The 136,027-nt window shown below is 37.8% G+C and overlaps 3 protein-coding genes across 16 annotated transcripts; 1 reads left to right on the top strand and 2 right to left on the bottom strand.

Annotated features, from left to right (window-relative positions):
• Positions 1 to 15,522: 15,522 nt before the first annotated feature.
• On the bottom strand, positions 15,523 to 56,786 carry NEK1 (NIMA related kinase 1). Of its 10 annotated transcripts, none has more exons than XM_079306450.1 (34): positions 56,666 to 56,786; positions 53,643 to 53,791; positions 53,465 to 53,561; positions 51,385 to 51,482; positions 49,869 to 49,952; positions 49,389 to 49,456; positions 49,179 to 49,265; positions 48,120 to 48,174; positions 46,562 to 46,762; positions 44,134 to 44,194; positions 42,716 to 42,873; positions 40,875 to 40,928; positions 40,690 to 40,737; positions 40,528 to 40,599; positions 37,293 to 37,474; positions 37,079 to 37,210; positions 33,676 to 33,778; positions 30,701 to 30,784; positions 30,085 to 30,168; positions 29,496 to 29,573; positions 28,374 to 28,469; positions 27,735 to 27,908; positions 26,705 to 26,773; positions 26,387 to 26,618; positions 25,102 to 25,254; positions 24,241 to 24,417; positions 23,534 to 23,654; positions 23,248 to 23,330; positions 22,193 to 22,410; positions 21,476 to 21,630; positions 20,369 to 20,580; positions 18,220 to 18,353; positions 17,810 to 17,942; positions 15,523 to 15,815 (listed from the first exon to the last, which is right to left on the bottom strand). In XM_079306450.1, the coding sequence occupies exons 2-34, from the start codon at positions 53,757 to 53,759 to the stop codon at positions 15,802 to 15,804; spliced, it is 3,834 nt and encodes a 1,277-aa protein (XP_079162576.1). In that variant the 5' UTR covers positions 53,760 to 53,791; positions 56,666 to 56,786; the 3' UTR covers positions 15,523 to 15,801. The 10 variants fall into 10 exon arrangements, with proteins under 10 accessions (XP_079162576.1, XP_079162580.1, XP_079162579.1 ...); XM_079306448.1 differs by having other exon boundaries at positions 15,660 to 15,815; positions 29,496 to 29,588; XM_079306454.1 differs by lacking the exon at positions 30,701 to 30,784.
• Positions 56,787 to 56,831: 45 nt separating this feature from the next.
• Positions 56,832 to 119,839, top strand: CLCN3 (chloride voltage-gated channel 3). Of its 4 annotated transcripts, XM_079306459.1 has the most exons (14): positions 56,865 to 57,040; positions 67,093 to 67,268; positions 96,242 to 96,399; positions 97,378 to 97,477; positions 99,097 to 99,284; positions 99,938 to 100,060; positions 101,338 to 101,544; positions 103,101 to 103,181; positions 104,367 to 104,912; positions 108,893 to 109,079; positions 110,356 to 110,754; positions 112,523 to 112,739; positions 115,049 to 115,124; positions 116,738 to 119,839. In XM_079306459.1, exons 2-14 carry the CDS (start codon positions 67,109 to 67,111, stop codon positions 116,894 to 116,896), a joined length of 2,601 nt encoding a protein of 866 aa, XP_079162585.1. In that variant the 5' UTR covers positions 56,865 to 57,040; positions 67,093 to 67,108; the 3' UTR covers positions 116,897 to 119,839. The 4 variants fall into 4 exon arrangements, with proteins under 4 accessions (XP_079162586.1, XP_079162585.1, XP_079162587.1 ...); XM_079306460.1 differs by lacking the exon at positions 115,049 to 115,124 and having other exon boundaries at positions 56,832 to 57,040; XM_079306462.1 differs by lacking the exons at positions 56,865 to 57,040; positions 67,093 to 67,268 and adding an exon at positions 83,631 to 83,857.
• A 1,829-nt stretch (positions 119,840 to 121,668) lies between these two features.
• HPF1 (histone PARylation factor 1) lies at positions 121,669 to 130,409 on the bottom strand. 2 transcript variants are annotated; one of them, XM_079306463.1, is made up of 8 exons: positions 130,285 to 130,409; positions 129,063 to 129,222; positions 126,963 to 127,149; positions 126,387 to 126,485; positions 125,227 to 125,377; positions 124,404 to 124,491; positions 123,657 to 123,829; positions 121,669 to 121,937 (listed from the first exon to the last, which is right to left on the bottom strand). In XM_079306463.1, the coding sequence occupies exons 1-8, from the start codon at positions 130,339 to 130,341 to the stop codon at positions 121,806 to 121,808; spliced, it is 1,047 nt and encodes a 348-aa protein (XP_079162589.1). In that variant the 5' UTR covers positions 130,342 to 130,409; the 3' UTR covers positions 121,669 to 121,805. The 2 variants fall into 2 exon arrangements, with proteins under 2 accessions (XP_079162589.1, XP_079162590.1); XM_079306464.1 differs by having other exon boundaries at positions 126,963 to 127,176; positions 127,505 to 129,222; positions 130,285 to 130,393.
• Between the last annotated feature and the right edge of the window lie 5,618 nt (positions 130,410 to 136,027).

The following is a 136,027-nucleotide window of genomic DNA, read 5'->3' as shown; positions in this document are numbered from 1 at the left end:
CTGGAGGAGAAGGCGCTTCCCCCCTGCCTTGTGGGCTGTGGGCAGCCCGGACGGGCACCTGGGGCTGCCGCCGTCTGCGCGGGGGCGGTGGCGAGCGAGGAAGGGAGCGAGGGTGGGTGGCCGCCCGCCGCCCGCCGGGCTGCCCCCGCTCGCTGCCTGTGGTAAGTCATAGCCGGAGCGCCGGCCTGCGGCTGCCAGGCCCTATAGAAGGAGGAGCCGGGGTGCCCGGAGCCCAAGGAGGCTCCTCTTGCGGGGCGGGGGCCCTCTCCGCACCCCCCGGGCTGCGCTCCCGCCGCTCCCGCTCCGGGAGGCAGCGCCGCCGGGCTGGGCGCGGGCGGGAAGGAGACGGGGCTGCCTGTCACGTCCATCGCTGCCCTGGGGTGCGGCTCGCTCCCTCGGGCCCTTGCAGCGCGCTTGTGCTAAGGTCGAGTGCATGCTTAGTGCTGGGCTTGGCACTGCTGGATTAGTTGGGCTCGCTGATCTTAGAGGTCTGCTCCAAGCTGAACGGTTCTGTGATAGGATTGCTTCATTAAATAAATGATGCTAGAAAATTGGTGAGTGCCTCTCTTCACACACTGCCCCCGCACACACACAACCTCACACCTCTGGACTCGGGAGAAGATTCTCTTCTTGGTTTTGGGGTGTTTTGTGTGAGATACCTCTCCCTTCTCTGTGGAAATGAAGGAGGATGTAAACCCTAAGATACAAACAAATTACCTTAAAACAAAAAGAAGTTAAAGCCTGCTCATTTTAAATCAAATGACACCCCCTTGTCTATATGGGTGATGAAAAAGCTAGACAAATATTTAAGTTCCAGTTATTCATCTTGCCAACTGCAACTCAAAAAGGAAGCAATTCAAAAACTTGGCTTTTCCGTCTTTTTTTCTGGATATGCTAACTTGGTTGTTTCCAACAGTAATGATATACTCTGATTATTAGGATTTCCAAATAAGTACTCACACTGCATCTCTAATATTTTATTTTATTTTTCAGTCGTGGTAGTGGAAATATTGAAGCTGCTAAATATGTACAGTTCATTAAGAAATAAGGTTTCCTCCCCCACGAATTCTGGAGTTTAGGAAAACTGATACAGATGGGTTTCTGGTCTATGTCTGTGCTTTCCATGGAGTATCGTAACATAAATAGAAGGGTATAAACATCTGATACATAAGAATATTCCTATGTCTCACAGGAATTACTATGCCTCATAGTATTCCTCTATCTTGCCATGTCAGTGCTATCACTGCAGAAAAAAAAGGGATAATTAGTACATTTGAAACAGAGACTTGTGGAATCTAAACAAAGTCTCATCTCACAATTTGATTTCACTTTTGGACATAGCTTCTTCAAAAGATCTCATGGTAATAATTTGCCAGCCTTTTTAGCATAGTTTTGTAAGCAAGACAATTATTGTTGTCTAAACTTAGTTTGCTGCCTAAGGAATGTAAAATATCTATTAAAACAGTTAAGGAATTTACAACACAAGTGGTGCACCAGGGAAGCAAGATGAAAGTCCAGGGAAGCAGGATAAAAAAGATTGCCCCTTTATCAGGGCTGGTCTTTGGCAGTGTTTTATGTAAAGTCTGTAAAATACTAAACGCATGGTGGAATACAAACCAAAGTAGTAAACACTCCATAGAGCATCAGGTAAATATGTGACTTCCTGAGCAGTAGCTGTAGTTAATTTTCAAACACTTATGATCCATGTAAAAAATGTGGGGGTGTGTGCAGATGTATGCCCTGCCCTCTTACGCATGAAGGGTTTGACTCAGAGGCTGGAATGCTCTGGTGCCAGGACTGAAAGGAACAGAATTGCTGTTACATTGAAGCATTTATTCTTTCTTGCTACCAGCCATAAGCAGGGCATTGCACTCTTTGGACATTTTTATGTGAGGAAACCTCACTTCTTGGAATCATCCTATCCTTATGCACAATTCATTAGTTCCTTGTACAACTTTTACTAAATACATGATGCAAAGGGCAAAAATCCCTTTAAAAACACAGATTTGAAAGATGAGGCCCTCCAGTTACTCAACCACCTGGATACCTACAACTATAATATCTATTAATATTTGTTTCTATTTTACGCATTTTTGGTGTAGTGAATTGCATTTCTGTCACTGGATTTCAGGCATACTTTTTTTCCCCTCCAATGTATGTTGTTTCTTTTCAACTGGAAGCTGTTGAGTAGAGGAAGAATCAAAGGACAATAGGAAGAACAGCAAAAAACAATGCCAGTAGCAGAAAGAATTAGTAACACCTTTTTCTTTTGTTTTTTGTATGTCAGCATCCTTAGTGCAATAAAACTACTGTGTTCTCTGCACTCCTTCTCCTTCACCAGTACCTTATTTTGCTTCTCTGGACCAAATAGCCTAAAGGCCTCTCCCCATGTCTTCAGCCCACTCTTTCGAAACAGTCACACTCTCTATTTTAACTAACTCTTACTGCAATAATTCCTGTTTCTGGCACACTTCCAAGTACCCTTAGTTTTTCCTCTGTTTTTAAAATGTGAGAGAGTCTATTCCGTGCCTGGCTTTTAGCAACTCTGGTTAATTGATACGTTGGCAGCTCACAAGAAGAGAGAACAACATCTGCTGCACCCTTTGCTGTAGAAGAGACATTCAATATTAGATGATTTTTAAATATGACCACTGTTTTCTGTGAAACCTCTAGAATTTTAATCTTTCCAGATATTGCATCAGGTTTTTTTTTCCCAATGAATTATTGGGAAGAGGGGCTAAGACATGCACTCTATAGTCATCTGCATCTAGTGTCTTAGGAAATTTAATGGATAAGTAGTATGGGATATTTCAGAATTGCACATTTTTCAATATGCAAACCTTAAACATAAAAACATTTGGTAATTAATACCCTAAATACACTAATGCACTACAGAACAACACCAGGTCCAATCTTCATTCTAATCCTACAGAATGTCTCTGAAGATTGTTACCCTTGACAGCAGGGATAATCCACATGTCTGAAAAAGTCATGTTAGCACTATATATATTTAGAGTAATAAAACAAAACTGAGTGCCATGTAGATCAATGCAGGCCTGCAAGAATAAACATTTGAAGGCATAAGGCTTTTTGTTACAAGACATTCCCACCAGGTTAGTCACAGGAAAACACTGTGCTTATGGGTGCTTATGATCCCCATAACCTATAGCTGCATCATTCAGTGCTGTACCCTGCAGAACGCAGTAAGGTTATGTAATTGGTCAGGAACTTGATTTGAATGTTCATTATGCTGATGGGAACATTGTGCCTGCATCTCATTAACCAGCAAGCTTAAATTTGCCCTTACTACAACTAAGGTTAAAGGAAAAACAAAGGAGAATGCGTGTTTAAAGAAATCAAGCTAGATGGTACAGATGTGAAGATTTTAGGAGAGGAGCAGTGTTGCTGTCTGATTAGGAACGGTGAATAATGCAGCAACACACATGACCTCTTCCAAGCAGCAAGAAGAAACAATTTATTGAAAAGCCAGGGCATACATATAAGATAGATCATGCAAAACAAAGTAGAAAAGACTCATTGGTCCAAGAAGGCAACCCCTCTTGAAAACATGCTGCAAAACAGCACGTCTCTCATGAACCCTGCAGGTGTTTAATCATTGTTATAATTTCTTGTCCTTGAGCAGGCTAAGAAACCCAAGGGTTCAAGGCTGCTTTATCCCTGGTTCCCAGCAGTATCCAATGACAGAGCAGAAGTGTTACAATCCATTCTTAATAGGTTTATTCCAAAATCAGAATATCTTTTCCTTCCTTGCGTACAGCTAATAAGCTACAGACCTAATCTGTGAGGCTGCAGAGTTGGTCCTAACTCCTCTTTGCCCCTATAGAATTAGTGCTCTCTCCATAGGGGAGATTCTGGTGGGTACAGAGCATACCAGATTATGTGTTCAGTCCTGCTTTGGATATACCCAGCTCCACTAAGGTCTGGTCTCCCAAAGAATTTTAAGTTATTCAGGATGTAGTTTTAGAATTATTGACTGCCCTAGACATTTTGGAATGCTTGCATGCTGTTTTAATAGTTTGCTATATTGTTAGCAAATTGTAAGCTATTAAAAAGCTATTAGCATTTTCCCCACTTGCAAAGGCTGCATTCCAGTCACAGGGTAAAGCTCTTTCATATGAATAGTAAACCAATAATCATATAAATATTGAAGTAAAATTATCATCATGTTACTGACTCTAGACTGAGATCAGGCAGAACTGTAATAAACCACTTCCAGTGATAGCTGGAATGACTAAAGTCCAGTTTTATCTTTGAGGAACATTGTGGCAAGTCTTTGGAGCTTTGGACACCCAAATGTGTTCAGACACACAGATGAGTTGCAGGGTCCAAACAATTCTTCTTTTTAAATAAGCAAAAATATAATGGAGGATATTCAACATTCATCAAAGTAGTTTTCTTAGTCTTCATTACCACACCTCATTACCAAAGTATCTGAAAGAAGCCAAATGTCTGGAGACTGGATACTTAGCATGCATCCTTTCTGAGACAAAAAAAAACCCCAAAAAACCAAAAAAACCCCCATAATTTTAATTGCAATTGTACATAGGAGAATGAATTGCTGAGGAGAGTTGGAGGCACTTTTGCATGTGGTCTGTCGAGAGGGAAGGAGGTTGTGGGTTTTAGGATAGGTTTGTATCAATCATGTCAGGTCTACAATTCCTAGATTCTACCTTTTGTTATAATATGTATTTCTAGAAACACACTACAGCTCCACTCTCTAAAATCCTGTGAGAAGACAAAGCTAGTCAGTAAGTGTCATGTACAGGGAAGAATTCACAATACTGTGCTATTTTATCAAGGGGGTCCTTCAGTCAAATTAACCCTCCAAGAACAAATATCCATGGCCAAAGTCTTGGGTCCTCCAATCAGTAACATGGTGGAACCTTAGGTCTATTTACCTTTTAACACCAAATAAATCTTTAAAGCATATTAGACAATCTTTTCAGTCTTTCTAGATGATAAATTTTCATGTCCACCCAGAGCATAGGCTCTACAATAGGTGACGTAAAGGATTTTTTTTCTCCTTTGGGTAGCTGCATGACAACATAATGAAAATTCAGAAATTTCTGCAGGTCTTAACAAACACCTTATCCAAAGTGTCTTATTGCAAGAGAAGTTATTGGAAGTGCATTTACAGAAACCTATCTCTTTAAAACCACTTATGCTTTTGTGGTCATGAAAGCTAAAGTGTAACAAAAGCAATAACATATCTGTAGTGTGGTTTGTGTTTTATGATGAGTCCTGCAGTTCCTCCTACTGTCCAAATCAGGCAATCTGTTGAAAAGTACCATAATTCTTTCATCTACATCTCTTCTGCAGAGAGTGTTGGTTTGGATTTTGTGCCAGAAGAGTCTGTAGCTGTGTTACACTCTCAGACTTAGGAGCAGGGACTGGTAAGATGCTACAGGATAAATATGTGACATCTTTCCATGTCACATGAGTTCATGATTCATGGATTAATGAATTTCATGAAATTCATGTGTTTTTACAGCAAAATCTATAAGAAGATTAAATTCTAAACTAGATTATTTTAGAATTTCAAGTGGTGCAACAGTTTGATAGTTCACCAAAAAAAAATTACAAAAATTAAAAAAAAAAAAAGGTAGTCATGTTAGCTCTTAAAAGCATGCACAGCTCGATTTTTTTTTCAGAGAGATTTATTTCCCTAAAATAGCGTTTTCTTACTAAAAGTGCCTACTGGGCAGAGCTTTGTGACAGGCAAGTAGGATTATCAGCATGTTTACTTTTCAAACATCTCTGCCACACTTGAACATTTCTGCTGTGGTGTCATACATGAGTGATGAGATAGGTTGTGTAAGGATTTGTGTACTAGGATATAAAAAGCTGAAATGCATTACAGCATTTAAAGTGCACTACCATTTCAATTCCAAACTAGCCAAAGCAGTATTATTGTACCAAGGGAAAGCATTTCCTTTGACTTTAGTATCCCTTTTAGGAATGTACCCTCAGCTCCAAGGAAAGTTGCATCCCCTTTACCAAAAATCAGGTCTCTAGGTTGTCTGAAACGTACAGGAGCTCCTTTACAGCTTTGGTTCTCTGCATTTCCTGGGGCACTTGTGAAAAGATGTAGGCAGAGGTTTGGATGTGATCAGTGTACCAGCCATATAGTGTGCTTTTGTCCATGATATCTTGGAAGCAAAAAGCAAGGATTTATGATGTAGCTTGACTCTGAAGGAAAGTTTTTAATTACACTGGGATGAAAGTAAGGGAAGAAAGGGACAAGTTCCCCAGTGTTTTTTTGCAGAATCACTATCATTCTGCTACCACAGTTCTTTATAAACAGAGGAATGCAGGAGAAAGGACTCCAAAACTATCTTTGTTCAAAATAAGATTAAGGAAGTGAGATAAATTTATGGAGTATTCATGGCATTACTTTGGATTTTTTTATAAAGCCTGAGACTTGGCTTCTAAGTCAATAAGGACATTGAGACACAAAATGAATTCTCTGAGGCTGCTAGTGCTATGAGGCTATATAATCACTCTGGGATTGCCAAAGATTTCTCTTTTTTTTTTTAAAGATTTGTGTCACTTTCACTCCCACACATCTGGCAAGAGAGCTCAGCACTGGCTTAGCTGAAAAATCTTATCTCATAGATCATTACTAGCAATAAATTCCAGCCTTTGTGCTTACTTACATTGTCCCACAGCCTGGAGTCACTGATTTTGCAGAATTAGGAATGTGGGCTGTAAAATATTTACTCACTAGTATGCCCCCACCACCAAAAAGAAATCCCAATCCCAGAAAAACCATGCGATGACTCAAAACCAAGCCTCAAGCTCTTTCATTGTGAAGTCAGCTTTGAAAATATAAATTACACGAAACTGGCTCTTGGGGCCAAAGAAAACAGGCAGCTGGATTCCATCCCCCAGCTAAGAATCAGCCCTTAAATACCTCTTAAATAGACACTTTATATGAGCTATAGTCAAACTCATTTTCAAGTAATGTTTTCCCACATATCCCAGAAAATGCAAACAGCAACTCTGTGTGTGGATGGACTGGGGTACTGACAATGGGTAAGTGTGCCAAAAACCTGCAAACTGCTAAGGCAGTTCTACCACAATTCTTCTCTAAGGTCACACCTGTGCTAAAAAACTGATGTATTTTTAATCCACATCATAGTCCTTATATGTAGCTAAGGCAGCTGTGCTCTAAAGAACCATCAGCAAATGGCCTGTGCTAGGTATTTTCCTGCATACTAGTTCACATTGGTGAGCATTTTTTTCTGGTATTGTCTTCTGGAAGCATTCTTATTTATGGGATTTATTGTGCTTATCCTTTTCTATATGACTGGCATAGGGAACACAAAGGCAGAGTTACCTCATACATGGAAGACTTGGCAACTTGTGTCAAAAAAAACTGGAAAGAGAAGGTAAGACAAACGAGACCAGCACAGATGCATTTGTCTCTACAGGTTCAATTCAATAATATGCTGGTGAGGAAGCAAAGGAGCAATTCCTAGTACTAAACCACAGATCTCCAATTTAGCAACCTGTCTCCTGGAGTAGAATTAGTCCTACTATTAATCCTACTATTAATAAGGAGGATCAGAGTTAATAATGGCCAACAGGTGTTGCTGGGCAGAAAATGTATTTTCTGGCTGTGGGGTAATATGGTATGGAGACACTTGAGGTGCAACATACTCGTATATCTCTGTATTCCTCATGATCAGATTTCAGAGGAAAAATTGGCAACTGGCATATAATAAAGCCAGAATAATTTCCAAGAGTCACAACAATCATTCTTAAGTAGCTTACCCCAGCAAAACATGGCAGAATAACCAATCAGCTTATAATGAACATGAAATGCCTTCCCCTTTTTTTTCATAGGACAAATTAATGTTTTGACTCTAGGTAGTGTTGCATAACATGAAACATATTAGTTTTAATCAATATACCAGCACAATCCAGGAACAAGCTGTAACTTAATTTTTGGCATTTTTATTTTCAGTTTCCCCAGTAACTATTAGTGAGTACATGGAAGCGTTTTTTAATCAGCCCTGATTCACGTACCCAGGCATCAAGATTGAGGTTAGTCTGTTATAGCTGCTCTGGGAACCTTAATTCACTTGCATTGATTTTAGGGGGATTAAGCCAGAAACAATAGTATTTTAATGCCTTTTTTTTTTTTGTATTTTCTTGGCAAATACTTTTTTCAACTTTAATTTTCCCATGTGAGCTGTCAAAAGGTCACTGAAATTCTCCTGGGCAAAGGAGGGAGTGTGGTTGAAAACATGGCCTCTATGCTGCTTCCTTCAGTATTTTTCTTCATGTCATTAGTGCTGTACTGGGCACTTTCCCCCAGCTTCCTTTGGAAGAGAGAGTGAGCAAATGTTAGTGAGAAAGGGAGGCAAGAAACATAGAAAAGGCTTCCCTGCTGTTTTATTTGGCTACTTCTAGGCCTCAGTAACAGTAAACTTAGCCACAAAATATTAGTGTAGAATATATTGTCTAGTATGCACAAAAACTCCCACACGCTTTCAGTGTGGTTTTTTTTCCCCAGTTCATTCTATTATTCTACATAATCTTCTGGCCAATGATCACAAAACCTTCTGACCTCTCTGTTATCCTATGGCAAGAAAATACAGTTCCCTAAGGCTGCAAAAGCATCAAGATTTCCAGAAATGAGGTACCTGTAATGTCCATGACTATCAGCGTAGCTGTGAGCAGCATATTCTGCAGACACCACTAATAGAGAAATGCAGAATGGAGGGACAGGGGACACCCCATATTTACAGGCTTGCCGGTCTTCTGAATTTCAGCTGAAAATACCTGAGGTGAAGTGTCATAGATAGCTAGTCACTGTAGGAAGTGATCTGATCTTTGTCATACTATGGATTAGTGTGATCCTCTAACAAGCCCCCATGGTTTATTATATGATAAGCCAGGAAGTTACACAATTAGTAAATTATTTCAGTTATACATTTCTCACCTTTTTAACTGCTGTAAGGCAGAATAAAACATCTGTGGGGATTTTGCCAGCAAGTGAAAACAAAAATAGTGCTAAGTAAATACATTCCAACTTGATTAATGCAAGATAAACACTATAGGCTACACAGCTTTTGCTCCTCAGCAGGCCTATTTCTTCACATTGTATGCTCATACATAAATTTCTCTTACTAACACTACACAAGCAGTCTGGCACCATCCTTGACAGATGAGCTTTAGGAACTGTTACAAAGTGGTTTAAGTTATAGCTCCATCTGTTACATCCCGTCCTTCTGATGGAGATTGTGTTCACTGTGGCAGAATAAGCAGAATGGAAGATGTGTTCATATCCTCACCAACTGCAGCTCAAAGTCTGGTGCCTTGGCTCACACCCATTTTCTCAGCAGTTTAATCAATGACGCTCTGCTTCGTGCCCAAGCATGAGGGTGGGCGAACATTTCCTTCTGCTGGTCCTGATAATCATCAGCAGAGGGGAAGAACAGACTATGGTGAGCAGAAGCCTAACAAATCACAATGGGATCTGACTCAAGTTTCTATAATTTTACTGGGAGGAAGGAGGCCTTAGGACAGTGCTCATCCATGCTCCACTACTTATGTACAGCTAGATACTGGGAGTTACCAAAGTATCACTGCATTGTCACCTGGCAATGTTTGACCTCATGGTCTGTGGAGTCAGAATTTGCTGAAGTTTCCGGACAAAGAGGATTGTCCAATGTAGAGAAAGCAATAGTGGTAGTCTGAGGAAAGGTGACGAGCAGTATTAGGTGAATACAGTGAGTTAAATTCTTCAGGGCTCTGTGATCATTAACTGATGTGCTAAAGGCCACAGTGGAATTGGATATAGAGGTTAGTGCAATCAGGCTTTTCCACAGCTGGAAAAAAAGGTGCTATATTACTAAGTTAAAAATCACATAAGGAAATATTTTAGTGCCATTGAAATAATTCTCATATAGGTAACAATAGATTCAGTCTACTAAGTAAGGCTTAAAACTACTGAGTAAAAAAAAAAGTATACTCCTATTTCTTATAATTTAAAGACATAAAAGTATATCCAATGGTATGTCCAAATATACTATTCTGAGAAGCTCAGCTGTCATAGAATTAATCTTTTAGTTTCCTGCTACAATGTTTAAAGAAGAGCATTAAAATGCTCCAAATGGCTATGTAAGATATCAAAATTAATGTCAGTGGGAAAGGATCAATTAAATGTGCTATAATTATGGCAAATTAGTTGCATTTTATTTCTATCTTTCAGACATCTTTATTAAGAATTGTTATAGATTCCCAGAATAAATGAAGAAAGACCTTGAGATCTTTGAGTCCAACCTTTGACTGAGTATCACCATGTCAGCTAGGCTATGGCACTAAGTGCCATGTCCAGTCTTTTCTTAAACACTTCCATACCAAGGAAAAACAGAATTTAGAGGAAATATAACAGCTACAGCAGTCTATAAAAAGCAGTTTTAAGCGGGACTCAAGATGGTAGAGCTCCACAATAGACAGAGTTGTGGCTCATCATTAATGGCACCTCAGGATTTCTGTTCTTTCTGTATCCATATCAAATCAAGTACTTCAGAAAAAGGTTACATACCTTAGTTTTGCAAAACTTCTCTGACAGCATTCAGAATAGTTGTAGCAGCAATAAAACAAACATCAGTAAGGACATTTGATTGCTGATGGGGAAGCCAATAGGAGGAAAGTATGGCACCCCTGAAGTATTGCTTGAGATTTAAAACTTTTTAAGAGACAGAACCACAGTCTTCTAGCCTTAAATTTGAATTTAGGGAAGTTTTATTCTATATCAAGGACACAGCCAACATGTATACTTCATCCCTTCCCCTAGGGGAGAGATTACTGTCAGGACTGTGTGCAGAATACACCAAAAGTTAGGATATGACAAAGACCTGATTGGTTCTCTTCTCAGAGAATCAGCTCTGTATCAGCTCAAGCCACAGTCCTATTTAAATATGAACTGTATTTTTTCCTGGCTGACTACAGTCCCTAAGGGAACATCCATCAGCCAAGCAGAAGTGAATCATGCAACGCCCCAGCCTCACACTAGATACAGTCAACCTCAGAGATGACTTGTGAAAGAACTGTCACAGCCATTCTGAAACTAAGCAAATGCCACCTCTCTGGAGTTTTCCCACTCTGCAACCTGCCCGTGGCTTTGGCTTGTGTTGTGCAGCTCATGTGAAAAAAACTCCAGGTCTTTGGCTCTCTGAGGTCTCTAAACTGTATTGTTAAAAAGAGAGTGAATGGAATTGGTTAAATCCCATCTTGGTTTAAAAATGTCTTGGAAATAAAATCTGGAAGAGTGCACTAGATCAGAGATGCTCAAGGCAAGCAATTTAGGAGCAGCAAAGCTGAACTCATATATATATATGTATCTGCACACACATACGCACACACACACACATATATGTATATATATATATGTCTCACAAGTTACTGCAAATTAATATGTCTTTGTGGAAGCAGCTCAATTAAGACTTTAGTTAATAAGGAAGTGTTTTTAAGATTCTTGTGCAAGCCAGCCATTCTAAATGCTACAATTTGAACTGATGAACTCATCAGCTCAGCTTGAAAACATATCAACTTGGAAATGCGTCTGAAGCGCAAATTGCATTTACACACAAATTTAATTTAAAGGAAGCTCTTTATGGGTTTTAAAACTACTACTTAAGCTGTACAAATTGCTCCATTTAAACTCGGAAGATAAAAATGGCAAAAAAAAAGCTTTAGGAATAGTAACCATTGATTTCTATTTCACGCTGAATTGGAGTCTACATGCCTCATGAATAAACAAATGGTAAAATAAGACTTGAGAAAGCACAGAGTTATTTGAAAAGAAAATCATTTAAAAGGACTGAAAACTTAAATTTCTATATTTGTCTTTGGATTATCACAGCTAATAAAATTACATAGAATGTAGCTCTTTTTGAGCTTTGATGTGGTGCTTTTAGTGGAGACAGAAGTCAAATCAGAGATATGCTCCTACCCCAGCCTCTGGCAAAGGGGAAAATTATACTGAGCCTAACCATGTATTTCAACTGTGCTAAAAGTGTTGCATTTTATTTCGATTTGCATCTAGTTCTTTGGGGAAACCAGTCACACCATGCCATAAAGCTACAAGAGAACATCCAAAGCAGGGCTACAAAGATGGTGAAGGAGCATGAAGGGAAGTGTTATGAGGTCACTTGGTCTGTTCAGCCTGGAGGAGACTGAAGGGACACCTCATCGCAGTTAGTACTTCCTCAGGAGAGAGAGAGGAAAGGGAGCCACTGATCTCTTCCCTATGGTGACCAACGACCCGAGGGAATGGCCTGAAGTATTGTCAGGGAGGTTTAGGTTGGATATTAGAAAAAGGTTCTTCCCCCAGAGGGTGGCTGGGCACTGGAACAGGCTCCCAGGGAAGTGGTTACAGGGCGACCGCCAGAGTTCAGAGTGTTTGGACAATGCTCTCAGGCGCATGGTGTGGTTGTTCAGGACCAGGAGCTGGGCTCTATGATCCTTGTAGGTCCCTTCCAACTCTGGATATTCTATGAGTCGAGGATCCTCCTATCCTCTAGCAAAAAGAATGTGAAGATCTGTAAACAGACGAGGAATTGTATTTACGGGCACTTTCAGAAAGCGGCCGTGTATAATGAAATGAACAGACCGCATGGCGTTAGGAATTGCTGCTGCTCAGCCCGGCCGCGCTGCCCCCTGGCGGCACAACGCCCGCAGCCCTGCGCCCAGACAGCTCGGGCCGTCACAAAGCGGCGCAGCGACGAGAAAAGGACAGCGCGCGTCTGAGAAACACTGCATCTACGCTCAAGTGAGAGCGAGAGGGACAGAGAAGCAGTAAAAGCTGACAAAAGAATTACTAATAAATAACGCAGATTTCTCAAGTGCACAAAGAGGCTTGTTAGGAACGTGGTACACCGGAACTTGATTTAAAGCCATTCACTTACCAGATCACAGAAAAACCTGTGCTCTGCTTTGGTTCATGTTGCCCAACCAGATAACACTTTTTCTGAAGTTTCTTCTAGTGGTAACTTCACATATGCACTCATCAGCAAATTCAAGAGCTTAAAGCTTCTTCAGGCTCTGTTCCTCTAAGGTTTTAGGCATCAGTGCTCTGGGTAGAGTACTGTACCTGTTCAGCTCAAACCAGCTCACTGCTGGGGTTCTTACTCCTTTCTGCTGATGATTTTTTTCTTTTTTGGTTGTTTTGGGTTTTTTAAAACATTCCTCAACTTAGAATTGGCTTCAAGGGTCAAGAAGCAAGTCTGAGGACAGAGACATCAATGTTACATAGTTCACAGAATATGTTTTGTGTGAAAAATATAATCCTATTTCTCAATTTGCTACTGGAACAACAACTGAAAATTCTTCAAGGTGAATGTAATATGCACACAAGCCAAATGCTCAACTAATTTCAATAAATTGCATACAGACCAATGAATTATCTTGCAGCCACACTGTCCCTGATGTCATTATAGAATATGTCAAATATGGATTTAACATTTCAGATGAAAGTATTTCTCTTGCAGACAAATTTATTTACTGTGTTGATTTTAAGTTAGCTTTTGAGGGATTTCAAGGATATTCAGTCTTGGGTGGCAGGTTTGAAGATTATTCTTGAAAAGCTGTTCACAATCTACATGTATTTTTCAAATAATTAATTGGCAAAAAGCTCTGTTTGTAAATCTTGCAGTCTGCAGATTATGCCCATTTTCTCACCAGAAGCAAGTACACTGCATAAAAAGTGAAGACTGTCACTAATGATATGACTCCAATTTAAAAGAAGTGAACACAGCCCAATCCTTAACTTCAGTATGACTATCACCTTAAAAAAAACATAGAGGACAGAATATACCATTATATATGTTCTTGTTTCCATACAGTTATCCTATATTAATTTAAATCTAAAGTTTTGAGTCCTCCCTTCCTTCAAAAGGTGGGCAAAGTATGATTTGAAAAATTGAACCTGAAAAAGAAAAATAATTCAGAATCATTCTTTAATAGAGTTTTAGGGTGTATTTGCTAAATGTCATGAGTGATGTAGCTCATGAAGATCATCCCTCTGAATAGATTATGCAGCAGTGAAAAGTGGAATGGAAGAGGAGCCTGGTAAAAAGTTTACTGTGGGAAGTTAAGAAAAAGAAAATAAAGAAGAAAAGAGAACAAGAGAAGCAGCATAGCCCAGAAGCAACACTGTTCCCAACAACTGAAAATAGTTTCTCATCAGATGAAGTAAGAGATGTTTATCAAAGAAATAAGGATATAAAGAATAATCTATTAAAGGCAATGAATTATTATTATTAATTTTATTCTCACCGCAGATTCCCATGATACTGCTGAACTAAAGTAATTTTGGTATCTGTCTAAAAAAATTAACGCCTTTCAGTGGGCAAAATTTTAATAATGACACCATAAAACAATTATACAAAAATCATGTACATATTTTGAGAATTTAAATAATAAATATATATATATACATACTTGTTTTTTACTTTGTGGAAAAGCAACTTTTGACAGTTTTAGATTGTGACTGGTTGCAGCTGAAAAAAAAAGAAACCAAACCTATTCTTCTCCAATAGGGCACTTGGAAGTTTGACAGTTCACCAAATTCATAACAAGAGACTGACTGTAATGGGTAAACCAGTAAAGCTGATGGAGAGACAATGACTGAAAAACAACAGAATCCCTACTGTCTGCTCTGTATAGTACTGCTTAGACACGAGGAACAAGAAAATGTGTGTCAGAAGAAACTTGGTTTTGCTTGTAGGGTGGTGGAAATGAAGGTATACAATACAGGAACCAGAAGATGTGAAGTATAACACAGCACTCATGGCTGCAATGTTCCATTTTGCCCTGCAGCTGCTGAAGGAATGACTAGAACACTCAGACTTGAAAGCCAAACTGGAAACCCCCTCCCCCTTTCAGTCCAACAGTGTAGTACATCATCATTGACCAGATTACAAAATTCAAGAGAATTCAACTACATTTTTGGGATTGGGGATAGGAAAGCGAAGAAGAACAAGAACAATTTTGGAAAAAAGAGTATTCTAGCTCCAAATGGATTTTACAGTCTCAACCCTCTACAGATATTTCAATGATGACTTATGTATGTACCAGTTTATCCTGATTCAGAAAACCATCAAGATATTTCAGATGTGGCAGAAGCCTTCAGCTTAAAAATACAATAAAAGTGAAATGCAGGAACTGGATCACTAGATTAAGATACTAATAAAATACAACCATGAAGGTCAATAAAACAAAATAATTTCTTTGTGTAGATGTAAAGAAAAACTACTTGAAATAAGTAAGTGAATAGCTAGATGTGAATATTTCCACAATATAGTAATACTTCCAACTGTTCAACCATACCAGCTATTTGTTCATATGGCAGAAATTCTGTTTTAGTTATAGGTCTCAGTTTTGTATCAGAATATATACACGTATTTCTTTCTCTGTTTCTTTTGAAATTTGAGAGATTAAAGGTTTGAGCATTTTTTGTTTGATTGTTGAGGTTTTTTTTCGCGGGGGGGGGGGGTTGGGTTGATTTATTTTTGTTGCTGTTGATTGGTGTGGGCACCTAATATTTAAGGAACACATATGCAAATCCACACAAGAGAACTCTAAAGGTATCTCAGCTTAAAAGGCATGTTTTTTCTCTTTTTCATACAATCAACTTTTTTTTTTTCTTTTTTAAGTCTTGGCCCTTCTGCCCCATGTTACATTCTTCACTACAATTTGTTGTTCAGCTGTGCAGACTTCAGACACTGATATGCAGTAAGCACTAAGGAATTTCCTGAGTCAGGTTTATTCATCATTACCTGTAAAAAGTAGAAGAGGGGATGAGACAATGTAAAAAGGAGAGACACACACAGACACAATTAAAGATTGTTTTGTAACAATCTAGAAACAATTCAGTGAGAAATAACACAAGAATCCACTAAATCTGTCACCAATGAGGTGACCATGACCAAAAGCTACCTTAAAGTGCTACACACAAATACTGAACATCGTGTCATCTTGGATTAGTGAATTTAAGACAGTTGCACCTCAAGTGGCCTGCTTCAGTTAGAATAATCCTCTTAGGAAAGAGCAACAGAGATTTTCTACCAACATTTCTTATTTTAAGAGTATAAGGCTTTTGAGACAGAAGCTCATGAAGATCCTTCTGTCAGTTGTCCTCTATTCACCCCTATTAGCACAGGACTTTTTAATTTGTCTGAAATGTATAGAATCACTTTTTCTTATCATTTTTGGCTGCTACCACAGATTTGTAACATACAGAATTAGAACTGAATCTAATAAAAATAGCCACTTGTTAATCAGCATTTTGCAAGATCAAAGTCAGCTCATTTTAACAGGATTCACTCAGACAATAGCTTATAATTTATATGCCAACATTTCAGCAAATTTTCATTTAAGCCTTTTAGTACTAGTTCTAAAATATCCTTAAAGCAGAGTAGCAACAAAAAAAACCAGTGACACTATAGTAACCATTGTCTTGTTATTCTACACTGCCAGTGTTTTGGACATTTGAAAAATGAACTACTACTAGTGTATCTTTCCGAATCTGTCATTAAATCAATAAAATGTGCCTGAAAAAATATTTTTCACACATTTCTCTGTCATACTTCTCTAACACAGCATGAAAACAACACAGATTGTTCTTCTTACCTAGCAGTTCTATATCAGTAGAAAAAAACATTGGGAAAAAGTAATTTGGATTAGAATTAAAAACCAAACTATTATGTTTTTATAACTAGTTTTAAGACAACACCCCCTCCCCCCCAAGTATTTACATATAAAAGTCATAAAAAGCTGTACACTTACTTGACTTTGCACTGCTAATGCAACACATTTGCAAAATAATTTCAAAGATGCAGAAAGTACATCTTGGTTAACATGCTATAGAATATTTTTTTGAAAATTGAAATACATTAAATGGTGATTATTACACATACTTCTAAAGCCAAAATATGATTCTGATTTCTATAAAACTGATTAAAATTCTATATTTCTTCTTCTTCCCCTCTCCAGTGAAGACTTTCACCATTAGAAATCTAAAAATACATAACTGCAGTTAAATTTTTTGACATCAGAGAAATGAGAAAATCAAAACCATTCCCCCACTGATGGTGGTCTGTGTGGTTTTTCATAAGAGTGACTCTGAAAGATTGAGGAACATCCATCTGCCTTGTAACCTGTGCTAAGCTGGGCAGGGCTCCAGAGCAAAATAAATTATTTTCATGTATTACTGAGTCACCAGCTAAGATGGATGGTACATACACATCAAGGTCTTCTGAAAAATGCTAATTACAGAATAAAGAGCTCCATGATATTTTCAGAAAAGAAGAGATGGTGCAACGTATAAAAAGTAACATTACAGAAAGCATAATACAATTTTAGCTAAAATTTCATTAATTCTTAAGATTAAATTGATTAATTGATTAATTCTTAAGGTTAATTTTGATTCTGCAAGTTTTGTGCTGGATTTCCTTTCCCCATCTGTGAAACTATTTGACAAAAATTTAAAAATTATATTGTACCTTTTTATTCTAATTATTATTACAGTTGACTGTACATGCAAATTCTGTTTTAATAAGAATGGTCAGCAAAGTTTGCCACATTTTGCTGCAGGAATAAAAATACCTTTTCTGGAAAATTTTAATTAATTTAGCCAATCAATATAGCAAAGCACAGATATGTTCTATATTCTGTGATACTGTGATGTTTTAAAAGTATATTAGAACTTATACTGCACATGAACAAGAAAGAACATAAGACAAGCCATAATGCCAGGATACATTGATATTACCTTCTTGGTAGGCTCCATCTGCCATTACCAGGTGAAGTATTTTGGCATACAGGTGTTTGTGTTCATTTCCAAGAACAGTCTGAACTATGGTTGAACAAATATCAATATTTTCATCTTCATCTTCAAGTATAGCCTAGGGGAAAGAAAAATCCATGTTGCCAAAATTAAAATGGGTATAAAATTTAACAGTTCAAATTTTAAATGCAATTCATGGTTAAACCCAAAGTTTTTATCTTTATTCCACTGGCTGGGCATTTTCTCTGGTAATATTTTAGTGTGCCAAAATAGATTTAAAAAATTTATAAAAAACCTTTTATTCTAGTCACACAAAGCAATTAGTTAATTGGCACAGCAAACAGTCCTAGGTACTTGTTTCTTAAAATATTTCCACTTGAGCTTATTCCACAAACCTTTATTTTCTCATAAACTTCAATTAATTTATCAAAGCCTATTTCCTGCTCCAGGTTATATCTCAACTCTTCTAAATGGCTGAAGATACTATCACATTCTTCACATTCACTGGCAATCTCTCCATCACTATTATCTAGAAAGAAAGAAAACAACAGTAAACCCCCCTCAGTTTTCCTACATTCTTAATTCTGCTTCTAAATCTCTAAAACAAATATCCTTTAAAAGCAGCAAAACAGGTAAGCTCAGGAGAACTGGATGATGTTGGCAGATGTTCTGACAAGGTGCAAGAAAATAAGAATAGCCCCTTTCTTGAAAAGAATCCTGAATCCCCAAAGGGAAGCTATCCCCTCTAAATCCTGACAATTAGCCATGGGGGTATTCAGCCTGAAGGAAAATAAGGTGCAGTCTTAAAGCAGAATTTAATTAGCAAAGTAGTCCAAGTTCCATACTACCACTCTAAGTTTCTGAGGTGAAACTCATGAAGGGGTTCAGTGGCTGTCCCACACAAGGGAAGGAAGTTCCTTAATGAAGCAGCTGTCTTCTAGCAAAATATAAGGAATTGTATTTTACCCATCCATTACCTTCTGCCCTGAGATACATCTTGTTCCATAGAGCAAGCCTTAAAAACTCAGTATACTAAATTTAGCTACAGAGTTCCTTGTTCTTTTGTAAGTGCATCTCCTTTGTGTAGCAAATTAAGTATGCCAAGTGGTCCAATAAGACAAAGTAGAAAAATCAAGATCATTTTGCTTATAGCCTACAGAAACCTTAAAAATAGGTTTGAAATGGTAAAACATTAGGTAAATCTTACAAAAATTATGTTTTAAAAAACACAAGACAGAATCGCTATGTAAAATTCCATTGTAAAATGCAAGAAAAGATACTTTCTTAAATAAGCATTCAAATTTGGAGAGAACTTGTCTACCAGGGAAAAACTTCATATGTTTCAGAGCATATAATACCAAATTTTTAAATGCTATTACCTGGTAAAACACAGACTTCATGAGTTAGTATTAGAACTCCACTATTTACACTATTTATGACTAGTGTAAGATATAGTCCTGACCAAATCATATCCTTCATTCAAGTATCAACAGTCAAATCAATATGAAATGATCATTAAAAAAAAAGTTGTATAGTTGCATATAAAATAAAAGTTGTATATGAAATAACCCATTAGGCTATTTCTAATCTTCTATTTAACATCTAGGTTTTCAGCACATTTGGTCTCAAGTTCTATCTGTTAACCTTTTGAAGGCTGGCCTGCCTTTCTCCCTGCCCCAACAATGAAACTTGAAATTCTTATGGAATATCTAGAAGGTAGGACATTGATATTAAACACTGGCACTTGCCTCAACACCAGAATCACAGATACAGATAGTATTGCATGTTATTAGTGTATAACATGAGCCCTGCCATAAAATTAAAGACATTACCAAAGTTTATTTTACCTTAAAATAATTATTGGAATGCATTATTATATGGTCAATCTGTTGAAAATTTTCTTCAATAAAAATTACACAGAAGATTTGTTTTAGATGAGTTACTGATTGCACTTAATTTTACAGCAAGAGTAAAATACTTCTATTTCCACCAGAATTTAAACTACAGAAATGAAACTTCAGGACATTGTGCACATCTAATGCAATATGCAAAAAGCAGTAATTAATTTACCTGTCTCACTTTTAGTCTGACTGCATTAATACCTAATTTTGGCTAAGGACAAGGTGAATAATTTCATGTTCCTTCTGACTGCCTGTTAAATGCCTTAAATGTAATTTAAGATGCATCCCAGATACTCCAGTCATGTCAATCGCTATTTCTTTTCACACTTCCAGCCACGAATTATTCAAGACATACAACGTATTCTGTCTTTGATCTTCCTTGAAGCCAGTTTTTAGACAACTTAGAGAAAACATCACCACCCAGCACAAAGCCAAGCTTTAATTTGCAACATGGAATGTCACTTAGATGTTGACCTTAACATTCAGAAAGTCTGAATATTATCTACTTTTTTTAAACTTATGTATGAAAACTATCAATTAGAGCTTTTCTTCATTATAAAATAACAAAGCTAAAACATTATTCTGTGTCTGAAATTTTAACGTGAATAAATAACTTATAAAACAGGTATAACAGAAATAATACCTGACTGCCATTCTTCATTAAGAGCACTTTCACTGCTGGGGTTATTTTCATCTCCTTCATCCAGCTCAGTAACATTTGTTATGCATTCCATGGCATTAGCCTTTAAAGTAGACTCCTCTTCTTCACTCAATTCCTCACTAGGCTGCTCCCTAAGCAACTGTTCCATTGAATCCCGGAGCTCCTGCAAATCTGTATCTGTCTCTCCAAACATACTAAAGGAATGTGATATAAAGTTTATATAATTAATAATTTGCAAGACAAACCCTGTAGAAAGAACTAATTTCTTTTGTTAAGCAGCAAATTGAAAAGCCAGTTTTGCTGGAGAGGAAAATAAAAAGTGACACCTTCCACCCCTCTCCCGCAGCTATTTGTAACCTCAGTCCAGCATGACTACAGCATTGCTACCATTGTATCATGCAGCACACAGGGAATAAACAGATATCCCACAGTCTCATAAAAAGATAGTAAGTCCTCAATTCCACTTTATTAGTTAGGTAATTTCAAAATCCTTGCATTTGTACACTATTATAGAACCCTGGCAAATATAACATTTTCAATCCAAATAAAAATGTGTCTGGAGCAAAAAAGTGAGCTAGATCTAATCAAAATAGATACACCAGACTATGCAAGATGTGGGGAATAGTCAATTCCAGGGTCAGATTTTTAAGCCCCTGAAAGAATTTAGGGGACTTGAAGAACACTCTAATACGACACTAGAGGAGCAAGATTTCCAGAAATGAGCAAATGAGCAAGATTTCCAGAACATAGAAAGAAAGGAAATATTCAAGAAACTTTAATTTCTAGAAGAGTAATAGTAATCAACTTTGAGTTGCTTGAGCAAAATGCAAGTTGCAGGCACCAAGCAGAATAGCACCTAGGATAGATTTTGGGAAGGAAATTCAGACAGCTATTGTATGCAGTATGCCCCATGAGCTTCTCAATTCTCTGGAACAAGACTTTAAGACTTTAAGTAATGGTGATTCAATACAAAATTTTTAAAAACTGGGTATAAACTCCATGGTAGTATAGTGTGTACAACAGCTAGTGTCTAACCAAAAACATTCTTGATCTGACTGGTTAAATACTTGATAAACTTGATACACTCACATATCCTCAGAGTCAGAGGGTCCTTCTTTGGCTTGCTCATCTTCCGTATCATCAGTTTCAAGATTATGTTGATGTTGCACATCTGCTACACTGGGAACATCAACTAAAGTTCTGTACAGTTTGCAAAGATCTGGGAGTGAACATGTTCTCAACATCTACAAAGGCAATAGAAAGCCTGCTTGGTAACAATACTAAAGACAGTTTGAGTTTACAAAATACTTTTAAATGAGATTTCACTGTTCTTCAGGCTTCCTGCTTCACAACCAGAAGCTCTGCTAGTAGGTTAAATACTACAGGGAAAAAAATTTCTTGGTTGGCAGAAATGACAAGATTACTGCCCTGTTTAGTGATTTTTTTTTATGATGACAAGGTAGTGATAATTCTAAAAAACTGCAGAAAAGGGGCAAAGCAAATAGGACAAGTTAGGAATGTCTTCATGAACTCCCTCAGTAACATCTCAGAGAAAGGGTAGAATTCCTCCACAAACACCTGGAACATAGAATGCTGAATGGTGGAATCAGAGACTTTCACTGCTGCATGTGACTTGCTGATACCATGAGCACAGTGCAGTTGAACTGCAGGGCAAACATGGCTAGACAAATACAAACATCTGCTGAAAGAGTTGTGCCATCTGTTCTGGCTCGATCAACTTCAATAAGAAAGTAAGAATAATACTATTGAACAAAAAAGTATTTATTTTTAGTTTTTTAAACTTGCCTTTGGGTCATTTGCATCAAAAAGTCCTGTAGAAAGTCCAATCAACAATGAATTTTTGCCTTTATTTCTTGCTGGTGATATGGAACGTGAACGAGGTACAAAAGACTCTTCCTGTGAAGACTGAGATGACAGAACTGGTGAGGCTGCTGGTACAGCTGTAGGCTGTATTATCCTTTGGAATAAGGGTTCAGCTGGCTGAGAGTCACTGGAACAAGCTTCTGATGTGGTAAAAGAAAGTCTGTTACAAATCTAACTAGATTAAAACCCCAAGATACTTAAGAAAAAGGTAACTACTATGAATATACCTCATTTCTGTTACACAATTAGAGGGAAAGTAGATAGCACATTGAAAGTATTAAAATATTTTTGATTATTTTAGAAAATACAATTACAATGTGAAATTTTCTCATTTTAAATCTTGGAAAATATACAACAACCCTCAGTTATAGCCTGCTCTGTTCTCAGGCTGTTTTCCCAAGTCCATGTCTTATACTGTGTCATCCATTTTCACCTGTTGCTTATAACCTTAACTTTAGAGAAATCTAGCATATCTCAATATAATTCCCTCAAACAGGGAAAAAGACCCATCCAGTTTGCTTAAGCCATCCTTTACTAGATGCAAGACTATCACCAATGATACTTGACAGTATTAACCATGTCTTTTTCTGAAGTTATTTCCCAGACCTCCAAGAACAAGCAATTCTTCTATGCCATAAAGGATTGTCATTAGCAGCCACTTTAAACATTGAGCTGCAGCTCAGTATTAATTTGAGATGTGTATAAAAAAAGCAGTACTTCTATTTAGTAAATAATCAGATCTCATAACATCCTAAATAGTCATTTGAAAAAGCTCTAACATTCAGAAAGTTTATGTCTATCAGTATGGGCCACTGTCCTGTTCATCTACACACAGTGTAGCTTTCTTGTAACATGTTTTCCTCCAAAGTGGTAAATATAATACTCACAATTTGTGTTCCTAATCCATCAGAAATTTCCTTTTTAGAAGTAAGAACTGAAGAAGCAAATAAAGCAAAAAAAATTAGACTTGTACTGACCTGCTGGAGTTTCCTTTTGTGGTTGCACCTTGTCGAGCACTTCTTTCTCCAAAGCTGCCTCATTCATTCCATCATGTTGTGTCCTATTATAACACATCACATCAAGGGGAAATACCATGTAAAAATAACCATTGGTCTATTGAAGTCATCAAGTGCAGTAAAACTAACACAACAGCAAGGAATGAAGCTTTAGCTAAGTGGAATTTTAATGGACACATCCAAATAAAAGTCAGTTAAAGCTCAGCTGTTTGAACTGGAGAGAGAGAGGTCAGGAGAGAGTACTTACGTATCCTCTTTCTCTTTTACCCACACTTCATTAACAGTGCTAGGAAACTCCTTATTCTCCTTACTATGGTGCATTTTATCTTCCATTTCTTCCATCACCTCTACTTCCAAATCATCAGGCTCTAAAATTAATAACAATTTACTTTATTAAAAATTAATTCCAATCAAGCAAAAAGATGGGGGAGAACACATTTTAAAATTACATTTAAATCCTTCAGCTTTAATAATTTTCTGCATTTTGCAGAAACAGCAGAAGTTTTTTAATCCCAGAGCTAAAAGTTTTGGGGTTTCTGATACCAGAAGAGTATCTTAAAGCTCCAATGAACTATGTCTTCTAAAAACCTCATGCCCCTACAGATCAAAAGGATGCTGGTATCACACGTGGAAAAAGATTCCAGCAAAACTGATAGGGAGAAACAAACCAAATCCCCACCAAATTAACAACAAAAAACTTGAAGTACTTTAGAATTCTACTTGTACTCTGAAGTTTTCTACCAGCACACAAAAAAAGGTTTCTTGAAATGTACTACATGTATTACCAAATGAGATTATAACACAGGCATAGAAAAGCACCTGGTCCTACCTAAAACATGTTAATAAAAAACTGCACATTACTTATGGGAAGATATAGAAGTATACAGGATCACTACTTCACTTACTGCATTCAATAAACAGATTTTAAGTAGAATTACTGATGAAATGAGTTACCATCCAGCATAACAGGTTTGCTCTGCACCAGGGTGGCTCCAGTTCTTTGAGATTCTTCTGGTACAGACTTTGTAACATCAACTGGTACTGCAGAATGAGCTTCAACAGGAGAAAAAGCCTTCTCTTCCTTCTTTTCTGATGAAGACTGATGATCTCCTTCAAGAAGTTCTGCAGTATCTAACAGAAAATGATTCTATTATCTAAACAGTGCTTCACCATATTTGGATAAAAAAAAACCTACAACATGGGTAATAAGGTAAGTTGGGAATTTTCATTTCTTTAAAGGAAAACAGAAAAAAAAACCTGCATGCTTTTAGTACAACTATTATAAAGAAGAAAGCTAAAAATAGTAAAATTTTAATTTCATAGTTTCTTTATCATTAGTACAAGTTTGTATTTGGAATAATTGTAAATCCTTTTGTCCTTGGAAAGAATGAAGGATGGGAGTTGACCAGGAAAAAAAATCCAAACAACCAAAAAACATGACAAAATAAAAAACTGACATGGTAAGTCACATGCTGCCAACAAGGTTACAGGAAGCTTCTAATGCAATATTCAGATGATGTCATTCTTTCAAAAAATAGGATTTTTTCTATTAAAAGGCAAAGTTTAAGACTTTTCAGCAAAATGAAGATCCTTTCCTTTCAGCGCACCCTGGTTAATTTCTTACCACTTCACTGAGTTTGCAATATTTTGGTGTCCTCCAGTATATCAGCTTGAGCTTACATTCAGAACTGAGGCAACACCCAGAAGTAGAAAGCAAGAGAGAATATAAGAATATGCTTCTATTACTTCAAAATTTTTCTCAGTAGATAAACTGTCACTACACTTGCAGTGCAGATAATTACCCACTGCACTTACCATTTATCTCATCTTGCTCCTCAAGTATGTCAGTTTGCAACTGCAGCTCTGCTTCTCCTAGGATCCTCAGAACTGAATCAGTAGGGCTTTTGCCCCAGACTTTCCTGTGAGGTTCACCAATATCTAACTTAATGACTTCCCCCAGAGTTTGACCTGTTGGGACACAAACACAAATACTTTTCTAAATTAGAAATTTTTATTCATTTTCTATATAATAAACAATAACAATATAATAAACAAACAAACAACCTCCACAAAACTAAAGAAGTTAGAAAAAAAAAAAAAGCCAGAACTCGCCCCAAGTCAGACAACCTAAATACTGTGCTTATCTAGAGGTTTTCTTCTGCCAATGTTAATCAATAACAGGAGTTATTCAATACCAGTTGACACATGCAACTTAAGAGCAGCAGCAGCTCTTTTCAGAAATTCAGGCACCCCAAAAGAAAGCAGTATGGCATGGAATGGTCTTGAACTTTACTTTGAAATGGTAAACTAGAAAGTTTCTTGTCTTGCCATCGTTTGAAATTTATTTCTGTTAATTCTCCCTCCAAAGAAAATAGGATATAAAGCAACAAAGAAAAACAGAGTAAAAGAAATTACTTGATCTTCTAACATTCCAGCACTTATAGAACTACTAAGTAAAATTGCTACTTTAGTAGAACTACTGCTACTAAGTAAATATGCAAGTCTGTCACATTCTCAACGACTATTTCTTTCTACAATGTGAAGCAGATTTTTAGTAAGATATACTAAAGATATACTGAAGCCAGGAAAAAGGAATTCTAACCAAAAGACCAGAGAAAGCAAGTAGAAAATCTGGAATGACAGTCTTGATTGAAGAAAGGCTCAACAGAAGTAAGAGAGATAAATTGAGAAAATCCCTCATGCTTGTTTTTTTTTTTCCCTACTGATAACAAAACATAACAGGATTTTCAAGTTAAATAAGAAACTTCCATATATTTTAAAAGTCTTTTATTCTTTCTGTTAAATTAGTATCTATTTAAAAGACCTAAAAAAAATAACCATGCATTTAATTAGGTAACTTTTTGTTGCTGAAATTATGAAATTATTTCTTGAATTTCCTGCAGGTCATTTAACTACTCAGCTTGTGCTTTATTCCTTATTTAAAGGAACACATAACCACTCCCTTTTTAGAAATGGATGATATGTAACTGATAACAAGATGATAATAATAAAGACTACTTGCTTTACAAAAACACACACTACAAATGGCAAACTGATTTACTAATAGCACTATGACCAAAAAAAAACCAAACAAACTTACACTCAGTTCCAGAGAGAGAATCTTCCATTGATAACTGAGCTAGAGGAACGACGAACTCAGATGCCCCAGATTCCCATTTTTTGCGATCTCCCAGAGGTGGCTGGTCACCTTGTTGTTCCTTATCATGCTCAGATCCAGCTGAGTCAGAGGTATTTTTACCCTCCTTTTTTCCTTTCTCATCTTCTTGAGCTTTAAGATTTTTGTTTAATCTTCTCAGAATTTCTCGCTTATTCTGAAAGAAGGACCAACATATGTATTAAAATAGTGCCTTTCTTAAAAGGATACCTAAATGAAACTCTATATAATAATTTGACATACTTGTATTGTAAAATCTGTCTTTTTTATTTCCTCCTCAGATTCCTGGACAGCAGTTATTACATGTTCATCCTTTAAGTCCAAGAAGCATGAAACAGAAAGCAGAAGAACATGTTAAAAAAAAAACTTATCTTGAGAATAGTAATAGACATAATAAAACCTTTCAAATGACAACTGCAGGCCGACTGAAACAGAACGCATGATTATTCTGCTTTATTCTATCCCAAAGACAGAATTTTAAGGCACCTTCCATCTTTGAATGAATCACTATCTGAAAGTGGTGAGCAAATGAATCACTCAATTTAAACAGATAAATGAGATTTCAAGCATGAAATGTAGCGATAAAGCCAGATCTGACCTCTACAGCAAGATGCCACTGAATTCCTATGCTACAAATGAGTAATTCTACAAGAGAACCAAAGAAGTGCCAAGCACAGAGCCAAGGCTAGTTTATGAAGAAAAAACAGAAGGGCAAGAACACAATTAAATAATATATAAGTAAGCAAACTACATCTTGAACACAAAAATGTAGAATTTATAATCTGTGTACAAGACACATATTCTTAATTTCCAATCGCTCTGTGTGCTATTTTAATCTGTTATAGTCACTGTCTTCTTCATCACTGTGAGACAAGCTGTCCACATGGAAAAAAATATACCAATAATTTAACTATTTGTCCAAACATGATTTATTTTTCCAGCAATCAACTGACATCTTTCAGTTCATTACATTTTATATATACTCTTTATTGTAAATTCTGCTCTATTCCCATAGTTATAGTCTTCAGAGTTGAATATAGTATGAACTACCACACTACACAGAAATTTAGAAAGAGCTTAGTAAAAGTACAAAAGATTAGGTTTCTTTCAAAATTTTTTTTTTCTTTCTTTAAAAATTTTTTTTCCCTAAATAGAAGCAACAAATTTCCTTAATAAATTTTTCTACCTAACCTATACATTTTCTCTATATTCTCTTTCCAATCAGTATCCATTTCCTTTCCATACATTTCACCCACTTAGCAAAAGTACCTACCACACCCACTTCCTTCAAAGCAGAAGTCATGGAGATGACAGGTACACCAGGCTTTACTGGAAATTGTGGCTTGGGAAGAGCTGCTCCAGGCTCTTGTAGTCCATTCACCGGACTATGTTCTGTAGCTTCCACATGAAAAGGCACATTAGGATTCTTTATCCCTTTTGCAATCAGCTGTATAGATTCAATTTAAAAAAATTCAACAAAAATTAACTTCAAAACTGCACTCTAAACACAATATTATCAATTAGGCTCATGACAATAATGCCACACATTTATACAAAAGACCACTGCACATCAGTTTGCCAGCTTCACATGCTGCTTTTTCTAGTCATTATATTACTAGCTGGACTTGTTCCATTGCACACAAAAGTAAAAGAAGATAAAACAAAATTTTGGTCATTAACAGACTATTAATAAAATAGTTGGGGCAGTACTAATGATTCTTAGGTTTGATGTTTTGAAGTCTTCCTGCAAGCATACCTAAGATTAGGCTTTTAATTAGGGAATTCTGACTGACACAAGATACCGTTTCCAATTTCAGAACTACTGTCTTGAAAAATCATAGTACAGGATTTTATTTATACCAAGATATGGACCTACATACTCCAACTGCATGTAACAGATTTATTTTCTTACATGTTCTTCCCAGGCTCTTTTCTCTCTTTCATAGGCTTCCTTTCTCTTTCTCTCCAACTGTTCCTTCAAAACTGCAGCACGAGCATTTGTTTGGGCCTACAGCAAACAAGTGAAAAAGAGACCAACTTAAAATCATCAGCAGTCAATTTCATTGAACATTTTAAGAAGGAATATTCTTGGATTATTCATCTCCCTTTCTCTCACTACTGTACAGACTGTGAAAGGAGGACTCCACTGACAAAATCACCACTGATCATCTACGTTGAAATAATGCCAACTCCTCAAAATTTTATTGCAGTTCTTGATTTGCATGGTTGTATTTTTAGTGTACATAGTAATCTTAAATAATCTTAAATAGCAATGTAAAATTAAAAACTCCACTTAAAATTAGCTTTGAAGACAAATGCATTAATCAAAAGATATTAAATATTCAGTTTAAATTTTACCAACTTATACACAAAAAACTTTATTTGCTGATTCACCTCTAGTTTTCAGGTTAGGCATAAGGTTAGCTTGTTTTTACACTGGACTTTGCAGATGGTGGGGGAAAAATCATAGAATAGACAAGAGCAATACTTATGTACAGAATTGTGAAATAGTTACTGATATAAAATCACCACATGGAATAAAGTTCTAATCAAACACTGTATTTCTGCGAAATGAATCTGCTTTAAATGTAATTCATCACAGGGTTATATAGTGCACATTCCAATTCACACATAGCCCATGTCAGCCCACTTAAGGAGTTTTGCCTTCCTTTATTTTTTAATCAAAATAAAGCTATTGTCTAAGGTACATCTTCCTTATCATTTCAGTCTCAAAATGCTGTTTTAGCTCTACCAAATTGCCATTAGGACTAAAGCTACCCTAGAGATAAATCTCAAAGACAGGACAGGGAAAATCTTTGACTTGCAAGAATAGACTACACTGTCTCAGCATGTTTTAAAATTATCAAGATAAAGCAGCTGAACAGAGTTGTTTGCTCAAGACAGTTAAACCCCTCCCACCCTCCTTGTTGTGGATACATGAACAAACTATTGATAGCATGAAATATAAGAAAATTCAAGGGATATAAAACATATTTGACAAAGTAACTTCCATCTCCTCCCACTCCACACTTACCTTCTGTGCTTCTATCTTCTTGCGTTTCAGTTCTGCTTCCTCACTAGAGTCCTGTCCATCAGAACTGACAGCTTCACTCTGCAGAGTGAAAGTCTTCGAGGAATTATCATCAGTTCATGTATTTAAAAGCTGAATGCTATGAGCGCCTACTCAGAATATTTTAATTGACTGACTGACTAACATGGGTCAATTTCACTAACTCCTTGCTTAAATGCAATGTCTACTTGAACAGAGCTTCATCTCTGAGATCAGTCGGGGTTTTGTTTATCCATTTGTTTTTTTAGAAAGAATTGGTTTTAAAAGACATGAAGCTTTAATAAGTCAGGAGAAAAGTAACGTGTCTCTTGTTGCAAGGAAAGTAGCCCACAATGCTGGGCCCTCACCTGCCACCCCTCATCACTGCTGCATATTCTGCAAGTGTGGTACAGAAGAAAGGTTTGATGATCTAGAATTTCAGTTTTTTTCCCAATAAGCCCTGACTAAAAATATATGTCTCCATATAAAACTGCCTAGAAGTCTTCCACTAGGGGTAAAAGAATACATCCCACAATTAACTTCTGTAAGTATTGAAGATCATTTTTAAACCAACCTTATCTCCACGAAGTTTTGCTTTAATCTGTTGACGTTCATTAAAGTTTTGTAGCCGGATCTGTCTCAATCTTGCTAAATATTCCTAACACAAAGAAATGAAACAAGTTTCAGCTCTATGGAAACTCTCTTCAGTACATTTAACTTACAATGTATCAGATTCCACAAAAAAAGAAAATGGGTGAACCACCCCCCAACATTATTGTTATCACTTCACTAGCATTTACTAACCTCCATAAAAATTCCCATGCAATGAAAATAAAGAAAATTGGAATGTATGTTTCTCAGCATTAATCATACATTTTGTATTACTGAAAGCTAGGAAAGGTTGCATTTATCACAACAAGATTAGGATAGAGCAATACCTATGTGTATCAAATTCAAGAACATCTCTGAGACAGACTGATGGAAGCAACTATTATTTTGATTATTTAAAAAACCAAAACCATTAAACACACCCAAACTTAAGCACACTAACAGTAAACTATTTCCTATAAATTTAGAAGTTCTTTGATTTTGTTACACAGATGGAACCATGCAGGGAAACTGGGCAAAGTCAAGGTCAAAATAGTGCTATTTTTGTGATGAGCAAAGCAGCAAACATGCAGCAAGCATACCTCTTCCTCCTTGTTTCTTGATTTCCTTCCTCTTGCAGAAATGGACCTGCCTCCATAGGTATCTGCCACGTTTTGCAGTGTACCCTGTTTGCCATTTAACGGTATCAAATTTAAGGTGGCTGGGGCAGTAAAATTATCTGCTTTATCCAATAACTGTTCACTTACAAGAAACTAAATCCATCAAAGATCTGAAGATGTTCTGACATTAACCAATAATTGTTTTCCACTTACGTGAAACATATGACAGCAGTAACTAAAAATTCTGAGTAGCCAAAGAGAGAGATAAAAGCTCTAAGAGTATAGCTGCCATCTCCTTTTAATTCTGATTTTCTCATGCTGTGTTAGAAAACCTAAATTGTTATGGGTATGAATTTTCTACATCTGGATTATATACAAATGGTGGTATAGGGTTGGGATTTCTGCCATTGCCGAGTCAAGCCTAAAACGTGGAAAGTGGAATTTTTTTATGTTCTTAGATTAAGCTTTTTTCACAATGATGACTCAAAAATATAATAAAGCACCTAAACATAGTCATTATAACTAACAAACTGTGCTAAATGTATAGTACACATGCAGTATATAGACTTGGTTCATGTGATGTATGCTGCAATTTGTGACCAAAAGGATTTCAACCTTTAGGAAAGTTCTGTACAGAACAGTACAAGAATCTTTTAACTTCATGTTTTCTCTTTGGATTAAAATGAAGAATACTTTAATTATTTTACTAATGATACACCACGATTTTTTGCTGAACAGGTTAAAAATTCCTTGATTTGTTAGTGCAACATACAATAAAGACATTAAGCACACATGTATGTGATAGGCCTCCACCCTTATAAAATGCCAGGGGCTTTGGCTTTCTCAAGCCTGTGTGTAGAGAACCATCAGTAAATAAATACTCCAGTGAGGTTATTGACTGAATCCAAATATTCTTAAATAATCTCTCAGATTGAGAAATAGTAATAGCTCAAGGAAATAGCACATTATTAACTTCTTTGGTGAAGTGACCATGGGATCAGAGAACAAATTAAAGGAACCATTTTGTGGAAGAGTAGCTCCTATACATTCATAAGGGCTCCATGAATGCTGGTTTCAGCTGAAACACTAACCATAAAAAATGCAAAAGAATATTTTCTGTATTCATCTTTTCAGAAAATATATGGTTTTATTTTAAACTTTTTAATACACGTTCACAAGCTTCACAAAAGCTTACTGGCACTATTGAAGGAATTTCATTGTTCCTTGTTCTAGCATTGAAGTCGTTTTAGGTATTTGCATCACTGATAGCAATTTATATAACTGCTCTTAAGAAACTGAAAGTAAGATTTTTGAGAATTGATTTTATTTTTTGTAGATTGTTAATTTTACTCATCTGTCTACATTAAATTTTCAAAGACCAGGACTCATGTTTTGCACTGCCATGCAGCTACAGTGAAGTAGCAAATTAGGTCAGCAGCTGTTTTAAAAAACAGATGTCTGAAAGTACCATCTACTCAACTACTGAGTCAAATTTAGACTGTCAATTGAAAATTACAACTGACAGCAATAGAAGCTGGGTAAATTAGTGCCAGTCATCAGACAAAAGGCTGACTACAAGCTGATGATTACTCCTTTCAGATCAACATTGTCCAAACAGTAGTCCCATCCCTATATGAGAACAACTGCCAGCTAGTCCAATTATTAAGTCCTGCACAAATAGAAGGAAGCTGTTGATAACTTCTGCTTTCAATGGCAAAACCAGGAATGGATTTGGTACTTTGGCATCAAGTTATAAGCCTTAATTATCTGGAAATTACTTTTTAAATTTTTTAATAACCTCTCTGTTTTATTATGGGAACCATCTAAGATTAAAACACAGGTTCATAGAACACATTAGAGAAAGCTGAGAAACATTAACTCAAATAGTTGGGTATTTTAAACTAACTGATCTCATAACTTTATATAAATGCCAACAAAGTCAAGAAAAAATGGAAGTAAGTAGTACTAACAACTTGGCAAGAACTGCTCATTTTTTTCAAAATTATTTGCTGGTCTTGAAGGTTTAAAAAACAGAACCATAGTTTTAGAGAGGAAGACTCATATTTTAAAACATCTATACTAATCTAAGGACACTTCACTATCAGAGCAGTGGATCAAAGTACCTAAGAATTGTTTACTCTAAGTGAAATAATCTCTTATATTAAGACCTGGCTTTAAATCATAATCTAATTATCAGGTATAACTCAAGAGATGCTTCTATAAATCTGCAATTGGTCTCATCTCACTGCTACTCCAGCAGAGTTAGTTCAATTTCAGCAGATGACAAAGATATTGTCACTCAATTGCATATGAATAGTGCAGAGAAGCACTCAAAATTAAAACCCTCCATGTTACTAAAACACATAGTCATTTTCAATATGTTTTAAACAGACTTTCTAAAGGAATACTGAATTTACAACCATAAGCATAAAGAACATTTTATGACACTATCTTCTACCCAATTTCCAAAGAGTAAAGGTTTTATAAAGTTCAACATTGACAGATATGGATGACTTTACAATACTTTTTCAATAAGCAGAATGTGTTTTCCTAGCATGCACTACTATGTCTGAGCATCAGCTGTATCAGTTTAATCAAATATCATTTTTGGTTCAAGATACTGTGTATAACACAAAGTATAATTTTAACCAAGATTCCAAAGTATAAACAGAAGAAAATGCAAATGGATCTTCTAAAATTCACAATAGCAAGTTAGACACATGCAAGCAAAGATAATTTTCTTTCTTACTAAGTTTAAGTAAGAGAGAAATACGCTGCATTATTATGTGATGTTTTATTAAAATTAGCAACAAAATGCAGAAAACTTGTCTCCCATTCTCTCTTTTTTCAACACTTAAGGAACATATTTAGTCAGCATTTCACTTATGACGCTACTTCAAAGACTCCCAAAGCATGCTGAAACAGAAATAAACACACAGGAAGATCAGATTTCATACCATGTGTCCCTGAGCTCGAGCTTTGTTTTCCATGGCTTCTCTCTTTCGTTGCCAGAATTCTTCAACTTGCTTTTCTCTATCTGCAGCTATCCATCCTTTTTGCCTGAGTAATTTCAACACAGCAAGATGAAAGTCTGAAATATGACACTCTAAACACCAACACCCCCACCGTCCTCCCCCCCACATTTATTCTAACTAGAACACGCAGGAAAAAAAAAAGTAACTTTATATGAGCAAGGCATCTTCAAAAAAATGCCTTTCATCAGTCAAAATACAAGTCACACTTCCACAAAATGGAGGAAAATAGGCCTAGTAAAAGTGAGAACTATTAAAAAAATAAATCTAAAATACAGTATAGTTGTCTTTCCAGATCCTTGTCATTAAAACAAAAATGAATGTCAAAAGACAATCTTGGTATGATTGTTTTTGGAAGTGCCTCAGCTTGTTCATTACCGTTATGATTTGTGACAAAGAAGACTTCTTCAAGATTTCCTTTCAGAGATGAACAAGAACTCATCACACAAGCCAATCAGTAAGGTCAATACTGTGACAGCCTTTTAAGACTGTCCTACATTAGCAGTAAGAGTTTCTACTACTTAGGGAATTACTACAGTGCTACTATTCTCAGAGTGTTCTGGCAATTCTTTCAAGGGAATCTTGGGGGATTTATTTTTTGTTACTTTTAAAAGGGTCTGTGAAGGAATTTTCCTACCGTAGATGATTGTTTTTTGGTAAGTTTCACCCCAGGTCAGGGACCTGCCTGGGAAGACAAGAAAGCTACACTTAAATTACCATAACTGAGCACCCTGCAACTCTACGAGTACATTCATAAGATTATAGAGGAACCAGATTCTGACAAATTCATTAAAAGTAGACCCAGAGAAGTCTAGTACTAAAATAAAACCAAAACACTTAGAAATGCTGCCAGATATTCTACAAATGGTAGAATGATGAGGCCTTTCCAAGGTTCCTTGAGCCTCGTTTAACTGAGGACCACCAGGGGTTTGGCAACAGCCAGGAAGAAATACAAATATGCTGATTGCAATAATCCATTAGGCTGAAGCATGAATCATTTGCCAACACAGGAAGCTCTAGTAACTCACAATTAATTAACACATTTATGAAATACTTGCATTTTATTATTTTTTTCCTTCACCCCCAATCAAAAAAGAAATAAATTTTTTCCCCACATGCTACAATTCATTAAAATGAATCACTTTGATAAAACCACTTTGAATTAATAAAACAAACACTGCTCTGAAAAGGCAAAAGACAAACTTCACAGGTGTATTACTGGTAAAGAAACAAACACTTGCCAATCTCTGTGTACACATACCTGATTTACTAAAAGATTTTTACTCTACCTTTTAAATACATATGAATTCAATTGGTGATAGTGAAATCTGTGCAAAGCCCTAGCATGCAGCTGAAGTTTGTCACACATCATAAACCTTATAGTGCTGGAGGAGACATCTTTCCAAAAAAAACCCCAAATCAGTACAGTCTTATTTGTCTCAAACCAAATTCACAGAAACATCTTACCTCAACATTTTATGAAAATGTTTTTTCTTACTCTACAGGTGAGTGACTCATTTTGCTAAAACATTTCAACTAGATTTCTTCTGGGCTGCACTTCTGAGTCAATTTTTCAAGAATGGTGACACTGAATATATTTGGCCTTACAATTGTGGTCGTACAATGAGAAAGACTTCAACTTGAAGATTTCTCAGTTTCTTCAATATATGCCCTAAATTGACTATCTGTAACAAAGTTCTTGTTATTTAAATTCTTTCTTTGAAGCATCATGAACACTCGCCTTCAGGTGAAAGAATTAAGTACAGGATGGAAATACAGCCTAGGCTGGCTATGATAATAAAAATGTTTCTAGGTAAAATACAAATTCTTAACACATTTAAGATGCTAAGAAACAGAACCTCAGTTTAAGGCTAACAGTAATCCAGTTTATAAACAGAAAAAACCCCAATCTCTACCTATTTTGAAACTTCTGGACAGTGTTTTCATTGAGTGCTTTTAAATTCATATATTTGAGAAATACTAAATTGGTTTCTCTTCCCAGTCTCCATGTTATTTATAATTTGCAGCACTCTGCTATAGTTTCTCTCAATTTTAATACATTTAAAATAGTTTATCCAGGTGCAGACAAACATAATCTAATATTTTCAAATGTATGGGTCAAGCTGTTTCTTAATCTAGGCAAGAGGCGGGGATTGTGCCCTTTGTGCAAAGCACTGAGAATAAATAGAGAAGGAATTAAATTTAAATTTAAATTTAAATACAGCTGGCAAAAGATACCTCCCAGTACTGAGTTGTACCAGGAAGAATTTTAACTATCTCACAACAGTCCAACCTACTATAAAGAATGTAAAATATACCTCTGAGCTTTCAGAATTGTAATATCAGTGATAAGCATGATGTTGTTGCTGCAAATTTTAAAACAGTAAAAAATCTATAATTGCAAGTACATATTATATTAGAACATAAAATCAAATTAATTTAGTTTACAAGAATAAATTGTTTCTTTGGCCACTTCCTTTTTCTCAAATTAACTCCATTTATTTCTTACTCCATGGAACAGATCATTGGCTCTGCAGAAGTTTAAATAATGAAGGGGAAAATCTGTGCCTCTAGGAAAGTCAGTTAGTAACATTCACAGTACTGAACTTCCATGAAAATGGTACTTTCCCATTTACTAGTCACATCTGCAAACACAGTTCTTTGGGCAATATTACGAGATCTAAAGGAGAGCAAAGTTTTGAAGAAGCATTTTGAAAGAGTGAAAACATTAAAAAGAAAATGCTTGCAAATCCTTTTATATATAAAAATACCCCACTCACAGTAATTAGACTCAGATCTTCTAATTCACTATTTGAATATCAAATAAGAAGTTGCACACTGTTACTAACAGCTGACATTCATATCTCAATGAAGAAAGCTCCTAGAAGTTTTCCACTGACCAATTACCTGGAGCCAACAACTCTGGGGCCATTCTACACACTCTGCAATACTACAAATGCTTAGGTGCAGAGAAGGCAGGAAGAATAAGATGATGAGAGAAGGAAGCATCTTGTCAGTTAACACAAAAAGTGGAATGATGAACAAAGCAAAGGAGGAGGCTTATGCTGTTATCTGCAACTACCTTAAGCCAACAATTTTGTCTGAAATCTACTTTAGGTACATTTGCTTAGTAAACTATTTTTTCCAATACTAGAAAAGCCAAGATCTCCATTGTCTCTAGAAGAATTGTGGTCTGTGAGGGACTAACACACAAACAGACAGCACAATACTAATGAATAGAAGTGATTTTGAGACATGTTCAACTACTAAATGAAACCAGACACAGAACAAGAAGCTAACATGTAGGGACAGATTATCACAGTCCAACCTGTTTGCATTGGCTTGTTTAGACACCTCCTTCAATCTTTTCACTTTTTTCCTAACTGCACCAACATCGGGTAAATGGTGATGACCTGCAGGTCCCTTAGGAACTCCTGGACGTGTTCCAGGTGGAATTCCTCTGTAGATAAATATGTACAGTAACTTTCATTACTTTCATCTAAAGCAGACCGCATGCAGCTTCTAATGGGAGGCAGCCATACCTTTCAACAACTCCTCGGTCTTGTAGTTTCGCTCTCAGTTTGGCTTCCCTCTCTTCAGCTAGTCTGAAGACATTTTCCTTTTGCTGTTGCATCTGATCAAAAATAGCATGATAGTGTTCATAGCGTCCTCTGGAAGACACAGGAAAAGGACCAACACCACCTCCACCGACATAATATGGTGCCTGGAAACCAAAGGGGTAGCATGGAAATCTCAAATACTGGTTTTAAGAGGCTCTTCCAATTTTTACCTCTTCAGCAGAGCTAAAAATATTAATGTATTCTGCAACAATTCTAAATCAGTCCTTATTTTATCCTAGCATGCCCTGATTTTAATGAATTATTAGATTTTTTTTTTTTTTTTTTTTTTTTTTTTTTTTTTTTTTTGTGCCAGCAGTCCAGAATAAAGTACCATTTTGGCCTCCTTTAAAAATAGTCAGTTATACATGAGCCATCTGCCACACATTCTGGAAGTCATTGAAAACTACTAAATTGAAGTGTAAACAGATATAGATAATATTGCATGGCAAAAATCAAAGTTTCAGCTAAAAAACGTTACACAATTCCAATTGAAGTAGTAACAGGTGACTTATAGCCAAACACACATTTTTTCATGAAGCTGGAAACAGCTGAGAACAGTTCTAAGTTTCCTGAATGGCACTAAATGCAGATTTATGTGAGAACCCCCATTGCCACCAACCCATAACTTGATTTCCAGCACTAGACTTGAGATGCTTCTTCACTAGAGAAGCTCAGAGAACACCTGACACAAGGTACTGCTTTATGCAAATTATCCCTGTCATTCTCAAAGCATTAGAATTCCTGCAGAATTTTCAAGTGAAAATAATGAAAAAAAGAATGTTTCAAGCAGCTGTGCACAGTAATAGCCAAGGATGGATGCAGAAAATGTAAAACTGGCAAAACAAGGTTAAGGTTGTCAGCACATGCATAAAAATATTTCCTTTACACCTGGAGGAAATCAAATAGCCTGTGGTAGTAAAACTATGAAATTTGTTTTAATAACAGTGTAAATCTTCCTTCCAGAGTGGTCTGAAGTATTTAATATAAATTCAAACATGTGAGTACAGATATGACAGATTTAAGACTACCTGTTAGGAAGTTCTTGAAGAGATTATATTTGACAATGGAATTTATCTCACATTCTGAATTTCAGTTGTTCAGTGCCCATCAATGACTCCCCACAATCTAGATGAGAGTGCTAAATCAAGGATTTATCCAGGATTCAAACAAATATGCAGGTAGACTGTTGGTCTGAATAAAAATAACTATACAAGACTATAGTTTCTACAAATAGAAGGAAAAGTCTTCAGAAACTATTCAAAATTTCACCTATCATTATTAGAGTTCAGTTTCCAAAATTTAAGTAAATTCCAGAGAATAATCATCATTCTCTAGGCAAATGATATGAAAGCAGGTGCTTATCAACAGCCTGGAGAACAGCTACCTCCCCTGCTAGAACCACAAACCCAAAGCCAAACACTTGCCACCTCTTTCTTTACTTCTCCTCATATACAGGTGCCAGCAACCAACCCAAAAAGAAAACAGGAGGACAGAATCACACAGTGCATGACTCTGTTGTGCCTTTGTAAGAGGCTGTATGGCTTGTGTTACTGGTAAGCTTGAACAATGCTATTCAACAGCACTGTCAGGGAGTTGCTGGATATACTGCTTTCATGCTGGAGAAAGGAAAAAGATAATTAAGTCAAGAACACTATAGTAGTATATGAAAACCAGAAATGATGGTAAACTAGAAGCCTGCAGTATGATTTGTACTCAACTATCCAATTTGAAGAAGACATCTCAATGATTTTTCCATCTACCATGATGTTTTACACCAGTGACACTTGGTGAAAACAGACACACCCACTGGCCTCAGTCTCTCTAGATAACTGAGAATACAGATAACAATGCAGCTGGAGCTACAATAGAACAGTTCACGTGTTCTCAGTAAAACTCTCTGAGCTAATCAGAAACACTGTGCTCAGGAACATGCACATGCAACTCTCATCCAAATGTGAGAATGCATGCATATCATGTTATGGGAGCTTGTATTGGTGCCTGCCAGTTTGATCTTGAAGGAGAAGAGGACAACATAGGAGTCAAATTACATTTCTTGATGGTTTTGTTGTTTTTTTTTTTTTTCCCATTAAATCAGCACTTTGTAGTTTGTAAAGTCTGGTATGCTTAAGTTTGCATTTATATTTAAGCTTTACTTATATGATGTGAGGCACACATCCAAAGAGGATATCTATTTTGAAATGGAACATTTAATAAGCTTCTGAAACCTGGTCAGTGTTTGTGCATTCCTCATTTTTTTACAAGGAATAACAATAAAACCTCTATCCATTTTTATTTTATTTCTCAAAGTTTGCTTACAAAAGCCCTACTAAACATGTTTATGTCCAGTATTTTCATAAGATTTTTGTGTCACTTTATTCATGTCACTACTACTACGACAAATCCCTGCCTTTCAATCCACTTTCTAATGTCAGCTAGAATTACATCCTAACACTATTTAAATTACTGCACTGGCTCTGTCTGATGAAAGTACCCAGACACTTATATTCAACTAAGTTGATGAGACTGCTCTCCAGGGCAGTTATGTTTCCATGAAACTATGACTTGCACAAACAGGGAAAAAGAAACTGTCACAGGAATCAGAATAAATTATGCACAAAGTGAATGGCTAAACAACACTGCATTGAAAAAAGAGTTAGATTTACTCAGAATTTTTTACTCCCCTCCTGAACATCTTATTGACATATAGAAACACTTATGTTGCTAAATAACAAGGAATGTTTAGAGGCAACTGTTTAATACTGAAGAAGGAAGAGGTCCATTACTATAATATGAAAAACTGGGAACAAAATAATTCAAGAACAAACTTGGATGTGAAAGAAGCTGTTCATGCATACACTCAGCACAGGAAAAGTAGCAAAAGCAGGTGTGGAAATAAGAAAGTGGCATGTGAAAACCATTACTGGCAGAAAGAGAAGAGATTCAGAAATTTAGAAAACATTGAAAATGAAAATTGCACATAATCTCCAAAAGGTCAGGGTGGAGCTTTTACAGTCTATCTCAAATTATTCACAGATTAATAATGGACAGCCCCAAGAGTTGACCTCCAAGAGCAAATCTTTCTGAAAAGAGAAGACCATTTCACAGAATCAAAGGTGGGGAGAACAGATTGCACCACATTTCTGCATCTGCTGCCAACCTTAACACCACTTCCACCTGAACCAAGCACATTCCTCCATCCTTGTTCCCTGGCTCTGTTTATTCGTTCCATCTGAAGGAGAAAACAATACAGGAAAAGAAAATTCAAGAAACTACTAAGTAAAAATTGAACTTCACACTTAACACATTTAACATGTTTTACCCTTTCTTTTTCCAATCTTCTCATTTCATCTGCCTTCGGTAAACTGATCTGCAATGTATAAGGATTAAACATGTTAAGGAACTGGGAAATCAAACTACTGCATATTCTTACACACCACATCACAAGGTATTTCATTAAAATTAACATGGGGGAATAAAGAAAAAAATCTGAAGACTCTTGTCTACCTGCTCTCTCTGGCGTTTTTCAGGCAATTCTAATCTTTTCTTTTTTGAAGGTTCCTGAAAAATAAGCATATCATTTGGTATTTATTAATGAGCCAAGTCTCTGTCAAGATGGGTTATTGATCCAATTGTTGATATATGTCCAAGAAGATTTAAAAAAAAACAAACAACACTGCTATGTAATGTTTGGGAAAAAAAGATGATGAAGAAAGATTTGAAGGTCGTATCTTGTCATTCAAGCTGTGGAATTCACTTTTGCTCAGTTTGAAAGCAGATGATTTCATGCTCATCCTGTACTAAAAGTTCTTCAAAACCTGAAAAGAATGATTTTTAAATCTCTTTTGTGTTAATTTTTCTTCTCTGGTAGTATCACTCTTCATTACAATCTTTTCTTTATAGTAACTTTGAGAGGACCTAGATATTAAGATTCTCTTATTTGGAGAAAAGATTTGGTAGGTTATCCTAGGGCTCTTTTGCTTGGTACTTCACTTGGTTCCAACTCTAACTAATGTTCTTGTTACCTGTGACACCACTGACTAGCTGCTAAAGAAGCAGCTATAGCTAATAAAATGTACTGTTTAATTTTCTCAAAAAAGCCATCATTACTTTAAAAACTTTTTTTTCTGACCATACTAGAACACATAGAGCTTCACAGTGTTTTCACTAGGTACAATTCACAAATAGGCTGTCTTAAAATAGCATCACTGACTTCTTCCATTTGGAAAGAGGATATTTCCTTGGTCTCTTCCCTGGCACATTAAGTCTCAGAGCAAGTTGGACCAGTGCTGGCTGGTGAAACCCATGATAAAGACCCATAGATGGCTTTGCAACTAAGCCTTAAAACACATAAACCTCATGATTTCATATGGACACAAAAGAAGTCCACACTCTCTCTTCTTGCTTTTTCAAACTGTGTTTCATGAACAAACAAGGCTTGTGTGATCAATGAGCTTTTCTCTAAACCTCTGATAACTATTGAACTTCAGAGATAATTTTTATCTCAAGGATAAATTTCTCTCCACCTACAACTTTAACAGATGAACAGAGATTTTAGTATGTTCCCTGAAGTTTCATGGGAGAAGGTAAAAAATACCCCAAACTCCACAACAACAAGCATGCTACTTATTCAGAAGAAAATCAGAAATAGTTCAGCTGAAGCAGCAGTCTCTTGGTTGCCAATTGTTTGGCATGTGCATATAGCTCAAAACTAGCTGTAGCAAAACCAACTCCTGACCATGCAGAATTAATGAAATAGAGAGAGAGAGAATAAAAGTTTTATGTAATAAGGAATACAAAGAAGACAAAGACAAAGACAAAGAAGGAAGAAAGATCAGAAGTACTCTATGACAGCATACAGAAAACTTTCTCATTAGATCATGGAATTAAATCTGGAAAACTTCTCTTTCAATTACACAGTTTCTCTGTCTGACAACACTTTGTAAAATGGCTAGAAAAAGATTGTGTATTTTGAAAATTTGAAATTATTTTGAAACAAGGAAAAAAGATGCAAATGTTCCTATCCAGTGTCAATGATCTTGGTATATGTGACAGGCTTCTAATATTCCTGAGAGTGGTTAACACCAACAAAGCAAACAAAAACACACAAATGTAATTCAGCTTTGGAATTACAACCCAAGCCTGAAGTAGGAGTTTACAAAAATTATTTTAAAACCAACTAAACAAACAATCAATAATGAAGCAAGTCAAGCATTTAAACTACTAGATCTACTTTCTTTGCAGGTGCATGAAGCATGTACATGTACCAAGATATTTTGAAAAGGAAGGCATAAGATTGAAATAAAGTATGAACAAAACAGCTCAATTCAATTAACTTAGCTTCTTACCTGTCTAATTTTGGTCAATGGCTTCTTTTCATTAGGCTTTTTAGGTACACCACAAGACTTCCTGATAGTTAAAGGCACTCCATATTTTGCAGCAGGTTTGGTAATTTTCTGAGCTGGTGCAACTGAAGTCACTGTTTGCTCTTGAACTGGTCTTTTAGCTGAAAAGAAAAAAAAAACCTCACAATAAGAAAAACCCTGGTTTTGAGCTACTCAGACTGGCCAGTGTATATCATATTTCTCTTTCCTGAAATCTTAGAACAGCAAAACTGAAGAAAAATAGGTGAACTGTGTGTCAGAGGCCAAAGTTGAGTCTAAGGCCCTGCCATATCTGGTCTGCTCTTGTGCACATCAACAAGACAATGAAGAAAACTTTACTGTATAACTGGTGGGAACTTGACCCTTGAAAGAGAAACAGTGTATTGGTCCATCGGTGGGAACTTAACCTGTGAAAGAGGAACAAAGCACAATGGAGCTGTTGTTAGCATGGAGCAGGGATCATGAGCCTTCGTGGCTCATTTCACGTGCTGGCCAGAAGTGAGATGCCATTGTAACTGGAAAAATTCCACTCCTGAGGAGAAAGCATGAGGTGTGGTTCTGGGTGGAGGGGCAGCAAGGACAGGATGCACACTGTGTGGATCCAGGGGACACTCTGAAGGAGCACTGCCTGCCTGCCCCTCCTGCATGAGCACCATGCTCTCCATGTCCTGCTCCTTCCCTGTGGCCTTGCAGGAACCAGGGGTCTGTACATATTATTTGCTACTGCTATTAATAAAAGTAAATTTGCTTTACAGTCACAGTTGGGTTTCACATTTTTTGTGCATGAGCATCCTCCTGAACTGTATAAACTGCTAACATTTCAACCACATAAGCTGATGTATTAGCTTGTCTATGTTTGATAAGAAATAGAAGAAAACTATTCCCGTGCTTTTAAATCTTAAGCCTTCAAGCTGGATAACTGACACTTAATTCAGCTGCCTTGCTTTACTGCACAGTGGTCATACACACAGGGAAGAGGTTTCCTAATAGAATGGAGAGATAGGCCTGTATCCACTAACAACACTGGACTGAAACCTGCAATGTTAATGGCAGCAGAAGATGAGTTCTAGAAGAGTTTCAACAGCCTCTAGGGTTTCCCCTATATTGCTTTCCCCATAGAGTTCCTGAATATACACATATAGTGTGGGTTTGATTCTGGGTTAGCAGGGTTCTCTTACTGCAGAGCAGAAGGACAGCAACATTACCAAAAGATAACAAAGCCCTTGCCAGAGTATCAAATAATTACAGGGAAATAAAATAACTGGGAAGGAAATCTAATTTAAAAAAAAAAAAAAACAAAATAACACAGTAAAATGAATTTAAGACCAACTTGACCGAATTAATCTTTGTTACCACTAGCAGAAATTTGTGTAGACACTTACCTGGTGAAGCATGTGGTCCAAACTTGTGGAAAATTTTGTGATTGAATTCTTCTGCAATAAGCTAAAAAAGTTGAAGAGTTAGCCAGTAGTACCTGTGACTAAAACCAGGAAGAACTAATTTTCAGACAAGTGCCATTAGCAGTAAGAATTTAATTAAGAGCACTTACTGTAAGTTACATTTAAATGAATCCTCAACTTGATGCATTGAATCTCATATTACTAACACCAATATGAAGCTGCAGTATTTTCAAACATTTTTGGCATAATTTCTCAAGTAATTTAAAAAAGCAATTTAGTCTGACTTCTGGGTGGCACATGTTATCGCATTTATTAACTAGCAAAGAATCTAGAAGAAAGTTAATGTGAGCATCAACACAATTTTAAAGCATAATTCATTTTTGATTTCTGAGTAGCTGCCAAAGTTCACCTCAAATTCTCATACAGCTTGTGTGAAAAAAGAAATTCTTTAAAAATGTTTGCAGTTTTAAAGCATTGCTATCCTTTTCAAGATGAGGAAATGACCACATATGTGGTCATGTGGATATCTGGAAAAATATATAAGGTGTGCTGTCAGGCAAAATATGGAAAGCATTCTTACTGGAATGAAAAATTTGAGACTAGACAAAGAATATTCAAATATTAATAGGCCATCATCTTAAATACTGTAGGTAGTTCTGAACCAAACACCTCAAAACCTTTAGTTGAAATGAAATATATTCAAGGAAAAGTAGCAAGTATAAATGAAAATTCATCCAGTTCAGGAATAGTATTTACAGAATCTTGAACTATCCAGATTCCTTTGATTTGTACCAGTCAGTTACAATGGATGCTGAGCAGTTAAATCTGTTAAAAAAACCCAAAACAAGAACTAAAGTGCAGAACTTAGGACTCTGCACACAATGGCAGAGCAAATTTTTAAGCTGTAGAGTCTGGCATCAAAGATTCTGTAACCCAGAAGTCCCACAATTTCCTCTAGTTTCCTACCAATGATATTTCAATGGTCTTGAAGCTTTTGAGTGATAAGCTGTAGCAACTGAAGTATGTTTCCATGATAACACCTTTACTGACAGAACAGAAACCTAACTCTTCAGTATCTTTCAATGAACCCTCTCTCCTTTTTTAAAAACTGATGCTAATTTAGATCTGCTTTTTAATGCAACTTAGTAACTATGAAGCTTAAGAAATAATTTACATAAAACTGGAAGACTGATTTCCTGGCATTTAAGAAAGGGATTTCAGCAACAGTTGCAACATCCCAAAGATGTACAGTGTGAAATAATTTTTAAGCTTAGACTAAGGAAAACAGAGGACAGCAGCATTAGCCATGGATGATACTGAAAGAAAATAAGCATCACAGCTGTGTCAATGACTGATACATTTAGTAAAAGGTGCTCTCTATGTTGGTTTTCTTTTGTTGTTGTTTTAAAAACTAGATGGCACCTCTAAGTTAAACACAAGCAGTGGTACAGTTGGAAAAATTGTGCCTAAGTATTCATACTCAATCTAGGACAAATTAGTGTCACCATCTGCTGATAGAGAGCCTATTACTAATTATACTTTGACTGACTAACTCCAAATAAAAATTTCACATCTATTCTAGCTACTGGAAATAAAATCAGATCAATTTACTACTGTCGTAAATGTTGTAAATGTTAGAACAAACTTATTTGTAAAGATATCTAAATTTTACCATTCTTTGGGACTTCAATCTGAAGTAAGCTGAAGACCTACTTCAACACAATAGAAATTCCAATTATGTATGGCCTTTTCCTGACATTTCTTTAGTTGTGACTTAGAATCCATTAGAATTATTTATACTGCATTTCCTCCATGTCCATTCTCTTCTATATTTATTTACCTCATATCAGAACTATTATTCACTTGTTAATCTTGACCTCTTTAGGTCATTAAGGACATTATTAGCTATCAGATGACATGAATAGACTTTAAACAATAATAGGAAGCACCTTCCTTGAGGGTTTATAAAAGTGATACATTTAAACCTCAAGAAATTTAAAGTTGATTTATTTTCCAGAACAGGTTCTGAGGCCATTCCAAATTACAAACAAAATATGGATTGAAGAAATTCTGTACAGCAACAATGGTGAAATAATTAACAGCAGCATTTTATGCAAAGATACATATTTAAACAAATAATTGGTCGTGATTCCTCACAATATAGAAAATCGCACAAAGAAATGTACTTCATACCTTGTAACTTTAGATTTACTTATGGAAACTACCAAACACTTAATAATTTGAGACTTTCCTTTGCAGTTCACGGTAAAACTTTTTCCTCAACTGACCCTGTCTATAAAAGCTCTAGGGAATACCATTATTCCAGTTTTCCATGTAATACATCAACATTAGAATAAAGAAAAAGGCAAGTCCTATGATGTTTTTAGCAAATTTAGAATTAACTCCATACCTCTGGTGTGAGAAATTTTTCAACCCGTTTGGCTATAAAGTTTTTCTCCAATATGGAGTTTACTGATGGTCTATTCCTAGGATTCCTTTTAAACAGCTGTGACAGCAGATTACGTAGGTCATAGGAGTAATGCATAGAAACAGGAGGAAAAGGTCCAGAGATTATCTTCAGGACCAAGTTCTTCATGTTACCAGCTTCAAACTGTATCACAAGGAAGAAAACAGTTATTCTTATCACCTGTCCACGTGCAAGGCTGCACATACAGATGTTGAGGAAACCAAACTAACAGTGCCCCTTCTTTGTCTCAACATACACATTTTCAAGGTCAACACCAGCAGTTAAAAGTAATCTGTTGCCAAGTATTCAAATTAAAATTCCAATTAAAAATACATCACAATACAGGTATTTCGTACTATGGAGATGTAAATGTTGTTAACAAGCAATTATTTCCCTCCAGTTCTAGACTGACAATGAAATATAACTAAGGAAAAAAAATCATCTGCTTGATCTCCTCTTCCAAAGGCTTTAAACCACAACATACCTTCTGCCTTTTTTAGCAACCCCCCCATTTCAAATTACTGTATGTAAAGTATTCACACTCATTCAGGGTGAAATCCAAGGGAATACTCAGACTTCAGTGTAAGCTCAGGTAACAGCACCATTTCAGTTCCTTTGTACAATAAAAAGAAAACAATACATATCACCCAGCTTACAGAAAACAAATTGTTGACATCAACTCTCAGAAATTAAACACAGTCAGCAGTGCTGCCACATATAAGACCAGGCAAGAAGAAATTACAAAAGCTGGAAATGAAATTAAATTCTTATCCCTTGAAAATATTTCTTTCAATTTTCATATTGTTATAATCTTTTTCTTTCAATAAAAATAGCTACTAAAAAATTCCAAACAAACATAACCCACAAAAGAATCCAAAACAGGACAGGAAAAACCCCAAACATTTTCTTCCCTTCCTAACTGAAAAATGGATAATGAAAACACTCTCCAAACTACACACACACAGATAGAAGAAGGAAAAATTGGAAAAAGGCAATTCTTCCACCTTGGCAGTTTTTTCTAAGCACTATTTCTGCTCTAAACAGAAATACATTAATCCATTTATAAAAAAAAGCAGAATTCAAATTCAGACTTTCAATGAAGCTTTCAATGAATTCAAGCTTTTTTTGATATAATTTGAATAAAACCCAACCCAACCCAATCAACCAAAACCCCCAAACAACATCAACAAAGCAACAAAAACCCCAAAACAACCAAACAAAAAAACCCACAAAGGCCTCTCACAGTTCCTAGTACCATTTGTTATAACACCTAATAATTTTTTCAGCTAATACAATTGATTAAAAACAAAAGTGCCAAGATAGCTGAGAGATCAGCATGAAGCAAAACACCAATGAAAAATGTTAGTTGGCACAGGAAGTAGAGATGGAAGTGCTGAAGGTAATTTTCAAACAGCTACCATGAAATACATCTGTGTAATATCAGAGATAAATCCTGTTTGAAATCACTATTCATTTATAGACACACAAACTTTCTACTTACCGCATGTTTAAGTGTACACATTTCATAGAGAACACAACCAAGGGCCCAGATATCACTAAATCAAAAAGAACATATTACTTCAAAACTTAGTTTAAGATTAGCATTGTCAAGTAACCTATATCTGTGAAGTCTATCCCTGAAGAGGAAAAGGGTGGATTTTTGAATGTGTACAAGCCCCCCTCTATGGACTTGGACCCTGCAAAACCCAAAGGAAACAAAAATCCCAAAACCAATTCAGCAACCTAAAGTAAGGCCACCCTGAAAATCAGATGATACTATTTCGGCTTCCAATTTAGAACCACAGAAATTACACAAAATATGGAGAAAGGCTTTTTTTTTTTAATTTAAATATGTAAGATTGGATGAGGTCAAACACACAAAATCCAAGAAAACCTCATCACCTAATTCAGCAAACACAACTCTCAAAGTCAATTTATTCTGTTTAGCAGTGACTAAACTTACATTCTATCATTACAGGATTTGGTTAGAACACTATTGGATAATAAACCCATGGCAGAATAAATTAATGGGAAGGATTTGTAACAACTTTCTGCTCTTAAAACATTCATTGAAATGAGGCACTCCAGCAACGAATGTAACAGCTTGGTGAAGTGGAAGGGTAACTTATTAACAGCCTGTTAATTACACAGGCTGCTGCATGGCACCAAAGGTATAAGTAAGGTATCTGTACAACTTCCTTATCTGGAGCAAGCTGAGCCACGCATCTATGCACATCATATGCTCAGAGAACAAAATTGCTGTGTTTCATACTTAATAGAGCTTCACATTGGAAGGTTCTACAATCACTGTGTACGTGGGCAAAAGTAGAGCCATAATTAAGAACATAACTAGATCTAGAACTTGGAGCATTAAGCTAAGTCATTGCTATGACATTGCTTTCTACTGAAGACCTTCTCACCAGAGAAGCTCAGTATCTACTTGGGTAAGAGACAAACTTAACAGATGTTCACCATCATTTGACTAGAACAACTGTAGATTTCAAAAATAACTGATTTTCTTCTTTTTACCAAAAATATTTAATAAAATCTTTATTAGTACCTTTTATTGTTGTAAGGCTTGTTCTGACATATTTCAGGCGACAAATAATATGGTGTTCCTATGCAAGTGCGTGCCAACTCTGCAGTACTAAGACAAAAAATAAGGATGGATGTTAATTGGTTAACTCACATGAAGTGCACAGATTGTGTTTTCCTTCATTAAAGCAATTTAAATTAAGTCAGAGGAAAAACATTATCAAAAAGGATTTACCTGTTCAGAACTCTGGCGATTCCAAAATCTCCTAGCTGTATTGTTCCATCTTTGGTTAAAAATATATTCTTGGTACAGAAATGTTAAGAAATCTGTTAATTCAAATATTCATACAATTGCACAATTTTTGTTCTCTATATGCTTTGAGAAGAAGAAAGTTTTCTACCATTCCATCCCCCAAGTCACTGTAATTGACTACTATGGAACACCAGTACAACTTATACAAGTCCTGCTTCATTAATATAAGAAAACACTATTTCACATTGTTAAACATAACCTTTTTTTGCCCCCACACATAAACACACGAGTAACACTTGTAGTTGCATCAAATTGCCTCATCTGTTAGTACAAATATATAAAAAACTCCTGCAGACTGAAGAAGTGTTTCCAGCATTAGAAATGTTTCCATAAACAAACTAGGAAGATACGAATGCAATCACTTTGAAAGACAATTCAGTTGAAAAATAGCCACCTACATACCTGTGACTTTATGTCCCGATGCAAGATTTTTCTATCATGTATGTGTTTTAGAGCTAAACAAATTTGTACAAACCAATCCAGAATCTATTAATAAAAGAAAATGCAACATCAACTTCGTCAATCTGAAAACTTCCCCACTTACAAGATATTATCAAATCAGACTTTAAATATAACTATGGATTTTACTTTCCTTCCCCCCTTACCCACTTCATTAATACCATAGAATAATTAAAAACTTAATATGGATTTGATTGGTTTAAATGCCTAAGATGTGGAACTTGCACATTAAAAGACTGTACTTTTGCTGAAGCCAATACAAGTTTTCTTGCACTCAGTTAATCGACCAGAGTCCTAGAAAGCCCTATTGATGTTCACAGAAACACTTATTTTACATGTAGTAATTTCGTGTATCTTACCTTAAAATATCACAATAAATAAATATCAGATAAATACCACAAAGCAGATTTTGATGCGAAAAGCAACAAACATCTAACTGGAAGATTACGAACAAGCCAACAATGCCCTTTTTTGCAAAAATCACAATTTAAGAAGTGACTAATGGCAAGAACTTTGCAATGTGAATAACAGCTTTACATTCACTACTTAGAAGTACATGACAAAATTATAGTATAATGCAAGGCATAATTTTCACTTTTCCACTTGAAATCCTTCTTGTGAAAGTGAAGTCAAATGAAAAAAATTTAAAATTTTACAAATTATATCCCAAATATTTAATATAATACTAAGGTTTTCCAATCCCAGGTAAATTGACATCCTACTGAATGGAGACACAAAAGCATAGGAACAATTTATAAATAAAGAAATGCCCTAATAAAAAATCCACCCTGAATCCTACATAACTTATTTTTACTTAATTTAATCAAATCTGTATTTAAGATACTCTCATTTATTACAAACGATGTCACTCACATTTCATTTAAAATCACTCCATAACCAGTTTAGTGGAAAAAGAAAATGTATTGCAAGTATATCAGCAGATTAAATTTTTATTACTGGCAAAATTAACTTTTGAATCATGCCAATTCCATACTTCCATATTTCATGTAATATACTTACAAAGTATTTTATTTTATACTTATGATACACGAAAATTGGTATTACAATACAAAAATCCTATGCCATTACATCTTTAAAGACATACTTTCACAGGTTTAAGGATATTCATTGTCTTTCAGTATTTTTCCTATCTCAGATCTGATTTCCTTCACAAGAGATTCAACTTTTAACAGCATCTTACACATACAGACAAAATCTCAAGTAACAAACCCAGAGTTCCAACTATATTTTCTTTCTGGAACTTTTTTTTGTGTAGCTGTTTTTTTTGTGTTTGTGTTTTGATTTTGCTTTTTAACGATACTACATTGATCAACAGCAACAAGAATGACTATTTGAGAATCTCCTTTTAGGTTAAGCAACCAAAATTATAACCAAAACATTTTAAAATTAATGAAAAAGTATCCTGCTACAAAACATTATAGCAACAGTTTGCTGTTACCTGATCTTCCGAGAATAGGATTCCTTTTTGGGCATTTATCTTTTTAAATAGGTCTCCTCCTTCACAGTAATCCATCACTATGTACAGGCAGCCATTTTCTGTCAAGTAAAAGGTATTTCAAAAAGACAAAAACAAGACCCTTCTTTAGCTAACTTTCTAAATATCTTCACCACAGCCACAGAAAAAGCAACAAAAATTTACTTTGTCACATGCAGCTTCAGATATAATTTTTTAGTCCATTTTTTCAAACTTCAAGCAAAAATATGTTTATTATTTTGAGTTTCGTGACTAATTTTCCCATTTTGGTAACATTGGACTATTTTGATACAGAGAGAAAAGAATCACATCTACTGAACCAATGCCCCAACATGGCATTCAAAACCATTATGAAATCAAAGGCATCATTTTATGAATGAAATATAAAATGAATTTTCAAATTCCTTTCAAGCATCCTATAGATCCCCCTACCCTAAAAATGGGGATCTTAAGTTACCTCTATTTGCCTTGCTCTTTCTTGGAATTTTACCTGGACTTGCCAGAGCATGACAGCCATCAGCTTTGTTACCAGACATGCAATTTATTTTAGTCAGAAGAACAGTAAGAAAACTTTCAGCAGACAATGAGATGGCAACAATTATTTTCTCATTTTTTAATGAAATCTCAGGAGACTTCAAAAAATCCCATGCAAGTTTCCAGTAGGAGTTATGAACAAACACAAAACTTCATTCAAAGTTATGCTTTTCCCAGTTACTGATGAAAAAACACATTAGGCAGAAGCCAACTGCAAGTTTGCCAAAAGCATAAGAACTACACTACTCACATACTAGGCATGATTTTGAGAAGAGATGAAAAACTGCAGAAAATCAGTCACATGCTGCTCAAAAGGAAAAGAACTCCTATTTTATGAAAAAGTTAGTCACTTACAGCACTTAAAAAGCTTTGAATTAAAATAAATTAAATCATCTAAGTCACTTAAATTTCACTCCCACAGAATGCTTCTGAAATCTACTTTTCAAAACATCAAACCCTTTAAGCTCTTTCTCTGTTTGGTCATTTTATTATTATCTTTAATCAGTACTATTTTAAAAGATGATTCTAGGAGTCTGGATTTCTTGCACATCTATTGCTGAAATAATTTTCTTCTATAAACTTTGTATTCAAAGTCAATGTGTTCTGGCAACAAAGATGCAACACAAAGTCTTGTAAATTATGGATTACGGAATCTAATTTGCAAGAAAAAAAAACAGTCTTAAAGAACAGGCCTCTACCACAATGAAGAAAACAGTGTGCATTTATAAACCAGAAGTGTGGCTGTGTAATATGATTATGTCACAAAAAATCTAATTTAAGCAAAAGAAAAAATGAAAGCCCCAGGCAAAAGACATAAGAAAGTCAGCAGAAAGGAAGGAAAGAAAAAGAGACCAGAATCTCTAAACAGCACTTCAAATAATATTTAGGGGCTTTTAATAATATTTTAGCTTCTACAATACATTTTTGTAATCTTTTTTCTGTTTTGGCCATTTCCCAAGACATTCAATGTGAAGACACCGTAAAATCATATTTCTCCTTCCTTCACTGCCTGATGAAGTTAACAGTCTCATCTATTTTTCCAACTCTGAAAGCAACTATATGGTTGCAGTTACTGAAGACTGCACTCTAAGACAACAGACTTGGACATAAAACTGCTCTTGCTAGGTTATCAATATCCAAATTTAGACTGTAATTTAACCTACACAGATTTAACCTACACAAGCATTCCAGTTGCTAGGGTATATTCAAGGAGACTTATGCTCTGGAGAAACAAGAAAATATCGTTCATTTGAGCATCAACCAAAACCAATGCATGCAAGACACAGTCATGAATATTTGTCTATTTGTTGCTCTTTATCCTGAATTACAATTATTTTTAAATGTGGATGGGAATTCTGAAAAAAATATGGAAAATAACTGAAGTAAGCAACAAAGGTATGAAAAATACAGATTAAAGAGAGAAAACTCACTGACTTTTAAACTAAGTGCAGTAAGTAGTGCACAGAGTCACTCCTGTTACTTCAGGTTCTACTGTATTAGTTCATCTTACCTTCAAATGACTCCCTATACAGGACAATATTTGGGTGTTTCATATTAGCCAAAACAGCAACTTCTCTCCTTGATTCTTCTCTCTCTTTATTTGACATCTTCAAAAGGAAAACAATTATTTGTGAGAACAGAAATACAAAAAAGAATGGATCAGGAATTTATTAATAATAATCACTCACCTTGGAGATGTTAATTTCTTTAATAACATACTGTTGGCCATCTTCTTTAGCTTTGACAAGTATTGCTTTCCCAAAGGATCCTTCTCCAATCTTCCTTACTTTGATGTATTTATCCATAGTTCTTGTCTTAAGGCATCCTTATTTGAGTACTGGAAGAAATCCAAACAAACAACACAAAAACCCCATGAGCATAATTAATTAGGTGTACTTAGTGATCTAGGTTGACCAGGGCATGGTACCTTTTTTTTCCTCAAAATGTGACACATTAATCTCTTCACTTGCTTTTCTCTAAATCACCTAATACTAGTCTCAATTCTCTTTTGTTTCAGTTGGCTCATTTTGGGCCACAAGGGCTGCATAATTAAAACCTGTTTCACCTTTCATTTTGACTAAAAAGGATCTGTTTTGTCTTTAAATAAATCAGTGCAATCAGTGCCAAGGCTTCTGATTCATCTGGCAGACAAACATCATAGAGCTATAGCACCTGGCTAAAAATCTTTCATTCAACTTCAATTGGAAGAAACACAATGGAAGCCAGGGGAATTCCCATGTATTGTTTCTTAAGAAGCACTAAATCCAGCTTTTTTTAACACTATAATGAAGACAAAAATGGACTGAATTCAACATATCCCCTTCATGTTTCAAATCATTATTCAATACAGAAAGGTGTGGCATTAAGTTCGACTGAAACATCCTTTTCACGTTGCATATAAAACAGATCCTTGCAAAACGGCACAAATCACTATTTTCATGTACCATCTGACCATTTAGACTACATTTTCAGACTAAAATGAGTACTCAGGTGAATTTTGATGGTGTTCAAGGTTCTATAATAAAAAATACTTTGGTAAAAACAGAACACTATATACAGTTGTGTCAGAACAGCACAGGAAAAGGGCAAAACAAAGACCAAAATGACAAATATCAGAGCAAATTCACAGCACACTAAAGGATATTTTTTAAAGCAAAAAGGGCCTCTATACCCTGAGGAAGTTTCCATAAGCTGAAAAAGACAAAAGTGTTATAAGATTTTCTTCACTTAAGCCTCACTTTCAAGAACTAATAGCATTTCTGCCTTGCTGTATCCAGCTTCCTTCCAACAGGAGCTTCTAGCAGCTTAGATCTGAACTTCACACACATGACAGGTCTCACAATCAGGGTCCTTCCTCCATTTGAATTTTTTTTTTTTTTTTCAGAATTACCATGCACTAGACCCACATGCTGCTTAACTGGACCTATATCATGAAAGCAGACTAAAACAAATAAGCTTGATTAGTACAGCAAGACAAAACAAGAGAGATCTAAAATTATCTGTTCTTCAAAACAAGAGATGCAAAGCCTACTAAGACTAAGGTTAACTACCGGGAAAGGAAAAAGTTAAAATTGCAGGCCTGCAGTTGATGTTGAGTTTTTTTCTTCCAGTACCTAAAGATATTTTAATATAAAGTTGCATTTCTAAACATAAGAAGGACTTAGTACTTACTTTAATATTCTCTTTCAGACAACAGTAAAATCATAGCACGTGGGAAACAATTTGAACTTCAAATGACTCTACTGAAGTTCTGTTCCTACCCTACTTTATGAAATAATCAGTGCTGTTCTAGACTTAAACCAGCTGCATTAAGCGTAGCTTAGGGCTGCCTCTGCATGCTGCTCTGTGCAAATACAAATGGCGAGTAACCAGCCTTTGGGCAAGAAGTTCAGTCAGAGGGGGTATATAACCTTCTATGACTTACATAGCTTATTTTCACACGTGGCAAGGGGAAAATAGGCACCCAGAGAAAGAACATCAACGCTGACAGGGCGTTGTCTTTTCAAGCCCAGGGCAGTAAGTCAGTTCATCCACCACAGTCACGCAGGAAAGCGGCGCAAGTCACACCCGCGGCAGCCCGGCCAGGCCAGGGCCGCGCGTATGGGGCGGGGCGGGGCCCGGAGGGGCCGAGCTGGGCCGCGCTCCGCAAGCGGGCCTCGCCAGGCCGCCGCCCCCGCACAGCCACAGCAAGCCCAGCACCGGGACGAGAGGCGCGGCCGGGAACCCCTCGCCCCAGGGCGGCTGGAAGAGACCACCCGCTACCTGCCCAGCTCCCAGAAGGGCGGCCCCACCCGCCCCGTCGCCATCCCCACCCCGCCTCAGTTTCCCCCGCGCCCGCCCCGTCCCCACCCCGCCATACCTGCCCGCCGCGGCCGCGGCCGCCCAACCTGGCCTCGCGCCTGCGGTGGCCCCGCCCCCTCCGCCCCTATTGGCGGCCCCGCCCCGCAGCTCGGCCCCCATTGGGCGAGCCCGCAGCGAGGCGGGGCCGCGACCCTGCCCCCGCCCACTCCGCGTTAGCGGCACTTAACCCTGGTAACGCGCGGCCGGTGTCACGTGACGGGCGGGGCGGGCGCGGGTATCAGCGCATTTGGGGGGAGCTCCCGTGAAAAGAGCTACAAGCGTTTGTGTCACCGGAACCCCCGTGAAAAGAGCTGTGAGTGCTTGTGTCACCGGCGAGCCGCAGCACCGCACGGCCCGGCACCGGCGGGACGCGTGTGCCCCACACAGCCCCGCGGCGGGCTGAGCGCAGCGCTCAGCGGGGGAGGGTCGGGCTGCACCTGTGGCTACTCCGCTCCCGACTCCAAAGCGCCTTGATGGCACTACGGGCACAAAGCCTCGTGGTTCGCAACGCGCTTTCTCAGTCCGAATGCCACAGCGCACGGCGCCCTCCGGGTTTGTTAGACTTGCACATAAACGAACCAGCGGGCGTTTTCCTTAGGGGGAAAAAAAAAATTCCATCCCTCGATTTGATACATTTTGGTGGAACTTTCATTAGCTGTGTGTTATTGAAACAGTGAACATCACACTGGCCTCAGCACCTCGGCTGGCGGCACCCAGGAGTTCCGTGCACAGCCCGACACCTGCGTTTTCCCTGCAGGTAAAACCCCGAAGCTCTCGGGGCCTCCGTAGGAATGTGGAATGTAGAGGCGGCGCAATCAGCCCGAGGCCAAACGGTGCTAAGATGTTCCCAGCATCTCTTTGCCTCCTTTACCTGGGAAACCGCCTCCACCCCGTTCCGAAGCGCAGACCGTCCTGCCTCCCCCCGCCCTGGCAGCGAGGGAGCCCGGCACGGGCCCCTCCCGGCCTGCGGGAAGCCGCGCCCTCCGCGGGAAAGCGGGAGCGGGGCCGGCCCCGCGCCGGGCGGACCGCGGGAAGCGGAATCAGCAGTGACGGCGGCGCTGACCCCGGCGGCCCGATGGGCGCCGATTCTGCGCGGTGCGAATCCCCGCCCTCCCCGGGCCGAGGGGGCGGTGCCGGGCAGCGGAGCGGCCGCGGGTCCGGGGGCTGCGCCCGTGTCCCGCTGGCGCTCGGAGGGAGGATGAGCCAGCGCCTCCGCGGGGATCAGCGGGCGGCACCGCCCGCGCAGGTACGGGCGGGGCAGGGCGGGGCGGGGCGGGCTCGGGGTCCCCCGCGGCCCAGAGACGCGGCGGGGCCGAGGCGGCGGGAGGAGCGCAGCGGGCAGCCCCTGCCCCGCCAGCCAGGCGCATCGGGGGCGCGAAGGAACGGACGGGGTGGCTCCTTGCAGATGCCTCAGCTCGTCCGTGCGCCGGCCTCCACAGGCCGGGATGAGGGGGGAATGCCCCGCGTGTTTACACCCTGTCACCCCATCCCAGTGTTGTGCGGGCCGCGCTTGTGCCCGCACGGAAAGCGGGGTCTCTGCGGCTGGGGACGAGCAGGGTGTCCTCCCCACGTATCCACTCGCAAGTGTTATTCTGCATGAGTTGCTCGCTTTGTGTTGGCTCACGGGTTTGGCTAGTAGGGCCGCCCTTAGACAAGAGAGAGGTAATGGGCTCTTGTTGGAGTCTCATAATTAAACGGGCGTGCAGGTCAGCGAGGTTAAAACTGAATATTGACTGCATCCTTTCATATTATCTTCCCTACTTGTCCAAAATTCTTCCCTTCCCTAGGAAACCGTGGAAATGGCTGTTAAAACAAAATGTATATCAATTCTCATTTAAAATGAATGGCTGTGTATGTGACGGTGGAAAATCGTGTGCTGATAGTGAACTGTGTTCAGTGTAGTGTAGTAAATTTGCTGTGTCACACTTTAAAGTACTAAACTAGGTAAAATAGGACCTTACAACCAAATTTAAATTGTTTCTGGGGCTATCCTATGTTAGAATAGATGCTTAAATATTTTTGGCAACATACTGGTAAATGGTGGTAATTTGGGTGTACGGACTTGCACCTCATTTCTGAGGTTGTGGGACCTCTGAAGTTTCTAGTGCAGAATTCGTGGAAGAAATTGTCAGGTGAATTTATGCTTTTTGCTTTTAGATGCTTTTCTTTTTGGTGGACCTGTGAAGGGGTTTATTTTCAGTATCCCTTAGCAACAGAGATACTTCTTTGCAGATACAGCAATTTGAACGAAGGATGTGTTGGTATGACAGATTTGGAAGCAGCTAGTCATCAAAACTGTTTATTTAAGGAAATGTCAATATGCTGTAATGCAAAATTTAAAAAAAATTTGTGCATGATAAAAAACATACCTTTGTGAAGCATGATACAAGAGAGCTCACCAGCTGTCACTGTTGGTTTTGCTGAAATAACTCTCACTGACCAACTACTGTAAATTTGATGTTTTGTCTCTTTGTCTGGCAGGCAGATGTAAACTTGCTGCAAAGTTGTCAGAGTAGGAAGGAGTTCTGTTCTGGGTAAACTACAGGTAGCTTGAAACTCACATCTTGAAACACAATGACTCTTCATCACTCTGCAACATATGTGAAAACAGAATTTATGTGGTGTTCAGGAAAATGGAGCTTCTTTCTTGTTTGCTTCTGTTTAGTATTAATATGTGTTATGCCAGTCCTAGAAGTCCTTTGCCTGATAGGGGTAGGTGTCATAAGCAATGTGTATTGTAATGTTTCTAGAAACACATTTTACTTGTTGTATTCCAAGTTTTCTTTGCCCAGATTTTTACAGTGCTCTCTTTGAGTGGTTTACTGTACCACTGCTCTCTCTGTGGTGCATACTTGCAAGTTAAATTAGTCTTGGGTAAAATTCCCCCGTTTCCTCTCCTCTTCTCCCCTTGTAATAAGAACAAGCCTATCCAAATTCTTGACCGGGAAGGACACTTGAAGCTGTTGGCCTTTGCTCTTTGTGACTTCATTGCTCTGAACCATTTTATTTTATGAATTTGTGGGCATTTTTCTCATGACCAAGTTTATACATCCTGTTACTAGCAAGTTGATGTTTGAGTAACCTGCAAGTTGAAACCCACTGTGCTGGTTACTCTATAAGCAGATGGGTCTGGCTGTGTAATATATGTTCTCCTGTTCACTGAATATACAATTTGGCTTCTCCCCCCAGCTTTGCTTTGGGATCTTTGTGTGTGTGTCTTACCTTGAACAGCAGAGTTGCATTCCTTGAGTGCAAGCACTGAAGCTAGGATAACTGTTCCAAGTTCACAACCATTGCCAAAAGGCACTCTAGCAACCTTGAGATAGTTTTTTCCTGCTCTTATTTAGCTGACTTCGTATGCATGTAAATAGGTGTAATTGCATAGATCAAGGTTTCAGGGTATCTTATAATAATTTGGCAGTAGGGATATTTTTAACTTGCTCATAAATTTAAAAAGTGAAATAGAAGCTCTACTGCTGAAGAGCTTTGTGCCAGGAGTGATAGTGCCAATTTGAGTTAATTTCCTAATTCTCAGACTATTTTGCACGTTCCTAAATTTCTTGCTTTGGCAGCTTGACAGCAGCAGTAACCCAATAAATTCCAAAGGTTGTCAGCAGTGGCAGTGATCATGTGCATGGAGCTGCTTTTGTACTCTCCCTGCTTATTTTCCCAAAACTAAGATTTCAGCTTAATGCCTGTGAGCAAGTTCCCAATTCTGTCCTCCTTGTTTCAGTTGTTCCCTTATGTTATAACCCCAAAGTGCAGATTCTGTGTTTTCTGACTTGCTAAAGCTGTTCAGGTGTCAGGTCAGCTTTTTACCTGTGCTTGTGGATGATGAGGCTCTGCAATACAGTGCTTTGTGCTTGTTTATATGCCATGCTTTGCAAACTGAAGATGCTCAGAATAGTAGAAAGTTGACAGTTACAAATTTTTAGGGTTGTTAGCTTGAAATTTGAGTTTTGGAAGTCTTTATAAAATCATCTGAGAGAATAAAGTCTAGGCAAAACAATGCTCATTTAAATTGATTATGATAAGAGGGTTGTAAACAGAATTTTTTTCTGCTGGAAAATATGCTCTGCTTAAAAAACATAGAAACTGAAAAATGCAAATTGAGATAGCAATTATACTTAATGAACTGATATTTTTATTATTACTGAAGAAGGGAGTTGATGCAGTAATTCAAAGGCTTCACGTGTAATAGAAAGAATTCTAGACAAAACTATTAAAATGGTTCTGAATCTGTTTACAACTGAAGTACCCTTATTAGTCTGTATTATGTAGTAAGTAGTCTTCAGTGTATATTCCTGGAAATGAATGTAAAGAACAGAATTTTTAACTTCATAATGGGTACCAGCAGTTGTTTTTAATAACTTCCAGAGAGTCTAGTCAGGTATTTTCCACTTGAACTTTCTCGGCATTCAGCTCTTTTGTTTGTTAAGCATTTTCCTTAGGCTTTCTAGTTACAGGAGTAGGCTGTGCTTACTTTGTGAGGCTAAGGAGGTATAATGAATGAAAAAGTGAATTAAGTTCAGTCCTAAAGCACAGGCCCTTTATCAAAGATAACCTTTGCTGGTTTTTTTTCTCCTTACTTTTGATATATTTTGATAAATTTCTCTAAAAATCTCGGAGGAGATGAAATACTGAAATGTGTATTTTGCATGTTCATATTGCAATAATGAAGAAATATTTCCTAATTGAAATAATAAAAATGGTATTTTGCTTCAATACTTTGTTTAAATTCCAGATAGATCTACTGGGGTGATTTAATATTTTGGCATCCTGCCAGTTTAAATTCAAGTACTTGTTTTCCTGAAAGATAAGTTTGTGTTTGAGTTCCTTCCACTTTTATCTTCAAATTAGTGTTCTCTGCCAGATTTCTTGGATTTTGATGTGTTATCTGCAGTTTTTGATCTACTGCAGCTTTTTTCCTCTGAGTTTTCTGCTTATAATTTGTCTCATGTATGTTGGGAAGAAAATTCAGTTCTCCGTATGCTTCCAAACACATTCATTTTCTGATTTTGAAAAGTGAATCTACAAATTTCCAGAGTATATCTAGGAAATAAAATGGAAGATTCCTTTAATTGTTATTTGACTTTTTGCTTCTTCTCTAGCAGACAGCTTTAAATGATTTTCAGTCTTATGGACTTAGCAGTTTTCTTCTGTTTTGTTTGAACTTAGGTAGTAAAGCTTCTAAGGTACCTAAGGAGACCAACAATCTGTGCACTGTTTCACAGTTAGAAAAATCTCATGGTTTATTCCTAACAAATTTTAAAGAATGTTTTTTTTTCCTTTAGATAGGTAGAGGATGGATTATTTAAAAAAAAATTGATGTATGAACTCAGTGAACTGACCTCATCTCTGTGGTTATATAACATATTTGCAGTCTGTTAGCTAGAAGCCTTTTAATAAATGATAGGCTTTTGATTTTTTTTTTTTTTTTTGTAATACTAAAAATCTCACATGAATCCAATTTTTTTTTTTCCTCATAAAATACTCACCAAGAGTTTTGTTTTCAATTTGATACCACCACTGAACAGTAAATTTCCCTCTGGACTCTCCTGCCAGAAACTTGTTTACCATTTGTAGACCCTGGTGAAATGCACATAATTTTGGGAAGTGCCCTTGCCAATGTTTCAACAATGTTTAACAGCTGGAGAGAAGTAGAGAAGAATATTCAAGTGAACTTGCTGTGCATTCTGAACTGCTAACACACTTGATTTAGTAAATACTTCAATTTTGGTACTGTTTGTGCATCTAGGGCTTTACTGCCTTTTGTTTTTTTAAAAATCTCCTTTAGTTGGAGTATCTATTTTTATTTTAAAAGCAGGAACAGGCTATTAACAGTCTTAGCATCAGAGATTCACAGGTCTCTCTGAACAGATTTATGTATTTATTTCATCCTTTGGAAATTACCAGGATGGCCACCAGTAATGGTTGGGAGTGTTGTTTTTTTAAAAAAATGATGTGGCTTCTGTGTAGTCGAGCAAAGGATGTCATTCATGAGCCAGATCCAGGTGTTGATCACAGATCAGTCCTTTCTCACCTTACTTCATTACATTGTTGCTTGGGAGGATCCAGAGCAAGTGTTGTCAGTGATGGTGGCCTTGAAGTTTAAATAGCTGTACATAGTGCGTCTGTCAGTTTATCACTACTGTGATGCTGTGATGTACCTCCCTTAAGGGAAAGGAAGCACTCAAGATTCATAAATGCTCATTGTCAAAAGGAACAACAAAAGTCAGAGGGTCTGCAAACAATCAGAAAGTTTTGTTAGCTCGTTACACATTTGATGTGAAAGTTGCTATTTTAGTTTGTATAAGCACATGGCAGTGGATTTTGGATAAAGGTGTGAAAAGGATAAAGGGTGAAAGGGAAGAGAGAGAGAAAGAGAAAAAGAGATCACTAGTCCTGATTCCAGCATCAGTCTGACTGCTGAGGTATCCAGGATCCTGGGGGCACTGCCTAGACTTGCTGGGGGTACATTTTAATTTAAAAGCTTCCTCACCAGGAAGGCTGGTCTCTTTTTTGCTGTGCAAATTGCTCATTGTGTGCAGTCCATTTTTTCAGACCTTTTGGGAAATGGGTTGGAGGGCTTCAGGGGTCTTGGATGGTCTTGATCCCTCTCTGCAGTGCTTGCCCCACACCTTGGCCTCATTCCTGTGCTTGTCCTGTACAGTGTTGTGCTTCTCTCTTGGAACTAGACCAAGGATGTTTGTTCTGGAGGAGTGCTGCCCTGCCTCTGCATGGCCCCTTCTCCAGCCACATCTTGTTCAACAAGATACAGACAGCAGTTGTCTGTTATTATTAACAATCCCTGGTTGGTTCCACAGCCACCCAGTTATCACAGTTTGAGACATACACATTGCCCCCTTATCTTCTGGGATTCTACAGTTCCACGTGCCAAGAGTCCTGCCCAGCCTTTTTTTTGTTTCTGGTGACCAAAGGCTTCTCACTTCTAACAGAGTATGGTGGATATATTCCTCTTTAGCTGGTATTTTCTTCACTCCTTTGAAACTGGAAATTTGTTAGTGGTGAGAGTAAGGACCAGGAACCACCAGGGGTCCCCACAAGACTTCACAAGTAGTGGTCCTGTGCCTGTGCTGTTTTTTGGAGGGCTCTACAGAATTTTTTTTCTTGATCTCAGGGGCTTTAGTGTGTCTCTAAAGAAATTTTAATTCAGACCTTAAAGGTAAGTGGTTGCTGTTATTGAGAAGATGCTTAGTGTTAAAATGAGGATAGTAGTGCCTTTTCACATTCCAGTTTGACAATCCTGAATTATATTGACTTGAACAAAATTGTCTGAAAGATTCTCAACTCAGGTGTGACCCTGAACTTAGGAATCTGTGCACATAATTAGGGACTGCTCAGTGCATTTTTCTGAAAAGCTGAGAAAAGTAGTATGGTTAACAAGACTTCTGGTCATTCTGGTGATGTGTAAAAGCTCTGTTCCATTGTGTAACCCTCAGATGACTTCAACTGCAAGTCCATATTAAAAAAAGAGCAAAAGCCTTTAAGGACTGTAAAGACACACTGTTCAGTGTCTTTTCATCAAATAGGAAATGACCATCATGACCTAAGACTCAACAAGCAGAAGTTATATTGTCTGCAGTGAAAACTGCTGTCACAGTTCCTGCCCTTCAAAAGAGGAGTATGGGTTTTACCTTTCAATTGTCTTAACGAATTGCAATGTTGTTTCTCATCTGAATAGGATCACAGAAGATTTTTTTTTTTTTTTTACCGAGGGAACTCTTCATCTTTTTTTTCCTGGACTGAATATTTGCAGCTCTAGGTACTGACACATTAGTTTAGAAACTAGTACTGTAATTTACATGTATTTTAGGCTTGCTCCAAAGCAGCACACATGGACACAGTTGTTTACTGTGATTTGGCTAAGGATCAGTACCTGCCTGTGAAGCTAAAGCTTTTGAGTCATACTTTCATACTTAGTTCAGGTTCGTGCTAAGGGATTATGTTGCTAGCTCTTTTCCCTTTTCCCTTTTCCCTTTTCCCTTTTCCCTTTTTCTTTTTCTTCTTTTTCCTTTCTCTCATTCTTTTTTTTTTCTCTCATTCTTTTCCTTTTTATTTCCTATCCTTTTTTTTTTTTTCTCTCATTCTTTTTAAACTATTGACTCAAAACCCCTCCAAGACTTTACCACTTGTGGAGCTACTTGTTATTGTACCTGTACAGGAGACTACTCTTCAACTCTGATAGCAGGGTTTTTTCTGATGTATCAAGAAATGGGGCTAGTTTAGTAAGTTTAAATTGGAATTTTCAGCTAATCCAGCCAGTTTGGTTGAATGCTGTTAAAGTATTCACATTAGTAACTTGGTGAATGTGAAATGCCATTAAAAAGTATTCACAATAGTGACTGGGTGTGAAAGAAGCAATGTCTTCTGTTCAGGTAGGCTGATATCTTTGTTCCAGTGGATATAATTCTTCAGCTGTCACAATATGAGTAGCCATGATCTTCCTGGTCATGACATTTTAGATTTTAGGGAGTGGAGACACAGGGGTTTTGAATGCTTTATACAAACTAAAGTCAATGCCCTTAATGTTTGTCATCATGTGACCAGAAGCATGAGTTCAGTATTCATCCGGTAATTAGCTGGTTTTTGGTAGCCTTTATTTTTTTTTTTTCTTTTTCTGGTTTTTTTTTTTTAAGCTGAGGGGATAAAAGGTTCTATCAAAATGAGTATTTATTATTGATTCTGTTTTTGTGAAGATCAGGTCTGTAGTGATGATATTCTATACTGGTATTTGTCATAAAAATGAAGAAACTTTTTGGGCTGTGTTAACTAAGATTGTTAAGATTCACTGGAACATAAATATGAGTACTGAGAAGTTTTGTTGCAGTCTTAAAGCTAAGACTGTGCTTTACAAGTATTATCTTTTCCTGTGGTTTTGTCTATGTGTTTCTGTTCATATTTGAGTGTGTCTCTTTCCTCCATGAGTTATGTTTTATTTTGGAAGCAGCTGTGAATGAAACTAGTCTAAGCTTTATCTATGGATATTTTTGGAAACTAGCTTTTTATCTTCTATTTCAAGACAACCTAGGAATCTACTACTAAACTCAAACAATTTTTCTTGATTTTTAAACTTCGATAGCTTCAGTTAACTGGCAGTGCTTCTTCATAACTTAGTTTTTCCAAAGGTGACCTAAAGATTGAAAAAATCCTTTCCTGAGCATCACAGAAAAGTTTGGGTCGAAAGGGACCTTAGAGACCATCTAGTTGCAACCCTCCTGCTATGGGCAGGGACACCTACTTGACAGGTTGCACAAAGCCCCATCAAACCTGGTCTTCAACACTTCCTGGAGTGGGGTAAATCTACAATTTCTCTGGGCAAGCTGTCCCAGTGCATTACTACCCTCACAATAAAAAAAAATAAAAAAATTAAAAAAAAAACCCCTGTTTTGATTTTTTTTTTTTTTTGAGTGCTACAGAGAATGGTCTGCCTATGTATTTGTGTAAAGGTTAGTAGTTTGCATTATTCAGTATCCTTAAGAATTTTTGTGGTTGAAGCTTAACTTGAAGTGGTAAGATTTTTCTGGTGCCTTTTTGTGAAGGAATAATCTGCTAGTGGTTTAAAAAATACAGTGAGAAATTCCTCACAATTCACTTGCCCGTTCTCCAAACCTGGAGTTTGGAAGATGAGTAATGTTCTCATCCTGCTAAATATTTTCATGTTGCAGACAGAATAAAAAAAGAAATTTAGATATGCTGAGTCTGTGGTAAAAATGGAAATGCAATTTTCATGCAGGTTAGACTAAGAGAAAGAGTGGCTGCACCTTGGCCATTGTTTTGGTACTGTTGTAAAATTCTGGTAATTCTTGAATTTAAAATTTCTTTCTGAAGGGCAGGTTTATTTAAAAACTAGAAAAGATGCAAGATTTTAAGTTAATTTAATATGTGAGGTTTAGAATTCAGTGATAAAAGCTTAATTCTGCTTTCATTTTTTGGGCAAGTGTTTGGCATAGACCCTCAGGCAAATATATGGATACATGCTAAAATTTTAATTTAAGAATGGTTGTGGGAAGTGTGTCTGTCATATTATTTATCTGTTCTTAAAATATGTAGTAGTTGGATTCTTAAAAATAAGAGGATATATATTTATATGGAATGCCTGACTATTTTATAACAAATAATTACTTTTGAACGTTCTGAACAGTTAAACCATTTGAAATTCTGTGTTATTAAAAAAAAAAAATTTAGCAAATTACTCTTTGGTTCCTGACACTGCATTTTCTCTGCTGTAGAACATATTCTTATGTGTAAAGCTTATACTGATAATTTTTCTTCATGGGTCCACAGCATTCTCACTAAGTGCTGTGCTCGAGGAGGGTTTGTTGGAAGATATCTGAGAGTTAGAGGACAGATGACTGCATTTTAGCTCAGTTGTTAGTACTGAACAGTAAAATTTAATTTAAGAAATCAGTGTAAAATTTATCAGGATTCTTAGTTTGAAAAAGAGCTCTCTTTTAAAGATCAATCATTGTGGGTTTTTTATTGGTTTGTTTCTTTGTGTTGATTGTGTTTGATGGGTTCTATGTTGTTGTTGTTGGGAGGTTTTAGTTATTTTTGAATTTGAACTGTTTAAAGGAAATTTGTAATCTGGAATTTGGAAGAATACTTCCCCTTCTGGGGAAGTAACAAGCCTTAGCTGCCTTATTTTGTTTTCCTGCCACCCCTTTGAGACACAGAAAAGTGTTTTTATGGGATAATAGAGCACATTCTGGAGATTTACCGATTGCTTGGATCAGCTATTCAGCAAATGTCTTGTAAATCTGGGTTTTTTTTGCTGGTCTATTTTGTCTTTTCCATAGATATTTCTCTGCACTGGAAGTGGTTCCCTCAGCTGACTCACTTCTCTGCTTGACCTTTTAGTTGTAGAGCTTGAAACATAAGCAGGATGTCTGATGTTGGAGAGCAGAAAAATGCCTGTGGTACTAGACTGCAGAAAACTTCACAGCCTTATGTGCTTTTTCTGCTATTAATGTAGCTGTTTGTCCAGTGTTCTCCTTTACCAGTGTACTTCCTGCCTGCACTGTATTTAATTAGATACAATGTACCCTGCTCGAGTACTCATTACTTGCTTTGCTCTCTCTAGTCATAGTGGCTAAGTTATCCTGTTTAGCTCTCTGTTCTGTGTTGCTGCTACCTTTTTCTAGTTTGTGGTATTGTCACCATAAAAAGTTTTCCCCAAAGCGTGTAATACTCTTGTTTTATTAAGATACAATTTTCTTACTGTTTTTTTCAATATTCAAATAGGAAATAACTATTTTTTTTTATGTATACTTGCAGGTTATAAAGCAGCTAAATGGAGTCTGAGCAGCTGTTTCATAGAGGCTACTATAGAAACAGTTACAACAGCATAACTAGTGCAAGCAGTGATGAGGAGCTTTTAGATGGAGCAGGTGTAATTATGGATTTTCAGACCTCTGAAGATGACAATCTCTTGGATGGTGATGCATCCATTGGTAAGTTAATTTCAGCTTAAAAGTTTCTCTGGGTTGTATTTTTATGTGTTGTGGGGGGTTTTGTTGTTTTCTATTTTGTTTTTATTTTATATGACCAAATCTGATCATTTTCTGTTAAGCTAATCTGTCCTTCAGAGAGGCTTTAAACCTGAAAGGCTTGAACATTCTTCTATGTGCTTGCCTAACAATTACATTGTGTGGGATGACTTCTGATACAAGGCAGATATTAACATGCTGCTGACAAATGTAAAACTTGCTGTCAAGTAGAAAGATGGGTATTCTGCAGCTACCTGGTCTTTCTTCTCTGCAGTGGGATTTTGGAAGACTCAATGTCTTTGGAAGTCTCTAATATTTCTTTGATGCAAAAATTAACAGGCTGTTAATCATTACTTCTAGTGATAAACCTGTTTTATTTCATTCACCTTCACCTCTGTAAAAGAGGCAAAAGCCAGAAGTAGAGGTGTTTGTTGTTAGAAGCAACAGAAAGCACAATATGAGCTGAATTTTTGACTAGATGAAAAGTTGCAAAGGAAGCTTTCCACTGTATACTCTGGTCACTTCCTCTCACATTGTTTGAAATCAAACTCTGCTTCCTGGATTTCTTTTTTGCTTTTTTACTGCCTTTTCCTCTTTCCTTCTCCCATAAGCATTTAGTTGTTTTCCTTCCCTGCAGTGTCTCTTCCTCCATATGTTTTGCCTTTGCTGCACTTAGCAGCTGGATGTTGGCACTGTACTGGTGGTTGTGCTGTATCACTATAAGCATCCTTCTCACCTGTATCCTTATGTCTAATTAGATATGTCTTGAATGTGCAGTTGTTTAACTTGTATACCAGTACAGGTATCACAAGCCAGCACACCTTCAATCTACATATTCCTTCTGGCACATTACTTGGGGAGCACCAGCATGCTAAAGTCCGGTGCTTAAGAGTTGGAATATTCTGTATATAATTCTTTTTTCTAAGTATTTGGTACTTTTAATAAACTGAGTGCCTTGCTTGTCTAACATAATATTTTCAACCTGTACTAAAAGTCTGAAGCTACTCTGGTTATTGTTCATATAAATAATTTCCATTGCTTCAAGCATGAAAGGGAAATGAGTTTACAGTAAAATGAATAGTTTCAAAGCTGGTGTTCTGTCCTTTACTTGTAGTGAAATCAGATCCATAAATTGAGTCCAAACAGATGAGATGGTTGTTTTGTTTGCATTGTCAAAATCAATGCTAATTGCTGCACATGCCAGCAGCTCCCTTCTTGTTCTAATGCTCAGGTAACAGAATGTGGATTTGTGCATAAATATGAATGTATTTTCTTTCCTGCAACTTTATTTTTTTTGCTAATTACCTGCTTGGCCCAGTTCTGGACTCCCTGTAAGAGACAGCAATAGTAATAAGCCCTATTATTTTACTTAAGTGAATGGTGATTTATGTGCCTCCATACACGGAAAATGTTTATTGTACAGCAAATCATAATAAATATCTTACTAGTAGGCCAGAATCTGATGTCAGTTTTCTTTTTAGGTTGGTGAGAACATACTTTGAAAAATGTTACATCTGAACTTCCATTCAGGAAGTGAACATCTGTGTTTCTCATTTCTTAGGTGTCCAAATGAGTCAGGTGTTTTTTTCTTCTGTGTTTCTAATACAGCAATTCTCATTGACAAGACAAAGGAAGGGCTTTCTTGCATGTGCTTGTTTTGTAATTCTTTCTTACTCACTTAGAATCAAACTTTTTTTTGGTATTATTATTACTGTTATTTCGTTGCTCTTATCATTTAGCCATATTTTTGTTCTGTTAAGTCCAAGTACAGATGGATTCAATATGGACAATATGAAATGTTTCCCACCTCCCCAGGAAGGGCAGGACCATCCCAGTAACTGGAAGATTACATGCTTCTCAGGTCTAACTCTGCTCTAGCAGGTGAACCCTGCCAAAATCAGGAGCCCCATTTAAAAACATGATGTGGTTTAAGTCTGTGGGACTGGAAGAATTTATAAGCCTGGTATCTTAGCAACATTAGCAAAATGGTAGCAGTGTATCTGTAGTTCAAATGATTGTGGAAATAATGTAGGTAAATTTGAAAGCTGCATAGCTACAGACTGTAAGCTGTAGTAGAAATAAGTACAGACATGAATTTATGCAATCTGTGTAAGTGGCCGTGGACAATAGAGTGCACATTGATATTTTACAGTTTATGTAGTAAAATACAGAATTGCAGATTTTTTTAGAAGTCAGGACCATGCAGTGAGGAGAAAACGAAGGATTAAGAAAGTCCTTCCTTCCTTCCTTCCTTCCTTCCTTCCTTCCTTCCTTCCTTCCTTCCTTCCTTCCTTCCTTCCTTCCTTCCTTCCTTCCTTCCTTCCTTCCTTCCTCCTTCCTTCCTTCCTTCCTTCCTTCCTTCCTTCCTTCCTTCCTTCCTTCCTTCCTTCCGTCCTTCCTTCCTTCCTTCCTTCCTTCCTTCCTTCCTTCCTTCCTTCCTTCCTTCCTTCCTTCCTTCCTTCCTTCCTTCCTTCCTTCCTTCCTTCCTTCCTTATCCTTCCTATCCTCTCCGTCCTTCCTTCCTTCCTTCCTTCCTTCCTTCCTTCCTGCCTTCCTTCCTTCCTCTTCCTTCCTTCCGTCCTTCCTTCCTTCCTTCCTGCCTTCCTTCCTTCCTCCTTCCTTCCTTCCTTCCGTCCTTCCTCCTTCCTTCCTTCCTTCCTTCCTTCCTTCCTTCCTTCCTTCCTTCTTCCTTCTTCCTTCCTTCCTTCCTATCCTTCCGTCCTTCCTTCCTTCCTTCCCCTTCCCCTTCCTTCCTTCCTTCCTTCCTTCCTTCCTTCCTTCCGTCCTTCACTTCCTTCCTTCCTTCCTTCCTTCCGTCCTTCCTTCTTCCTTCCTTCCTTCCTTCCTTCCTTCCTTCCTTCCTTCCTTCCTTCCGTCCTCCTTCCTTCCTTCCCCCTTCCTTCCTTCCTTCCTTCCTTCCTTCCTTCCTTCCTTCCTTCCTTCCTTTCCTGCCTTCCTTCCTGCCTTTCCTTCCTTCCTTCCTTCCTTCCTTCCTTCCTTCCTTCCTTCCTTCCTTCCTTCCTTCCTTCCTTCCTTTCCTTCCTTCCTTCCGTCCTTACCTTCCTTTGCCTTCCTCCTTCCTTCCTTTCCTTCCTTCCTTCCTTCCTTCCTGTCCTTCCGTCCTATCCTTCCTTCCTTCCTTCCTTCCTTCCTTCCTTCCTTCCTTCCTTCCTTCCTTCCTTCCTTCCTTCCTTCCTTCCTTCCTTCCTTCCTTCCTCCCTCCCTCCCTTCCTTCCTTCCTTCCCTCCCTCCTTCCCTAATGAAAATGGAACCATAAGCTGCACAAATATTACGTAAATAAAAGTCTAACAATAGATTTCTAAAGTACTTGTAATTTTCCCCCTTGTTGAGAGGGTTGTAAGTTAACAGAAGTCTCCTTCTTTCACTAGGCTTGCTCAGTCCCTTGGCTCTCAGGACAGCAATTCTGTAAAGCTGCACAGTACTGCTATTCACATTACCACTCATACTTAAGTACTTAACTGAGGTTTAGAAAGCCTCTGAAGCTCTTACCCAGTGGTGAATATGCCTTCTGTCAAAAGCATGGGGAAATTGGATGATCTTGGGAAAGAGTGCAACCACATGTACTCCTTGTCTTATGTGGGAAATTCCTTGATACTATATCAATGAACTAAATAAATGAATGTTAGCTGAAACCAGTAATCAGAAAGTCCTGTCACCTAGACTCTTAGGTTTCTTCAGTGTTTAGCTGTTAGAGATTTTTGTGTTTTTAATGTTATTTTATTTGAAAGGCTGTGGATTGATCCATAATGGCTAATCACCATTATCTTAAAACCAATGCTGTATAACTGTTGCCATTTTGATATAATAAATTGTATTAAAATAGTAGTAAACCTTAGTAATCGACATTAGTTGACATTAGTAGTAGTTATGCTAAGGCTTAGTAGGCTGCATGTAACCTGCAGATGAACTTTATAGCAAATTTTGTAATGTAAGCAGTGTAGTTGAGAAATAATTACTTAAGGAGTGTATCCATTTATCTAGGGAATGTACCTTTTGGCAGAATCTTAAAAGTCAGAAAGATTATGGTACCAGGCATCGAGAATGAAGTAAGAATCTGTTAAGATGAAGAAATCATATAAAGAAACATATAAAAACCTTGTGAATTTTCTGTAAGATGGGGCTCTGTCTCTGGACGCTAGTCCACAGGCTCCTGGGCCCTCAATAAAGCACCGCATAAACGACTTCGGTTGTTTGTGTTTTCTTCAGATCAGGCAACATAACCATCTTGCTTTTTTTAACACCATCTGAAAGCAGGTATGTGACCTGTCCTTTAGTGTCTCATATGAGGAAAATACAGAAATTGTGATGATGTAATATTGTAAACCAAATACATATATAGGTGCAGTCATTTAATATGTACTATGCCTGTTATGTTCCCCAGTAGCTGTTTTCCTTGCATGAATGACAGATTTTCAGTGGTAGTGTTATGGAGAACAAGTAGGTATTATGAAATGTGAATTCTTTGAGCAAACTATATTTTAACATGCTAAATAATTACATTGCCATGCATGTGGAGGCTTGGATGGCTTGTATCAAAGCCCTGCCTTGAAGGTATGCTGCCTGTCAGCTTTGAACAAAACTTGCTTTTGTTGGTTCTCAAAACTTTGTAGTACTGAAGTTAGTGCTTCTCCTTGTTAAAGGGCTGGCTAATGAGTTCAGTGATTTCATGCTGAAATGGAAGCATCTACCTCTTTTTATGGAGAATGTGTTACTAGAGCTTGTACAGAGAATGTACATCCATATCTGTGTGCTATTTTTAGACTGTTTGCCTGCTTCTTGCTAAGTCAATTTAAAGATACTGTACTTAACTCTGCAAAACAATCAGCTCTTCAATAGTTAAGTCAAATAAGCTAATATTTACTGGTTTAAATTTCACAGAGCTATGCTATTCAGCTTTTAAATAAAATCTTACACTAGCATATTTCATTATCATTGTTTCCCATCAATTTAGCAGAGGGAAAAAAAGAATTCTTTCTAAACAGAAATGAAATTTCCAGAATGGAAATATATTACTAGATTAGTATTTTAACCATGGACTGTGATGAGAAGATGAAATTACTAACTTGTTCTTTTTCTCTCATTGGTTTGCCTTGCCTGTCTCTAAAGTTTGGGAGAATCACAATTCTTGGCTATTAGCTGGGCTTGAAGGGTGTAAAAAGTCTCTTCAAAAGTTCAGACTTTTTCCTTTTATGATTCAGGGTTAGTCAACCAGCAAAGTGAAACTTGGTCTCCATATTTTGTGCAGAATTGAGGGCTGTTTATATGATAAGAGAGGACTGTATCAGTTTTGACTGTTTTTTATTTAGGGCAAGCTTAGTAGGAGGTGGATTTTTGTACTGTTGTCAGACTGCAATTTTTTCAAGGTACTTCCTGAAATCAGACGATTAAACCTTATTTGCAGTAAAAATGGTTTGCAAACAAATGACCTCACTGGTGTTTACATCTCGAGGTACTTTGGTCTGTCTGTGGGAATCTGAGTCCTGCATGAGCTTGCATTCTACTCAGTAGCTGTAAAGATTCCTGCTTCAGTTGAAGGAGTTTAGTTGCTTATATTGTGAGTTCAGTGTGGAGACAGTTTACAATTTCACATATGGTGTTAACATAAAATTGGCAATACTTAACCTCAGTATGACAACCTGTAAACTGGTAATTCAAAACTGCTGCTACAGCTGCTACTCTCCTCCTTGCTACTATCTCATTGCCACTGAAAAAGAAAAGAATATGCCAGTAGGTCATAGTGCAAAACACCACATCTCTCCTAAAATCTCCTTAACTGTGATTTGGAGTCTCTTGCCTAAAGAGAGAGGCCTAAACAATCCATTTTCAGTGCCTTAAATATCAACACTAAAAATCTTATAATAGTGAACTAATGTTATGGCATTATTTGAGGAATGGAATGCAACTTTCAGCAATAATCAAGATGTTTGTAACACAGCGGGGGATAATTTCTCAAGCAAGAGCTAGTTATCTTTTTCAACAGCATGTGAATGTTGTTTCACATGTGTGGTTGTTTCTATTTAGCTATTGCCCATTATAAATAGAAGGAAGAATGCAGAGAAAAGAATAAAATAGCTTACTGTTCCTCTAGTATTCTTTATACGGGGAAATTGCCTTAACAGATTCTTCCTATTGTTCAGAGCTGATATGAAGAAGAGCCTTTGAAGTAATTTTTCACCATTGGCATTGCTTTTATTATCCATCCATTCCACTAATTTGTTATAAAATTGACTTAACTGAGCAGTCATTATGATGTTTTGATATATCACTTTCCTAAGTTACATACAATATATTTGCCAAGTTAGCAGTATTTGCATTAAAGTGTTCATTGCTATTCTTAAATAAGGAGCATATTCAGCTCCAAATGATGCCATACAGATCAAAGCATGAGATAACATGACTTGCTGTGATCACAATGGCAAGTATGAGGGACACCTAATTTGTGGAATTAAATTAAATTACATTAAATTGTCAGTAACTAGTTATAATTTACTTTTTTTTTTTCTGTTGGATTGTAGTTAGGCTGCAGGCATTTTGCCTGTGTTTAATACTGTTAATGCAGCTAAACACAGGATATCTGACAGCATCAAACCATGATTTTTCCACTTTTTTTATTAGTAATGCATGAAGTTGGTTTTACCCAGCTCTCTGGAACATAAATTGTTATACATTATGTTTACATGGGTAACTGGGCTAATTAACAAGATTCTTTTTCAAGGATTTAAAAATTCTTGTCAATATCTCTTCACTCCCCCCCCACCTTCCCTCCCGCCAACTGACTGGAAGATTCTTAGTTTAAGGGAAAAAGTGTTTTATCTTAATTATGGGATGTCATTATCGAATGAGTGAATTTCACTGAGTATCTGTTTATTATGCTAGTAATTTCCTGAACTCTAATGTTTGTTTGGTTGGGCTTTTTTATAGTAGTTATTGTGCAAAATGTAAGTTCACTTGATATTGTTGTAGTTGAACAGCCTGTAATGGTGTTATAGTGTTAGTTTTAGGCCTTCAGATTATAAATGGACTGGTGTGGCATTAGGCTTCCTGAGGGATGGAAATTATGACAGTGCATATGTATAATTTTAGTAACCAAGTAGTTTCTTGTTCTCTTAAATGTTTGAAAACAAATAATTATCATTTAAATTTCTCATAAATACCAAGGTCAGCTCTTTGAGGGCTTGTTTGTCAACCCTGCTAACAGTCCTTGAATGGTATCACCAGTCCTTCCTGCCAAAGTTTTATTTAGCACATGAGCCTGATGCTCTGGAGGAAGAGGAATTATATACTAATAATCCATTCTTTCCATCTTTCTGATGTTATATAATTTGGTTGGCATCCTTCTGCTCTGTCCTGAAGTGTTTAAAGCACATTGGCTTTGTCAACAGATGCTGCTGAGGAAGTTGTTCCCAACCTGACAGCTTGGTGTAGTGTTAGAATGTGTATGTCCTTCTCTCAGACAAATGGTGTGAATAGTGTAAAATGAAGGAATGAAAACAAAGGAAGTGTGATGGCATATATTGAGAAAGATGAGTCTGAAATATAAAATAAAATAATTCAATGTAATATGTCTGTAGAATCTTTATAAACTAAAGAGACAAATTATTTTTACAGATTTAATAATGTTTATTTATTTTAGTTTTGATTTGTTCTCTCAAGTCAACCAAAGAAGGCAGATAGGATTTTAACCAAATTGATGTTGGTCTGCAAAAATGTTTTTCATTTTTGAGAATATTCTTGCTTACCAGAGTTTTAAAGTGGAAGTTTTTCATCTGCTTGGATTAAACAGAAATATTATTCTGAAAGAGGATATCATGATGTCCCTGAAAAATGAGAACAGCTGTACTGAGTCAAACCACAAATCTACCTAGATCAGCATCCTGTCTCTGGCAGGGGTTAAAAGTCAGTGCTTAAGGAAGAGTAAGAGCAGAGTAAGAGGTAGGTCCACAGTACTTGTACAGCAGTTTTTGTCTAGCTGATTGCTTCTCTCATCTGAGTGGTGGGTTTTAATTTTAGTCCTTATTAGTGTATTTTTCTTGAACTGAGCATTTCTTACAAAAGCAATTCTTTAGCACCCATACCATCCTTTGCAAGCTCTCATAGCTTAGCTACATTTTATATAAAGTACCACCTTCTTTTATTTATTTTGAACCTAAATCCAGATATAAATACTGCTGAGAACAGATACAAGTGCCAGCGTCTTACTTAGGTTAACACTGGCCCATGTGCTAGCATGGACTGACACGTGGATCTCCTTGTCACTTACCCTTGTATGGCATAAATACTTAAGCTCTCTTTTGTGTTTTTTAATTTTCATCTACAGCCATAAGTGCAGAAAATATTTCTGCTGATACAGAAAGTTTAGGGGGTATTATTAGCTTAATGAAGTGAAACTGCTGTTGGTAGGAAAAGGTTTGGTATGAAACTAGGACAGGGTGACCTGAAACTAGGATGACTTGGTTGTTGTGCCAAATGCACATACCCTGATAAGCCTATCATGCAGTGGCCATACGCATGTAGAAATTAACAAGGATTAACACATGAATTGCGTGGTGCTGTCACTGTTATTAGAACAGGTGGTGAAAATTTTATTTCTATTACTACTTACATTCTCTTCTCCTCAGTTATGTCTTTTTCAGGTTGATAGCTTCTTTTTTGCTTGAATTGATCTTGTAGCTATCTTGTCCTTTGGATCTTCACTGCCCCTTTCTGAGCCCTTTCTAATATCTCTAATTTAAAGGAGGGGTCAGAACTTCACACAGCATTTGGAGGATGGGCATGTCCTAGAAATGGAGCAAGTTTATTCTGATCACTACTAAGTACTGAGCCCGTAGTTTAATGGACTTCAAATATATCTGGCATAATGTAGTATTATGTATTAACAACATACAGAATTGCTGTTGGCACTATGTTCACAACACTTATTTATTTATGAAGAAGATGTAATATTCTCAAAGATAGAAAGTAAGCTTTATATATATATATATATATATATATATACACACACATATATATACACACATATATACATATGGCTGTTGTGGTTTAGGAGTGGTACTCCCCAATTTAGTTCTCCACTGAGACGTTCCAAACCATTTTGCTTGCTCCACCTTCTCCCCCCATTCCTGCCACCCCTGTAGGTGGATGGAGAGGAGAATTGGGGAACAAAAGGCAAAAATCACAGCTTGAGATAAGAACAATTTAATGGAAACAGCAATGAGATAAGAAAATGAACAGTAACAGCAACAACAGTAATAATAACTGGAAACAAAAACAGAGGATGATTCACGTGCAAAAATTCTCACCTCAGAGCCTGACCTGACCAAGCCCTACTGCAGCCATGTTTTCCCAACTGGAAAGGAGTACCCTTCTTGGAAATTAGAAGGAATCCCACTTGCCTGCCCTAGCAATGATGTGAAGTGGTATGGAATAACATAATGTCTTGGTCATGCCTCTCCTGTTGGCCAGGCCAGAACCAGGACAGTGCTGAATCTAGGGAGGAGTATGCCTTGTTGCTATAATTTTATCTCTTGCAATATACTTCTAACACCAAGTTGGAAATAGTGGCCAACAGTAAACAACCCTAAAACAGAACAAGGGCAGTAGAGCCAATAAGACCTCTATGCATTTAGGTATGAGGAAAAATAGAACAATCTCCACAGCAGAATTGTGGCTAGTCTGAGAAAGGGCAGAAGTGAACTGCAGGGAAGGATGCCAAACCTTCCTGTTGGTGCATTGTAACTACAGCTTGAGCAAATTGGAGTGTGAGAAGAGAACATGTATGCAGAGGTGAAAATGCAGCAGTACTTTTTTCATTAGTAAACAAAAAGTACAGAAAAAAATAGAAAGTAGGAAAGTGTAGAAAGTAGTTAAGAGGCTCCTAGAGAATCAGAGAGAGCAACTTGTTTGCAGAAAAACAACTTGCTTTTCTTTCAAGTCCTCCTCATGTGATTGACACAGAGAAGTAGATATTTCTAATGTCAGTGTAAAACTGGTCAATTAAAAAAATCCAACAAACCACCAAAAACCAACCAACAAACCCCCTCCTCTCCAAAAAATAAGAAAAGAAACTCCAAAACAAAAACAAAACAAAACCAAAAATAAACAAACAACAAAAAAGCAACCACCCAAATAAAACAAAACCCCAAAGACGAAAAAGACTAACACACACCTCTCACACCTGGTGTGACATGTAGTCTGTTGATGTTTTCTTCCAGTCTCATTGGGTTACACATTAAGTAATGTTACAGGCAGACCCAGGAAGAAGTGGAAAGAAAACTGAAAGACAAGTCTTGCTTTCAGTGTTTTGGGCCAATATGTCAAAGTCTTTAGGGACCAAACTTTTTTTTCCCCCCCTCCTGTTTATTTTTTGTCTTAGGTGTTAATGCTGAACATGATTTTATTATTTCCCTTTTTTTTGCATGGCAGTGGGAAACCTTTGCTGCTGTTTCTCTGATTGGCAGTGAAGGTTCAACTTCCCTAAGGGGAAGTCAGTCTCAGAATTGATTACACAACATGCCTGTGGCTATATGACCCGTTCTGCTGCATTCTGTTTGCTGGTTGGGTTTGCCTTCAGTTACCACCTTCTGTGTCTGGACAGTGAATAAAAGCACCATTGGAAATTATACAGAACTGTAGGAGTATAATACAAAAACCTGTGGTTGGCCAGTAAAAAGTGAGATTATTAGATGAGAGCCTGAACTAAAGTGTTCTCTGGTGGGTGAAATTACTGTGAGCAAAATTAAGTAACAAATTTGTGGGAAACAAGTGATTATGAAAAAAGAAACTGTGTTAAGAAGCTATATTTTTCTGTATAATAAAATGCAAATAGGGGGAAATCTTACTGTGCATTACTGTTGTGCACTTTCTTCTGGATTTTTCTTACTTCTGTGTTGCTTAAACCCCACCTGTCTTAAACTACTCCACAACATATGCTATAAATGTGGTTTTTTCTACTTTTACATTATATTTAGTCTAAAAATTTTCCTGTTATCTGTCTGCCTTACTGAGGCTTTTGATGAGGTGGCAATGGTAACAGAGTCTTCTATATATAGCCTGATACACTCATCAAGGACAGAATTCTGTATATTACCAATGAAGGAATGAAGTTCAAGACTCTAAAATGCTTCCAAAAGAATTTATCCTTGTTTTTTACTGTGTATCAATTTGAAGCCATGTATAACTGTACTTTCTTTCTCTATCTTCCTTCCTCCCCATGTTCTGTGGTTGCATCTTTGATATATCATCCTGGACCATGTCTGGAAATTAAAACAGAGAGAATGGTGCTTGTCCTTTTGTCATTTTTCATATTCTCACAGCAGGCTCTGTGTAACCCATATGAGAAGGTTGTATGATTTTATGCAGAATTAACAAATTCAGGCTGAAGGGGCTGCAAGATAGTAAACGGAGACATTAAGAGAAGTCAGGCTGGTAGAGGGGTTAGACCTGGGCTTAATTTGGCTGCATAGTTTGGGAAAAGGGTTAATGAAAGAAGAAACTGGGAGAAAAGGTAAGAGAGTAAAGCTGGAAGGAAGAGTGATGATGAGGCACAGAGAGTTTTGAGACATTTTATATATACTTTGGGCACTCTGATTTAAATGGATGCTTTCATGCCCACTCTTCAAGACAAGGTAGGTATGAATTAAATTCTTTTTGGAATGGTTGTTGACAGTAGCTACTTTGGTGAGTGCTCTGCATTTTTCAAGAGAGCATTATCTTCTAGTTCTGCTGAAAAAGAAGCTTTAGTTTTGAATAATAATAGGAAAGAAAATGTCAGTTAAGAGTCACCAAAATCTTTTGCATCAGTCACACTAACAGTGTAATTATCAGTCACGTTTTTGGCATCAGTTGTTATGCTGATGAAATCATTCAAACTTATATTTGTAATTTCATAAAATTTTATCTGGTGTGACAAAGCTACATAGTCTGTCACCAAAATAAACCAAGTAATTGGGAGAAGTGAGAGCGTGTTTGTTTTATATGTAGCAAGGTGCTTGGCTGTCTTCTTTAAACCTAGGTTACCTTTTAGTATGAAATGTTGGGAGAGGCAGAGTTAAGGTCTTCCCTCCAGCTTTAGGTAAGCAGGCTGTTATACCTCTGTGGGACTCCCCTTCTTTTCATTGGCCTTGTTTTACCCCTTCAAAATATATTTCCATATCTGATTTGTATAACCTCTGACTTGTTTTTATATTGTCAGATACTTTGCCTTGAATATGATTATTTTCTTTTCCTAAATTGGAAAAGGGAAAGTGTGGAGAGAGGCCTTTTGTCATTCTTAGTATGACTTAAAGGTGTGTCACCTGTGTACATTCCAGTATTTTCAGAACAATGGACTTCTGCAAAGACAGGTGCATCTAAGTTATGGTTAACCACAGCCTGTGCCTGCAGAGAACAATGGGAGCACTCAGATGTGTGAAGTTATTTGGGCAGGGAGGATTTCTGGGATTGAGACCTTAGTCTATAATTACTGCAATGAAATTTAGAAAACAAGCTGCTATACAAACCTGCTGTTTATGTGTGAGCTATTATATGTAGTAAGTTGGCAATTTGAAAGGGCTCTCAGCCATTTAAATAAAGTTATTATTTAACTTGCTTTAGGCCTTACAAGTGTTCATAATATTTTGTACTCCATAATGCCCAAAATACATAGTTAGCTAGAGACACCATTTCACTGACTATAATTTTGGAATTTGCAGAACTTCACAACAGAAAAAACTAACAGACTGTCCTGGTTTGAAGGACAGGTGTCTGCCAATAAAGGCAGAAGCTTATCTTTAAAATGGAGAACGTAAACACCCCCTTTCTCCAAATTATTACTATAATTTTGAAATTAAGGGGCTCTCAGGCAAAGATATGGGAATTAGGAATAGCAGTTCTTAACTAGGAAAATTAAAATAGAAATACAGTATTACAAAGAACAATCCCAAAACACTGACAGAGTCAGAACACAACCTGACACCCCGTCAGTCAGTCAGGGTGTTGGTAGCAGTCCCATTAAATGGTGGCTGCATCCTCCTGCAGTGGCAGATGTGGTTCAGCTGTAGCAGTGCTCCTGTAGAAGGTGCAGTTTTTCCTCTGAAGGTGCAGGGATGATGTGGAAAGGTCCAGTTTTCCTCTGAAATGCAGTGAAAAGAAGGTATCTTGCTGTCTAAAATCTCAGTTTTTATCTAGGTAGGGAAGGCTCAACTCTACCCCCTGGCTGGAGCATCTCTCAATGGGATGATGTAATTTTATCAGTCATGCAGTGGGACTGAATGGCTCAGCAGCAGATGATATCTTCCTGGAGGGAGGATGGGTTGTTGAAAAGAAAAAGATAATTGCCTCACCTTGTTTTAAAGATGGCCCATTAGCAGATGGTATATGTCACGGAGATAAGGAATCACTGCTTCACCTGGCTTCAACAGATGGTGATAGAATAGACATTTCTGGCCACATCAACCCAACACACATACTCTTTGGAATATAAAGTTGTCAGACAGTTCAAGCAATGCACTTTTTCAGATCAGGTAGAAAAAAAGTAATTTTGAAAGATTACATTTTATAGGTGTTTAGATATTAAAAAAAAAAAAAAGACTGCTTGTCAAGTTAGTATACATAGTATCTTTCTTTCTTAAGAAAACAAAACACAAAAACTAAAATCATGTTTCATGGTATTGTAGGAATACACACGGTGGTGATGGGTATGAACAATGAGAACACAAGCTGCTGGTAACTGAGAAGGGAAAATGACTGCTCTGCTTTTTAAGAATAGACAAAGGACTGTATTTGGCAGCCAGTCTATAAGCAGAGACCTGTGAGGAGCTGGGTTTTTTTTAAATATTAGGTGGATTCTTGAATTTCATGTTGCAAATATGAAGTAATCAATTTTACACTGCAGACTTTGTATTATGACTACCTAGTATCCATAGTTGATCAGATATGCTCTCCAACAAGTCATATCCTCCACCTTTTCCCACTCAAACTGGATTTCAGTCTTGGGCAGAAATTTTACATTTGCCTTAGTCCAATGAACAGGTTTAGGCCAACAAGTGAGCCATTTCTTTGGCTGATCTTTATTATCAGTTGCAACACATTCCAGGCTTTTGGTAACCAGATCAAACTCCTAGTGGTAATCTTCCGGAGTTCGTTAATGCAAGTCCTTTATATCCTTTATTTCATATTCTTTTAAGTATGAAGTTGAATTTATAGTGTTGTCATCTATAATCAACATGTAATAAATGCACTAACGGTTCATTCTGTAATGATTCTTGCTTCAGGTTACAGAAACTGTTGTATTTCTTCCTGCTGTAAATAACTATGTAGAGTTTTACAATAAGATTACAGACTACCTCCATGTTCTGTTGGGCTAAAGAGTTAAAAATGTTCAGGGATTTCTGTTGGTATTTCGCTGGAAATATGGGCTGTAGATAATTTGATGTTAAGAGGTGCTTAGCTTTGTTCTTTCACAGACAAAAATAAATTGTGATAATGGCCCTGAAAGTTTTGGATGTGCAAGATTTTTAAGATTCTGGGTTTTTTTGTTAAAAGGTTGTGGGAGGCCACTCTTAAAAAAGCATTTGTTTGTATAGGTGATAGCAAATGGACCTGTTTTTTAGAATTGAGTATTTGTGGCTCAAGGGTTCCCTTTGTCTTGGAGGTAAGGTAGTCCTTAAGGTTTTGAAACATATTTTGCTATATGTTCATTTCTGCCTGCCCCGCCCCCCCTTTTCTCACTTGTTTTTCCACCTAAAGAGATACCAGCATTTTCTCAATGTTTGTATTATAGCCATATTTTTAACATTTAGTATATTTGTGAGGTAAAAGTAGCATTTCTTTATGTCCTGCTTTGGCCTCAAAATGGTCATTTGCAGTACACAGCTTGTAATATTGGCTTACAAAAGAAGTTATTTCCCTAAGAACATATCTGGAATATTATTTAAGAAACTAATGCATTTGAAAACTAAAATAACTGTCTGTAGCACAGAGGTGCAAAGACATACACAATAATATTAATTCCTTGTTTGCTGTGTGAATGAAATGGAAGCTGGGCTTGGTGCAGTTGGCATGCAATATATTTAACTTTGCTACCTGCTGAAGGGGAAGGAAAACCAATATGCATACCTTCCATATGTATTTCATTACCACTGGATCAGCTATGGAGATCTCATGTAAAATAGCTTTCCTATATTTTTTTCTTAGCAGAAATTGCAAGATAACACCAGGACAAGATCATACATTAAACGTACAATAGTATATGGATTCAATATAAAATAGTATCTGCTTCAAATGGAAGCATGCAGTCAGTGTAAGATTTCCTGTCTTTCGATACCGCTGTTGGAAGTGCTTGGGCTTTGCCAGTGCTGTAACAGCCACTGCTTGATGATGCATCACATGAACGCCTTCGTTAGCATTCATGTGGGTTGCTGCCTATTTTGAGCCTGTGACTTTTAAGGGACTCAGTCCATTTTATCAATGTGTAGAGTAATGTGAGCTAAGTGTGGACTTGTGTTTATTACGTTTTCTTCCACCCCCACCCCAAGCTTTGTAGTGTGAGTATGGATGTTACACAGTTGTAATGCCAGAATAATCACAAAAAAAAAAAAAAAAAAAAAAAAAAAAAAAAAAAAAAAAAAAGACGCTACTCCGTTTTAGTTAGATATGTAATTAAATTCTTGTTTTAATTTTTTTGATGACATCAGTTCTGTCAGTCACAGCTATAGGACTGAAAGCTCTACGTGAATGGGGGTTAGGGGGTTGAAGAAGGCGGGGTGAGCTGACCCTGCGGAGCAGATGGGTTGGCTTTTGGCAGGTTCTGTTGTTGTTCCTTGGAGGTAATCGTTCTGATGTTAGAAAAGAGCAATTAAAATGCCTAGGAAGGAGATTTCTCTCCAGCCCCCAGCAATGCATGAATCTTCCCTTCCAGATAAAATGCGATTATAGGTGTTTAGAAGCGTCAGCAGGCGTGGCTCCAGAAAGGTGCAGGAACTATGGGCGGCTCTGCTGTGGCAGGTTTGCCCATTTTTCTGAGCCGGGCCCCACCGCTCACCTGTTGACAGGGTGGCAGCTTTGGCGGGGTCACCGTGCGAACGAGCGCGTCCCTCCCTCCGTTCGGCCGAGGGGCCGGGACCCGCGCCCGGCGGGGCGGCTCTGCGGGAGCTGCGGCGGGGCCGGGACCCGCGCCCGGCGGGGCGGCTCTGCGGGAGCTGCGGCGGGCGCTTCCCGCGCTCTGCTCTGCTCCGCTCCGTGCCGCGGCTGTGCCGTGGCCGTGTGGCGGGCGGGAGGCGCAGGTGGCGGGGCCGCCCCGCGCTGACATCAGCGGCGGGGCCGAGCCCGCTCCGCAGAGCCCGGCGCTGCAGAGCCACGGCGGCGGCGCAGGCCGGGCCCGGCCGAACATGGCAGCGGCCCCCGCGGCCGCCCTTGCGTGAGCGATGCCGCGGCCCTCCTGAGCCGGCAGGCGGGCCTCGTGTTCGTCACGTCCATGGATGTCTCTTCCGATCCGTATCTGCCCTACGATGGAGGGGGAGGAGACGGCATTCCGCTCCGGGAGTTGCATAAACGAGGTATGCCGGATTGGCGTTTGGGTTACTTGTTTGCATAGCTGTACGTGCGGGACCGCTGTCCGCGTTTGAAACGGGGACCTAAAGGGTTGCTAATTATCGAACTGCTTTGTTTCGCCTGCCCGATGTCTTTTGTGGGAGGAGAATTCAGGAATTCAGTTCTGGCTGGTTCCTACGTTGTCAGGGGTTGTTTTCTCTGCGGGCAGATCAGTCCTGCTTCACATCTCATCGCCCTGTGACTCCATCTTCGATATGTGGCAGGCTTGCCTTTCGCTCGCTCTCGGGTTGTTTTTTGTGTGTGCTTTTTTAATCAATAAAGCTATCTTGTGCAGAAAAAAAATCCCTCCAACAACTGTGTTTGTGTTTGACTACGACCGAATTAGCTAGAGTTACTAAATAGGATATATACCTGCCTTCCACTAACATGAATAGGGGCAGTGTTTGTCTGGCTTTGAAGTTTCCGTACCTGGTTTTTAGACTTGACCAGTTGTTGCCGTCTTTGATATGCCAAGGGTAAGCTCTGCAATGGTAATATGTCAGCTCAGCAAATATTGATGGACTCATAAGGAAGTGGTACTTCAGGTTCTTTACACTGTTGCTTGTAAGGAAGCAGATTTAGAAAGAAAAGTGTTATCAGTGTTCAGGGGGAAAAAATCCTATTTTGAGTATTCATTTTGTTTCTCACTGCAGATTTGAAGCAGAATGCGTTCTGAAAAGATCTGGTTTTTGTCCTGAGAAGTTGTAGTAGGAATAAAAGTTATGCCTTCAAATTCTGAGGATATAAGTATGTTTTCTTGTTTGGACTGGTTTGTCGCAATGTGGTGTTTCAAACAATAAATGTAGTGAATTCCTACTTTTGTTTAAATTGGGCAGTCTAAAATTAGAAAGTTATCAACATTTATAGCTGCTGGCGTAAGCATTAGAGAGGAGGTAGGCTGAAAATAGAGAGATGATTTACATAAAATTATTTTTTCCTCTCCATGTAATTTATTGGGGTTTTTTGCATGTCCATGCAAGCACTTATTTCTGTAAGTAATTTAGCTTATAATTTATTTTCATGTAATATTTTATCTCTTAGTTGTTTACCTAGATGGTTATTTGTTGTCTTTTTATGATTCTTATAATGTTTTTCAGCATATTTTAAGAACATCAACAAGTTCCAATACAGTTTGTTTTAGACAAGCAAATTTTACACTGTCTAGCAAGTGCTAGATAGTTCTCTAAGTCAGATTTTGGAATCACTTCTGAGGACTTGAGGCTGGTGTTTTCTTAAAAGATTTGCAAAATGTGAATTTGGGATCTTGTCAAGGCTGAATATAAATACCTGAAGGGAAAGTGAAAAGAAGGTGTAGACAGGCACTTCTCAGTGTTGCCCAGTGACAGGAGCAGAGGCAATGGGCACAGACTGAACATGGGACGTGCCCTCTGAGCATCAGGAAACAGTTTTCTGCTGCGAGGTTGACTGAGCACTGTAACAGGTCATCCAGAGACAGATTGAGAAATTTCCTTCCTCAGAGATGTTCAAAAGCCATGTGGACATGGTCCTGGAAAACTGCTCTGGATGGCCCTGCTTGAGTAGGGGGTTTGGACAAGAGATCCGTTCTGTGAGTTTAGATTTGTAGATAGATTTAAATATGAGAACTGCAAAACAGTCCTAACATGACACTTTCAGACTCTGAGTTACAATTAGACATTGAAATGTGATCAGTTGTATATTCTGGAAATTAGCAGGTTTCAGTTGATTTCTACAATACAAAAAGTAGATATTTGCAGTGCATGGTGGTGTCTGGCATACTGGAGTATTGCTGTTAAACATAATGTTTGCAAATACTGTAATGAAAACTGTGGAGGATTCAGCTAGGTGACTCCATTGTGGTGACACTGCTGGGGGCCAGCAAGACAGTTCCCAGTTGTGGCTTGTCTTTTTTGCAGTTTCACTGAATTCTATTAGGACTTGTGCTTCCCATAATCGAATACTGTATTTCAAAACAAACGTTACAGGTGCTTCTTGGGCTTGCTCTAGTGAATTTAGATTGAAAAAGCCCTGAACAACCAATAACAAAACCTGAGTAGTGTCACTGTAATCTCTTGCAGTTCTGAATTTTTCAAGTGCTTATCAAGCCCTGACAATATGTCTCATAAGAAGATGACTCCAGACCAGTTTGCTCCAATAGATGTAAACAAAATTTGTGAGTTTGTCCTGATGGATTACGATGTCACAGTAATCTGTTACTGTGATTCAGCTATTAAAATAAAGCTCAAAATGCTAGCAGACAAAACCAGAAATCGAAGGTAAATTCTTTACATTACTTTGTGTACTACCAAGATTGTTATCTTCTTCTCATGTAGATTTCACAGCATTGTGATAACAAATTCAGAGAACATGGGTAAAGATTCCAAGAAAGCAGACTTAATTGTCAAAGAGTGGTGAATTTTTCCCTTATTCACACACTGACAACTTGTATGTCCTGCAGAGTAATGTTCACATAATGCAAAATTGCTTTGTAACATCAAAGCATTTGTTGCACTAATTGACTGCAGTGGCTCACCCAAAGTAGCTGCACCTCAGCAATTATGAAATGACTGTTTAAATCAGCAGGGGTCTTTGAGGTTTAATTAATGGCCTTCACTAATGCTCAGTGAGATGAAATACAAAGTATTGTAATAGATTATTATTAAGGCTTGATCCGTTAGCTTGCATTAAGATTTTTTTTCCCATGCAAGTACACCATGAAACACCAAATGGAAAGATTTAAAAATATGTATTTTATTAATTGTGTTTATCTTTTATTTTGATTACTACTACTATCTCTTACAAAAAAAAACCCCCAAAAAACGAAACATATTATTGATTACTTCTTTCCAGGAGTTCCTTTGACTTGTGCTGTCCTAAGACTTCTTTTTATGTGATGCTAAATGCATTGTTCCAGACCTACTTTTCCTTCCTGACACACAAACAAAAATTCAGGAGCACAGTTTACTTCTGCTCTCTTCTCTACTAAATAAGAGATAAAATTACTACTTCTCAGGGTTTAAAAATTCTGATTTAGGATTGCATATATCCCAATTAACTGAAATGTACAATTTTGTAAGAATTTTTGTAACAAACAATATACTGCAAAATATGTTGTGTAAATAAATTACTTGTGTTGCCCTCAGAATTTTTTTTGGTGTAATTTTTACCACCTTGACCATTTTGAAAGTTTGGAATGATCAGTATCTTGCTTGTCTTCAGCCATTCACATACATGCTCACACTCTGATTCTGTTACTCCTGCCCCTCTTAAATAAGCATTCATTTTACCCCACTTTAAAAATTTGAAATTTGAGCAGTAGAATATATAGTGGCCAAGCTAACAGATCAAGCAGGACTTGATCTTTAGTAAGCATAAGCTTTGTTGACTCCCAGGTATTTTATTTATACATATACATAAACATATCTTAGATTTAAAAAAATGGAAGTCCTCAAGCAAAATTAATGAAATTTTGTTTCACTGATAATCTCTGATTGAGTCAATAGCCAGGAGATGTGAAAATTATGTATATAAAGAACATGCCAAATATATAGAACATGACAAATTTACTAATGACTTAGTTTTAGTAAACCTAATATTTTTGAGAGGCTAAATAAGTCACAATTTCCTTTATTGTGTACCAATCACCAGCCATGAAGGTGCAACTTCTCTTGCTTAGACAATACTAATAGTAACATAGGGGAAGCCTCTCAGCCATCTGGAGCTTCACCTTTTACTGTGCTGTGAGCTGTGGGGCAGAGAATATTTAATAATGTCATAGGAAGACTTTGGGTCAGGTGCATAATGAGCCAGTTCAGATCTTAAGTGATAATATTTATACTTTTGTATATTAGGCTGCATTTCTGCTTAAGGACCTCTTATGTTTAAGAATTAGTAATAAATCAAAAGTCAATACCAATGTGACCTTTGAAATAAATGGGTATGAAAGTTATGTACACACACTCAGAGCTAGAATTTGACCCTGAATTTTTATTGGTTGCAGAGGGAGAGTAAAAAAAATATTTTTCTAGATTAATTACATGTTTACAACAGAAAATGTGATCAAGATTATGATCATTCTCTAAGTACTTTGAGAAAAACATAACATGGAGAAACTCAATATGAATCTGGCACTGTATTTCTGCTGTGCTTTTTTTTAAGGTTCCTTGTATAAAAGAGGGATAAGGATTTGCAATTATGAGTTTAGCATATTTGACTTTGGTGATTAACATTAAGTACCATCAGATGTAACTTCAGTCATTTAGGTAGTTACAGGTTATCTGTCTGCATGTGCTGTGTGACTGGTAAGGTTCTCTATGAAGCATGTTTCTCAATTTTGGAAGTAGTTTTGTATGTACTTTTATTTGAGATATTAGAAAGCTAATGAATGGACCAAGATTATGCCCTCGTTGGGTTTGAATGTGATCTGATTGAGATAATCATGTTAACAGAATTAGTATTTTTGCTGCATCCTGTCTTTGCCCTCTAAAACAACATGTAAGTAAGTTGCTCTTATGTACCTGCAGCTGCAGCACTTAGAAATCTAATTATCTCCATTTCTGGTATTCTGACTTTTATGGCCTTCATCACTGTTAGAGCATAGATAATTTCCATTTTGTAATGTTTGCTTTATCTAACTTCACATGTTTTTATACCTTCTGTTTTTCTCATCTCCTTCCTCATTATTCACCTTACATGTAAGTTGTAAATTTAGTAGTGGGAGGATCTCAGTAACTTTTCACTTACATATCTGAAGTCCCTATTCATCATAGATATAATTAAATAAACATAGTCTGTCTGCCTTTACGACTACAAGAAAAGAAATCTATAACAATTTTTTTTTGTTTTTGGTTCTGTTTTTTTGTTTGTTTTTTTTTTTTTTTTGTGCTGCATCATAGAAAGAGAAGTGTTTGTTTCACCTAAGGTGAAAAGCAAGCTCAGGGGTTTATTGTTTGATTTTTTTTTTTTCCTGTGTTCATTTGTGGTGGACTCAAACCTTCAAAAGTCTTGGTTTAACTCAGAGGTGCTACTATTGAACTTTGATTTGACTGCTGCTTTTTAAAAGGTTATTTTTAAACCTAGATCTGTTTGGGGGCAAATGAAATGGAGGGTATTATCATGCAGTACTTTGGTAAATAGTACAGCTTATCCTTGTTCTTCAAAACTTGTTCCATGTCTTCCTGTTTCCCATTTATCAGATTTTTTCCAGCTGATTTTTTTCAGTTTGTGTATATATAGTTGTGTCAATTTTATATGCGTTTTGATTGTAAGGCAGAGAACAGTTTCTGTTTGAAAGCCTTTGATGCAGTTAGAAGAGCTAACTGGAGTGGCATGCTGAAAATTCATAATTGCCCACAAAGTGGAATGTATTAGTTCATTACAAAGACTTTAACATCGTTAATCAACAACAGTAGTGAATTACACTGACATTGTGTGCTGTGCTTCTGATTCTGAAATAGCCAGGAAAAGGAAATAGTTCTTAATGACTCTTTTTGAGTGGTTACAGAGAAATTTAAATAAACTGATGATTGTTTCCTGTCTTTTTTTATTGAAAGCCTCATATTTTGAGGTGTGAACATGGACACAGAAAGAGGCTGAGGCACTAACAGGTGCCTTGTGTATACAAATCTTCTTTGTTACAAGCGTGAGGGATCCTTACAGTGTGCGGTGCGGTGCTTCCCTGCCTCCACTCCCCTTGCCACCTAATACCCAAGGACATACGGGCGAAGCAAAGCTTTGGATTAGAATCTGCCCTCTGGAAAGCTACAGCCCCTGCTGATTTTAACACTCAGCAGATTGGATGGTTGTGTCAGGGGGAGCTTATTGCAGCCTTTACTGTAATCTGACTAGCTTCATTTTCACTCCCAGAGGTGCATTAATTTTTTTTCCCCTCTTCCTTTCACACTGCTGGGAGTAGCCCAAAGGAGACGTTGCACTGCTGTCAGCCATAAGAACAGCGGCTGAGGCGAATGCTGTGTACTTGTGCAGTGTTTAGAAAAAGGGATGGATGAGCAGCAGCAGCTATTCTTGCTGTAAGAGTCAGCAATTACATAGCTTGTAGAGAAATACCTTTGAGAAATTAGGTCCTGTTATTACTTTGCCATTGAATACAGCATTGACATTGTTTATCTGTTGTTGTTTTCACAACTCTGAAATGTTTCTAAGCCTTTGGGAGTTTTGAGCTCTGTGTCTGGACATTAATATTTATAGTTTTGAGTTGTTTCCAGCAGAAAGTTATAATTAAAATCTAACAAGACCCCAAGGGTGCATTTATGTATTTCAGGATAACTAGTCTGACAGTTGGTTGCTGTGGAAGAGGGTCAACTTGTTGCTTCCCATCTATTCTCTCAGTTTTTGCCCTTGAGCTGGCTCTGTTTCTTCTTCGACAGTACAGAAACTTGATTCCAGTCCCATATAATGGTGGATTCTTCTGTTGTTGTTAGTTTTGTCTGCTTAGTTGGATTAGCATGTTGGCTTGGTTTACTGTGCAGTCAGATTGAGTGTGACAGAGCTGATCCAAGGGTGAGAGTGGCAGTGTGTGACCAAGAATGGCAGGGAGAAATAGGGGGACAAGATCTACTCTTCGTGTGCCTGCAGTCAATTAGATCAGCTTAGTCTTATTGTGTAATTATGCCCCAAGAGGTATGTCTCATTTCTTAAAATGGAGTAAGGTAATATATGCTCAGTTAGAGACAATTGTGTATTTTGTGATGTGCATTCAGAAGATGGATATCGTGCTGTGTAGCATATAGAACAGGTCTTAAGTTTTATAAGATTATGGTCCCTTGTTGACTCTGATAGCCACCCTCTTGAGAAGCCTTGTCTTAGTTCTGTACTTTGTTCTCTTGCAAGGATGTATCTGTGAGAATTTGTTCTCTAGGTGATACTGGGTAATTGTTCAGATAATCACTTGGTGGATTATCCCATAAAAATCTGTTGTGCATCATTTGACTACCCAGGATGTAACATTTGTCTTAAATCTTGATGTTTCTCTTCTCATTATTTTTATGAGAAAAGAAGGAACACAGCCTACAAGGAAAGAGTTGGGGAGGATTGCTGAACAGTTATGCATGAATCAGGAGCAGCATGTATGTTGTAAAACTCATTTCTTGTGTGAAATAAATTGACTATGAACTTAACAGGTTTTTTTTTTTAAAAAAAACAAACCTCACACCTTTCATCAGCTGCATGTGTTCCAAGGTTGCTTTCAAATGTGAAAGAAATCTCCTGAGTTGCAAAAGGACAAAGCAGTATGGGATTACTGCTGCAGGAGGTGAGGCAGCCTTTAAAATACTGTGCATGGCCTCAAGATTGCTGTGTGTAATCTACATAAATCAGCTTTCTGTCATGTTTATCATAGTACCAACATCAGTCAAGATTGAATACTGCTTGTATGAGACAAATCTAAAAAATATAAAATATGAAAGAAAAAATATTCCTTTCCTTAATGAGGGACAAAAGGCAGGGAGAAATCCAGTAATCGTGATATATATAAAGCAGATTCTGTTAGTAGAGCAAAATGTTAGTTCTGTAATTTTTTTTCTAGTGGTCACATCAGGAAAAACTAGCTAGGCAAAGCAGGAGGTTGCATTAGTGTTGGCACCCAACAGCCATTGAATATAACTTCATATTCAAAGAGAAATGCAGGAGAGCAGTATGGTAAGGACTGTTCATTTTTTGTCAGACATAGTATCTTCTCAAGCAATTTTGGATTCTATTTTTTACGTTCTCATTACAATTTAAAAAAAAAAAGAGTAAAAAAATCCTTAACTTCTTCATACATAAAAGCTCTTTTATGGGGTTGGAATCCACTTTTCTTATTCTGGTTTCATTTGTGTAGCATTTTTTTGTTTTCCCTGTACTTCATTCTCATCAGGTGTCCCAAAGTACAGTGTTTTTCTGCTAACCTTAATGCTTATTGCAGTTTTTTCTTTAAATGTTGTGCAATATTTCTTTTTAACAACTTCAGTTGAAACAGTTCTTCAGTAATACCAGAGCTGATGGCTGAGAAAGGATTGTGCTCAAGGCTTGGAATTACATGCATGGAAGGATAACAAAAGTCAGCTGCCTTTCTAGAAGGTAGTTCATTCAAGACTTACAGTGACTGAATCCCCCAAAAGAGTTTTTTTATTGCCATATTGCTTTTATGTATAGAAGCTTACTGTCTATAAGCTTGCAGTCTGTGATTGCAGCAGTTCACAGCAGTTACATGTTGAGATTCAGGACAGCCAGCAGAGCTTCACCAAGGTTCATGCCTTACCAACCCAGTGGCCTTCTATGACAGAGTGATTCCATCAGTGAAAAAGGGAAGGGTTACAGATACTGTTTTTCTGGACTTCTGTAAAGGCTTTGACTTGATCCCCCACAACATCCTTCTTTCAAAACTGGACAGAGATGGATTTCATGAGCAGGCCATTAGATGGATAAGAAATTGCTTGGGTGGATGGACCCCCACATCCAGAGGGTAAGGGTCAGAGGCTCAGAGTCTTGATGGAGCTAAGTGACAAGTGGTGTCCCTCAGGGGTCTGTTTTGGGACTGCTGTTATTTAATATCTTCATTAATAGCATAGGTGAAGGGATCAAGTGCGATTTTGCTTGGCAGATTTGTAGATGACACCAAGCTGAGTGGTGCTGTTGACACTCCTGAAGGATGAGATACTATCAGGGATCTGGATAAGCTCCAGAAGTGAGTCTGTGGGAATGAGGTTTAACAAGACCAAGTGCAATGGGGTCTTGGTGGATGAGAAGCTGAACATCACCAGACCACATGCACTTGCAGCCAGGAAAGCCAGACATGTCCTGGGCTGCATCCGAAGCAGTGTGGCCAGCAGGGCAAGGGAGGGGATTCTCCCCTCTGCCCCACTCTGGTGAGACCCACCTGCAGTGCTGCATCCAGCTCTGAGGCCCCAGCACAGGAAGGACACCAACTTGTTGGAGCAAGTCCAGCAGAGGGACACCAATTTTGAAATAGCAGTAATATAAAAGTTCTGCATTCTACTTTTATCATTAGCTTCCAGTCTCATAAAAACTTAAGCAAACTCATGCTTAACAAAAAGGCTTTACTTTCTTTACAGCTCCAAAATGGCTTAGGTATCTTCATATGAAAATCAGAAGTGTTCTCTTATTGTAGCTAGAGGCTATGCCTATACAACTTGTATGCAAAATGCTTGTGGTTTTTAAGACCAAAACTGCTTCTATTTTGGTGAAAAACATGTAACCTGAGAAAGCAGGCTTGAAACTTGAGGACTGGGAAAGAGGGAGAGAAAGGAAGAGGAAATACTTCTGAAGGTTTGCTAAGTGCTACAATTTATCTGTGTAATGATGATTTCCTGCCTGATGGTTAGAATGTTATGATGAAATATTTGTATTCTGGAAAGGGTTTTAACATTGTCTTCAAAATACATTTAATGACATTTTGGAACTAGGAGTAAAAAGTGAGAATATGTGTTTATGCTGATGAGAATCATTATCTTCATAGCTGGAAGGAACATCTTACTGTGTGAAAAGCTAGAGAAGGAAGGGTAGAAAGGGAGGCAAAAACTTGGAAAAGTGTTGAATCTTAGTAAAAGTATGTTTCTCTGAAATCTCCTTTAGTATATTTGCTTACTACATAGATCATAGTACTGATAGGAGAATGTCATCTGAGACTTCTGTATCTTAGATACAGAGCATCAGATTTTATAGAGTTGTCCTCTTCATGGTTCCCTAAGCATGCCCTTCTACCACACTCACTGCTGCCTGTTTTCTCACTTGGTACGATATTGCATCTATTCAGGCTATTCAGCTATTGCATCAGGCACTCATGGCAGCTCTGCATTCAACAAAACCTCCTCTTCTGCTTCATATTTTCTTGTCTCTTCTCCATCAATATAATCACTTGTATTCCAGTATTTGGTATGGTGGCAACTATTGGCAAAGTAGGAACCTGACAGTTTCAGTGGGATTTTTACTGTCTCTAGACAATGACCATCCTTAGTCTACTCCAAGTTCTGCTGTGGGTCAGGTGCAATTAATATAGTGCTGTCTCTGATGATGGCATCTCTTATAATCCCCTGGAGGGAATTCTAATTTAGCACCTTGTATGCATAAAATAATGTTAATGTTTGTGATAGATTTATAGCTCTCAACTTTCATTTGCCTTCTGTGGCACAGGATTGCATGCTTCTTGTAGTTTGATATTGCTTCATATGTAGCAGGGCATAAAACCAACTTCTCCAGAGCAAAGACAAGCTTTTGCCCAACCCTACTCACTCAGGTTCAGGAGGCTGTGTGATCACATTGGAACTTTGTAGGAGATTAATAATTAAGCTGTAGGTAAGGTTAATTTATGTCCCCTTGCTTTGCAAAAGGAAGCTGATTTCATGTAAAAATAGTATTATAATAATGTATTCTATTAATGTCTTCATTTTAAGAGCTAAACTAGTTATTACACTATGAATTTTGTTATTATCTTTTCCACAAGATCACCTTGCCCTTTCAGCTAGCCAGACATGTATCTTAGACTTCTAGTTCTTTCCAATTCTAGAGAATTGGAAATGGCAAGAGAATTGAATCCCTTATTCTAAAGCAAGGTTTTCACAATCACCTCCATTAGCAAATCTGATTTAAATTGTTGTTGTTGTTGTTAGCCTTTTATTAATGGCTGCGTAGGTAATGCTTCTTTACATCTGCCTTAAGAGAGACTAGCAGCAGCTTTTGGAAGAGATTTACAGGGCTTAGCTGTGGGAAATAGATGAGGGGGAATTTGTATGGCAAAGACTGGGGAAAAAAGTATTAAGCTAAAGATGGCAGCCAGGCTCACGTAAGAGGATGGTATTGGTGTTACTGGGGAGCTGTCTGCTACATTTGCATTGTCTTCTGTACTTTTAAAAAAAATTTATAGAATTTTTAATAATAGTTGTTTGTGTATCTTGAAAATTATAGATTGCATTTTGTCTCAATATGAATTTTATATTATTGTTTTTTCACCACTAAGAAAATGTCCAAATAAGCAATATATTATATAGTAGGCATCAACATGACCTCTTACACAATAGATGACTCAGGCACCACTTTGGTCAGAGTGTAATGCCAGGTGTCACAATGCTTCTTCTAGGTGATAGAATTCACATTTGTAAAGGGAAAAGGCACATTTTACTTATGTATAAATCTAATTGTGAGTTGTTGTGAGGGCTTGGACTGGTGAACTCAGCATTTGTAGCATTTGGAAATTTACAGGTAGGTCCTTTGACAAGCTTTTTGTTTGTTAATTTTGATTTTTTAGTTAGTTGGAAATTTCTGCTGACAATACCAAGAAGCTCAATTAAAGAAGCCTGGAATTAAAAAAAAAAAAACAACCAAAAAAACCCAAACCAACAAAAAACCCCCTCCAGCACAGAACCCCCCCCCTGTCTAAACATCTAGTATCAATCTAGTGAACTGAATTCTGGTGTCTGAACTGATAGAAATCTTGGTCAACTTGAGCCTGTGTCTTTAAGAATAGAGATTACTGTGGTGTGCCATGTACTGTTGGGCAAATTATTTTGGTCTTAGTCAAACAAGTGAGAACTAAGAAAAAAAAAGCCAATATATTACAGAATTTCAATTAAAAAAATTAAATTTACCTTAAAAAAGGTAAAACTTTCTTTTATTGCTTCTGAAAATGGAAAAATTCTCAATGTTCCTCTTGCTCTTCTTACTCTGATCAGTGCTGTAAATATTTGTGGGGCTGTTGCTTTGATAGCTGCTTGTGAAGAAACTAGCTAGTGATGACAAACTAGAAGATATTTTCTTTATGCAGTCTTTCCAATTCTTCATAACTGATGACTGTTCTGTAATGTACCTGAAAAAGATAAATAAAAACAAAATATGAGTTTATGTTTGGCTTTTTGCTGCTTTTTAGCTGCACTTACAATCTGTGTAGGAGAGATTGGTAATCAGGAGAATGTATATTTAAAAATAACTGATAACATATGAAGGTACTGTGAACTTTCTAGCTAATCATCCTTGCTTTGTTTCTGTACAAACAGATTTTCCTCTGGTAGTTCATAAACTGAAATAAACTTCAAGTTAAATGTGTGTCAAAGCTGCTTTTTCTTTCCGCTTGCTTCTATTAAAGTTTTTTTGGAGTCTGTACACAAAACAGGACAATAATTTAACTAGGACATTCCTATTTACCTGATGGAAACACAAAGTCACTAATACACAGATTTAAATTACGGCTGAATGACAGTAAAAAGGAATGGCATGCAACACTGAGAGACCTGGATGACAATACAATATGCATATTATGGAAAGTGTCTGAATTAGTTGCTCAGAAATTTTTGTGCTATGAACACAGCTTGAATACTTCACTTATTGCAGAATTAATTGATTCCTGTGTTTCTCTGCTGCAGGAACTCATTATACAATGACAAATGGAGGAAATATCAACAGTTCAACACATTTACTGGACCTTCTGGATGAGCCAATTCCTGGAGTAGGAACATACGATGATTTCCATACCATCGACTGGGTTCGAGAGAAGTGCAAAGACCGAGAAAGGCATAGACGGGTACTTGAGATAAATAACAGTACTTTTTTGGTTGGATGTTGGAGTTAAGGTCTGATTTAGTAACACATGCAAATATATGCTTGTCCTTTAAATTTGTACATAGTTGCATCAGCTAGAACTACTGGAATACTGTTTAAAAAGCACTGCTTAGTTGGATACCTGCAGTCTTGCAACATTGTTGTAACTTGGAAAGGCAGCAGTAATTTAATAGAATGGGAATAAGTCCCTGTCACCCAGATAATATTTTTAAAGTACTGCATTTTTTGCATGCTAGTATATTTAAGGCTATTTTCCAGTGTAGATGTATTTGTAGTAGTACAATAGGGGTTTTGGTGGTACAGAAAAGCAAAGTGTAATGCATATTGCTTTTATACTGACATAAGTGTGTCTGTGCCACTGCAGCTAAGTGCACAGAGTAAAAATAACGATAAAATAAGAATAGCAATTTTTTCAGTACAGTAACTTCTGATGTTATTACTAATAGTTGTCCAGAAGTACTATACAGTAGTTCTTCAATTTTTTGTTTTATTTTACTTTTATGTGTTTTTTAGTCTAAAGATAAGGGTGTTTCTATTTGAAATAGAAGTTTTGGAATTTGAATCATATGAAATAGCTTATTATTAGTATGCTAACAGTATAATTGAGGTTCAAAAATATTTAATCAATAGGAGGGAGATAATGTTAAATTCATGTTTTAGGTGTGTGCCATAGAAAGTATTCATTCTAATAATGTATTTCCTGGATTTTAATTCTTTAAATTATGCAAATATATGTTTCTTGGTCGGTTGCTTGATGTCTGAATAATTAAGCTGATTTATCTATGTAAAGCACTAAATACAACCAGAACACTTGTGATTTCAAGAGAGGGTTTATTTGCCTGCAGCTTGCACCATGTAATTTGTATGTCATACTTCCTTTTTTGTCATTATTCATATTACAGAAGGACATACAACTCTACATACCCATTTTTCTTTGCAGATTAACAGCAAGAAGAAAGAATCAGCATGGGAGATGACAAAAAGTTTGTATGATGCATGGTCAGGATGGTTGGTAGTCACATTAACTGGTTTGGCATCAGGTAAATGAAAACACAAAGGATCCTTTTCTTATATTTGTCAGCAAGCATAGTTATTGTGTTTTTCCTTTGTTCTCCACCAACCCAGCTAAGAGCTGGCTCAGTCTACTACAACAATTCCATAAGGAAAGAAAAAATTGACTATCTTGATTTACAGGCTTCACCATTTTGAGGTGAGGGTTTAGTGATCAGATGGGAACCAAAATCGTCACTGAATTTAGAGAGACTTTGTCAAGTGTTTCAAAATTTCCACCTACTGGACTATCAATGTTCTTTAATCCTGTGATTGAGATTTATGTTTTCCCTTTCTGTAAAATTTTGGTTTTTACCTGTAGGATTTCTTGTGGAAGTGTCGATTGTAAAAGTAGCTCTGGTATATGTGTAGTTTTGGTAGGCACAATTCCTTGTAAAGCATGTGTTTATAGATTAGTGAATTCTAGCTGTATGTTTGTCATATCTATACAGAGGTTCTTCCACAGAAAATACTGACTTTAACAGGTAGAGTTTGTTCACCTATATTGCAATTCTCTCTTGCCTTCTTAACGTATTTTAGAATGAATTTTATAAGTAAATGCATCCAATAGTTTGTGGCCCAGCTTTCAGACAGTGCTGCTGCTTTATCTGTTAGTATAGTTTGAAGTGATTAAAACTTGCAGGAAGGTAAGGTCACAAACTCTGTGCCCAGTTATTTTTAAAAAAAGTATTTAAAACAGACATTTTAGATTAAATGTTAGGAAAATTAGTTAATTAGTTGTGGAGTAAAGCTATGCCTATTAAAAAACATGGTAACAGTATGTTTTTGTTGGTTTTTTTTTTTTTAATTACTGCTTAGATATATACATAATCACTTTCACACATCACATATAAATTAATATATATGCAAAGTTTGCAGCATGTTTATATACTCCTGGATGTACAAACAAGGATTGTATAATTAGTGGAAATTGTTTCTGATCATTTCAGTGTGCACATGTAGTGTGGTGTTTTCAACCCCCTAAGCTGCTGTTTATTAAAATTCCTTTATTCAGTTTCTGAGCAACAAAGTTAGCAAATTCACATCTTGAGCACTGGTAGGTTTTTCAGTCTCAGATGCCTTCTCTTGTATGTCTAGTGGATCTTAAATGGTAGAACCTTGAGTTCAGTCACAAGGAGATCTTAATTTAGTTGAAGGTCTGTTCTACTGAAATACTGCTTTTGACTTGCCAACACATGGGCTAGAATACTTTTCCACCTTTTAGACAGGTGAATTCCATTTCTTTCCAGCAGGCTTGGTGCCATGTAAGCTGCTCCATTACAAGAAAGTATCAGTTCTCTTTTTACTCTTAACTCCTTTGTTTCAGTGGACTGTTGGAGAATTGTGGTATAGGGGAAAAAAAGGCAAGGAAAAAAAATCTCATTTAACTTGGGAAATATACAAAGTACTTAATTTTTCAGAAAATATTAGGCTTACCATAATGAAAACAGGCTATAACCCTGGAAATCAGTAGTATATTAAATGCCTATTTAATTATGTTTTCTGTAATCACAATTTACATCCATTGATACAAGCACATTCCTTCATTTTAGCTGTATGTATTATTTCTGTTTACCAGAATATTAATACAAAACTGTTTCTACAACAGGGGCATTGGCAGGATTAATTGACATTGCTGCTGACTGGATGACTGACTTAAAGGAAGGCATTTGCCTTAGTGCTTTGTGGTTTAACCATGAACAGTGTTGTTGGGGTTCAAATGAGACCACATTTGAAGAGAGAGATAAGTGTCCACAGTGGAAAACATGGGCAGAACTAATAATTGGGCAAGCAGAAGTGAGTATTCTTTGATGGTTTTGTTCAACAGCTTGGCTGAATAGGGAAAGAAAATAATGGTCTTAAGGTTAGGATTTTAAACAAGAATTTGGGTTGTGCTGTCTATGCCATTTTTCAGTATTTTAATTGATTAATAGATTATTGTGTAATAAATGTGTGTTTCATGAACTGCCAGGGATCTCGGAGTGTTGCAAATGTAAGGAAGTTAAGAAAATATAGAACTGTTAATGCAAGAATTTATTTCCTTTATCATAGCTGTATGTAAATTAAATCCATTTATGGTGTTCTCTGATAACTAAGAATAGATTTGTTTTGTTTTTTCTGCCACAATTGTTTTAAATAAGGAAGATTTACTCAATATTCACTAGATTTTAGCAGCTATTAGCTGTTAAAAAATATACCTGTTCTGTGTTTATTTTTTCTTTTTAAGGGAAGTGTTAAAACACTTTCTACCTTTTATAACCCAGTCTGTGCTAATGTGCAGGTGTCATGACTTTATGCTTTTCAAACAAAACTCTATCTTGGCACTAATTATTGTGCTTCAAAATGTGTGTATAAATGTATTTGCAACAAGAGTACTTCTGGATTATTTTAAGTAGTGATTTTGCTCTTATGTCAAGTCTGTTTTCTGACTTTTTGTTTTTTTTTTTTAGGGACCAGGTTCATACATAATGAACTACATAATGTACATTTTCTGGGCACTAAGCTTTGCCTTCTTAGCAGTTTCTCTGGTGAAGGTATTTGCTCCTTATGCCTGTGGCTCAGGGATACCTGAGGTGAGGTCTAAATAATATATATATATATTATAGGTGTTTCATATTAATGTGTAGATTACTGCTGCCTTAGTGGGTTGGGGGAAGGCAAGAGGAAGCACCCTGTGCCTTTTGAAGAAATATATTAATACAAGCATTTAAATTGAAAACATGTAATTGTGCTAATTATTTCTAAGAGAATACAAATTTAAAAGAAACTTGTGGATTAGTAGATTTTGCTTCTGTTGGGACCTTTTTAAGGAAGCATTTGGCTTAGTATACTTCTGAAGAATGATTTCCATACCTCCCCTAATCCACACCCTCCCTGTGGTGATAAGGGAGCAGTGATTGACACAATATGGGTCGTTTGATAGAGCAATCAGTCTTTTGTTGCAGTGGCTTTAGTTGCTTTAACTAGCACAAACCAATGGACAGTCACAATGTGAAATGTGTAATATCCTCAAAAACTCACCGTTTACAATTTCTGTCTGCTACTATCCACAGAATGGGAGAGAAAAATCCAAAGTCAAATCAATTCTTGTCAGTCTCACTTCTTCAGCTTTTCTGTAAATATTTTTTTTATCTGCCTCTATTTAAGCCTGGAGTAATTCTGTACCATTATTCCAGAAGAAATTTCATCTTAAATTTGTTTTCAAATCTAGCTATCCTTTCTTTCTAGATGCAGCTGCCCAAGTGTTTTGGTACATCCTATTTATGGACAGGCTTTCCTATGATAGCTGTATATTATTTACTCTATGTGGGCATATATTCTAGGCTGATAATATAGCACTCTTAAGCACAGTAATACCTTTGGCAAGTGGCACATTTTCAGCTGGAGATAGGCTGAATCTTTTCTATCTTTATGCTAAAAAATCTACTGTTGATTTTTATGTAGTGATGGAAAGACATGAAGAGAAAACGAGTGATATTGATGCAGGTTGGGATATTGCTACAATAGATGATCTTGAGTATGGTTTTTGCAGGTTTATTTTTCCTTTGGAAATTTTCTGCCTTTAGCTCAATAATTTACATCATAAACTAATGAATCCAGTCTTAGAAGCTGCTGCAGGTTAATTTTCTACTAAATGTAATTGATAATTTAGTTTTATGTTATTATGTGTTTTAGAGTAAGTTGCAATGGAAAGCTTCTGGCAAGCAGATAGACTCATTGTGGCAATCTGAATGATACATGTTTTGAAGTGTGACAAAGTCATTTGAAAAAGCTGGCTAAAATTAAAGGATGAATTATTTTCTGAAAATTGGAGAATGCAGTAACAGATACAGTTTTTTATTTCTTCCAGATAAAAACTATTTTGAGCGGCTTCATCATCAGAGGTTACTTGGGGAAGTGGACTTTGATGATAAAAACAATTACTTTGGTCTTGGCTGTTGCATCAGGTTTGAGTTTAGGAAAAGAGGGTCCTTTGGTACATGTTGCTTGCTGCTGTGGGAATATTTTTTCCTACCTCTTTCCAAAATACAGTACAAATGAAGCTAAAAAAAGAGAGGTAAGTTCTTGAAAAAGCATTTCTAGAATGTATTGAATTTTGGTTCATTTACACTGATTTGTTTAAAAGATGGTATTTGTTCTCTTGGACAGTGTTTAGTGATTATCAGTAGTTATTTATTATGTTAAAAACAATGTATTATCCCCAGCATTCTCACAGGTAAATAATTTTTATGGCAGAGTCAGTTTGTGTTTCTTCCATCTTAGAGACCTTTTGATTTTATTTAAATTTTTTCCATGCTTGTCTCTCCATTTTGGTAATTGATGAGTATCTTCAATTGTGAGGACAGTAGAGTACTCTTGAGCCCATGATCAGAGTGTTCCTGGTGACAGCAGTGTTTTCTGCCCTGTTTCAGTTCACTGTTGTTAATGAGAGTGGGGTGGGTTAGGCTCCGTACCAGCCATGCAGCTCTCACCCCTCTGTGTTGGCAGGGCAGCAGGAGAGAGTGAGATGAAAAGCTCAGAGGTCTGGATGAGGACAGGGAGATTCCTCACCAGTTACCACTGCAGGCTGAACATACTAGACTTGAGGAAACTTATTTGGCTGCTAATAGTAGAGTAGTGAGAAATGAAAACAAAACTAAATGTGTCTTGCCTCCACTTCTTGAAAAGCACAGCTTCACTCCCCGCTCTTCTATCCCAAAATGGCACAAGGGGATACTTTGTCTCTGCTGATCCTTCCTCTTGACACTTTCTATACTCCAGTGTGGGGCCCCACCCATAGGAGACAGTCCATCACAGTTGTCTTCAGCAGGGGTCCTTTCCACAGAGTACAGCCATTCAGGATTGCCCCAGCCTGGGTCACCCACAGGCTGCAGTGCTTGCAAGAAACCTCATCCTGTTTGGCTCCTTTTCAAAGGCCATGGCTCTTGCCAGAAGCTTGCCAGGAGTTTGCTCTGGCATGGGCTGCAGGGTGAAGATCTATTCTGCCAAGGTCCTCCATGGGCTGCAGGAAAACAGCCTGTGTCACCATGGGCTTTGCCACGAGCTGCAAGGAAATCTCTGCTCCAGCCTCCTTCCCTCCAAACTAATTCTCAGACACTCTTTCCATCCCTGTTACCAGCTTTGTTTCCCTCCTCTGGATGCAGCCAAGGACTTTGACATTCTTGGCATGTGGGGCCCAGAGCTGCACAGAACACTCAGGGTGAGGCCCCCAAGGCTGAATGCAGCAGGACAGTCACCTCTGTTTCTGCTCATGCTGTGCTTGATGCACCCCAGGATGGGGTTTGCCTCTGTGTTCCAGGGCACACAGAGCTGCTGCTGACCAGCACCCCCACATCCCTCTTGGCAGGGTTGCTCTCCAGCCACTTCTCTCCCAGTTTACCCTTGAGCCTGGTGTTACTTCATCCTAGGTGTGCAGCATTTGGACTCATTAGATTTTATGCCATTAATCATTGTCCAGGGCCTCAATCTACCTAGATCCTTCTGCAAGGCCTCCTGTCCCTCAAGAGGGTCAGTTGCAGTTTGGCAGCCTCAGTTTATAGCTATACTGAAATTCTGTTGTTCGTGTTTACAACATAGACTGCAACTCACCCTCTCACCTTTATTCTTTTCCAGGTGTTGTCAGCTGCTTCAGCAGCAGGAGTTTCTGTAGCCTTTGGTGCCCCAATTGGGGGAGTACTTTTCAGTCTGGAGGAGGTATGTCAAGAGATGGCACTGAAGAATAAATACTTTTGAAAGTCTCTATTAGTTTAAATAATCTCAGACTCCTTTAAGCTGTGAAGTCTTTCCTAAGAATGAAATTATTTTTGAACCTTTATTTCAAAGAGTCCTGTTACCAGCAAAGTCCTAAAGATATTTTTTCCTTTTTTTTGAATGAATGTCAGCTTTACTTTGTTCTTAATTATTTTATTCTGGAAAAGGGCTGAGTCTGTTAATAATTGCAGTTTACATACAGATAGAGACACAGCAGCTTTTCAGTCTAGGAGTTCATTCAGAAAAAAAAAAAGAAATAGGGCTCTTAATTTTTGAAAAAGGCTTTAGAAACTTTTTGGACAGTTTTGTAAAGTAAGTTTTTAAACTTTACTTAAGGCTTCAGACACTAAATACAATTGAATATGATAATTAAGGGCAAATAAAACTTACTCCCAAAGCAAGCAAATTCATTTCTCCAAAAAATGTTTTATACTAAATTAGTTTTAATTGTAATTTTCAAAATGCAGAAGAATGTTATTTCTACCATTGACATTTTTAAAGACTATAAAAAACCCTAGAAATCTCTGAATTGAAAAGTAGGGGAAGTATTCTTTCACATATAATTTTGTTATATTCTTAGGGGATTTTGAGGAATTCCTCTGTTGCCAGAAAAATACAGTAGAAAACTGTCTTGCAATTTAAATCAGGCTATGTGGGGCTTAAGAATGAAATTGCATGTTCTGATTTGAGGCCTTTAAATTTTTTTGTTGTTATAATCATACTTCTAAAAAATAACAGACCTGTGAGAAACCTTTCAATATAGGTTGAAAGGAGAAGAAAATATTAGCAGGAAGTGTGAGTGCATGATCTGGTTCTCATGAAGACTAATTAGAGACAAAAAGCAGAGAAACTTTTAAGCATAATTTGTAGTGTGTCATTTCCTAACAGTCTTTAACAGTTTAAGAGTTGAAACAGCAGTGGTTTCAACATTGCTGTAGTATTGTCTTTAAATCTGAGTTGTTGAGCTTTTTAAAAATGTAGAATCTGCTGGAGTATCAGTGCTTCAAGTGATAGGAATAATTTTTTTAGCTTATACCATGTCAGCAACAGTGTTCTATCACATCATTAACTTGTCTTTCCAGGTTTTTAATTGAATCACTAATAATTCTGGTGTATTGTCTTTTGCAGGTCAGTTACTATTTCCCACTGAAAACTTTGTGGAGATCGTTTTTTGCTGCTTTAGTAGCTGCATTTGTTTTAAGGTCCATCAATCCTTTTGGTAATAGCCGCCTAGTTCTTTTTTATGTGGAATATCACACTCCTTGGTACCTTTTTGAACTGCTTCCTTTTATTCTCCTGGGAGTATTTGGTGGGCTCTGGGGAGCGTTTTTCATCCGAGCAAATATTGCATGGTGTCGTCGACGCAAGTCTACAAAATTTGGGAAGTATCCTGTCCTGGAAGTTATTATTGTTGCAGCAATAACAGCTGTGATTGCATTTCCTAATCCATATACAAGGCTGAACACCAGTGAGCTTATTAAGGAGCTCTTCACAGACTGTGGGCCATTAGAATCTTCCTCGCTCTGTGACTACAGAAATGATATGAATGCAAGCAAAATTGTGGACGATATTCCTGACCGTCCAGCTGGCACTGGAGTCTATTCAGCTATATGGCAGTTGTGTTTAGCACTCATATTTAAAATAATCATGACAGTCTTCACTTTTGGTATCAAGGTAAGTGGGAATGCAGTAGCTCTCTTAACCTGCTGTTATCATTTAATTATTACCTTTCTCATTTCCCATCTCTCAAAGCAAGAAGCTTTGTTTAGTTTTTTCATGTTATTACTTTTTAAAAAGTCTTTTTTCTTTTGGTTAATAAGCAAGTCTTGTAGCAAACAGTATTAACTTTAATTAAATTCAGAATAGCCCTTTGTTCAGCTGAGTAGAAATGTGCTAAATGGAGTAGGGAGCAATAACTGTGGATGGATGGCTCTTTGTATGGACCTGACTCAGCAAAAAGGGATGTTTTTAAAATTTCCAAGAGCAAAGTTCAGCATAACCACTCAGGTTCCCTAATCTGTTACTTGGAAAAAGAATAGAAAAATAGAATGCCCCTTGCACTACTTGGTGGTAATTCTTATATCCACTCTCCTCATTGTTCACATAAATGTAATCACTACAGATGTTAAAAGGAGGCAGTGGTGATTTCTTTTGCTGTATTTTCCAGTATTGCATGTTGTGATGAGAAAGAGGGCTTAGTTCATGTGACTGTAATGGAAATTTCTTCTCCATTACAAGCATAGTAATTTTTGTTTTTCCCAGTTGTTTCATAGATCTGTTTTGTAGGTGGCTTCAGATTTTCCCCAGTCTTTGGCAGTTTTCTGAATGATGATGTATAACTGCCATGCCTTCATAATTTTCCATCTTATCAGGCTCCCTTCATAATTTTTTATAACTACGTCATTATCATATGTGTCTCAATGCAAACTTCCTGTAGAGTATTCACTAAGCAAGATTTGTGTTTAAATTTGCCTTAACTTTTCAGTTTAAGGTGCTGTTTCATGTAACAACATGCATAAGGGAACACTTTTTTTCTTTGATCATTGGAATATGCTGTGCAGAGAACATCCTTGGAAATACTCATATCTTGACTGGTGACAAGCCTGGGCAACCTGCTGTAGATGACCCTGCTTGAGCAGGGGTAGACAGTCTGGGGCAGCAGCTTCAACCTTGACTATTCTGTAACTGATAGAACAATAACATGTTGTGTTTCTTATGTTTCGATGTTTTAGAAGATGTTACAGGTTGTATTTGAAGTTATGTTCTATATGATGGTTGGTGAGTAAGAGGAATCTTAGACTATGTATTTTAAATGCTAGTCTTCCTTAGGTCTGTAATTCAGACAATGTTCTGTGCTCCAACTGCTTCCACTTGTTGTTTACTTTTGTATTCACTTACTGTGGCTCTTTTATATCTAGGACATTGTTTTACCATTTGTGTGTTTTTGTGCATCTGGCTCTTTTGCATGGGGTTGTCACCACAAGGTCACACTGCATATTGGAATTCACTGGTTTACAGAATGGGAGAACTTATACTTCGTTTGGGTTTGGTTTATTTTCTCAGAACTTCAGCATGGTAGAAATAATTTTGGGAAGTTTTGAGAATATATTTATTACCTTGTCAGTAGGCAAGGAGTCGTGTTGCTGTCATTGATGGAACTGTGCTGCGTGAATTTCTTGGAAGCTTTAAAGCATGTGGATGGTTTGAATGTCAGCCAGGATCTGGAGATGAGGATGTTACTTTAATGATACTTATTTGCTTTAGGCTTTATCTCTATAAAAGAAGCAAATTCAAAATAGAAAGAAAAGAAAAAAAAAGAAAAGAAATAATATTACATTGTCATTTAAATCATTATAAAGGATCCTCTGGGCTCTCCAGATCTGTTCCTGGAGGTGTAGCCATCTGCAAACACGTATCTTCCCCACAGGAACTGTTTTCCTGTGAGGTAAGCAAAGCTACCCAGCTGCTGCCAGTGGGGCAAAGTGATTCCTGCTGCTATTACTGCTCTGGACATGCATTACCAGGATGCTGATATGGCAGGGGTTTGGCATTTTTTTGTTTGCTTTGGTTTGGTTGGTTTTTTTTTCCTTCCATGCTTTTGTACCTATACTGTAGTGCCTGTTATCAGTAGATTAGTTCCTGTGTCTAAATGCACTACTGCACTACCAAAGAAGTGGAAAGTTGGACACATATCCTAATCCTTGCTTCTTCTAAAGATGACATATGTGACACAGGACAAATCTTTTCCTCTGGAGTGTAATTTGAGCTTGCTCAAAGCCAAGCCCCAGAGAAGAAAGCTGAGAAGAGGAAAAACTTAGCTGTTTTCCCTTGCTGCTTCTCTGTGAAGATTCCTCTTCCCTTTGTGATTTGTGATTCACGGGCATATGTGAAAAAATGGACCTGTAAAATCATTATTACAGTTAGACTTGAACCATTATCTATGTATGATGGAAAGAAGAGAAGCAGCTAGTGCATAAAAACTTATATTACCAAAGGACCAGAAACAATTTGGATGCAATTTTCATGTGGAGACTGAATTTCTGTGGCATACTGCTAGCACAGTAGGATCTGAGGCAGTTTCAAAAGTTTATTAAGTTACTTTTTTATTGGAAGTATGGATTTTTCCAGGGTACTGTTGTATTGTTCACCAAGAAAGAATTTCACTCAGGAAAAAAAATTGATTTTAGCAGTTAGGAAGGGGCTTAGATGTGTAATTAATTGTGGGAAATAACAGCAGTGGTATAAATGTGCAATTTGAATACTAGACTAAAATAATAGCACTGAATATTACCTCTATAAACACTGAAATATTAGGTAATTCAGTATAGGAATTAAGGATTATTAAACCTTTTCTCAAAACCCATGCTGCTGACTGTCTAACACAAAGTTTGTTTTTCCTTGGTTTGTTGGTTAGAAATCATCTTTGCAACCACAAATGTAGACAAAATATAAAAGAATAATAATAATTATAAACTGTGTTTGCTTTTCCTTGGTTTGTTGTAGAAATCTTTGCAACCATAAATACAGACAAAGTATTATAATACTAACAGCAATAACAATTCTGAAATACATTTCTGCACCAGCTATTGAACACCAGAAATCTATTATTTGGAATTCCACAATACTTAAATTTCACAGCTGCACAGTACAAGAAAAATTAGATGATGTGTCTTGTTGCAGCAGGAATGCAATATGTTATTTCAAAAAGATGGGATGAGGTGTATTTAAACAAAGTAAAATTTTTATTCCTTTTTTGTAGTCACAGCTGTACCTCAGTCACAGTATAAAATATTTTGATGTTAACAACTTCTGTGAGGAGAAGCAGCAGGCATTTACAGTTTATTGAGACATTTAGGTACCAGTATGTTTTTTGGAAAGATTAGCTTCATAAGGAGAAGAAAAGATACACAACAGTTTCTTTATATGAAACTGCTGATAAAAGCAAGTTTGCAGTAATATTTTACTCAGCCATGGTTATGTGACAAGGCTTTAGTTAGTAGCAGAAAAACATTTTCAATAGCTAAAATGACAGAAGGATCTTCTTTTTTCTGTAACCTGTTACATTACCTACTTTTTGCAGTAGGGATTGTCTTGCCTTTTTCTCTGTTAGTGTGTTTAGCATTCTATATACACCAATTTTATAGGAAATAGCAATAATAGTACAATACCTCTTTTAAAAATGACCTGTTTAGTTAATTTATAGCAGTGTCAGGAAGCAGTTTAGGGAGGCAGTCAGTCCTGTTTAGTAAGTGAATGTTGACTGAAAAACATGAAAAAAGAAGTGAGACAGGAAATGATAAGGAACACTTCAGCATGATTAGCACAGCTCCCACTGGACATGCAATGGCAGAGGATTGTGCTGTTGGCTCTGAGTCTAGTCTGTGGTCCTGTATTGGTAGTAGGTTTTCTCTTAAACACAGTAAGATATAAACAAACATGCTCATAAAATGGTTTCTGCTAATCAGGTCAATCAGAGATATCAGTAGCATTCTGTAAAGTTCTGCTAACCTTCCAAGGTCACTTTAAGTGGTTTTAACTTGACAGTTTGACCATTTGTATCTCTTTCAGAAAAAGAAAATAGAAAAAAATCACTTGTTAAACAATGTGTCAGGTATGTTCACGGCAGCATGACAACAGTTCTGTTTTTATTGCAGGTTCCATCTGGGTTGTTCATACCTAGTATGGCAATTGGAGCAATAGCAGGAAGGATTGTAGGAATTGCAGTGGAGCAGCTGGCCTACTACCATCATGACTGGTTCATTTTCAAGGAGTGGTGTGAAGTTGGAGCTGACTGTATTACCCCTGGTCTTTATGCTATGGTTGGTGCTGCTGCATGCTTAGGTAAATAAAATATAAGAAATAAGTATCTGATTTCTTCATATATAAAAATAATTCAAAAATGAAAGAAGATATAAACTTGTTCAGTTTTTATAGTTTTATAGGACTATTTATAGGAACTTCCCTCCAAAATACATATCTCTACAAAACCTGCAAATCCTTGTGATCTGAGGAATAATGTGAAATCTAAATTGATGAGAAATAGGAAAATTTTAGTAGTCTCCACTTTTTCTTTTTGGTATCAAGAGATGTTATTACTACATTGATCAGAAAAATCAGTTCCTTGAAATGTATGAAGCACAGCATTTACAGTGGCAAGTACAGTTAAAAGTATTAGTTGAAGTGGTGTGATCAGCTGTCACATCTACATGAATTGCAAAAGTTATTCTTGAAATTCAAAATCCAAACAAAAGTTTTAGAAGTGTGTAAGGTACTTTTAACAATTCTAATTGTTGAAAATCAGCTTTATGGAAAGAGGCTTAAGTTGGACACCTAAAATTATCCTTGTTTAGCCTTGGTGGGCTTAGAAATTCAACTTAAAAGCTGTTAGGACAGATTCTGCAAGTAGACCTTTTCTTTAAGGAAAAGTGTTTGGGCAATCAAACTAGTAATACAAATTTAGGTTTTGGAGAGGTGGTTCTGGTTTTTATTAGTGCAAATTGAATTGCTCTTGAATGCATTGAAGGACAGTAGATTATTTTATTGAATGAAGATACGGCATCAGAAACCTTAGTAGAGAAAAATTATTTTAAATAATAATGAAATAAATAATCCCTGTCTTCTGTTGTCCAAGAAAGAGATTTCTTTTCATCAGCTCATAATTCTGTTTAGCTTTAATGATTAAGCAACAGCATTAAATTCCTAATCCTTTGGACAACATAGCTGTTAATTTACTACTGTGACATTTTGCATTGGTTCCATTCTTTTTTCAAATTCTTATCTTACTGGATGTTCTTGCATTTCTCAATGCTTTTAACCCTGATGTGGTATGGAGATATACATAGTTTTATTCGTAGTGTACATTAAATAACTGTACATGATTTCCAATACCCTTTATTACCTCCCTTTCTATGAATTTTCCCTAAAACTCTCTTTTTTCGCTTCTAGAAGTTTTGTGTTAATTTTCTCTGTCTGCTTCTGTTGGTATTATGCAGAAGGATGTTTGTCAGATGTCCTCTCATGTCAAAATTATGTTTGTAGGTCTCCACAGGAGGACAGAAGATTCTGAAATCACTGTTACCTGATACTCAAATGTTACTGGCTGTCATTTTCCTTGCAGGTGGTGTGACAAGGATGACTGTGTCCCTGGTAGTTATTGTCTTTGAGCTAACAGGAGGGCTGGAATATATTGTGCCTCTAATGGCTGCAGTCATGACCAGTAAGTGGGTAGGAGATGCCTTTGGTAGGGAAGGCATCTATGAAGCACACATCCGACTGAATGGGTATCCTTTCTTGGATGCAAAGGAAGAATTCACTCACACCACACTGGCTGCTGATGTGATGAGACCTCGGAGAAGCGACCCGCCCTTAGCAGTTCTGACACAGGATAACATGACTGTCGAAGACATAGAAAACTTGATCAACGAAACCAGCTATAATGGCTTTCCTGTTATTATGTCTAAAGAATCCCAGAGACTTGTGGGTTTTGCTCTAAGAAGAGATTTAACTATTGCAATAGGTAATTAACTTTCAGTATTGCATTGTTATTATGTTCGCCAGTTTAAATCATTTTATATTATTTTATATTTAAAATAGAATTTACTTTGTATGTTTCTAGACTCCAGGTTGATTTAAGTATATGATAATATATCTTCAGTAGCAGGCTCTGAAATGAAGAAAATCGTCATCTATTTGTCTCTGTTGTAAAAACAGAAGTTGTCATACTCAAGTAGGTCAAAACATCTAATGGGGTATTTTTTAGTTTTTTGAGTCTTTTGATAGTATCTCGTTTCCTCGAGTAATTGGGTAATTCTCATTTTTGACCAGCAGTATTCTGTGAGAATTGCTGTCCGAGTAATTTTAAAATGTATATGCTATTTCTTTCTGACAGTGTGTAATTTATATTTGTTATAACAACCAAGATTGTATTATGGAGAGATAAGTGCAGTATTAATTATTTTAGGTTTATGTTTTTCAATCTGTGTAATGGGAAATTTGTCCCTGAGCACATGAGGGACATCTCTTTCTGGGTGAGTATTAGTGCTTGTGTGATACTTGTGATGGTGCTTTGTGCACTGGCAAGAAAAATTCTGTGGATTTTGAGGTTAATATCATAACCAAAGGAAGGAACACACTGTTATGTAAGAAAATGTTACAACACTGTAACATTTAGTGCATGAAATAAGGGAGGGAATTGCATCTTAAACTACTTTTTCTTTTATACATTTCTCTTAAACAAAGATACTTGAGAAAGGGACAGAAGTCTCCAAAAACTTTTTTAAAACATGTTTTGTGAACTGTTTACTTCAGTCAGATTTTTGCCTGTGATCTTACTACTATATTGTGTATACCATGGTATTACATTACATAGGATGTGTATGAATGTACAAAACTTGGAAATTATTACTGACACCATACTGGTTTAAGTTTGCATTTACTTGAGTAAATGGGGGAATAGCAGAACATCCTTCTTAGAATATGCTTTCAGAGATGAGACTCATTTCAGCTGCTGAGATTGTACAGTGAAGATGGCTTAGTCTTGGGTTGTGTCTGTCTTAAGAGTCAGTGCCCTGGCAGCCAGGAGGGCCAACCCTGTCTGGGGAGCATCAGTCACAGCATCACAGCTGGGCAAGGGAGGGGATTGTCCTGCTCTGCTCTGCACTGGGGCGGCCTCACCTCCAGTGCTGAGGGCAGTTTTGGTTGCCAGATCAGAGGGTTATAAAGCCATCAGAGATGATCCAAAGGAGGGCCACCAAGATGGTGAAGGGCTTTGAGGGGAAGCTGTATGAGAAGCAGCTGTGGTCACTTGGTCTATTTAGCCTGGAGGAGACTGAGGGGGAGACATCATTGCAGTTACTTCCTCAGGAGGGGAAGAGAAGGGGCAGGCACTGATCTCTTCTCTGTGGTGTCTGCTGACAAGACCTGAGGGAGTGGCCTGAAGTTGTACTGGGGGAGATTTAGGCTGGTTATTAGGAAAAGGTTCAGAGGGCTGTTAATTGAGACTGACTTTTCCCTGGCAGTATCTTCAGGAGCTGAATATATTATTTTTTAACCTTTCTGTCTCTTTATAGTAAATAAAATTTACATATTGGTGTGAGAAAATTAGTTAAATAATGACTAAAGCAAATGGCTTTTGTGATTTTTGCACAACTACTTCCTGGGGATAAAGCAGTGGCTATGGAAACATTTGTGAGAGCTTGTTTATTGAGCTGTCTGCACTAACGTCTTACTCCAAGAATGTAAATTCTTCCTCTGCTGTTTTTCCCCCTTCCCTGTCTTTCTTAAAGAAAGTGCTAGAAAGAAGCAGGAGGGGATTGTTGGCAGTTCCAGGGTATGCTTTGCCCAGCATACCCCATCGCTTCCAGCAGAAAGCCCTCGACCTTTGAAGCTCAGAAGCATACTTGATATGAGCCCTTTCACCGTGACAGACCACACACCCATGGAAATAGTGGTGGATATTTTCCGGAAGCTGGGTCTGAGGCAGTGCCTTGTAACACACAATGGGTGAGTAAAGTGGCAGCAGTGCTGTGCATTTTGTTAGATACAGTCATTTTCACTTCCAGGATCAAAGTATTTGAACCAGGATATACACCAGGATCATGGTATTTGAACCCATATGTTTGGTATTGCAACTGAGGACCCCAGCTGTTCATTAAGAATGTGCTTTGCTGTAGCACCTCTCTGAAATTCTTATGCCTCCCTGGTATTCCAAGTAAGCAGGTAGATGATTTCAGTCATTTTATGATGTTCTGTTCAAAATTTACTGCCATTCAGCAAGCTTGGTCTGTGAGACTTGCATGTGGAAGAAACACAGCTTGTCTTGCAGAAATTTAGTCTTGTGTGCTGCACAATCTAAGGCCTGTATTTCCTGGTTATTATCTATGTTCTGACAACATGAAATGCATCAGCAGTTACTGAACCTCTACAAATACTGTGTTCATAAAGAGTAAAGGAGAAAGGATCTCTCCTTCTGAAGTCTAGTGAGAGCAGTTACCACCAAGCTTTTGTTTTTTTTGGAATACTAACATCTAAACTGCTGCTAGTTCTGGAACTTCGATCTGCAACTTTTGTTTCTACAATTCAAAATATTTCAGGAAAGAAATTTTAAGATTTAGAATGTTTCTAAGTGAGACTGTTGGGAGTTGTCCTGTGATTATGTACTAAATAAATCAGCCCCTGGCATGGAAACTAAATGTTCATTGTGATTGCTTCTAATCTAAACTGCTCCTTGTTTTCTTTTACATGATCTTTTTCTGTGCAGCTGTTCCTTTAACATTCTGCTTTCCTATATCTCTTGCATTAAACACTTGACATGCAACATCAAAGCTCCTTACCACAGTATCTTCCATTCCCTTTAGCATGTCTTTTAAGGCATCTGGGGAGTGAAATGTTGTCTGCTCATTCATGTATTTAGGATTGATCAATGTCTTTGGGACAAGAAATCTGAAATGACTGGGACTTCCTTAGTTTTTCTATGGGCAAAAGGACTGCTGCTATATGTGGCAAATGTTTAAATATTGCATTGGTTTCCAAGTTTTTTTCAGATGTATTTTAAAACAAATTTACTTAAATGTTCTCCTGCCTGTTTTTATCTTTTTTTTTTTTTTTCTTCAATGCATCTCTGTATGGAATGGCAAGTAGTGTTTCCAGAAACCTTTCTCTGGTAGGGAAAGGACAAAATGATCTGACACTTGGAAATTAGTGGGGGCATGCAGTTATTCTTGTTTTGGGGAGGGAAATTGAAATTGATAGAACTTTGCTGAAAAATATTTACTGTGATAATTTTTGTCATAGTTTCTGTTGTGGTTGAGTGCTCAAACATTGACATTGATGCTAAAATCTTTAAAGAAAGCTTGATTGTGCAAATTCGTCAAGCTCTGCTAAAAATTTTTAACTATTTTATGATAGAATAACAGGAAGTATGGATGGCTTTAATATTTATTTTATCCTACTTCAGTTTACAAATTTGTGACATTCCACGAGCACACTGTCATTACAAGAAGAGCAGATCATAAATACTAGTACTGGTGGTGTTTAGTCATGGCATACAGCCTTGTGGACATCAGCCTTGTGGATTTTCTGCAAACTGAATATACCTGCTTCAAGACTTGCATCAATGTACTGGTTCCAATCTCGATTGGATTGTACAGAAATTGGTGCAGATGACAGAGAGAAGACTGAGCCTTACTTCTCCAGATTTGTACCAGAATATCCATGGCAGGGAGTTGCTCTTGATTTGTCCTGTCATGAGCAAGAAATTTGTCTGAATTTGTCTAAGGACACCAGATAGCCCAGTTCTGTAGGGCACCTTCGAACCTCAGTTGATGTGACTTTACACAATTTATTACTTTGTTCATCTGCTGTGGCTTGTTAAGTTGTGAGTAATTATCTGTATGTGAGGAGAAATAACTATTAAACAAATAAAATAGATTTTCATATCAGTGCCTTTAAAACCCCAAAATATGTGAATTCAGGGTGAAGAGATAAAGTTTGCTACCCTGATGTGTATCTGATATGAGAAACATAACTGCTCTGGGATGATGTTCAGCATTTTGGGAGAAAAAGGAAAAAAGCAAAATTTGGGAAAGGGTCCTGACTTTCAAGTAAATTCTCATTTAATTATCTCATTAGCTTTCCTGCAACCATTCATTTTTTTTCTTTTTTTCTTTCTTTTTTTTTTTTTTTGGTTTTTTTTTGGTTTTTTTTTTTTTTTTTGTTTTTAGTTTGCTCTAATCCTTTTTCATTATGATTAGAACTTTTTTTTTTAAATTTGATTTCACACACAGTTATTAGCATAACATAATCTGTTGCAGGATTGTCTTGGGGATCATCACAAAGAAGAACATATTAGAGCATCTCGAGCAACTAAAGCAGCACGTCGAACCCTTGGTGATTAGATATATCAGATCTCATAATTAGACACATTAGAAGTCAGGAAGCATGAAACTTGTGAACTGTTCAGGGCTTTTACAACATCGGCTGAGCAACAATCTTCTTATGCTCAAAATTTTTATTAAACTTAAGATGTGCAAAATCCTTTTGTAGAAATGAAGCTGTAAATGTGAATGTACTGTTAGTCACAACATTAAAGGAATACTTGTGTTGTTGAGATCACATCAGTCCAGATGGTTGATCTCTTGAATTCCCCAGGTGGGAAGGCACGCAGCTAGGAATACTTTTTCCCTGCCTTTGCAAATTAAGATTTTCTTATATGCCAATTTCTTTTTCCGATTTGGACAGCTTTAAATAGCAAAGTATCACATCTTTTGAGAAGCAAAGATAAGCATGTTTTAATTGCATCATTAGATTTTCCCTGTAATCCCCCTTTATCAACATGATTTTAAAAAATATTCTTATTTTTAAGCAAAGTCCTGCGATTTTATGTAAAGTCTGTGATTCTGCTGCTGTTACCTACAGCAGTGTACTCCTTTACAAAATGTGCAGTCATACCAGCCAAGTGGCCTACTACTATGCTGACTGTTGACTTCAGAATCTACAGTTGTAACCATGATGTTGTGAACTAACCCCTTAGATAGGTGGTACACTTTGCCTTAGTTTGGACATGGGTTGCTAGTTCCATGTCTATTAAACATACCCACCATGTTTAGCTGCTTATGTGCAAAACATGCTACTTATGTTCTCATTTTATGCTAATATTTCACAAGTATTTCATGCGTCCTTTAATAAGACAAATTGAAATGTACTAACCAGAATAAAAAGGGCAGCAGCTCATTCATTCTGCTCTTTGCTTCTCTTGTGATATTATCCTTTTGGACAGCCTCACTCTATTTGGTGTTTTGCAGTTATAGTTTTAAGAGACCCTGTCATAAGAGCACAGTATCTAAATTGGAAAACGAAAATTTTATTATTCAGTTTATTTTTTTTCTAAAGTCATGAACTCCAAAAACTAATTAATTGATGTTTATTATACAAAAGTTTCATGGCTAGTACAGTGTGCTCCTATGAATACATTCAATCTGAGCCAGTGTGTCAGACTGGAAGGATCTTTCTGGTTTAAGAAAAGAGGGAAGGGGAGTTTGAATTGCTTGATTTGGGGCCATCGAGCGGTACATCACTTCTGATGGCTAGGTTGGAACACCTCCCTTATGAAATGGGATCACTATCACTTCTTTTTCATGCCTCTCTTTTCTTTATCCCTCTTTGTTACTTTTTTGTTGGCATGTGCTAATCAAAATTTGATTTTTGTAGAAACAAAAAGTTAAATAAAAATTGTAATGGGCTCTACCTGTATGACTTGTATTTCATTAAAATGGACTACAGCTATCAGAGACCATCTGATACGGTGTCTCAGCATTGCTGTGTTTTATCAAACTGGTGGTTCCTCAACATTTTGATAAATAAAATGTTTCTGTTTAAGTAAGAAAATCAGGCTGTTTACTTTTGCTCTATTCCTGTCAACAAAAAGGACTTGGCTACAGATTTGTTCCACTTCATTATTTTCCTGCTCGGATTAACATCAGTCTTCCATTTATCCTTTTCAGGCGCCTCCTTGGCATTATAACAAAAAAAGATATCCTCCGTCATATGGCCCAGACGGCAAACCAAGACCCCGCCTCCATAATGTTCAACTGAAACCCATAGCTGAGGAGAGAGAGGAAACAGAAGAGGAGGTTCATTTGTTGAATAGCACAACACTTTAGTCTGGGGAAAAATTCTAAAGTCAGAGACGAGCTGTGTTTTTACGTAACAGTGCTGCTGGCAATCAGGAGTCAGTCTGGGGGAGCATGTGGTGAGGTGGAAGGCTGATGGGCGTGTGGGAAGGGAGAGCTGCTGTCCTGCACTGGATGCGTCCCGAGACATCAGGTCTGCCATGATAGTGCAGTGGGTGAGCCGTGCAAAGTGGTGCCATTCTCCAGCCCAGCCTGGTACTTCAGCATTGAAGAGATGTGTTACTAATCCCTGTTTCTGGAGGGATCGTTCTGAATTGAGCCATCTTGTGGAGACTGAAAGGTCTTGCCCTTTTTACATTGAAAACTGTTGTGTTAACTCATGAAACGTATTAACTATTACTCGTCACCTTTCTACATTCCAGAAGAGCTTTATTTCTCTCTCTCCTGAGCCGTAACAAAGCCTCTTTAAAATTGGTGTGCCCTTTTGAAGCAGTTGTTTCTCATATTGAGATGTACTGTGAGTTACTGAGGTATGATCACAAGAAGGGAGATTTTTCTTGTGCCATTAAATGTGTAAGTTCGTACATCACGAAATGCTTGGGGCAGTGCAGATCCACTGCAACAAAACCAGATTGAACAGGTAATACTGTGCAAGAACCATGTGAGACTTCTTTCAACCCGTGTGCTGTCGTGATATGAGAAAAATAAAACAAGATGAAACCAGTACTTTAAAGGAAAATACTGGTTTTGCTGCAGAAAATATCAATAATGAGACCTGGTCTTATGCAATTTTTGTATTATTGAACACACTATGATATATACCAATGTTGTGCAGTATAAGGAAAAATACTGCTATTCTACTAGTTTAAGAGCTGGAACAATTCTGTATACGTGTATCTGGTAAAAGAAATGCATGCTTCAACACTGGAGATATTTTTCGCCCTTGTAAAATTTGAGAACAGTCATTTTTATTTTTTCTTCTCCACAAAAGACGTTCCACTGCTGACATGGTAGGAAGAAATGTAACTCATAATTTGCACTAAATGTATATTATTTTTCTTGAAGTTTTACCATTCTTTATTTATATTTGTATGGATTTAAAAGATCTATTAAATATGAATCAGTTAATATCTCACATAACTAATTACCTTTTTAATGTGATTTTATAGAATAATTCATAATCCTCTGCAAATAATGGAGGATTAGCAAATGTTTACAACTAGATGAAGGGTTTCAAGAAAATGGCTTCTTTATGATCCAACATACATACAAGATAATTTTCAAATGTAACTTTCACTGCCGTTACCTTGGATTTCCTTTTTTTCTTTACTAGCAGATAACTGGAACAGTAATAGTAGGGTTTTATTTAAAAACAAAACAAAATAAAAACCTGCAGGGTTTTAAAAGTAATAGGAGAAAGCAACTGCTAGATTGCTTTTGACTCTTCTTTTCTCACAAGTATATAAAGGTATAAATGTTATGTAATCACACCTGAGCAGCAGGGCAGAATTGAATCCAGTACTTGAAACTTTGGCAGGACTTTAAAATTCAGTAGCAACATACACACTTGGAGGTGAACTGACAGACCCCCTAACTTCTTTACAGTACATTGTTTTGTTTCCTACTCATTTTATCAGACCACCACCAGAACTGCATACAGATGAAAAATGACAATATGCTATAAGCCTAAATTAGGGAGGAAAAAAATTAAGAAATCTGGCTGACAAAAATCATATTTTGTAATATAAGGTTAGATAAAATGTCTTTCTTTTAGCAATTATGGTCACAAGACTGCAAAAATGACAAGAATATAAACACTAAAAGTCTAACGTAATAATCTTAAATATCTCTAAGGCATTCATCACAGTTACCTCAAACATCTTTATTCACAAAGTACTCAGTATGACTTTATCTGTACAATAAGACAATGAACCAAAATTCTGGCACTTTTGGTGAGCCCCACAAAAATGGCTGTGCTTAAGTAAGTGCACTGTTGAATTTTAACTGTTTTTTCTTAGTAAAAAACCTGCCATCTACATTTTATCATGTCAGCTCTAGCAGCACCTGGAACCAATAGAAAGTGAAATGTGCCAGGGCAATCACAGTGATCAGGCTCTGTGTTAGAAACAGGTTTGGAAATGAAACAGGGAATTGGGCTATGTAAAAATAGCAGCATGGCAACAACCAGCTGTACTCTTCCATGTGAAGTTAATACTAGTTGTTAAAAATTTGCTGTTACATTACATAAGCCTGAAGAAGAGGAAGCTTCACAATGAGCAGGATTTGGCCCATTTACAGAAGGCAGCTCTGGAAGTTATCTGTGACACTGATTTCTGTTGTCTGATTTTTTTTCTACAGTGGAAGAATACAAACTCATACAAAGATCACTTTAGATCAGTTTGAAATCTCTGCCATGTCTGATTATTGTAAAACACTGCTGTGTGTACTGTATTAACGTGCACCTAATTCTAGAGACTGCTGTCTAAATGAAAATACAGTTCACACTCCTGCTGTGTTTCATTCTGTGTGGATCCCGAGTGCTGCACATAAATTGTGCATCTCTGTTTACTCTTAACCTGCTAAGCTTTCCCTGTTGACATTTAAAATGTCTTCTGGTAAACATACAGTAGAGGTTCTGTTAATGAAGTATGTGTGCCTGTGCTGTGCAACAAAAAATTTCTAACGTGAAACTTGCAGCGCCTTACTCAAGTTACTAATTTAAAATTTAAAAAAAAAAAAGGTGGTGGATGGGAGGGGGAAGTGTCAGCATTTTTTTATTTTTTAAATCATTCAGATACTGGTTCATGAAGAATGCATTCTTTGTTAATCTGTGATGTCGCCTAGAGCTGTATTTAATATTGATCTTAATGTTTTTATTTATAATAGTGTGGTAGAACTGCATATCATTACAGTAAAAATTCTCCTTACTGTGATGATTTAATCAAGCATTAAAAATTTCTGTATGACCATTTATTGTTCTGTCATGTTTTCTCATTTTTTTCATAAACAAAGAGTTGTGAGAAAATTAACAGCTAGGAATTTTACATACAAAACTAGTAATAATATTTGACGAAAAGAATGCAAGTATTTACACTGGCTAGCATTTGGCTACAAAGCAGTAGCCAAATCAACCCCATGAAACCAACCTGCCTTAAGGTGGGGCATTTTTCCATTACAGAATTAAAAACAAAATCTTTTTTATTTAAAATAATTGTAAGTAAATGATCTTTTTATTGTGTAAAAGCCATTTGTTGATGTACACATCATAGAATGTCCTGGGTTGAAAGGGACCTTAAAGATCACCTCATTCCAACCTTCACTAGATCAGGTCACTCAGAGCCCCATCCATTCAAAACTTTAAGGGATAGGTATGTACCTTCCCTCTGGGCAACCCATTTCAATATTTCACCACTTACATAATGAAAAATGTCCTCTCCCTATCTAGACAGAATCTCCTCTTTTTTAGTTAAAACCACTACTCCTTGTTCTAGTGCAGCAGGCCCTACTAAGGAGTCAGTCCTAGTTTAAAAACACATGGCACATCAGTCATTTTGCAGCTGCTGTAAGAGATTTCCTTCTCCATCAGGGGTTAATACATGAATATCATGTCCAGTCTCAGGTCCTTATTTTTGCAGATCTAAGTTCATATTTATGTAACAGTTTAAAAGTTGCACTTATAAGGTACGCTCCAACTCAAACCTTTCCTTGATTCTACTTTTGCATTACTTTTATGATTTACTGGGCCTTTATATAAAGGTCTCCTGTTCTTGAAACATAAAAAGGAGAGTAACATGGGAAGTACCTGAATTTTTTATATATAAAACAAAACTCTAGACCTGTGAATGTTTGTGCTTGAATAATTGGGACATTAATATGCTGAGTGAAAGGAGTGAAGTTGTTACATTTACACAAGTAGCTGTGGCATGTGATTACCTGGTGCATTTGAAACTCGCAATACTTTTGCAGCACTCTAACCTACATTGTACCTCCAAAGCTCCCTTCTACCATGAAGTAACATATAACTGACAATCCTTTGCTTAAAACAGTAGAAATAACGTACCTTTGAGCATGGTGCTAGTGGCCTGTCATCTTTGTCAGCAGTAATTAGTATTGCTGTCATTAGTACTGATGTGAATTGCTACAGTGGAAGCCACTGGATGGTGGCAGGGCTGCTGAGTAAGAGCAAGTGTTATTTTCCATTTTTTCTGGACTGTTACTTTAATCAGCCACCTGAGAATAAACCACCAAGTGCAACAAGAACATAGAACTGGGGGCTAAAGGCCTTGAAAACAATTAATTGGCACCTTGTACAAAATCACTCGGGTTTAATTTTTAATGTTTAAAACTGGAGATGGCTTCTTCTGACTAGCAAGGTAGCAACTGCTGTGGAATTCCTGATTTCTCTTGTAATGTCAGCATTTCCTTCATCCCCTTAGCTTCCTCCAACTTGAGCCAGCTCCAGCAGTGTAAGAGCAGGGATAGTGCTTTGCCACAGAAGGGCGTGCTTTTCCTGAGGGGTGGGACACAGCTGGGAAACACGGAAGGGCAGAACTATCACCTGGAGCAGGGACATAGGGCTCGGTTCCCGTATGGCACAGGCGGGGGTGACGCCGCGAGCCGCTGGCACGGTGCCTGCAGGTGCTCCAAGCAATGCTGGGCTCGGCCGCCCTTCCCGTGCTCCCTTCGAGCCCAGGCTCGGCTCCTTGGCCTGCAGGGCAGCGCCGGGCGGGTGTCCGCGCCCGGCCCCACCCCGCACCCTCGCTCCCCGCCCCGCCGAGCGCAGCCAGCAGCGAACCAGCGCGTTCCTTAGAAAACCTTTACTGAGCGCAGAGCACACCGCCACCGAGTACAAAAAGACCCACAGACACACACACACACAAAGACAAGCCCGGTCCCGGGCGCGCTGGGCCGCCCTGCAGCTGCAGCCCCCGTGCCCGGCTCAGGGCGCCAGCTGATCCAGGCCCTCCTCCCGCCGGTTGCCCAGGTGCTGCTCGATGATTTCGGCAAAGAGGTTCCTCTTCAGCAGGGAGTAAGCCAGGGGCAGCAGCTGGCCCACTGTCTTGTGGAAGTACTGCAAGAGAGAAGGGAAAACAAGAAACGTCCTCGGCCTCAGTGGCTTTGTTATTCCCGGGAACAGCCCCACCTCCTGGCTCTGCTCCACTCACACCGCGCCTTCAGCCCTCCCAACAGGCCTGAGCACATCCTCACGCTACAGCTGTGGCAGCCGCAGCAAGGGCAGGCAGGGGTGCCCGAGCTGCCGCAGGGAGAGAGAGAAACGAGTGTTAGCAGTGCAAGAGATGATGGTCCCACTCACTACAGCATCCCAAGCTGGAGCCTGCAGGAGAAGTCCCCAGTCTCATCCCACCAGTTCAAGGGGATTACAGTAGTACTTACCATTTAAGCACTTCAACTGTATAAACAGAGTACATTTAGCATTCGCAATGATTATCGTACATGTAAGTCCACTGTATATCTCAAAGGGGAAAGGATTCAAGCCCTTTCCTATGCCTTGGGCTACAGATTAAGGGCCAGTGTTGCTCTGGCTCTGTAAGCAAAGGGACAGGAAGGCTCCAGCAAGAACTGGAAAACAGCTACAAGTAGGAGCTCCAAGACAGGCACCAAATTGAGCAAGAATTACTTTCTTCTGTTTACTAAACTAGAAGATGAAGGTTCCTAATTCTAGAAAACAGCTACAAAGTTAGAGGTGTTTCAAGTTGCAGGGTAACATGGACAAGACAAATGACAGTACTACAAACACAATTTTTCACTGCAGGACTTTGTCAGTGGTTAGTCTCATGTGCTGAGAAGCACAAAGTGTGGATGATAAATACTTGGCTCCACCTACTCAGAAAAATGAGAGGAACCCTTTTATTCACTGTCCTTCCAGTTGTAGGAAGGTTTTAGGCAGCTGAAGCAGCCCAGTCTCTGAAAGGGTTCTAAATGAGCAGGTATCAAAGGAAAATACCACACATTTTCAGACGCTATATGGAACTTTGAGAGTAGGGCATGAAATCTTAGAAACACATTAGTAATTTAACAGTGTATGGCAAGAGTCATCAGTTCTCATGCATTTCAATGGCTAAATATTTTAAACCAGTGTCCAGCACAGCTCTTTTGGGCCTACATTTAGTATTGAAAAACTTATATTTCCTGTGATACTCTGGAGCACCACTTAGCCAATACTAGTTTTGCTAGAAGCAGCTGCTTTGCAGAGGTTCATTCGTATTAGGTTGAAGTTGAGACTTCATGTGCTATTTTCTAGCCATGGACTGATTACAGCCATGACCCTTTCTCATCAACAGGCCAGTAGCTAATACAGAACAAAAAGCATTAAGTATAATTTTAATGTGTAATAAGCGTTCTTAATTCAATCCCCTTACTGATGATATATATTCACTGTTAGCAGAGAACCAGAGAAGAGACTCCAGGTGGGAAGTGCCCTATGCAGCTACCTGAGTTCATGTTCTTCCAGCTGGGGTTACTACAAACATCAGGCTGCTTCTTGATCTGGTTGAGTATGAGTGCCTAGACAAGCAGCTGGGGACAGGGGACTCCAGCTATTCAGTGCATTTGGATCAGGCACTTCTGGATTGCAGGACTGGACTTTCATACACAATTTTAAATTCATGTGGAATGATGTTGTGTGACTTTTTAAAACGGTTTTCATGAATTAAGAATATTCTTGTAGACCTCTACAATTCCTAGGGATAGTTAATTTACAGCAGAACAACTTCTAGCCCATGCATAAAATAATGCATAATTTTGAGAATATGATTTTTGTAGTACTTACATGTGATCCATAGCAAAACAGGTCCATGCCCAGCTCATACCCCATTCCATAGTCACATTCATCATTAGCAAACTGAACAAAGGTCAGCATTTCTTGGATGGGTGCAAAGGCCTTCACTCTCTCCTCATCAGTTGGAGCATCAACAATGGCCTTGCAAATTTTTTTAAGATTAGCTGCAAAAAAAACAAAAGCAGATAAGATGTTTAAATAAAGAAATTTAATATAGCACAGAAGTATTCTGTGGCAAAACTACACCCCTGTGTCATGCTTACATGTAAGGTAAATGGGAACACCCTGAGCTGCTGGTGAAGTTTTCCCCTTTCCTTCAAAGCTCATTCTTGCCCCATGCCCATCCCTCTCAGTTCCTCACAAAGGGAGACAAGCACTTGTGTGATGAAACTGCATCAAGGAACTGATTCTGGTTAAAGCAACATTAGGAGAAAAGGGGGTAAGAAATAAACCCACACAGCTTTTTGGATCTACATTTACTTGCATGGCTTTGACAACATAAAAGAAAAGGTCACCTAAACTACTACTTCAGGCATTCTTTTCTCAGACTTAGCATGTTTCATTGAGTCTCACCTGTTTCCTTTAAACATAATACTTTGAGGCCAAGTGTGATGGTTAGGACTTCTATGTTTTACTCAAATTTTTTAAGTAGAAAGCATGAATGCAGTTTGTTTTTCACTGAGGGTTGTTTACTTCAAAAAAAAAAAAGCAGAAGGATACAGTAAACAAGATGTTTACCATTTGTTTCAGGAAGTTCTCTGTATCCAACATCATTTTTGTCTACAGGAACAACTAGGCCTGCTCCATGAAATGCTTTGGTCACCACCTGAATAAAGAGACAGAAAGTGGAACATAGTACCATAAGACAGTACTGTGACCTAAAAATAACTCACCTCATTAAACACTAACACCATAAACACTAACTGATGCTGGTCAAACCTAATATGGTGTCCTGGCTCCAGGACATCAACTTAGTTTCAAATTACATTGCAGCTAATTTCAAGTATTGAAGTTTGAGATAACTGAAAACTCCATTTCAGTCAAATTCTGAAATCTAGGAACCCTTGTAGTCACTTCCCTTGTAGTCACTTGTGTTTGCATTTTAGTCCACTCCTACTGTAATTATTTTTGATAGGTATGTAAAAATCCTCTGTTATTATCATCCATATCATCCTTAATGGTCCTTTTTCTAACAGATCCAACCCAGCTATTTAGAACAATCTTCCATTGAAAGCAGCTTCTCCATGCCCTCTGTTTGTTTCAGTTTTTAGGCTACTGTGCGTACTCATTTATTCTGGTGATGGTTTGTTCTTTTTGTTTTATTTTTAATTGAATTCAAGCTATGATTTACAAGAGTAAAGTGTTTTTATTAAATCCTACTATTTGGAACACACTTATAGTAATCTTCCCTCTCTTGAAATTTTATGGTGAGCTGATTACCTCTGGAAATTCCTAATGAGGCATCCTTACTGACTAGAAGGATGAAAAAACATGAACAGGAAGGAAACGAAAAAAATTTAAACAGAACTTAGTTCTCTCCAGTAGATGAGGAAAGTCATACTTTCTTATCTCTCTGTTTCATCTTCAGGGTTTTTTGTTCCAGAGAATAACCCAGTTCTTTGGCTGTTCTTGTTAGCTTTTCATCTATGTCTTTCAAAACAGCATTTTTCTTTTTATCAGTCACTTCCTTAAGTTTTTTTGACAAAAATAATCTGCAAAAAGATGAAACATGTCGAGAAAACAAAAAAATTAATAGCCTTGTAAACATTAAACCCCTTGATCTTAACAACGAAGATTAGCAGTCCTGAGTTTATTTATACAGAGACTTGAAAATGCAAGCCTCTTAACAAGAGGAAAGAAAATAGTTTGGCACAGCTAGTACTTGGGCTTTTCCTATCTGTATTACAATCTAGTTTATGCAATTTGCAGGTGCTGAAGGTTCTCCAAGACTCAGTAACTGTTCATCTTTTTATCTTAAGAATTCAGTTAGCTGTTTCTGTGCCATATACACTATTTGTCATCCAAGTCATGCACACAAATACATATTTATGAGCTTCCCCAAGGTACTTTCAAAACCAATGTCCTCATTTAACCCTGCACTGCACAAGGGCTCTTTTGCAGAAGCCACTCCAGCCTGCTTTCACTGACACGTATCTGTCCTTAGAGAGCTTTCCATTTTTAACCAGCAGGGATGAGATCAGTTGTTTACATTCCTGACACAGGAACATGTAAAAGCTCCATGAATCAGACTGAACTGCATATACATATTGGTGTTATCCTGCCACAGGGAAGAAATGGTACTTCTTGTAGATGTTAATTATATACAAAAAGAATGCTTTATGTAGGCAAGAACAAGAGCCAGATGCTATTAATCTACTATGATGCTCAGATTTCCTTCACCACTGTTTGAGATGCCCTTTCTCTACTTAAAAAATTATTTTAACATACCCAGTGTAAATTTTTTCCAAATTAGAGCCTGTCACTGCCAATGTATTTACAGAATGGCATAATTAACACTTATCTATTTTAGTTCTGAAAGCAAAACGCTTTCAAAAAGCCTACAAAGGTTTTTAAGAGAATCTTAAACTTGCCAGCAGTGGCAGAAAGTAAGTGAGGGTTTCTTAAGAAAGACATGTTAGTTTCTTATTCTACATCCCACCTCCCAATTAACAATTTCTCTCTATTCTTTTCATTATAAATAAAAGTAAACATGAACCTTACTTGACTGCAGCAAAGACATTATCACCAACTTGTGAAATCACACAACCCTTCTTAGCTTCATTTGCACCAACCCACACTGGGAGCTCATCTGGCACATCCCTATTGATGAAAAAGTACACACAAAATAGTCAAGCTGTGTCCATTTCTCCTATTTCAAAGGAAAACTAAATTTGCCTCCTCACCATGCTGCCATCTCCTTCAGAAACCTACCAAGAAATGCCCTTAGATCTAAAGCTCTAAAATCTTACAGTAAACCTTGAAAAGAGCATGCATCCATACATACAGAGAGAATACACATCCCCTTTTGGTAATTTGATTTTGTTCCCAGTATCATGGCAAAAGTTAAAGATTAGTGACTGAAGGTGCTCTGGATGGCTGGAGGAGGTAGACTATTAAATATTTAAATCTAGTCTTCAATACCTGCTCCTATCATCTTTTTTAATAAAAATTGAAGCTATGTGCTACTACCAAAAAGAAAGTCTTGTTTGTTGATAACACACAAGTTAAGTTTCATGGAAAGAGAACAAAAGCTATGCATAGCTGTAGTGGAGCAGGAGCACACAGGAAATAAAATACCTGAAATATCCCATGTGATACTGTGTTCTGCTATCCCCAACAAGTATAGTCTGAAATTCTGGGGGATCATAGAAGAATCTCCAATGAAGATTGAAGTTCACATCTGTTGATTTTGCTTTTTTGTGTTTTCCAGCAATAATATCATATGGCCCAACCAGCTTAAGTCCAACACTGGACACAAGTGCATCTGAAAAGCAAACCATGAATCAGGTGCCTGTCTATACCAGGACACTGCAGTGTTATACAGGTACCAAATGTTTCCATAAATTCAGTCAATCACTATTCATCACACAAGGAAAGCTAAGACACTTTTGTCCAGACAGCTCCCATTCAAGAGTTATTACCCTTCTATTAAAAAGTAGCCATCAACAGTGTAATGTCTGGATGGGGATCAGTGATGAGCAGTGTCCCTCAGGGCTCTGTACTGGGACCAGTATTGTAGAATATTAATCTTTATCTGTTACACAACAGGATCAGCAAACCTCAGCAAGTGTGCACATGACACTCCTGAAGGATGGGATACCATCCTGGGGAACCTGGACAAGCTCAGGAACTGGGCCCATGGGAATCTCTTCAGGTTTAACAACACCAGGTAGAAAGTTCTGCACCTGACATCCCCTGGTATCAGCACAGGCTGGGGATGAACAGATGCAGAGCAGCCCTGCACAGAGGGAATTGGGGTTGCTGGTGGATGAAACGCTGGTTGTGACCCAGCCATGGGAACTCCCAGCCCAGAAAGACAAACGTGTCCCAGGCTGCATCCAAAGCAGCATGGGCAGCAGGGCCAGGGAGGAGATTCTGCCCCTCTGCACTGCTCACACACCACCTGCAGTGCTGCATGCAGCTCCAGGGTCATCAGCACAGCAATGTCAGGGACCTGCTGAAGCAGGTCCAGAGCAGGGTCAGGAAGATGATCAGTGATAGAGCATCCACCTATAAAGATGGGCTGAGAGGGTTGGGGTTGTTCAGTCTGGAGAAGAAAAAATGTCCCAGGGACTATACTGCAGCCTTTCAGTACTTCAGGTATTGAAGTTAAGGACAAACATTTTGTTTTAGCAGGGCCTGTAGCAAGAGGACATGGGGTAATGGGTTTTAACTAAAACAGGACAGATTCAGACTAAACACAAGGAAAAAAAAAAAGCCTTATAATGCAGATGGTGAAACACCAGAACAGGTTGCCCAGAGACATGGTGGGTGACCCAGAAACACTTAAGGTTAGGTTGGACTCAGCTCTAAGCAACCTGGCTCTGTTGAAAATGTCCCTGCTCAGTCCAGGGGGTTTGACCAGATCACCTTTAAAGGTCCCTTCCCACCCAAACCATTCTATGACTCTGAAAGATACTGTCAATTTCCAGAGCACATAGGGATGCCAATTCTGTTATATAACAAATTAGGAGAGGTTGTAGCCCAGATTTAGTAGTGCTTACACTGAGTTAAAGTCTTTTCACCCTCTCATCCCACCAGTGAGGAGGCTGTGGGTGCACAAGAAGCTCAGAGGGGATGCAGCTGGGACACCTAACCCCAAGTGACCAAAGGAATATTCCATGGCATATGGCATCATGCTCAGCATGACAGACTTGCTTTCTTGGAGATGGCTGACCACCTGCCTGCACATGGGAGGTGGTGGATTAATTCCTTGTTTTGCTTTGCTTGTGGCTTTTGCTTTCCCTATTAAACTGCCTTTAGTTCAACTCACACATTTTCTCAGTCTCACCCTTTTGATTCTCTCTCCTGTCTCACCAAGGGAGAGTGAGCAAGTGCCTGTGTGGTGCTCAGTTGCTAACCAGGATTAAACTATGATACATGAGGAAACTTGAGTTCCATACTAAGCATTTTGAATGTATCTGCAAGAAAGGCAGATTTAGACCACATTAAGTCCCTTTACATTGAACACCTTCAGTAGCTACGTTTTAGAAAGGTTGAAGTGTACATCTTGGTGATTATAGCCAGTGTTTTAGTTTACACTCATGTAAATATCCTCTAAATATCTCAACTGAAAAACTGAAGCTTCATTAAAATGCATCTGACCACCTTCAGTTTGCCTGCCTTCAGGCTGCTTTTGGGAGTGAAAGTTAGAAGATGTAAAATTTAAAACCTCACCACTTGGTTTCTCAGGATCTAGTTCCTCACAAAACTTCCAAAACTGGTAGAAGTCCTCAGGCAGTCTAAGCTGATAGCAGGTTTCTGCTTCTTGGCAAAGATTATCAGGATTATCTGCCTGATTTGATCTTCTCTTCTTGACAGCTCCATTTTTTTCACTCTGTAGATTAAAAAAAAAAAAAACAAAAAACCACAAAATAAAAAAACTATCAAAAAGAGAGTAGTTTATTTAGTTGCTTTCTGTCAACTCTACCAAAGGATTCAACAAAGCTTTTATATTAATGAAGGAAGAAGGATTAGATCCATTAGGACTTGCTTGTTAGTTAAAGCAGCCTATTAGAACACCTGTTTTGGACAGAACCCATTAAAAGTGCAGTTTGACAAATGCATTAAACACATCTAAAGTGGCAAACTGGTACTTTGATGTTAATGGGTCAATATAACCAATAGAAGTTAGCTAAGTCTGTTAGTTAATTAACCACAGGAAACAGCAATCCCAAAGTTTAATCTAATTCTACATTGTTTTAAAATGACCATTTCCAATCACACTGCAGACTGCATACAGTATGTTTATATGTTTTTCAGACAGATGAAAATACTATTCTGTCATATCAAATCAAATAATACAGCAAAAACCTTCTAATATTTTAGATAACAGAGGTCTCTACTATTTTAACTACTATGCTATTCAACATTGTGACTACTGCAGTTTTCAGTGCAGCATTTTAGAAGCAGCTTAAAGGTGAAGCTGCTTTTAAAAATGACATAACGTGAATTGTGGCAGGCTAGGAAATGATGCACACGGGCACACTCTGTTGAGGCAGTAGCCCCAACCACCCCATTCCCACATGTGGGAATTGGTAAGAATCGCTATCCCGCCCCAACAGAAAGAATATTAATAAAAAAATAAATTAAAAAATAAAAGAAAAAAGTAAATAAAAAGGGAAAAAGAGAGGGCTTTGCAGCGGACATTTCATCTCTGAAGCAGGGCCGCCGCCAGGTAAGCCGGCTCGCGTGTCCCCGTTCCCAGCGCGGTCCCGCCGGGATGATGCGGCGGCCGGCGGGCCCAGCGCGCCTCAAGCGCGGCGGTTCCCGCGAGACGCCCCGGTGAAGGAGCGGCTGCCGCGGGGCCCTGTGACTCCCCGGAGCAGAACAGACCGAGGGGCGAGGAGACGGAGGACCGACAGACGCCACACGGCACCCGCGCCGCCCGCCGCCCCACCTGCTCTCCGGCCGCTCCCGCCGCGCCGCGCGGCCTCCGCTTCCCGCCACCTGCCATGCGCTCCCGCCGCCCGCATCCCGCGCGCCCGCCGCCGCGAGACACGCCGCGCGCGCCGCGCCTGCGCAGCCCCGCGCCAGCGCCGGAACCGGCCCCGCGCGCCGGCCGCGAGGGGCGCTGAGGGGGCGCGCGGGGCGGCCGGTACCCCCGGCCGGGCCAGCCCCGGCTCCGCGGCGGCGGCAGCGAGGAGGCGGCGCAGGTCACCCCGGATGGCGACTGGAGACAAGTCGGGAGCTCACCGCCATGCTCCTCAGCGGTAGAAACACTCTGTAGATACGCTTTCGAGGCTGATTTTAAAAAAATCCTGGTTACATATACGAGCAATTTCCTGTAATATCAGTTAGGGTGGTGTATTGGGATCAGACAGGGGAAGAGATGACCTGAAACGTAATCATCTCTTTCAGAGATGAAGGTATAAGAGAGAGGAAGCAATACAGGTTTTCTGCACAAATTAAAAAAAAAAACAAAACACCCAAATCCCCTAAGCTTCTGCTTTAACAATTGGCAGCTGCCAGGAATGTAAAAGCAGCATCTCAGCTTCCGTTGAGTGGCAGCACCGAGGCAGCCTGTGTAACAAGCCGCAAATGGGACACGTTCCTCAGTTAGAGCAGCCCATGACCACGTTATGCAACATCCGCTCACTCTGCTCGGTGCTTTGCATAGGGTAGGGCTGGTAAAACAGTGCCACAGGAGGCGGCAGTGGGAAGCTGGTTATATATAAACCTTTTTCGCTTCAGTAAGCGAGATCGCAGTGACTCTATTTAAAGAAATATACTGTAGTTAAGCTACAGGAATTGCTGAACTCGCAGTGCCTACCAGAAAGAAAGATGCGTGTATGGCATAGATAAATACCGTGAAATCCTTTTATTCTGCAGCCCGTTAAGGTTGTAAATATTTCCTTTTTGTTAGCTTAGGTCTAGGAATAAACTGCACTGTATTTCAACCACCTGACAGCTGTATGACTCACATAAAAGCTCGATGATGCCAAGGCAGGCTATACCATTCACTTTTAAGAGTTACATACAAGTCACAGGAAACTTCATCCTGACTGATGATGGTACTGCCTGTACGTAAAGCAAGGTTTGCAATCATGTAGATGCAGAACAATGTCTGCACAGTCTCCTTTCTCAGATATAAAAGTTGTTGTTTTAATCAGCATATCTGTTGTTTGCTTACCAAAATCCTGCATACACCACAAGGAAGGAATATTAAATTTCACATCCAAACCTTGTTTAAGGATTTACATTTCATTGCCTGAGGCTAAGTAGAAATGAGGCACAAAAGCTTACTAAGAAACCACAAACCTAATTTTCTTTCTGAAAAGTGTCAAGAGTACCAGCCTGAGGTTTCTTTGGGAAATGCTTTCTAATATTAGTATCACTCATAATTTCTAGTACACAAAACCTTAGCCAGAGTGTAGGCTAGAGTAAATGTCACCCAAAAGAAAAATCAAGTAAATAAGGTGAGCATGAAAGCATCTACCTTTACTTGGATCAAGAAGAACAGCTTTTCAAAGTTTCCCACCTTTAAAGAGATTTACTTGGGCCTCTTACAATATTTTGCATTCTAACATTGAAACAGATGCAATGTAAGCATCAAATAGATTTGTAGTGACCCTATTTTAGATATGCCAATACCTCACAAGGCACAATTATACTGGAAATAATGCAAACTGACTAGGAAAATGCACCTACAGTGACTTGATGCTAGTGCTAGGTGTCTAAAGCCTATCTTGGAGCAATTTAACCACTGAAGATACAGCTCATGAGCTTGATTGATCAATCAATTTTTGAAATTCTTTTCTCCGAACAAACCATTAAAGACTCCAAGAGCACCTCTCTTCTAGAACAGCCAACAGTTTGGAAATCACAGTACCACACTTTAACTAGGCTGGAAGAGTTCCAAGACCATCAAGTCCAACCCATGTCTAACACCTCAAATAGACCATGCCACCAAGTGCCACATCAAGTCTTTTTTAAATACATCCAGGGGTGGTGACTCCACCACCTCCCCAGGCAGAACATTCCAGTACTTCTTTACTCTTTCTGTGAAAGGCTTCTTCCTAATATCCAACCTGTATCTCCCCTGGTACAGCTTAAGACTGTGTCCTCAGGTTCTGTCAGTTGCTGCCTGGAGAAAGAGACCAAACCCCAGCTGACTACAAACACCTTTCAGGGAGTTGTAGAAAGTGATAAGGCCACCCCTGGGTCTCTTTTTCTCCAGGCTAAACAACCCCAGCTCCCTCAGCCATTCCTCCCAGGGCTTGTGTTTCAAGCCCCTCACCAGCCTCATTGCCTCCTCTGGACATACTCAAGGGTCTCCATCTGAGAATCCTGGTCTCTTACACTTTCCAGAGAGGTACCCCAGCCACTAGATTATTGGTTAAGAGTACCAGTGTTTAGCCATATTTAAGATAAAATGTGGTTTTTAAAATATTTTTGTGTGTGTATGCATATCATGCAACTCAGTCTTTTTATTAAAAAAAAGAAAAAAGTTCCAAATTTTTCAATTCCAAAAATTTTGGAATGAATACCTCAAAAGAAATAGGTAAAGAAATGCCCAGTTACCTCATCCTGTCAAGCTTGGAACATGAGGCAGGTAGCTCAATTCCATTGAGATCATGATGGTGGTTGTGTTCAGAAAAGTAACTTTGCATGGCTGGATAGATAATAAGAGTATTTTTTAGTTTAGATGTATCTAGTCCCAGGTGGCAGCTGATGAGGTCTTTTCCAAACAGCAGTTTTGAACCCAAATCTAAAATACACACTTTAGATTCAATAAACCCTTTCAGTGTCTCTTCAGTTGAGTCTACCCTCACCTGTTCTTCACTGCAGTGAAGAAATAGATTGTAGGATTCCACTTTAGAGGCCACTAAACAAGAAATTCTGAGACACTGAATGCTTGTTCTGTGCACCATAGTAGTTTTTTCCCCTCTCTGAACAACTCTCTCTGTATGAGAAGGAAGAACAAATTATTTGTAGGAGTATACAAAGTCCTGGATTTGAAAAGCATGTATAACTTGACATTGGATATATTTTCATTCATTCTTTTAACAACCTGTAAGGTTGTAACAGGAAAGACTTTACAAAGAATAAATGACTCTAGCAGAATTCACAATACAGTGTTTTAAAGCCTCCTCCTCAAGCTAGAAAAGAGTCTTCTGTGTGTATACCACCAGACTTCTGAATCAGGGTAAACAGATTATCTCAAGGTAATTATCTGCAAAGTAGCTTTATCAAGCTCTCCAGTCATCAGTATGATTAGTCTGAAGTGGGCCTAATTTCTTTTTGTTTAGATTTGTTTTTATTTTGTTAATTTATAACAATACAGGAACAGATTTTGTGAGAAGCCACAGAACTGGAACATGTTTCCTGGAAACAAAAGCTTTTCAGACCTGCTTTCTCAAAAGCTGTTGCAGATACTTCCTGTATATACACACATATATGTCCTGGTACATTTTATTTGCCTCTTCATGTTAGCAAGACTTTAGTGTCCTCTAATTATTTTTCCTTTTCTATGTTAATTTCCAAGATTATTGCTTAATATCCAAAGTTATCAAAGTATGCCCCATGCAATACAAAAAAAAAACACCCCAAAACAACTCAGTTCTCAATTTCAGAGTTTTATGAGTATTAACTATTATGATGAAAGCTTTCATAATTCAAATGCCAGAACAAAGAACTTTATCAGCTAGTAGGTACTAGAAAGAAGGAAAGAAGACTTGCAGGGTTGTTGAAATCAGATTTTTGCTTCCTCACTGCCATTCACTGACTCTTTCATGCTCAGAGCTTTCTATTAGAGTTCATTGATTCCTCCCACCCCTGAGAGGGTGAAGATTTGCTCACCTGTGAAAAACACCACAGATAAATTAGGCTACACTAATGAAAATATTCTGTGTTGAGATATTAGAGAAAGTAGAGAATAGAGGACAGGGATCTCCAAGACAAGATATTTATCTAGTCTAGACTGCATTAGAAAATTAGATGGGATGCAATACATATGGTTCAGAAGCTATTTTTCCTACCCTTCATCATATGCAGCTGAAAGGTAACTGCTTATGGTACTACTTTTAGGTAGTTTCAAAGAGTACCTGGGAAGCAAGGGATACATGTGTTGAGTCTTCTCAGTCACCACAACATACTGGTAACTAGACTCTGCAGTATAAAAATAGATAATAGATTGATAGATACAGTCCTTTTGCTCAAAGACTAGTTTGTGCCAAAATGATACTGCATTTCTCTTGACACAAGAGGGAGCTATTTAAATTCTTCTTATTAAAAAAGCAGTATAAAGAATGAAGACAAAAATACCTGAATACATAAATGGTCACACTGATGTCCTTTCAATGTGGACATCTTATTTCTGATCCCTAGATCATTTTGTCTTATTTCATGTAATCACAGTGTATGTAGCATCTGCTGGATTTTTCTGTGTGCAGCTGTAACATTGAGGATGTACTGAATGCAGTGTGGCACAAATGCAATGAAATTACGCTACTTTAAAATAGTTTTAACACTGCAGTTTATGTGATGGCTCTTAATAAATTGCTTTACAACATTGCCAGCCTTGTTTTCAGGTTAAGCCCCACATAATCCTCAGATCACACAGAGCCTCTTGTTCCTTGGGTTATTAGCTTCTGTAGGGCAGCTCCACATTTTCAGGTTCACTGAAGGACACATCCTTCCTTTCATTAAAATAAGGATGAGCAGGAGCTGTTGACCTTTTCAAGGTCAAAGCCAAGACTTGTCTCTGGGAGTGAGCAGTGCTGCAGTAGAGCGCAAAGACACACAGTGCCTCTGCTGACTCATCACCTCACTGCTGCTTGTGCTGACAGGTTGTCCTGGATCCCTGCCAGTTCTGCAAGGAAGGCTACATATACCACAATAAATGAAAGAATACAGTGCAGGGGGGAATTCATAACTAGGAGAAAATTGATCAGGATACTACAGGACACGCATTTCCTGAGACAGCCTAGAGGCTTCAGGACACTTTGTGTTATGAATGTTCAAAAAGGAACATGGGTGAAGATCCAGTCTTTCTGTTATAGGTTTGAAGTTAGATAAATATTTTAGAAGATAAATTAATATTATTTAGGCATCAATTCAGTGAATCTTGAAATAACTTGACAAGGGTATAAACTGACATCTTGGTACTGCTGTAATCCAGCATTTGAACCACTATTGTTTAGATCTGGCAGCTAGCAGTAGACTAAGATTTTATGGTGGCAGTAGTATTTTACTACAAGCCAAACCCTTTCTTTCTGCTCTAATATGAATACAGGGAAACCATTCTGATCACATAAATTATGAGTGCTTGGAACACAGAACATCTATGCTATTCTGCTGCATGGAATTACTTGTTAGTCCTGTGGTTGTACAGAACTGCAATTTATGTAGGACCATTTGCCATAAGCACTGGTTAAGTTTTACAGATGGCCATAGATATACTGTTACCAGTTGCCTGATTTACTTGGAAGTACAACATGTTTGTATGTTTGAAGCACAGTGAGACACAGTTCATCTAAATGCATTATCCCAGAAAGTTAGGAGTTTTCCTGTAAGGATCTAGTCCTATAAAAGGGCTGCTAATGTGAATACCTATCCAAAACAATGCTATCTCTTATGAAAAAAAAAAACTATAGGGTTAGTAAGTCTAATCCAGTTTTACTTCTGGTCAGCTATTGAAG

Source organism: Erithacus rubecula (assembly GCF_903797595.1).
Source record: "Erithacus rubecula genome assembly, chromosome: 5".
NCBI classification, from domain to species: Eukaryota; Metazoa; Chordata; class Aves; order Passeriformes; family Muscicapidae; genus Erithacus; species Erithacus rubecula.
Note: the sequence above shows the minus strand (reverse complement) of the source record. Positions and strands in the feature narration are given on the sequence as shown.

Coding starts and splice junctions, on each gene's coding strand:
- NEK1 (XM_079306448.1), bottom strand. CDS start 53,759: ATGGATAAATACATCAAAGTAAGGAAGATTGGAGAAGGATCCTTTGGG. Junction 28,470..29,495: donor AGAAGATAGAAGCACAGAAG/GTAAGTGTGGAG, acceptor TGTTTGCTGTAG/GCCCAAACAAATGCTCGTGC. Junction 26,619..26,704: donor AGACAGATTTTACAATACAA/GTATGTCAAATT, acceptor TCCTTCTTTCAG/AATAAGCGAGAAATTCTGAG.
- CLCN3 (XM_079306459.1), top strand. CDS start 67,109: ATGGAGTCTGAGCAGCTGTTTCATAGAGGCTACTATAGAAACAGTTAC. Junction 96,400..97,377: donor ACCGAGAAAGGCATAGACGG/GTACTTGAGATA, acceptor TTTTCTTTGCAG/ATTAACAGCAAGAAGAAAGA. Junction 115,125..116,737: donor AGCAGCACGTCGAACCCTTG/GTGATTAGATAT, acceptor TATCCTTTTCAG/GCGCCTCCTTGGCATTATAA.
- HPF1 (XM_079306463.1), bottom strand. CDS start 130,341: ATGGCAGGTGGCGGGAAGCGGAGGCCGCGCGGCGCGGCGGGAGCGGCC. Junction 129,223..130,284: donor CGGGAGCGGCCGGAGAGCAG/GTGGGGCGGCGG, acceptor TTTAATCTACAG/AGTGAAAAAAATGGAGCTGT. Junction 124,492..125,226: donor TGAAACAGAGAGATAAGAAA/GTATGACTTTCC, acceptor CTCTTTATTCAG/GTGGTGACCAAAGCATTTCA.